Raw genomic sequence first — 120946 nt, 5'->3', positions numbered from 1 at the left:
TAGGATAGGCCTTGACTAGAATACAGTATATACATATGAAGTGGACAGTAGTAGTTAAATAGGACAGGCCTTGACTAGAATACAGTATATACATATGAAGTGGACAGTAGTAGTTAAATAGGATAGGCCTTGACTAGAATACAGTATATACATATGAAGTGGACAGTAGTAGTTAAATAGGACAGGCCTTGACTAGAATACAGCATATACATATGAAGTGGACAGTAGTAGTTAAATAGGACAGGCCTTGACTAGAATACAGTATATACATATGAAGTGGACAGTAGTAGTTAAATAGGATGAACCAGGACTAGAATACAGTATATACATATGAAGTGGACAGTAGTAGTTAAATAGGACAGGCCATGACTAGAATACAGTATATACATATGCAGTGGGTAAAACAGTACACATTATTAAAGTGACCAGTGATTCCATGACTATGTACACAGGGCAGCAACCTCTAAGGTGCAGGGTAGAGTAACCGGGTGGTAGCCGTCTAGTGACAGTGACTAAAGTTCAGGGCAGGGTAGAGTAACCGGGTGGTAGCCGTCTAGTGACAGTGACTAAAGTTCAGGACAGGGTAGAGTAACCGGGTGGTAGCCGTCTAGTGACAGTGACTAAAGTTCAGGACAGGGTAAAGTAACCGGGTGGTAGCCGTCTATTGACAGTGACTAAAGTTCAGGACAGGGTAGAGTAACCGGGTGGTAGCCGTCTAGTGACAGTGACTAAAGTTCAGGACAGGGTAGAGTAACCGGGTGGTAGCCGTCTAGTGACAGTGACTAAAGTTCAGGACAGGGTAGAGTAACCGGGTGGTAGCCGTCTAGTGACAGTGACTAAAGTTCAGGACAGGGTAGAGTAACCGGGTGGTAGCCGTCTAGTGACAGTGACTAAAGTTCAGGACAGGGTAGAGTAACCGGGTGGTAGCCGTCTAGTGACAGTGACTAAAGTTCAGGATAGGGTAGAGTAACCGGGTGGTAGCCGTCTAGTGACAGTGACTAAAGTTCAGGACAGGGTACTGGGCGGGGCTAGCTAGTGGTGACTAGTCTGATGTCTTTGAGATAGAAGCTGTTTTTTAGTCTCTCGGTCCCAGCTTTGATGCACCTGTACTGACCTCGCCTTCTGGATGGTAGCGGGGTGAACAGGCCGTGGCTTGGATGACTGAGGTCCTTGATTATCTTCTGGATGGTAACACGGTGAAGAGGCCGTGGCTCGGGTGGCTGAGGTCCTTGATGATCTTCTGGATGGTAGCGGGGTGAACAGGCCGTGGCTCGGGTGGCTGAGGTCCTTGATGATCTTCTGGATGGTAGCAGGGTGAACAGGCCGTGGCTCGGGTGGCTGAGGTCCTTGATGATCTTCTAGATGGTAGCAGGGTGAACAGGCCGTGACTCGGGTGGCTGAGGTCCGTGATCATCTTCTTGGCCTTCCTGTGACACCGGGTGCTGTAGATGCCTGGAGGGCAGGCATTGTTCCACTTCTTTGCATAGTGAACACTGCATTTCAATAACACATTTCTACTTCCTCAATCAGCCTCTGAGGAGCTTTTACTCCTCTACCTGACCGTCTCATTACAACAGGCTGCCCTGGTGGGTCTGATACAGGAGTGTCTGGGCTTCTCTACCTGACCGTCTCATTACAACAGGCTGCCCTGGTGGGTCTGATACAGGAGTGTCTGGGCTTCTCTACCTGACCGTCTCATTACAACAGGCTGCCCTGGTGGGTCTGATACAGGAGTGTCTGGGCTTCTCTACCTGACCTCATTACAACAGGCTGCCCTGGTGGGTCTGACACAGGAGTGTCTGGGCTTCTCTACCTGACCTCATTACAACAGGCTGCCCTGGTGGGTCTGATACAGGAGTGTCTGGGCTTCTCTACCTGACCGTCTCATTACAACAGGCTGCCCTGGTGGGTCTGATACAGGAGTGTCTGGGCTTCTCTACCTGACCGTCTCATTACAACAGGCTGCCCTGGTGGGTCTGATACAGGAGTGTCTGGGCTTCTCTACCTGACCGTCTCATTACAACAGGCTGCCCTGGTGGGTCTGATACAGGAGTGTCTGGGCTTCTCTACCTGACCTCATTACAACAGGCTGCCCTGGTGGGTCTGATACAGGAGTGTCTGGGCTTCTCTACCTGACCGTCTCATTACAACAGGCTGCCCTGGTGGGTCTGATACAGGAGTGTCTGGGCTTCTCTACCTGACCGTCTCATTACAACAGGCTGCCCTGGTGGGTCTGATACAGGAGTGTCTGGGCTTCTCTACCTGACTGTCTCATTACAACAGGCTGCCCTGGTGGGTCTGATACAGGAGTGTCTGGGCTTCTCTACCTGACCGTCTCATTACAACAGGCTGCCCTGGTGGGTCTGATACAGGAGTGTCTGGGCTTCTCTACCTGACCGTCTCATTACAACAGGCTGCCCTGGTGGGTCTGATACAGGAGTGTCTGGGCTTCTCTACCTGACTGTCTCATTACAACAGGCTGCCCTGGTGGGTCTGATACAGGAGTGTCTGGGCTTCTCTACCTGACCGTCTCATTACAACAGGCTGCCCTGGTGGGTCTGATACAGGAGTGTCTGGGCTTCTCTACCTGACCGTCTCATTACAACAGGCTGCCCTGGTGGGTCTGATACAGGAGTGTCTGGGCTTCTCTACCTGACCTCATTACAACAGGCTGCCCTGGTGGGTCTGATACAGGAGTGTCTGGGCTTCTCTACCTGACCGTCTCATTAAACAGGCTGCCCTGGTGGGTCTGATACAGGAGTGTCTGGGCTTCTCTACCTGACCGTCTCATTACAACAGGCTGCCCTGGTGGGTCTGACACAGGAGTGTCTGGGCTTCTCTACCTGACCATCTCATTACAACAGGCTGCCCTGGTGGGTCTGATACAGGAGTGTCTGGGCTTCTCTACCTGACCGTCTCATTACAACAGGCTGCCCTGGTGGGTCTGATACAGGAGTGTCTGGGCTTCTCTACCTGACCTCATTACAACAGGCTGCCCTGGTGGGTCTGATACAGGAGTGTCTGGGCTTCTCTACCTGACCGTCTCATTACAACAGGCTGCCCTGGTGGGTCTGATACAGGAGTGTCTGGGCTTCTCTACCTGACCGTCTCATTACAACAGGCTGCCCTGGTGGGTCTGATACAGGAGTGTCTGGGCTTCTCTACCTGACCGTCTCATTACAACAGGCTGCCCTGGTGGGTCTGACACAGGAGTGTCTGGGCTTCTCTACCTGACCATCTCATTACAACAGGCTGCCCTGGTGGGTCTGATACAGGAGTGTCTGGGCTTCTCTACCTGACCTCATTACAACAGGCTGCCCTGGTGGGTCTGATACAGGAGTGTCTGGGCTTCTCTACCTGACCGTCTCATTACAACAGGCTGCCCTGGTGGGTCTGACACAGGAGTGTCTGGGCCTGACGTGGTCTGACCTGTAATGTCACGCTCTTGCCTGTCTGTCTGCTCACACTCAGGTACATGGAACACGTGTCTCCTATTTGTCCTGTATGGAACTCCCTCAGGTTTCATTACATCATGTGACCTGGTTGCCACTGTTTTCACCACACGGGCCTCAACGCTCCATGTTTTCCCATCATGCATTTCACCCCTATCATTTGGCCTGAGTGCACGGAGCACCTTGGACCCTTTGTCAACGTACCTTTTCTGTTCCCTCTTTCCTCTCCGTTTGTTAAGAATCACCTCGTCCTGCTGCTCTGTTTCTAGGAGGACAACCTAGTGTGGAGTTTCCTGTTGAACAACAGCTCTGCAGGAGACAGACCAGGATTTAGTGGAGTAGCCCTCTAGTTTAACAAGATAAGGATCTGTCTTTGAGTCCAGAGCTTTCTTAACCAGTAGTTTGACTGTTCTGACCCCGTTCTCCTCTAACCCATTAGACTGTGGGTACAGTGGGCTGGAGGGGACATGCTTGAACCCCTACAGCTGATCAAAATCACTGAAAGCTGAACAGCTGAACTGTGAGGTGTTGTCTGTACGGACTACCTCTGAGACCCCATGACGAGCAAAGAATGACTCAATGTGAGTTATCAGATGAACTGTGAGGTGTCTGTACGGACTACCTCTGAGACCCCATGACGAGCAAAGAATGACTCAATGTGAGATATCAGCTGACTAGCAGTAGTGTCCTTCAGCAAAGCTGCCTGGGTAATGAGAGTCTATCAGTAGAACATGGTTCTCTCCCTCCAGAGAACAGACATCTCGTCCTACTTGGTCACATGGTCTCAATACCTCTTCTTCCTCAACCCTCATTGGCTCTTTGCTCTGTTTTGACCTGTATTTCTGGCATGTTCCACAGGCTCTGACTGTCTGCTCTATATCACCATTCATCTTGGGCCAGAATAACTCTGCTTCTGTACGTCGTTTTGACTTTTCCATCCCTAGATGGTCCTGGTGTATTTTGATCAGCATGTTGTTCTGTATTTCATGAACCCTTAAACAGAATTCCATCCAGTACAGATATCTCATCCCTGTATTGACCATAATGGTAGGGTATAGATCAACTCCCTCCAGTACAGATATCTCATCCCTGTATTGACCATAATGGTAGGGTATAGATCAACTCCCTCCAGTACAGATATCTCATCCCTATATTGACCATAATGGTAGGGTATAGGTCAACTCCCCCCAGTACAGATATCTCATCCCTGTATTGACCATAATGGTAGGGTATAGGTCAACTCCCCCCAGTACAGATATCTCATCCCTGTATTGACCATAATGGTAGGGTATAGGTCAACTCCCTCCAGTACAGATATCTCATCCCTGTATTGACCATAATGGTAGGGTATAGGTCAACTCCCTCCAGTACAGATATCTCATCCCTGTATTGACCATAATGGTAGGGTATAGGTCAACTCCCTCCAGTACAGATATCTCATCCCTGTATTGACCATAATGGTAGGGTATAGGTCAACTCCCTCCAGTACAGATATCTCATCCCTGTATTGACCATAATGGTAGGGTATAGGTCAACTCCCTCCAGTACAGATATCTCATCCCTGTATTGACCATAATGGTAGGGTATAGGTCAACTCCCTCCAGTACAGATATCTCATCCCTGTATTGACCATAATGGTAGGGTATAGGTCAACTCCCTCCAGTACAGATATCTCATCCCTGTATTGACCATAATGGTAGGGTATAGGTCAACTCCCTCCAGTACAGATATCTCATCCCTGTATTGACCATAATGGTAGGGTATAGGTCAACTCCATCCAGTACAGATATCTCATCCCTGTATTGACCATAATGGTAGGGTATAGGTCAACTCCCTCTCGTACAGATATCTCATCCCTGTATTGACCATAATGGTAGGGTATAGATCAACTCCCTCCAGTACAGATATCTCATCCCTGTATTGACCATAATGGTAGGGTATAGATCAACTCCCTCCAGTACAGATATCTCATCCCTGTATTGACCATAATGGTAGGGTATAGGTCAACTCCCTCCAGTACAGATATCTCATCCCTGTATTGACCATAATGGTAGGGTATAGATCAACTCCCTCCAGTACAGATATCTCATCCCTGTATTGACCATAATGGTAGGGTATAGGTCAACTCCCTCCAGTACAGATATCTCATCCCTGTATTGACCATAATGGTAGGGTATAGGTCAACTCCCTCCAGTACAGATATCTCATCCCTGTATTGACCATAATGGTAGGGTATAGGTCAACTCCCTCCAGTACAGATATCTCATCCCTGTATTGACCATAATGGTAGGGTACAGGTCAACTCCCTCCAGTACTGATATCTCATCCCTGTATTGACCATAATGGTAGGGTATAGGTCAACTCCCTCCAGTACAGACATCTCATCCCTGTATTGACCATAATGGTAGGGTATAGGTCAACTCCCTCCAGTACAGATATCTCATCCCTGTATTGACCATAATGGTAGGGTATAGGTCAACTCCCTCCAGTACAGATATCTCATCCCTGTATTGACCATAATGGTAGGGTATAGGTCAACTCCCTCCAGTACAGATATCTCATCCCTGTATTGACCATAAGGGTACAGCTTGTACAGACCACCTGCATGTTATGTCTTCAATCACCTTTAACAAACACTCATCTTCTGCAGCAGCAGGTGAAATAACTGTCCACATTTCATCTGAGACGGGGCAACTCTTTCTGATAAGGTTTACATGTATGGTGTCGTCCTGCTCCTATATCTGGTTTGGTTCTGAGCTGTCAAAAGCTCTGGACAATGTGTCTGCCACTAACAATTCTTTCCCTGGCCTGTACTCCAGTTGCAAGTCATATTTGTGGAGTTTTAGAGACAGTCTCTGTAGCCTTGGTGGTGTGTATGTTAGACCTTCTTTACAATAGTAACCAGAGGTTTATGATCTGTTTCTGCCCACACTGTTTTACCATAGATAAACACATGGACTTTATCACATGCATATGACAGTGTCAATGTCTCTTTGTCAATCTGATCATAGTTCCACTCAGAAGTTGTCAGAGCCCTGGAGTCATATGTGACTGGGCGCCATCTAGTGTCATACTGCTGTAACAACACAGCACCTAAACCTGCTTTAGAGGCATCTGGACACCACCTAGTATCATACTGCTGTAACAACACAGCACCTAAACCTGCTTTAGAGGCATCTGGACACCACCTAGTATCATACTGCTGTAACAACACAGCACCTAAACCTGCTTTAGAGGCATCTGGACACCACCTAGTATCATACTGCTGTAACAACACAGCACCTAAACCTGCTTTAGAGGCATCTGGACACCACCTAGTATCATACTGCTGTAACAACACAGCACCTAAACCTGCTTTAGAGGCATCTGGACACCACCTAGTGTCATACTGCTGTAACAACACAGCACCTAAACCTGCTTTAGAGGCATCTGGACACCACCTAGTATCATACTGCTGTAACAACACAGCACCTAAACCTGCTTTAGAGGCATCTGGACACCACCTAGTATCATACTGCTGTAACAACACAGCACCTAAACCTGCTTTAGAGGCATCTGGACACCACCTAGTGTCATACTGCTGTAACAACAGAGCACCTAAACCTGCTTTAGAGGCATCTGGACACCACCTAGTATCATACTGCTGTAACAACACAGCACCTAAACCTGCTTTAGAGGCATCTGGACACCACCTAGTATCATACTGCTGTAACAACACAGCACCTAAACCTGCTTTAGAGGCATCTGGACACCACCTAGTATCATACTGCTGTAACAACACAGCACCTAAACCTGCTTTAGAGGCATCTGGACACCACCTAGTATCATACTGCTGTAACAACACAGCACCTAAACCTGCTTTAGAGGCATCTGGACACCACCTAGTATCATACTGCTGTAACAACACAGCACCTAAACCTGCTTTAGAGGCATCTAGACACCACCTAGAATCATACTGCTATAACAACACAGCACCTAAACCTGCTTTAGAGGCATCTGGACACCACCTAATATCATACTGCTGTAACAACACAGAACCTAAACCTGCTTTAGAGGCATCTGGACACCACCTAGTGTCATACTGCTGTAACAACACAGCACCTAAACCTGCTTTAGAGGCATCTGGACACCACCTAGTATCATACTGCTGTAACAACACAGCACCTAAACCTGCTTTAGAAGCATCTGGACACCACCTAGTATCATACTGCTGTAACAACACAGCACCTAAACCTGCTTTAGAGGCATCTGGACACCACCTAGTATCATACTGCTGTAACAACACAGCACCTAAACCTGCTTTAGAGGCATCTGGACACCACCTAGTGTCATACTGCTGTAACAACACAGCACCTAAACCTGCTTTAGAGGCATCTGGACACCACCTAGTATCATACTGCTGTAACAACACAGCACCTAAACCTGCTTTAGAGGCATCTGGACACCACCTAGTGTCATACTGCTGTAACAACACAGCACCTAAACCTGCTTTAGAGGCATCTGGACACCACCTAGTATCATACTGCTGTAACAACACAGCACCTAAACCTGCTTTAGAGGCATCTGGACACCACCTAGTATCATACTGCTGTAACAACACAGCACCTAAACCTGCTTTAGAGGCATCTGGACACCACCTAGTGTCATACTGCTGTAACAACAGAGCACCTAAACCTGCTTTAGAGGCATCTGGACACCACCTAGTATCATACTGCTGTAACAACACAGCACCTAAACCTGCTTTAGAGGCATCTGGACACCACCTAGTATCATACTGCTGTAACAACACAGCACCTAAACCTGCTTTAGAGGCATCTGGACACCACCTAGTATCATACTGCTGTAACAACACAGCACCTAAACCTGCTTTAGAGGCATCTGGACACCACCTAGTATCATACTGCTGTAACAACACAGCACCTAAACCTGCTTTAGAGGCATCTGGACACCACCTAGTATCATACTGCTGTAACAACACAGCACCTAAACCTGCTTTAGAGGCATCTAGACACCACCTAGAATCATACTGCTATAACAACACAGCACCTAAACCTGCTTTAGAGGCATCTGGACACCACCTAATATCATACTGCTGTAACAACACAGAACCTAAACCTGCTTTAGAGGCATCTGGACACCACCTAGTGTCATACTGCTGTAACAACACAGCACCTAAACCTGCTTTAGATGCATCTGGACACCACCTAGTATCATACTGCTGTAACAACACAGCACCTAAACCTGCTTTAGAAGCATCTGGACACCACCTAGTATCATACTGCTGTAACTACACAGCACCTAAACCTGCTTTAGAGGCATCTGGACACCACCTAGTATCATACTGCTGTAACAACACAGCACCTAAACCTGCTTTAGAGGCATCTGGACACCACCTAGTATCACACTGCTGTAACAACACAGCACCTAAACTTGCTTTAGAGGCATCTGGACACCACCTAGTATCATACTGCTGTAACAACACAGCACCTAAACCTGCTTTAGAGGCATCTGGACACCACCTAGTATCACACTGCTGTAACAAGACAGCACCTAAACCTGCTTTAGAGACATCTGGACACCACCTAGTATCATACTGCTGTAACAACACAGCACCTAAACCTGCTTTAGAGGCATCTGGACACCACCTAGTATCACACTGCTGTAACAACACAGCACCTAAACCTGCTTTAGAGGCATCTGGACACCACCTAGTATCATACTGCTGTAACAACACAGCACCTAAACCTGCTTTAGAGGCATCTGGACACCACCTAGTGTCATACTGCTGTAACAACACAGCACCTAAACCTGCTTTAGAGGCATCTGGACAACACCTAGTATCATACTGCTGTAACAACACAGCACCTAAACCTGCTTTAGAGGTCTCTGGACACCACCTAGTGTCATACTGCTGTAACAACACAGCACCTAAACCTGCTTTAGAGGCATCTGGACACCACCTAGTATCATACTGCTGTAACAACACAGCACCTAAACCTGCTTTAGAGGCATCTGGACACCACCTAGTATCATACTGCTGTAACAACACAGCACCTAAACCTGATTTAGAGGCATCTGGACACCACCTAGTATCATACTGCTGTAACGACACAGCACCTAAACCTGCTTTAGAGGCATCTGGACACCACCTAGTATCATACTGCTGTAACAACACAGCACCTAAACCTGCTTTAGAGGCATCTGGACACCACCTAGTATCATACTGCTGTAACAACACAGCACCTAAACCTGATTTAGAGGCATCTGGACACCACCTAGTATCATACTGCTGTAACGACACAGCACCTAAACCTGCTTTAGAGGCATCTGGACACCACCTAGTATCATACTGCTGTAACAACACAGCACCTAAACCTGCTTTAGAGGCATCTGGACACCACCTAGTGTCATACTGCTGTAACAACACAGCACCTAAACCTGCTTTAGAGGCATCTGGACACCACCTAGTATCATACTGCTGTAACAACACAGCACCTAAACCTGCTTTAGAGGCATCTGGACACCACCTAGTATCATACTGCTGTAACAACACAGCACCTAAACCTGCTTTAGAGGCATCTGGACACCACCTAGTGTCATACTGCTGTAACAACACAGCACCTAAACCTGCTTTAGAGGCATCTGGACACCACCTAGTATCATACTGCTGTAACAACACAGCACCTAAACCTGATTTAGAGGCATCTGGACACCACCTAGTATTATACTGCTGTAACAACACAGCACCTAAACCTGCTTTAGAGGCATCTGGACACCACCTAGTATCATACTGCTGTAACAACACAGCACCTAAACCTGCTTTAGAGGCATCTGGACACCACCTAGTGTCATACTGCTGTAACAACACAGCACCTAAACCTGCTTTAGAGGCATCTGGACACCACCTAGTGTCATACTGCTGTAACAACACAGCACCTTAACCTGCTTTAGAGGCATCTGGACACCACCTAGTATCATACTGCTGTAACAACACAGCACCTAAACCTGCTTTAGAGGCATCTGGACACCACCTAGTATCATACTGCTGTAACAACACAGCACCTAAACCTGCTTTAGAGGCATCTGGACACCACCTAGTGTCATACTGCTGTAACAACACAGCACCTAAACCTGCTTTAGAGGCATCTGGACACCACCTAGTATCATACTGCTGTAACAACACAGCACCTAAACCTGCTTTAGAGGCATCTGGACACCACCTAGTGTCATACTGCTGTAACAACACAGCACCTAAACCTGCTTTAGAGGCATCTGGACACCACCTAGTATCATACTGCTGTAACAACACAGCACCTAAACCTGCTTTAGAGGCATCTGGACACCACCTAGTGTCATACTGCTGTAACAACACAGCACCTAAACCTGCTTTAGAGGCATCTGGACACCACCTAGTGTCATACTGCTGTAACAACACAGCACCTTAACCTGCTTTAGAGGCATCTGGACACCACCTAGTATCATACTGCTGTAACAACACAGCACCTAAACCTGCTTTAGAGGCATCTGGACACCACCTAGTATCATACTGCTGTAACAACACAGCACCTAAACCTGCTTTAGAGGCATCTGGACACCACCTAGTATCATACTGCTGTAACAACACAGCACCTAAACCTGCTTTAGAGGCATCTGGACACCACCTAGTATCATACTGCTGTAACAACACAGCACCTAAACCTGCTTTAGAGGCATCTGGACACCACCTAGTATCATACTGCTGTAACAACACAGCACCTAAACCTGCTTTAGAGGCATCTGGACACCACCTAGTGTCATACTGCTGTAACAACACAGCACCTAAACCTGCTTTAGAGGCATCTGGACACCACCTAGTATCATACTGCTGTAACAACACAGCACCTAAACCTGCTTTAGAGGCATCTGGACACCACCTAGTATCATACTGCTGTAACAACACAGCACCTAAACCTGCTTTAGAGGCATCTGGACACCACCATACTGCTGTAACAACACAGCACCTAAACCTGCTTTAGAGGCATCTGGACACCACCTAGTATCATACTGCTGTAACAACACAGCACCTAAACCTGCTTTAGAGGCATCTGGACACCACCTAGTATCATACTGCTGTAACAACACAGCACCTAAACCTGCTTTAGAGGCATCTGGACACCACCTAGTATCATACTGCTGTAACAACACAGCACCTAAACCTGCTTTAGAGGCATCTGGACACCACCTAGTATCACACTGCTGTAACAACACAGCACCTAAACCTGCTTTAGAGGCATCTGGACACCACCTAGTATCATACTGCTGTAACAACACAGCACCTAAACCTGCTTTAGAGGCATCTGGACACCACCTAGTGTCATACTGCTGTAACACAGCACCTAAACCTGCTTTAGAGGCATCTGGACAACACCTAGTATCATACTGCTGTAACAACACAGCACCTAAACCTGCTTTAGAGGTCTCTGGACACCACCTAGTGTCATACTGCTGTAACAACACAGCACCTAAACCTGCTTTAGAGGCATCTGGACACCACCTAGTATCATACTGCTGTAACAACACAGCACCTAAACCTGCTTTAGAGGCATCTGGACACCACCTAGTATCATACTGCTGTAACAACACAGCACCTAAACCTGATTTAGAGGCATCTGGACACCACCTAGTATCATACTGCTGTAACGACACAGCACCTAAACCTGCTTTAGAGGCATCTGGACACCACCTAGTATCATACTGCTGTAACAACACAGCACCTAAACCTGCTTTAGAGGCATCTGGACACCACCTAGTATCATACTGCTGTAACAACACAGCACCTAAACCTGATTTAGAGGCATCTGGACACCACCTAGTATCATACTGCTGTAACGACACAGCACCTAAACCTGCTTTAGAGGCATCTGGACACCACCTAGTATCATACTGCTGTAACAACACAGCACCTAAACCTGCTTTAGAGGCATCTGGACACCACCTAGTGTCATACTGCTGTAACAACACAGCACCTAAACCTGCTTTAGAGGCATCTGGACACCACCTAGTATCATACTGCTGTAACAACACAGCACCTAAACCTGCTTTAGAGGCATCTGGACACCACCTAGTATCATACTGCTGTAACAACACAGCACCTAAACCTGCTTTAGAGGCATCTGGACACCACCTAGTGTCATACTGCTGTAACAACACAGCACCTAAACCTGCTTTAGAGGCATCTGGACACCACCTAGTATCATACTGCTGTAACAACACAGCACCTAAACCTGATTTAGAGGCATCTGGACACCACCTAGTATTATACTGCTGTAACAACACAGCACCTAAACCTGCTTTAGAGGCATCTGGACACCACCTAGTATCATACTGCTGTAACAACACAGCACCTAAACCTGCTTTAGAGGCATCTGGACACCACCTAGTGTCATACTGCTGTAACAACACAGCACCTAAACCTGCTTTAGAGGCATCTGGACACCACCTAGTATCATACTGCTGTAACAACACAGCACCTAAACCTGCTTTAGAGGCATCTGGACACCACCTAGTGTCATACTGCTGTAACAACACAGCACCTTAACCTGCTTTAGAGGCATCTGGACACCACCTAGTATCATACTGCTGTAACAACACAGCACCTAAACCTGCTTTAGAGGCATCTGGACACCACCTAGTATCATACTGCTGTAACAACACAGCACCTAAACCTGCTTTAGAGGCATCTGGACACCACCTAGTGTCATACTGCTGTAACAACACAGCACCTAAACCTGCTTTAGAGGCATCTGGACACCACCTAGTATCATACTGCTGTAACAACACAGCACCTAAACCTGCTTTAGAGGCATCTGGACACCACCTAGTGTCATACTGCTGTAACAACACAGCACCTAAACCTGCTTTAGAGGCATCTGGACACCACCTAGTATCATACTGCTGTAACAACACAGCACCTAAACCTGATTTAGAGGCATCTGGACACCACCTAGTATTATACTGCTGTAACAACACAGCACCTAAACCTGCTTTAGAGGCATCTGGACACCACCTAGTATCATACTGCTGTAACAACACAGCACCTAAACCTGCTTTAGAGGCATCTGGACACCACCTAGTGTCATACTGCTGTAACAACACAGCACCTAAACCTGCTTTAGAGGCATCTGGACACCACCTAGTATCATACTGCTGTAACAACACAGCACCTAAACCTGCTTTAGAGGCATCTGGACACCACCTAGTGTCATACTGCTGTAACAACACAGCACCTTAACCTGCTTTAGAGGCATCTGGACACCACCTAGTATCATACTGCTGTAACAACACAGCACCTAAACCTGCTTTAGAGGCATCTGGACACCACCTAGTATCATACTGCTGTAACAACACAGCACCTAAACCTGCTTTAGAGGCATCTGGACACCACCTAGTGTCATACTGCTGTAACAACACAGCACCTAAACCTGCTTTAGAGGCATCTGGACACCACCTAGTATCATACTGCTGTAACAACACAGCACCTAAACCTGCTTTAGAGGCATCTGGACACCACCTAGTGTCATACTGCTGTAACAACACAGCACCTAAACCTGCTTTAGAGGCATCTGGACACCACCTAGTATCATACTGCTGTAACAACACAGCACCTAAACCTGCTTTAGAGGCATCTGGACACCACCTAGTGTCATACTGCTGTAACAACACAGCACCTAAACCTGCTTTAGAGGCATCTGGACACCACCTAGTGTCATACTGCTGTAACAACACAGCACCTTAACCTGCTTTAGAGGCATCTGGACACCATCTAGTATCATACTGCTGTAACAACACAGCACCTAAACCTGCTTTAGAGGCATCTGGACACCACCTAGTATCATACTGCTGTAACAACACAGCACCTAAACCTGCTTTAGAGGCATCTGGACACCACCTAGTATCATACTGCTGTAACAACACAGCACCTAAACCTGCTTTAGAGGCATCTGGACACCACCTAGTATCATACTGCTGTAACAACACAGCACCTAAACCTGCTTTAGAGGCATCTGGACACCACCTAGTGTCATACTGCTGTAACAACACAGCACCTAAACCTGCTTTAGAGGCATCTGGACACCACCTAGTATCATACTGCTGTAACAACACAGCACCTAAACCTGCTTTAGAGGCATCTGGACACCACCTAGTATCATACTGCTGTAACAACACAGCACCTAAACCTGCTTTAGAGGCATCTGGACACCACCATACTGCTGTAACAACACAGCACCTAAACCTGCTTTAGAGGCATCTGGACACCACCTGGTATCATACTGCTGTAACAACACAGCACCTAAACCTGCTTTAGAGGCATCTGGACACCACCTAGTGTCATACTGCTGTAACAACACAGCACCTAAACCTGCTTTAGAGGCATCTGGACACCACCTAGTGTCATACTGCTGTAACAACACAGCACCTTAACCTGCTTTAGAGGCATCTGGACACCACCTAGTATCATACTGCTGTAACAACACAGCACCTAAACCTTCTTTAGAGGCATCTGGACACCACCTAGTATCATACTGCTGTAACAACACAGCACCTAAACCTGCTTTAGAGGCATCTGGACACCACCTAGTATCATACTGCTGTAACAACACAGCACCTAAACCTGCTTTAGAGGCATCTGGACACCACCTAGTGTCATACTGCTGTAACAACACAGCACCTAAACCTGCTTTAGAGGCATCTGGACACCACCTAGTATCATACTGCTGTAACAACACAGCACCTAAACCTGCTTTAGAGGCATCTGGACACCACCTAGTATCATACTGCTGTAACAACACAGCACCTAAACCTGCTTTAGAGGCATCTGGACACCACCTAGTATCATACTGCTGTAACAACACAGCACCTAAACCTGCTTTAGAGGCATCTGGACACCACCTAGTATCATACTGCTGTAACAACACAGCACCTAAACCTTCTTTAGAGGCATCTGGACACCACCTAGTATCATACTGCTGTAACAACACAGCACCTAAACCTGCTTTAGAGGCATCTGGACACCACCTAGTATCATACTGCTGTAACAACACAGCACCTAAACCTGCTTTAGAGGCATCTGGACACCACCTAGTATCATACTGCTGTAACAACACAGCACCTAAACCTGCTTTAGAGGCATCTGGACACCACCTAGTGTCATACTGCTGTAACAACACAGCACCTAAACCTGCTTTAGAGGCATCTGGACACCACCTAGTGTCATACTGCTGTAACAACACAGCACCTAAACCTGCTTTAGAGGCATCTGAACACCACCTAGTATCATACTGCTGTAACAACACAGCACCTAAACCTGCTTTAGAGGCATCTGGACACCACCTAGTGTCATACTGCTGTAACAACACAGCACCTAAACCTGCTTTAGAGGCATCTGGACACCACCTAGTATCATACTGCTGTAACAACACAGCACCTAAACCTGCTTTAGAGGCATCTGGACACCACCTAGTATCATACTGCTGTAACAACACAGCACCTAAACCTGCTTTAGAGGCATCTGGACACCACCTAGTATCATACTGCTGTAACAACACAGCACCTAAACCTGCTTTAGAGGCATCTGGACACCACCTGGTATCATACTGCTGTAACAACACAGCACCTAAACCTGCTTTAGAGGCATCTGCTGAGATGTTGGTGTTGAGCATCACAGAACCTCAGTACTGGAGCGTTCATGATCAATGCCTTGAGCTGCTCCAACTCTTTCTGCTGATGACTGTTCCAACACCACTCTGTAGTTTTACACAGTACACTTCTCATCTGACTCGTGGGAGTTGACAGACTAGGTACACATTTACCCACATAGTTAACCATATCTGAGAACCTTTGTACACCCTCTTGATCGGTAGACGGTGGCATGTTCTTGATGGCTGTCACTTTGCTCTGGTCTATCTGAACACCTTCACATGTTAGTTTTTCATCCAAGAAGGTGATTTGTGTCTTTCTGAATTGCCATTTGTCTGTGTTTTATCTTTAGTCCGTTATCTCTGGTTAGATCAAGTGCTGCTTTCAACCTGGTGTTGTGTTCTTCAACAGTCTGTCTCCATATTAACACATCATCAATGGACACTGTGGTGCCTGGCACACTCTCACATATCTGTTGGACTGTCCTATGAAAGACTTGCAAAAATCACTCCTCATATGTTCTGAAGCTCCCATTAGCCTCCTGGAATCACAAACTGGTCTCACTACTGAAAAGTCCCATAGCTCTCATTAGCCCACGTGGCTTTACTTCCCAGATAATTTACTAGTACTATCTTACTTCCCAGATAATTTACTAGTACTAGCTTACTAACGTTAGTACTATCTTACTTCCCAGATAATTTACTAGTACTATCTTACTTCCCAGATAATTTACTAGTACTATCTTACTAACGTTAGTACTATCTTAATTCCCAGGTAATTTACTAGTACTAGCTTAATTTTTTGATGGTTGACTCGGTTGGTCATCAGTAGTCTGTGGATTTGGGCTCAGAATCCCGTTATCCTCGTCGCCAGATGTTGCATCCTAAGATGTAAGGTTCTTCTACTGAAGACTCCGAAGCGTACTTATAATAAACGTAACAGATTTATTTCATGTTCTCCTGAACACATTCCAGTCCACTCTCTACAGTGTCTTCAGCCCAACTCACCAACACATCACTGAACTTTACCCGCCCTTTCATCTCCTAATCCAATCACTTCAATACAAGAACGGAAACCCCATTGTCATTTGGTAATTCAAATAACTCAACCCCTGCATACAAACAAAACAGTCTGACATAGAATATATACCCTAACCTGTGATGTGTGGAAGAGGAGATATCTAGTGAGAAATTGTTAGTTTGGCTGTTCAGTAAAAAAAAGATCCATATCTCTAAATACCATCTTATTAGATGGAGCCATTTCCCCCCATTAGTTTGGGATTCAGACCTGCAGTCATCTTGATTTCAGACACTTTGGAGAAGTGTTCCACAGGCAGTAAATCTATTGTAGAATAAATGGAACCTGGATCCATTTCATTCTATTAACATGGTTTATGTGTTATAGCAGTAATGGGGTTAAACTGATATTAAAATGACAACTCCATAGGTGGTACCAGGTCAGGGGAGTTCATCTCTGCTCCCAGCATCCCTGGGACAGTACTGATCAACATAGCTGACCTGATGCAGAGGTGGACCAGTGATGTTTTCCTCTCAGTGGTGAGACTTGCCCTTCCATTTGACACACCTTTACCTGATGAGATCATACAAGACGTTACAGGCTTATTGCACGTGGAAACAGACCTGCGTTAAAATAATGTTGAATATTTAATAAGCAGTGTGTGATTGAGTTTGTTGTAATGGAACCAATAGAAACGTCCTAAAAGTACAACCAAACCCCGCCCACCTGGAGAAATAAAGGAAATGCTCAAAGTATTTGCAAGATTTCAAATAGTATTTGAATCCAGGGTCGTATTCGTTAGAGAACACTGTAGCAAAACATTTAGCAACATAATTATTTTAGTTCAGTTAGTCCCTCCCTGTTTCAGTTGATTTTCTTCAGTTTGGTGCCTCGTGGATATGATTCAGGTCTCCGTGGAAACATCAATGTAAATTCACCTTTGATTTTTACTCCTCACTTTCCCTTTCAGGTCCATAGGGTTTTACTGCCCCCTGCTGGAGACTGGAGCACACTGCAGTCCCTTTCAGGTCCATAAGGTTTTACTGTCCCCTGCTGGAGACTGGAGCACACTGCAGTCCCTTTCAGGTCCATAGGGTTTTACTGCCCCCTGCTGGAGACTGGAGCACACTGCAGTCCCTTTCAGGTCCATAGGGTTTTACTGCCCCCTGCTGGAGACTGGAGCACACTGCAGTCCCTGGCTTTCTTTGTGCAGCTTGTTGTGACGGGTCCAACAAATATCCCCCTGTGAAGGCAGGGACCTATCTCATCCAACACTTCAATGACTCTTATAGGAGGGAGGGAGCATTTCCCATGTTAAGCTGTTCCGCATTAGCATATTTGGGTCTCCAAATTAAACTGCCTCGTGCTAAATTCTTGATCGTACAATATGCATATTATTGTTATTATTGGATAGAAAACACTTTCTAGTTTCTATAGCCGTTGGAATTTTGTCTCTGAGTGGTACAGAACAATATCGACAGCACTTTTCATGACAGGGGTCAGATTTCAGAAATTTTTACCCCTGATCTGGAGTCTGTTTTTAAGGCGACAGTGAATGCTATGAAGAAACCGACACTGCCTACGTCTTCCTCTGGGTGTCTGTACGTCATCACGTTTTGAATGGAGTCTATTGCACAATCACAGCCACTATAAAACCACAAAACGTGGGGGTAGCACTCTTTCTCTTCGCGCGTCACAAGCAGGATGGACATCGGACTTGCCTCATTCCAAATCGTTGTTTAACCAGTAATATTTGTCTGGTCATGTTTTTACTCGTTATAGTTGTTAAAAACATCATAATGTAGTTAATTTGAACCGTTTTATAGCAATTTATATCCGTTTAGTGCGATTCTGAGGAATTTCTTTGTCGTGCACTTTTAAGCTTTTGGGAACGTTTCGGGGTCTCGGTCGTTGTAAGTGGACATTTCGAAGGACAGAGGACATCTATCGACCAAAAGAAGATTACAACATAGAAAGGATACATTGCCCAAGAATCTGATGGAAGAACAGCTCAAAGTAAGCAATATTTAATATGATAAATCGTTGTTCTGTCGAAATATTTTAAACGCATATTTCGCCATTTTGTTTGGTATAGCTTCACTTGGCGAACCCTGTATTGAAAAGTAAGGATAATTTTAAAAATGTAAGTCAGCGGTTGCATTAAGAACTAATTTGTCTTTCGATTCCTGTCAACCCTGTATTTTTTAGTCAAGTATATGATTAGCTTTCGATTAAACTAGATCACTCTGAAAGCTGACGTCCCTCATTTTGATGCTTGAGTTGTGACTATTTCCATTGTATAACCACGGTTTTGTATGGCTAAATATGCACATTTTCGAACAAACTGTATATGTATGTTGTAAAATGATGTTACAGGAGTGTCATCGGAAGAATTCTGAGAAGGTTAGTGAAAAAATTAATATATTTTGGCGATGATAACGTTATAGCTCCCTTTGCCTTGAATTCATGCTTGGGTAACGTTTGCACATGTGGTATGCTAACTTATCGATTTATTGTGTTTTCGCTGAAAAACGCTTAGAAAATCTGAAATATGGTCTGAAATCACAAGAACTGTGTCTTTCCATTGCTATGCTTTGTCTATTTTTATGAAATGTTTTATGATGAGTAAATGGGTCATACACGTTGCTCTATCTAGTAATTCTAGTCGATTTGTGATGGTCGGTGCAATTGTAAACTGTGATTTCTACCTGAAATATGCACTTTTTTCTAACAACACCTATCCTATACCATAAATATGTTATCAGACTGTCATCTGATGAGTTTTTTTCTTGGTTTGTGGCTATCAATATCTTAGTTTAGCCGAATTGGTGATAGCTAGTGGTGGAGAGAGAACATGGTGGACAAACAAAGATGGTGTATTTTGCTAACGTGGTTAGCTAATAGATTTACATATTGTGTCTTCCCTGTAAAACATTTTAAAAAACAGAAATGATGGGTTTATTCACAAGATCTGTATCTTTCATCTGGTGTCTCGGACTTGTGATTTAATGATATTTAGATGCTACTATCTACTTGTGAAGCTATGCTAGCTATGCTAATCAGTGTGGGGGGGGGGTGGGGGGTGATCCCGGACCCGGGGTAGAGGGTCGTTAGAGGTTAAGCTATGGAATGAACTGTACATTTTATGGTGAATTTTAATACAGATTTACTTTAATACAATAATTCCGTGCATGTAATTAGTTTGTGTATTGTAATGATGTTATTGAAACAGAATAAGTCAGTAATGAAAGAATAAATAAGTCCAGTCCAACCATTACCTCTCTCCTCTTTCACATCCCTCTATCATCACTCCATGGGGAGGTACAACCATTACCTCTCTCCTCTTTCACATCCCTCTATCATCACTCCATGGGGGAGTCCAACCATTACCTCTCTCCTCTTTCACATCCCTCTATCATCACTCCATGGGGGAGTCCAACCATTACCTCTCTCCTCTTTCACATCCCTCTATCATCACTCCATGGGGAGGTACAACCATTACCTCTCTCCTCTTTCACATCCCTCTATCATCACTCCATGGGGGAGTCCAACCATTACCTCTCTCCTCTTTCACATCCCTCTATCATCACTCCATGGGGGAGTACAACCATTACCTCTCTCCTCTTTCACATCCCTCTATCATCACTCCATGGGGGAGTACAACCATTACCTCTCTCCTCTTTCACATCCCTCTATCATCACTCCATGGGGGAGTTCAACCATTACCTCTCTCCTCTTTCACATCCCTCTATCATCACTCCATGGGGGAGTACAACCATTACCTCTCTCCTCTTTCACATCCCTCTATCATCACTCCATGGGGGAGTCCAACCATTACCTCTCTCCTCTGTGAAATGTAGCTTTCCTTCTCTACTCCTCACAAATGTAAAAGCATTGGATTGGTGTTGCCGTGTGGTAGAGCGAGTTTACATATACCAGTAATTTCCTTTAAATCCATGAAGGGAAGGGGACAAGTTCACACTTAGAGAGAAAGGAGAGACAATTGTTACACACCCCATGTGTTCTGATAACTACAGGAATGAAACCATATTGAGGTTGTCTGCTTTCTATACACACACACACACACACACACACACACACACACACACACACACACACACACACACACACACACACACACACACACACACACACACACACACACACACACACACACACACACACACACACACACACACACACACACACACACACACACACACACACACACAGAGAGGCAGACAGAGAGACAGAGAGAGAACATCAGGTAAAGTTGTGGAGATGAGGGAATATGTGATCAGAACCCCTCCAGTCTGGTTAACCACAGTCAGGTCCAGTATGGACTATCAATACAAGTCACCATTCAGAATGTGACCCAGTTCAATGGGTCTGATCAGAACCCCTCCAGTCTGGTTCACCACAGTCAGGTCCAGTATGGACTATCAATACAAGTCCCCATTCAGAATGTGACCCAGTTCAATGGGTCTGAACAGAACTGGGGGATGTCAGACAGGAAGTTAAACACAACTGGAATATCATTAGTTTGTGATTCATTGTTAATGGATTTTCAATCAGGAACACAGAGGAACAACCTGACAACACACATAACAACATAACAATAAAAACAAAGGGGGAGGAAACCACTAAAGTCATGACCATATTGTCATGTTGTAATGACAGGGAGAAACCATCTAACATCTACAACACTACTTCACACCTGGTTATAAGAAGCCTAGTGCCCTACGCAGGGAATAGGGAGCTATTTGGAACAGGGACACTAACTCCTGGATGGAAATCTCTCTCTCCCTCATCTGTCTGATATATCTGCCCATTTCCCCTCCCATCCTCCCTTTTCATTCTATTCTATCAGCCACACCACTAGCTCACCTCCACACAATACATTTACAAGTTAAAGACACACCTTGGAATAAATAACAAAGGAAAACTATTACTAGATGAAGTTTAGTGTTTTTTATTATTTCCCATCACCATAAATCATATTTAATCACTGAACAGTAGCAGACCTAACTTCATCTGTTCCTGACTCTGGATAGTGGATTAAAAAGACCATCAATCTCCAATGATATTAAAGTACTATTCTGAACATTACTGATATACTGAGTGGCAAGTCAAGATATCTGCTGGTTTTATTGTTTGGTCAATAGCACCACCTGCTGGACAGGTTTAATGTTGCTGGACTGAGCAGTATGGGAGGATGAAAGATGGCACATTTAGGGACGGTTTCCTGGACATCTACATTGAACATACTTTTTAGTCCAAGACTAGGATTAATCTGTGTCTGGGAAACCAGTCCATATAGTTTAGTAGAAAGTAAGTGATACCAGCTTGTAGTGGGCTGACTAGTCCTGAATTGTCCTTTAGTTCCTGGACCATTTTCCATGCAGCTCCAGGTGACAGAGAACACATCAATTAGGACCAACAAGCTGATCAATGATACTGAGGAGAATTACATAGAGACAGAGAACCAACTGAGAAAACATATCAATGGTTCTGAATGACAACCAATATACATCAACACCAGACATCATGATTCATGGAAATGGACAAGATTAAAACATTGCAATTACAAAAATATGAAAACATTGATTTTAAATCCATAACATCTGTTGAAGATCAAATCAGTTGAATCATTGTAGATAAAACAGAGCAGAATGAATCATCACATCTGGGGACCATCACCACCAGCATGACTAGTATCTATGTGGACCCTACTACAGTTTAACCAGCTCAGCTATAGACTACACCAGCATGACTAGTATCTATGTGGACCCTACTACAGTTTAACCAGCTCAGCTATAGACTACACCAGCATGACTAGTATCTATGTGGACCCTACTACAGTTTAACCAGCTCAGCTATAGACTACACCAGCATGACTAGTATCTATGTGGACCCTACTACAGTTTAACCAGCTCAGCTATAGACTACACCAGCATGACTAGTATCTATGTGGACCCTACTACAGTTTAACCAGCTCAGCTACAGACTACATCAGCATGACTAGTATCTATGTGGACCCTACTACAGTTTAACCAGCTCAGCTATAGACTACACCAGCATGACTAGTATCTATGTGGACCCTACTACAGTTTAACCAGCTCAGCTATAGACTACACCAGCATGACTAGTATCTATGTGGACCCTACTACAGTTTAACCAGCTCAGCTATAGACTACACCAGCATGACTAGTATCTATGTGGACCCTACTACAGTTTAACCAGCTCAGCTATAGACTACACCAGCATGACTAGTATCTATGTGGACCCTACTACAGTTTAACCAGCTCAGCTATAGACTACACCAGCATGACTAGTATCTATGTGGACCCTACTACAGTTTAACCAGCTCAGCTATAGACTACACCAGCATGACTAGTATCTATGTGGACCCTACTACAGTTTAACCAGCTCAGCTATAGACTACACCAGCATGACTAGTATCTATGTGGATCCTACTACAGTTTAACCAGCTCAGCTATAGACTACACCAGCATGACTAGTATCTATGTGGACCCTACTACAGTTTAACCAGCTCAGCTATAGACTACACCAGCATGACTAGTATCTATGTGGACCCTACTACAGTTTAACCAGCTCAGCTATAGACTACACCAGCATGACTAGTATCTATGTGGACCCTACTACAGTTTAACCAGCTCAGCTATAGACTACACCAGCATGACTAGTATCTATGTGGACCCTACTACAGTTTAACCAGCTCAGCTATAGACTACACCAGCATGACTAGTATCTATGTGGACCCTACTACAGTTTAACCAGCTCAGCTATAGACTACACCAGCATGACTAGTATCTATGTGGACCCTACTACAGTTTAACCAGCTCAGCTATAGACTACACCAGCATGACTAGTATCTATGTGGACCCTACTACAGTTTAACCAGCTCAGCTATAGACTACACCAGCATGACTAGTATCTATGTGGACCCTACTACAGTTTAACCAGCTCAGCTATAGACTACACCAGCATGACTAGTATCTATGTGGACCCTACTACAGTTTAACCAGCTCAGCTATAGACTACACCAGCATGACTAGTATCTATGTGGACCCTACTACAGTTTAACCAGCTCAGCTATAGACTACACCAGCATGACTAGTATCTATGTGGACCCTACTACAGTTTAACCAGCTCAGCTATAGACTACACCAGCATGACTAGTATCTATGTGGACCCTACTACAGTTTAACCAGCTCAGCTATAGACTACACCAGCATGACTAGTATCTATGTGGACACTACTACAGTTTAACCAGCTCAGCTATAGACTACACCAGCATGACTAGTATCTATGTGGACCCTACTACAGTTTAACCAGCTCAGCTATAGACTACACCAGCATGACTAGTATCTATGTGGACCCTACTACAGTTTAACCAGCTCAGCTATAGACTACACCAGCATGACTAGTATCTATGTGGACCCTACTACAGTTTAACCAGCTCAGCTATAGACTACACCAGCATGACTAGTATCTATGTGGACCCTACTACAGTTTAACCAGCTCAGCTATAGACTACACCAGCATGACTAGTATCTATGTGGACCCTACTACAGTTTAACCAGCTCAGCTATAGACTACACCAGCATGACTAGTATCTATGTGGACCCTACTACAGTTTAACCAGCTCAGCTATAGACTACACCAGCATGACTAGTATCTATGTGGACCCTACTACAGTTTAACCAGCTCAGCTATAGACTACACCAGCATGACTAGTATCTATGTGGACCCTACTACAGTTTAACCAGCTCAGCTATAGACTACACCAGCATGACTAGTATCTATGTGGACCCTACTACAGTTTAACCAGCTCAGCTATAGACTACACCAGCATGACTAGTATCTATGTGGACCCTACTACAGTTTAACCAGCTCAGCTATAGACTACACCAGCATGACTAGTATCTATGTGGACCCTACTACAGTTTAACCAGCTCAGCTATAGACTACACCAGCATGACTAGTATCTATGTGGACCCTACTACAGTTTAACCAGCTCAGCTATAGACTACACCAGCATGACTAGTATCTATGTGGACCCTACTACAGTTTAACCAGCTCAGCTATAGACTACACCAGCATGACTAGTATCTATGTGGACCCTACTACAGTTTAACCAGCTCAGCTATAGACTACACCAGCATGACTAGTATCTATGTGGACACTACTACAGTTTAACCAGCTCAGCTATAGACTACACCAGCATGACTAGTATCTATGTGGACCCTACTACAGTTTAACCAGCTCAGCTATAGACTACACCAGCATGACTAGTATCTATGTGGACCCTACTACAGTTTAACCAGCTCAGCTATAGACTACACCAGCATGACTAGTATCTATGTGGACCCTACTACAGTTTAACCAGCTCAGCTATAGACTACACCAGCATGACTAGTATCTATGTGGACCCTACTACAGTTTAACCAGCTCAGCTATAGACTACACCAGCATGACTAGTATCTATGTGGACCCTACTACAGTTTAACCAGCTCAGCTATAGACTACACCAGCATGACTAGTATCTATGTGGACCCTACTACAGTTTAACCAGCTCAGCTATAGACTACACCAGCATGACTAGTATCTATGTGGACCCTAATACAGTTTAACCAGCTCAGCTATAGACTACACCAGCATGACTAGTATCTATGTGGACCCTACTACAGTTTAACCAGCTCAGCTATAGACTACACCAGCATGACTAGTATCTATGTGGACCCTACTACAGTTTAACCAGCTCAGCTATAGACTACACCAGCATGACTAGTATCTATGTGGACCCTACTACAGTTTAACCAGCTCAGCTATAGACTACACCAGCATGACTAGTATCTATGTGGACCCTACTACAGTTTAACCAGCTCAGCTATAGACTACACCAGCATGACTAGTATCTATGTGGACCCTACTACAGTTTAACCAGCTCAGCTATAGACTACACCAGCATGACTAGTATCTATGTGGACCCTACTACAGTTTAACCAGCTCAGCTATAGACTACACCAGCATGACTAGTATCTATGTGGACCCTACTACAGTTTAACCAGCTCAGCTATAGACTATACCAGCATGACTAGTATCTATGTGGACCCTACTACAGTTTAACCAGCTCAGCTATAGACTACACCAGCATGACTAGTATCTATGTGGACCCTACTACAGTTTAACCAGCTCAGCTATAGACTACACCAGCATGACTAGTATCTATGTGGACCCTAATACAGTTTAACCAGCTCAGCTATAGACTACACCAGCATGACTAGTATCTATGTGGACCCTACTACAGTTTAACCAGCTCAGCTATAGACTACACCAGCATGACTAGTATCTATGTGGACCCTACTACAGTTTAACCAGCTCAGCTATAGACTACACCAGCATGACTAGTATCTATGTGGACCCTACTACAGTTTAACCAGCTCAGCTATAGACTACACCAGCATGACTAGTATCTATGTGGACCCTACTACAGTTTAACCAGCTCAGCTATAGACTACACCAGCATGACTAGTATCTATGTGGACCCTACTACAGTTTAACCAGCTCAGCTATAGACTACACCAGCATGACTAGTATCCATGTGGACACTACTACAGTTTAACCAGCTCAGCTATAGACTACACCAGCATGACTAGTATCTATGTGGACCCTACTACAGTTTAACCAGCTCAGCTATAGACTACACCAGCATGACTAGTATCTATGTGGACCCTACTACAGTTTAACCAGCTCAGCTATAGACTACACCAGCATGACTAGTATCTATGTGGACCCTACTACAGTTTAACCAGCTCAGCTATAGACTACACCAGCGTGACTAGTATCTATGTGGACCCTACTACAGTTTAACCAGCTCAGCTATAGACTACACCAGCATGACTAGTATCTATGTGGACCCTACTACAGTTTAACCAGCTCAGCTATAGACTACACCAGCATGACTAGTATCTATGTGGACCCTACTACAGTTTAACCAGCTCAGCTATAGACTACACCAGCATGACTAGTATCTATGTGGACCCTAATACAGTTTAACCAGCTCAGCTATAGACTACACCAGCGTGACTAGTATCTATGTGGATCCTACTACAGTTTAACCAGCTCAGCTATAGACTACACCAGCATGACTAGTATCTATGTGGACCCTACTACAGTTTAACCAGCTCAGCTATAGACTACACCAGCATGACTAGTATCTATGTGGACCCTACTACAGTTTAACTGTAGCTCAGCTATAGACTACACCAGCCTGACTAGTATCTATGTGGACCCTACTACAGTTTAACCAGCTCAGCTATAGACTACACCAGCATGACTAGTATCTATGTGGACCCTACTACAGTTTAACCAGCTCAGCTATAGACTACACCAGCATGACTAGTATCTATGTGGACCCTACTACAGTTTAACCAGCTCAGCTATAGACTACACCAGCATGACTAGTATCTATGTGGACCCTACTACAGTTTAACCAGCTCAGCTATAGACTACACCAGCATGACTAGTATCTATGTGGACCCTACTACAGTTTAACCAGCTCAGCTATAGACTACACCAGCATGACTAGTATCTATGTGTACCCTACTACAGTTTAACCAGCTCAGCTATAGACTACACCAGCATGACTAGTATCTATGTGGACCCTACTACAGTTTAACCAGCTCAGATATAGACTACACCAGCATGACTAGTATCTATGTGGACCCTACTACAGTTTAACCAGCTCAGCTATAGACTACACCAGCATGACTAGTATCTATGTGGACCCTACTACAGTTTAACCAGCTCAGCTATAGACTACACCAGCATGACTAGTATCTATGTGGACCCTACTACAGTTTAACCAGCTCAGCTATAGACTACACCAGCATGACTAGTATCTATGTGGACCCTACTACAGTTTAACCAGCTCAGCTATAGACTACACCAGCATGACTAGTATCTATGTGGACCCTACTACAGTTTAACCAGCTCAGCTATAGACTACACCAGCATGACTAGTATCTATGTGGACCCTACTACAGTTTAACCAGCTCAGCTATAGACTACACCAGCATGACTAGTATCTATGTGGACCCTACTACAGTTTAACCAGCTCAGCTATAGACTACACCAGCATGTATAGTATCTATGTGGACCCTACTACAGTTTAACCAGCTCAGCTATAGACTACACCAGCATGACTAGTATCTATGTGGACCCTACTACAGTTTAACCAGCTCAGCTATAGACTATACCAGCATGACTAGTATCTATGTGGACCCTACTACAGTTTAACCAGCTCAGCTATAGACTACACCAGCATGACTAGTATCTATGTGGACCCTACTACAGTTTAACCAGCTCAGCTATAGACTACACCAGCATGACTAGTATCTATGTGGACCCTAATACAGTTTAACCAGCTCAGCTATAGACTACACCAGCATGACTAGTATCTATGTGGACCCTACTACAGTTTAACCAGCTCAGCTATAGACTACACCAGCATGACTAGTATCTATGTGGACCCTACTACAGTTTAACCAGCTCAGCTATAGACTACACCAGCATGACTAGTATCTATGTGGACCCTACTACAGTTTAACCAGCTCAGCTATAGACTACACCAGCATGACTAGTATCTATGTGGACCCTACTACAGTTTAACCAGCTCAGCTATAGACTACACCAGCGTGACTAGTATCTATGTGGATCCTACTACAGTTTAACCAGCTCAGCTATAGACTACACCAGCATGACTAGTATCTATGTGGACCCTACTACAGTTTAACCAGCTCAGCTATAGACTACACCAGCATGACTAGTATCTATGTGGACCCTACTACAGTTTAACTGTAGCTCAGCTATAGACTACACCAGCCTGACTAGTATCTATGTGGACCCTACTACAGTTTAACCAGCTCAGCTATAGACTACACCAGCATGACTAGTATCTATGTGGACCCTACTACAGTTTAACCAGCTCAGCTATAGACTACACCAGCATGACTAGTATCTATGTGGACCCTACTACAGTTTAACCAGCTCAGCTATAGACTACACCAGCATGACTAGTATCTATGTGGACCCTACTACAGTTTAACCAGCTCAGCTATAGACTACACCAGCATGACTAGTATCTATGTGGACCCTACTACAGTTTAACCAGCTCAGCTATAGACTACACCAGCATGACTAGTATCTATGTGTACCCTACTACAGTTTAACCAGCTCAGCTATAGACTACACCAGCATGACTAGTATCTATGTGGACCCTACTACAGTTTAACCAGCTCAGATATAGACTACACCAGCATGACTAGTATCTATGTGGACCCTACTACAGTTTAACCAGCTCAGCTATAGACTACACCAGCATGACTAGTATCTATGTGGACCCTACTACAGTTTAACCAGCTCAGCTATAGACTACACCAGCATGACTAGTATCTATGTGGACCCTACTACAGTTTAACCAGCTCAGCTATAGACTACACCAGCATGACTAGTATCTATGTGGACCCTACTACAGTTTAACCAGCTCAGCTATAGACTACACCAGCATGACTAGTATCTATGTGGACCCTACTACAGTTTAACCAGCTCAGCTATAGACTACACCAGCATGACTAGTATCTATGTGGACCCTACTACAGTTTAACCAGCTCAGCTATAGACTACACCAGCATGTATAGTATCTATGTGGACCCTACTACAGTTTAACCAGCTCAGCTATAGACTACACCAGCATGACTAGTATCTATGTGGACCCTACTACAGTTTAACCAGCTCAGCTATAGACTACACCAGCATGACTAGTATCTATGTGGACCTTACTACAGTTTAACCAGCTCAGCTATAGACTACACCAGCATGACTAGTATCTATGTGGACCCTACTACAGTTTAACCAGCTCAGCTATAGACTACACCAGCATGACTAGTATCTATGTGGACCCTACTACAGTTTAACCAGCTCAGCTATAGACTACACCAGCATGACTAGTATCTATGTGGACCCTACTACAGTTTAACCAGCTCAGCTATAGACTACACCAGCATGACTAGTATCTATGTGGACCCTACTACAGTTTAACCAGCTCAGCTATAGACTACACCAGCATGACTAGTATCTATGTGGACCCTACTACAGTTTAACCAGCTCAGCTATAGACTACACCAGCATGACTAGTATCTATGTGGACCCTACTACAGTTTAACCAGCTCAGCTATAGACTACACCAGCATGACTAGTATCTATGTGGACCCTACTACAGTTTAACCAGCTCAGCTATAGACTACACCAGCATGACTAGTATCTATGTGGACCCTACTACAGTTTAACCAGCTCAGCTATAGACTACACCAGCATGACTAGTATCTATTTGGACCCTACTACAGTTTAACCAGCTCAGCTATAGACTACACCAGTATGACTAGTATCTATGTGGATCCTACTACAGTTTAACCAGCTCAGCTATAGACTACACCAGCATGACTAGTATCTATGTGGACCCTACTACAGTTTAACCAGCTCAGCTATAGACTACACCAGCATGACTAGTATCTATGTGGACCCTACTACAGTTTAACCAGCTCAGCTATAGACTACACCAGCATGACTAGTATCTATGTGGACCCTACTACAGTTTAACCAGCTCAGCTATAGACTACACCAGCATGACTAGTATCTATTTGGACCCTACTACAGTTTAACCAGCTCAGCTATAGACTACACCAGTATGACTAGTATCTATGTGGATCCTACTACAGTTTAACCAGCTCAGCTATAGACTACACCAGCATGACTAGTATCTATGTGGACCCTACTACAGTTTAACCAGCTCAGCTATAGACTACACCAGCATGACTAGTATCTATGTGGACCCTACTACAGTTTAACTGTAGCTCAGCTATAGACTACACCAGCCTGACTAGTATCTATGTGGACCCTACTACAGTTTAACCAGCTCAGCTATAGACTACACCAGCATGACTAGTATCTATGTGGACACTACTACAGTTTAACTGTAGCTCAGCTATAGACTACACCAGCATGACTAGTATCTATGTGGACCCTACTACAGTTTAACCAGCTCAGCTATAGACTACACCAGCATGACTAGTATCTATGTGGACCCTACTACAGTTTAACCAGTTCAGCTATAGACTACACCAGCATGACTAGTATCTATGTGGACCCTACTACAGTTTAACCAGCTCAGCTATAGACTACACCAGCATGACTAGTATCTATGTGGACCCTACTACAGTTTAACCAGCTCAGCTATAGACTACACCAGCATGACTAGTATCTATGTGGACCCTACTACAGTTTAACCAGCTCAGCTATAGACTACACCAGCATGACTAGTATCTATGTGGACCCTACTACAGTTTAACCAGCTCAGCTATAGACTACACCAGCATGACTAGTATCTATGTGGACCCTACTACAGTTTAACCAGCTCAGCTATAGACTACACCAGCATGACTAGTATCTATGTGGACCCTACTACAGTTTAACCAGCTCAGCTATAGACTACACCAGCATGACTAGTATCTATGTGGACCCTACTACAGTTTAACCAGCTCAGCTATAGACTACACCAGCATGACTAGTATCTATGTGGACCCTACTACAGTTTAACCAGCTCAGCTATAGACTACACCAGCATGACTAGTATCTATGTGGACCCTACTACAGTTTAACCAGCTCAGCTATAGACTACACCAGCATGACTAGTATCTATGTGGACCCTACTACAGTTTAACCAGCTCAGCTATAGACTACACCAGCATGACTAGTATCTATGTGGACCCTACTACAGTTTAACCAGCTCAGCTATAGACTACACCAGCATGACTAGTATCTATGTAGACCCTACTACAGTTTAACCAGCTCAGCTATAGACTACACCAGCATGACTAGTATCTATGTGGACCCTACTACAGTTTAACCAGCTCAGCTATAGACTACACCAGCATGACTAGTATCTATGTGGACCCTACTACAGTTTAACCAGCTCAGCTATAGACTACACCAGCATGACTAGTATCTATGTGGACCCTACTACAGTTTAACCAGCTCAGCTATAGACTACACCAGCATGACTAGTATATATGTGGACCCTACTACAGTTTAACCAGCTCAGCTATAGACTACACCAGCATGACTAGTATCTATGTGGACCCTACTACAGTTTAACCAGCTCAGCTATAGACTACACCAGCATGACTAGTATCTATGTGGACCCTACTACAGTTTAACCAGCTCAGCAGTACCATTGAGCCAAAACCCAAAACAAAACCCAGGATAGAGGGGCTGAGTGAATGTGGTCTGGACTCTGTGGAGGAGGGTCATTGTGTCAGAGACACTGTAGAAGGACAGAGTACCTGCCTTGTGATCCAGGTACACTCCTACTCTGGAGGACTGAGGGCCTGATACTTTAGTCTCAACATTATTGTGTCTGAAACAATAATCACCACTAGTACTGTAAACTCCAGGACTTGTCATTGTATCCAAATACAACATCTGTCCCTGTTCTGCTGATGTCTTTATATGAGACTGCTGTATAAACAACATCACCAGTCCACTCCACCTCCCAGTAACAGCGTCCAGACAGACCCTCTCTACACAGAACCTGACAGTAGGTGGTGAATCTGTCTGGATGGTCAGGATATGGTTGGACTTGGTCTGTATAGGTCACCTTCCTGTTCCCTTCAGACAGAGAGAGGCGTGTGTGTGCTGTGTTTGGGTCCAGTGTGAGCTGACAGGAATCTGGGAGAAGAGCAGAGCAGAGACCAATGAGGGGAGTCAGAACAATAAGTTAAGTCAGATACTGTATCTACCCTGTCTTTGATTAGAGCACAGCAGAGATCAAATCAGAGAAATATGAGGAGTCAGATAGATACCCAGTCTTTGATTAGATCTACTATTGCTATATATTTCTAGAGGGATTGTTAGGAGTGTCAGTAAAAAGAGACTGTTAGTTACTTCACAATAAAGAGACTCACATTGTAACAACTGTTCTCTGGTCTTGGGCTCTGGAGGCAGTACAACATCCACTATATTCACTACAGACACACAAACACATTGACAGAGAGAGGGAATGTTATCATCAGACCATATTCCACATGTATATGACTAGTAGTGAACTTTCAATGGTCTAAAGTTGATGTTCTTATTGTTTTCAACACACCTGTAGTGGAGATCTTGGTCCATTCTCCTTTAAGGAAGTCTTCTAGTTTCTCTCTCAGTTCAGACACAGTCTTACTCACATCGCGAAAGTACTGAAGAGGACGGACAACGATGCTGGGTAAGTCTGAAGATACACTGATAACTCTGGGGGGGGGGGGGGGGGGGGGGAAGAGAGAGAGAGAGAGAGAGAGAGAGAGAGAGAGAGAGAGAGAGAGAGAGAGAGAGAGAGAGAGAGAGAGAGAGAGAGAGAGAGAGAGAGAGAGAGAGAGAGAGAGAGAGAGAGAGAGAGAGAGAGAGAGACTCTGCACCTCATTGAGTCAGAACGCTGCCACCCTGTTCTCCAGGTCCCCCAGGCCTTGTCCCCCCTCCTGGACAGACAGGTACAGAACACCTCTTGGTCCTGCTCTACTCTCCTCCCTCCTGGACAGGCAGGTACAGAACACCTCTTGGTCCTGCTCTACTCTCCTCCCTCCTGGACAGGCAGGTACAGAACACCTCTTGGTCCTGCTCTACTCTCCTCCCTCCTGGACAGGCAGGTACAGAACACCTCTTGGTCCTGCTCTACTCTCCACCCTCCTGGACAGACAGGTACAGAACACCTCTTGGTCCTGCTCTACTCTCCTCCCTCCTGGACAGACAGGTACAGAACACCTCTTGGTCCTGCTCTACTCTCCTCCCTCCTGGACAGACAGGTACAGAACACCTCTTGGTCCTGCTCTACTCTCCTCCCTCCTGGTACCCCCTCCACTAGCCTGCCCCGTAGCAGAGCTAGACCCAGCCTCTGCCCCCTGAGTCCTAGTAGGCTGGACAATAGAACGAGTCCAAACGGCCAAAGAACGTTGTCTGAGCTGGAACACTAGCGAGGCCATAGCAAATGAATTGAAACGAACCTTCACAGAGCCTCTTCTGACTGGAATGATCCTTAGAATTACATTTCCCCTAAATGGCACCAAAAAATGTCTCCCTTTTTATTTGACCACTAAAACCTGTTCTTAGGACGGAACTGGAAAATAACAACTTGTCTCCCCTCCTGGACCTCTTGGTGTTAAGTAGCAGACTAGGTGAAAAATCTGTAAATCACCTTTTTTAGGCAGATTTAGTCACTTAACCCTCGTGGCTCTGGATAAGAGTGTCTGCTAAATGACTCACATGTAAACTTAAATACAACGTTAACTAGATATCATTTGTGTCATTTATAGCCTGGCACAGATAGTAAAACTACATTAAATACAACGTTAACTAGATATCATCTGTGTCATTTATAGCCTGGTACAGATAGTAAAACTACATTAAATACAACGTTAACTAGATATCATCTGTGTCATTTATAGCCTGGTACAGATAGTAAAACTACATTAAATACAACGTTATCTAGATATCATCGCCACATAACTTATGTGGAATTTAAAAGACACCGTTAACGTTACCGTTAGCTAGCTAACAACGTCTGTTACACTGTAACTTACCGGCAGCCTCACATAAAAACGTATTGGTTAACAAAGCTTTAATTCTGACCAAAGTCTATAGTAGTGAAAAGTCTCTCTCTCTATTGTAACTTACCACAAATTGCCATCATAGCCTATCTACATGAATGTGTCCTGTCAGAGTCTTTTCCTCTCCGTTAACCGTTAGCTAGCAGTCTCGAGCCACAGCTGACGTTGACCGCAATGAGCTACAAGTAGGACTGACGTCACTACCGGTGCAGCAGCCTCTGCAGCAGCAGCCTCCCCCGGGTCCTAGTGCCCGCCCGGTAACACGGTTAAGATGCGATGGAGCGGTTGACGGGAAAACAACAAATCACAGAGAAAATATATTGACTGATATATTGAATTGTTTAGGGTAGCTTTAGCTTTGGCTTTAATAAATTCTGAAAATACTTGAAAACCAAAATAAAAAAGAATAGCAGCCCTCCTCAGGAACCACAAAACCCTCACAGACCAACTTCTTCTTCTATGATATAATGGCGGTCCGCAAACCAACGTTAAAGGTGCATGGCGCCCCCTACTGTGCTGGAGTGTGTTCAATCACGGTTTACACCATTTCTAAATCCTCCTACCTAACTCAGAACTTCTGAGAAAATAAAAAAGAGTCCTACTAACTTCTAATAGACCCCCCCAACCCCGTCCAACCTCAATGACCCTACACTTCAATCTTTCCCTCTTTATGATAATACTAATAAAACACCCTTCCAACTAACACTACACTCATTAAAAACCCACTACCCCATTCCACTACTTTGACCCTATCTGCTCCTGCACCATGCCAACTAACCCTACACTCATTAAAAACCCACTACCCCATTCCACTACTTTGACGCTATCTGCTCCTGCACCATGCCAACTAACCCTACTCTCATTAAAAACCCACTACCCCATTCCACTACGTTGACCCTATCTGCTCCTGCACCATGCCAACTAACCCTACACTCATTAAAAACCCACTACCCCATTCGCATACTTTGACCCTATCTGCTCCTGCACCATGCCAACTAACCCTACACTCATTAAAAACCCACTACCCCATTCCACTACTTTGACCCTATCTGCTCCTGCACCATGCCAACGACCTGGGAGGACGGGACACCACCACTCAACACACCCTGGAACTCTTCTGAAGTCAAATCTCGTATGACCAAATACTTCTCTGGTTCTGAACTCTTCACCACACCTTCTACCTCACTTAACTCTCCCTCATTCATTTCCATTTCACCTCCAGAACTCAGTCTGGCGCACGACTCACTCTGTTTGCACTTGAATTATAACATTTGAAATGTCTCTATTCTTTTGAAAATAAATGTGTAATGTTTACTGTTCATTCATGATTGTTTATTATCTACTTCACTTGCTTTGGCATAGTAAAGATATGTTTCCCAAGCCAATAAAGATCTTTGAATTGAATAGAGAGAGAGCTCCATGTTAATGCATAGGGGACATGAGTCAGTCATGGTTACTCATGGTTATGTGATGAGGTAGCCCCGCCTGCTACTTCTAAATCAGTGTCGGTCCAATAGGGAATGTCCTCTTGGTGTAACGGTCAAGATTTTGGTTTCTCCCACGATAGACCTGGGTTAATCTCCCGCTGGGACATTATACAGTCTATTCTCTGAAAGGGGTCCAGACAGCCTGTTCCCAACAGTGGGGTCAGTGGGATTGGATAAGTATCCCTCTCCCTCTCTGATTGGAGGAGAGAAGTGAAATGGTGTGTCTCCTCTGGTCAACAATACTCACCTTGAAAGACTCCACAGCCTGTTGGAGCTCCTTCAGCTCCTTCTCTCTCTCCTGGAATCTCTGCTGGACCTTCTGCTGACTCATCCCCAGCTGCCTCTGTGGAGAATCACTCTTCAATGAGCTATCAAGCTTTATTAGTCCAGTAGATCAATAGTATAGTAATGTGACATAGGACCCATAGAGAGGAAGGTCTACAATCCTGAGGAAGTCCCTTTACAATATGATATTATGTTGCTATGTGAATGATTATAGTTTTTATGGTAGGCCTACATGTATCAAGGGGTTGAGACTGAACTTTGGACTCATAAAAGGCCATTCAGAATGATAATAGTGTTTGACTTTAGAAAATGGTGATACATTTGGAGAATCTGGGTTAACATATCTATATACTCAAGGTTTGTGTTCATATTTGTGGATCCATTTCATTTGAATGATCTCATATTCAAACAGATTTAGTTCCTACTGTATCTTTAATTCTTTGTTTATCAGACAGTCACCAACAAGTTGTTCTGGTCTTACCTGTTTCTCAGTCCTCTCTGCTGCAGCTGACACTGTATCATGGCCTTTATGTTCATCCATTGTACACAGATAACAGATACACTGCTGATCGGTACGACAGTAAACCTCCAGCAGTTTGTCATGATGAGAGCAGATCTTCTCCTGTAGTTGTGCGGTGGCTTTGACCAGCTTGTGCTTCTTGAAACCAGGAAATTCATAGTGAGGTTGGAGGTGAGTCTCACAGTAAGAGGCCAGACACGCCAGACAGGACATGAGGGCTTTCTGCTTTCTGGTCCCAGTGCAGAAATCACACGCCACATCTCCAGGTCCAGCAGAGCACAGAGCAGGAGGGGGAGCAGCCTGGAGTCCTGTCTTCCTCAGTTTCTCCACCACCTCAGCCAACATGTTATTTTTCATCAGCGTAGGCCTTGGAGTGAAGGTATGTCTGCACTGAGGACAGCTATAGACCCCTTTCAGAACATCCTGATCCCAGCAGCCCTCAATACAGCTCCTACAGTAACTGTGTCCACAGTGGATGGTGACCGGCTCCTTCAGTAGATCCAGACAGACAGAACAACAGAACTGGTCCTGGTCCAGCAGAACTCCCTGTTGAGCCATTTGGACGGTTGTTCACTCTCACACAGACAGACGACAGAGAGACTCAGATCAGTTTCGTTTCCACATAAGAGAGTTTGTGAAGGGGAGGGACTTCCTGGTTCTGCCAGAGGGCTGGGGTTAGATGGAGGGAAGGAGGGAGTGAGAGAGGGAGGGGTTAGAGGAAGGGAGGGAGAGAGAGAAAACTGCAGGCAAAGTTGAGAAGGAGACAAATATTTTAGTTCCTAGGTTAGGACCCTTAATATGGAATAAATTAAATAGAGTGGATAGAAAGCTGAACTGAGGTCCACACTCCAGTCCAGTTGGTGGTGGTGATGCACCTTAAAGTTGGTTGCCAACTGACACACATAAAGTCCACAGAAGAAGAAGAAGAGATTACTAGAAACTACATTTCCCCCGTTTATCTGTGGGTTAATTGTCGGAGTAGAGAACAAGATTTTGTGTGACTCAAAATGGGTCAAAATTCTACAAAAGATCCAGGGAAAAAAAGGATCTTGTTTTCAAGTACAAAAACAAACCAATGTTTATATCCCAGGACAAATGAGCTAGCAACAGCAAGCTAGCTAGCTAAATAGGAAAAATGACCTAGCAACAGCAATCTAGCTAGCTAAATAGGACAAATGAGCTAGCAACAGCAATCTAGCTAGCTAAATTGGACAAATGAGCTAGCAACAGCAATCTAGCTAGCTAAATAGGACAAATGAGCTAGCAACAGCAAGCTAGCTAGCTAAATAGGACAAATGAGCTAGCAACAGCAAGCTAGCTAGCTAAATAGGAAAAATGACCTAGCAACAGCAATCTAGCTAGCTAAAGGACAAATGAGTTAGCAACAGCAATCTAGCTAGCTAAATTGGACAAATGAGCTAGCAACAGCAATCTAGCTAGCTAAATAGGACAAATGAGCTAGCAACAGCAAGCTAGCTAGCTAAATAGGACAAATGAGCTAGCAACAGCAAGCTAGCTAGCTAAATAGGAAAAATGACCTAGCAACAGCAAGCTAGCGAGCTAAATAGTGTGAGGTTCTGAGTTATGCACTATAACCCAATATTATATCACATGTGATTGAATATTAGCAACTGTTGGCCTGGGCGCCTGGGTATCTGTGTGTGTGTGCTGGAAGTAACAGTTAGCCCCAGATAAGTGTGCTGGGAAGCTGTGGTTAGCCTTGAGCGAGAACAGTGGGCTTTGTATGCAGGTGCAAATAGCACAGACACTGTTGCAGAGCTGTCTGACCTCAGTCTCTGGGGTGAGGGAGCGTAATCTACACAGCAACAGCGCCGGGACACCAAAGCGCGCAAAGAGGCTAGGACTAGCCTGAGCGCCGGCAAGAGGCTGGGTGAGTCTAAACCACGCCCAGTCTCTACTCTGACAGGCCGGCTCGGAAGCGGGAACTATCTCTGTCAGAGTATATTATAATATCTTTGTCAGGAACAAGTTAGTTCTCTGTTCTACCCTGCGGGGTGGTGCGGGGTGGTACAGGGAACCCGTATATACGAAAGTTGCATTTGCCATTTATTACTTAGTTAATAAAAAATACATAGCATACAATTGGTGACTCATCGTCATACTTATCCTTATACCAGATTGAATTGACGCAACCCTAACAATAGGACATATGAGCTAGCAACAGCAAGCTAAATAGGACAAATGAGCTAGCAACAGCAATCTAACTAGCTAAATAGGACAAATGAGCTAGCAACAGCAAGCTAGCGAGCTAAATAGGACAATTGAGCTAGCAACAGCTAGCTAGCTAGCTAAATAGGACAAATGAGCTAGCAACAGCAAGCTAGCGAGCTAAATAGGACAAATGAGCTAGCAACAGCAAACTAGCTAAATAGGACAAATGAGTTAGCAACAGCAATCTAGCTAGCTAAATAGGACAAATGAGCTAGCAACAGCAAGCTAGCGAGCTAATTAGGACAAATGAACTAGCAACAGCAAGCTAGCTAGCTAAATAGGACAAATGAGCTAGCAACAGCAAGCTAGCTAGCTAAATAGGACAATTGAGCTAGCAACAGCTAGCTAGCTAGCTAAACAGGACAAATGAGCTAGCAACAGCAAGCTAGCGAGCTAAATAGGACAAATGCGCTAGCAACAGCAAACTAGCTAAATAGAACAAATGAGCTAGCAACAGCAATCTAGCTAGCTAAATAGGACAAATGAGCTAGCAACAGCAATCTAACTAGCTAAATAGGACAAATGAGCTAGCAACATAAAGCTAGCGAGCTAAATAGGACAAATGAGCTAGCAACAGCAAGCTAGCGAGCTAAATAGGACAAATGAGCTAGCAACAGCAATCTAACTAGCTAAATAGGACAAATGAGCTAGCAACAGCAAGCTAGCGAGCTAAATAGGACAAATGCGCTAGCAACAGCAAACTAGCTAAATAGGACAAATGAGCTAGCAACAGCAATCTAGCTAGCTAAATAGGACAAATAAGCTAGCAACAGCAAGCTAGCTAGCTAAATTGGACAAATGAGCTAGCAACAGCAAGCTAGCGAGCTAAATAGGACAAATGACCTAGCAACAGCAAGCTAGCGAGCTAAATAGGACAAATGAGCTAGCAACAGCAATCTAACTAGCTAAATAGGACAAATGAGCTAGCAACAGCAAGCTAGCGAGCTAAATAGGACAAATGAGCTAGCAACAGCAAGCTAGCGAGCTAAATAGGACAAATGAGCTAGCAACAGCAAGCTAGCTAGCTAAATAGGACAAATGAGCTAGCAACAGCAAGCTAGCTAGCTAAATAGGACAAATGAGCTAGCAACAGCAAGCTAGCGAGCTAAATAGGACAAATGAGCTAGCAACAGCAAGCTAGCGAGCTAAATAGGACAAATGAGCTAGCAACAGCAATCTAACTAGCTAAATAGGACAAATGAGCTAGCAACAGCAAGCTATCGAGCTAAATAGGACAAATGAGCTAGCAACAGCAAGCTAGCGAGCTAATTAGGACAAATGAGCTAGCAACAGCAAGCTAGCTAGCTAAATAGGACAAATGAGCTAGCAACAGCAAGCTAGCTAGCTAAATAGGACAAATGAGCTAGCAACAGCAAGCTAGCTAGCTAAATATCCATGAACGTTTCATGTGTTTCCACCTGTTCTCAATTTAATATAGTTGGTTGAGAGTTTTGATATTTCAGCCTGCATGTCCTGATCATGTCTGGTGTGGATGGACAAAATCAACATCCCGGTGTAGACAGCATGTTAGGCATACGCTTATTAGTGTGGTTAGGTTTAAAATCACGTTTTAAGAAGATCAATTGTATAATTAGGCGATCACTTTGTGGCTGTGGTAACTAGTGACGACCCAGCTCAGCTGATGCTGCCAGTGAATCTGTGGTGCTGTCACTAAATCACTGAAGCTGGAGACTCATATCTCCCTCACTAACTTGAAGTATCAGCTATCAGAGCAGCTTACAGATCGTTGCACCTGTACATAGCCCATCTGTAAATAGCCAAAATAGCCCATAAATAGTCTACTCTGCCCAGCAGGCCAAGCTCCAGGAGAGAGAGGAGGACCAGGAGAAATGGGGAGAGGTGCTGAAACGTTTAGCTAATGTTACAGTCAACGAACTGCGTAGACCGGAAGCCATCACAACATTTATTTAGATTTGAATACAGATTGTTCATTAGCCTGGTCCCAGATTTGTTCGTGCTGTATTGCAAAAAAAAAATACCAGTTGGTAAGACAGGAGTTGGCAAGGTAGCGCAAACTGACCTGGGACCAGGCTAACTTTTCATCAGTTTAAGGGACCAGATTAACTATTCATCGGTTTAAGGTGAAGAATAAATACACAATCAAGTTCAAGATCAAAATTCGCTTTTTTAATACAGTATAAAAAGATTATAAAAAGTAACAATTTATCACCAGAAACAGAGGTATAATAAAACATCTGAAACACAAGATATATCATTGAAACACTGTAGAAAAGTGATCAATGTTGAGACATATTTTAAACATCTGTGGATGTTATGTTGTGTGGAGTCAAAGTCACGATTGTCCCTGTTTATAACAATGGGAATGGAACATTTTCAATAAAAACACATGATTTGAACAAGAAAAAGGTAACAGATGACAAATGCAGACAGGTAACTGACTAAATTAAAGGAAACACTTGAGTAAATGAGGGATACAAAGTATATTGAAAGTAGGTGTTTCCACACAGGTGTGGTTCCTGAGTTAATTAACAAATTAACATCCCATCATGCTTATTAGGGTCACGTATAAAAATGCCCAGTTGCCCATTATGGCTAGAAGAAGAGATCTCAGTGACTGAAAGAGGGCTCTCAAAGGAACATAGAGGATGTGTCTTAGTCACCAGATCTCAGTGACTGAAAGAGGGCTCTCAAAGGAACATAGAGTGTATGTCTTAGTCACCAGATCTCAGTGACTGAAAGAGGGCTCTCAAAGGAATATAGAGGATGTGTCTCAGTCACCAGATCTCAGTGACTGAAAGAGGGCACTCAAAGGAACATAGAGGATGTGTCTCAGTCACCAGATCTCAGTGACTGAAAGAGGGCTCTCAAAGTAACAGAGGATGTGTCTTAGTCACCAGATCTCAGTGACTGAAAGAGGGCTCTCAAAGGAACATAGAGGATGTGTCTCAGTCACCAGATCTCAACCCAATTTAACACTTTTGGGAGATTCTGAAGCGCCTGAGACATTGTTTTCCACCACCATCAACAAAACACCAAACGATGGAATTTCTCATGGAAGACCGGTGTCTCATCCCTCCAATAGAGTTCCAGACACTTGTAGAATATATACCGAGGAGCATTGAATCTGTTCTGGTGGTTGGTGGTGGCCCAACATCCTATTAAGACACTGTATGTTGGTGTTTCCTTTATTTTGTCAGTTACCTGTAGGTGACAATGTCATAGACATAACTACATAACTCTTCCAACATCACAAAAAAAACCTCTCTCTCCTTCTCCCCGTTTATTTATTTGGACCCTTCTGTGTCTGGCTGTTGTGCTGTTTGTCCCTGGATGTTCTGGCTCTGGTCACCGAGGAGGAAGACAGCTTCTTCTTCAGCTTCCCAATGTCGTCCTCATCCTCCCTCCTCCGAGTCTCACCTCTTCTCCTCCGCTGGCCTCTACCTCTGCCAACCTGGACTCCTGCTTCCTGTTGTAGCTCTCCTCTCTGCTGCTTACCAGCCAATGTCTCACCTCTGTTCCACACTAGGATGTTCACTCCTGTGGTTGGAACACAAAAGCCTTATTGTCCCAAATGGCACATTATTCCCTATATTGTGCACTACTTTAGACCAGAGCCCTATTCACTATATATTGCACTACCTTTGACCAGGGCTGGCACCCAATTCCCAAGTTGAACACTGATTTTTAGCAAAAGAATCAAACGCTTTAGAATATTTCCAGCTACAAACATAGTTAGATGATTTGATCCTGGGTGCCGAGACTACAAACATAGTCCAGTATTTACAACACAGACTCACCCATTCCAGATCCTAAAACATCTCCCATTGGATTGAACTTGTTGACCTGGAAAGGAAGGTGTGCAGAGATGTAAAAATGGACATTATTTTTGACCCAATGATGGCTTGAACATTAATGCAGCACAAATACATAATTGAAGACATTAAACTAAGGCTACACGCTAACATTAAGCTAAGGCTACAGGCTAACACTGACATTAAGCTAAGGCTACAGGCTAACACTGACATTAAGCTAAGGCTACACGCTAACACTGACATTAAGCTAAGGCTACAGGCTAACACTGACATTAAGCTAAGGCTACAGGCTAACACTGACATTAAGCTAAGGCTACAGGCTAACATTACATTAAACTAGGGCTACAGGCTAACACTGACATTCAACTATGGCTACAGGCTAACACTGACATTAAACTATGGCTACAGGGTAACACTGACATTAAACTAAGGCTACACGCTAACATTAAGGCTACAGGCTAACATTAAACTAAGGCTACAGGCTAACATTAAACTAAGGCTACAGGCTAACATTAAACTAAGGCTACAGGCTAACATTAAACTAAGGCTACAGGCTAACATTAAACTAAGGCTACAGGCTAACATGACATTACACTAAGGCTACAGGCTAACAGTGACATTAAACTAAGGCTACAGGCTAACATTGACATTAAACTAAGGCTACAGGCTAACATTAAACTAAGGCTAAATTTGTAATGTGTACTCACAGATATGATGCCAGGGGCGTTGGGGTCCAGTAGTTGGCATGCCAGCTCTCCTGTGTTGGCATCATAGATATCGATGGTCCTCAGGGCACCTGGACACACCCTCTCGTCAGGGTACCGTCCAACCACCATCAGGTCGTACAGAGGGTGCCACGAGGCCTGGAGACACAAACAACGATTGAAGATGAAGCTTTTGAGTCAACGAGAGAGAGACACACACATAAACCCACCCCATCCACCCCACATTCCTCACCTTGATAGGTGTGAGGTGCTGAAACTGTCTGTGTGGGTGCTGGATAATCTGCTGAGGAGTTGACCAATCAGAAGAGGAGTACACCCTGATCTGGTCATACTGGTCCGTGGTCAGGAGCTTGGAGCAGTCCATTGGATTAAAGTAGGCTGGGGAGAGGGGGAGAGAGAGAGAGAGGAGAGGGGAGAGAAAGAAAGAGAGGAGAGGGAGACAGAGAGGGGGGAGGGAGGGAGAGGGGAGGGAGAGAGGGGGAGAGAGAGGGGGGGAGGGAGAATGAAAGAGAGGAGAGGGAGACAGAAAGGGGGGAGGGAGGGAGAGGGGAGAAGGGAGGGGGAGAGAGAGAGAGAGAGGAGAGGGAGACAGAGAGGGGGGAGGGAGGGAGACAGAGAGGGGGGAGGGAGGGAGAGGGGAGGGAGAGGGGGAGAGAGAGAGAGAGGAGAGGGAGACAGAGAGGGGGGAGAGGGAGACAGAGAGGCGGGAGGGGGGAGAGGGAGGGAGGGAGGGAGAGGGGGAGAGAGAGAGAGAGGAGAGGGGAGAGAAAGATAATCTATAGGGTTAAATGTTGTTAAAAAGCATGTATCCCTTCTGATGAACGTGGTAGATGTTATCAAGCTAAAAATTGAATAACAAATTTGCACCAGTCTTGTCCTACTAGTACTGATAACTTACTACGACACAGTGGTCAAGAGGTAAACACTCCTGAATGTAGGATAGGAGAGAGTTACCTAACTCTACGACACAGTGGTCAGAGAGGAAAACACTCCTGAATGTAGGATAGGAGAGAGTTACCTAACTCTACGACACAGTGGTCAAGAGGAAAACACTCCTGAATGTAGGATAGGAGAGAGTTACCTAACTCTACGACACAGTGGTCAAGAGGTAAACACTCCTGAATGTAGGATAGGAGAGAGTTACCTAACTCTACGACACAGTGGTCAAGAGGAAAACACTCCTGAATGTAGGATAGGAGAGAGTTACCTAACTCTACGACACAGTGGTCAAGAGGTAAACACTCCTGAATGTAGGATAGGAGAGAGTTACCTAACTCTACGACACAGTGGTCAAGAGGTAAACACTCCTGAATGTAGGATAGGAGAGAGTTACCTAACTCTACGACACAGTGGTCAAGAGGAAAACACTCCTGAATGTAGGATAGGAGAGAGTTACCTAACTCTACGACACAGTGGTCAAGAGGTAAACACTCCTGAATGTAGGATAGGAGAGAGTTACCTAACTCTACGACACAGTGGTCAAGAGGAAAACACTCCTGAATGTAGGATAGGAGAGAGTTACCTAACTCTACGACACAGTGGTCAAGAGGTAAACACTCCTGAATGTAGGATAGGAGAGAGTTACCGTAGAGCTTTTGATATAGTACCCGAGTTAACAGCTTTGTCATGAATCATCTCGTGGAGGTAACTGTTCTTGTCTTTGATGTTCCTCAGGTCCCATAGCTTCACCGTGTGGTCAACGGACGCTGTCGCCATTAACCAATCGCAGCGGGGGTTGAATTCAGCATGGGTCACTTTAGCCTTGTGCAACTTCTCGTTGAAGACCTGTGAGGAAGAGGAGGAGGAGGAGGGTGCAGATGGTTTAACAGCATCTTACAGAACAGCGTCAGTAAATGAAATGAGATCATTGGAACTGTCAAAATGGTGTCTAATGAAGTCATGCATTTTTTAAAGGGCAGAATATTAACAGAATTGTCTTATACTCAGAACATGAAAACAGAACAAAATATAGAACATTTCAAATTGTACATGCTAACTAACTACTGAAAGAGTACATTACATGTTAACAGTACATCCCTCTGGAGTTTATACTGTAAACTACAGTATAAATATAATATACAGTACTGTAGCTATAGCGTAAACTACAGTATAAATACATTCTACAGTACTGTAGCTATAGCGTAAACTACAGTATAAATATACTATACCGTACTGTAGCTATGGTGTAAACTACAGTATAAATATACTATACCGTACTGTAGCTATAGTGTAAACTACAGTATAAATATACTATACCGTACTGTAGCTATAGTGTAAACTACAGTATAAATATACTATACAGTACTGTAGCTATAGTGTAAACTACAGTATAAATATATTCCACAGTACTGTAGCTATAGTGTAAACTACAGTATAAATATACTATACAGTACTGTAGCTATAGTGTAAACAACAGTATAAATATATTCCACAGTACTGTAGCTATAGTGTAAACTACAGTATAAATATACTATACAGTACTGTAGCTATAGTGTAAACTACAGTTTAAATATATTCCACAGTACTGTAGCTATAGTGTAAACTACAGTATAAATATACTATACAGTACTGTAGCTATAGTGTAAACTACAGTATAAATATACTATACAGTACTGTAGCTATAGTGTAAACTACAGTATAAATATACTATATAGTACTGTAGCTATAGTACAGTATAAATACACTATACAGTACTGTAGCTATAGTGTAAACTACAGTATAAATATATTCTACAGTACAGTAGCTAGTGTAAACTACAGTGTAAATATATTCTACAGTACTGTAGCTATAGTGTAAACTACAGTACTGTAGCTATAGTGTAAACTACAGTATAAATATACTATATAGTACTGTAGCTATAGTGTAAACTACAGTATAAATATACTATACAGTACTGTAGCTATAGTGTAGAGTACAGTATGAATATACTATTTAGTACTGCAGCTATAGTGTAAACTACAGTATAAATATACTATATAGTACTGTAGCTATAGCGTAAACTACAGTATAAATACACTATACAGTACTGTAACTATAGTGTAAACTACAGTATAAATATACTATACAGTACTGTAGCTATAGTGTAAACTACAGTGTAAACATACTATACAGTACTGTAGCTATAGTACAGTATAAATACACTATACAGTACAGTAGCTATAGTACAGTATAAATACATTCTACAGTACTGTAGCTATAGTGTAAACTTCAGTATAAATATACTATATAGTACTGTAGCTATAGTGTAAACTACAGTGTAAATATATTCTACAGTACTGTAGCTATAGTGTAAACTACAGTATAAATACATTCTACAGTACTGTAGCTATAGTGTAAACTTCAGTATAAATACACTATACAGTACAGTAGCTATAGTACAGTATAAATACATTCTACAGTACTGTAGCTATAGCGTAAACTACAGTATGAATACACTACACAGTACTGTAGCTATAGTGTAGACTACAGTATAAATATACTATACAGTACTGTAGCTATAGTGTAGACTACAGTATAAATATACTATACAGTACTGTAGCTATAGTGTAGACTACAGTATAAATATATAGTACTGTACCTGGTGTCCATCCATGCCCAGCAATAAGACTCGTCCTATGTTGTCTCCTGTCACCAGCATCTGTCTGCTCAACGACACATCTACACAGCAGTACCACAGACTGGAACAGAGAGAGAGAGACTGACACATCTACACAGCAGTACCACAGACTGGAACAGAGAGAGAGAGACTGACACATCTACACAGCAGTACCACAGACTGGAACAGAGAGAGAGACTGACACATCTACACAGCAGTACCACAGACTGGAACAGAGAGAGAGACTGACACATCTACACAGCAGTACCACAGACTGGAACAGAGAGAGATAGACTGACACATCTACACAGCAGTACCACAGACTGGAACAGAGAGAGAGACTGACACATCTACACAGCAGTACCACAGACTGGAACAGAGAGAGAGACTGACACATCTACACAGCAGTACCACAGACTGGAACAGAGAGAGAGACTGACACATCTACACAGCAGTACCACAGACTGGAACAGAGAGAGAGACTGACACATCTACACAGCAGTACCACAGACTGGAACAGAGAGAGAGAGACTGACACATCTACACAGCAGTACCACAGACTGGAACAGAGAGAGAGACTGACACATCTACACAGCAGTACCACAGACTAGAACAATGAGAGAGACTGACACATCTACACAGCAGTACCACAGACTGGAACACAGAGAGAGAGACTGACACATCTACACAGCAATACCACAGACTGGAACAGAGAGAGAGAGAGACTGACACAGCAGTACCACAGACTGGAACAGAGAGAGAGACTGACACATCTACACAGCAGTACCACAGACTGGAACAGAGAGAGAGACTGACACATCTACACAGCAGTACCACAGACTGGAACAGAGATGTAATCTCGATATAATTTCAACTAATATCAAGCGTATCACACATTATTAATAAAATGTAAAATGCAGTATACCGTGATAATCCTCATCAATAAATTCAGGCAACACTCAACTTTTTAATCAACAGAAAGTGAAAGAGCAGCGTCCCCTTTATCATCAGACAGACACTACTAAGTGCACTAGTTGTGTTATTTTTCCTTTACATAAGTTGACATTTGTCTGGTGCTAAGCCTGCATCCCAAATGCCATACTATCCCCTATATAGAACAATACTTTTGACCATAGACCCATGTAGAACATCCCCCAACCCACTTCATGACTCTCCACCTATCACCCGACACCACCACTTCCTGTTTCCTGAAGGGAAGGACTACTCCCCCCGCCCCCCCCGCCACACACCATAAGTAGGCTCATCTGGGTCTAATCAAGGTGGATATCGAATGAACTGAGTGTTTGGAGAAGTGTTTTGTTGTGTAGTTTATAGTAGTGATGGGAAAACCGAGGCTTTCCGAAGCTTTAAGGGGGCTTTTACCAAATTGTGTTGAAAACAGTTCATTACTCTGAGCTTTTAAACACAATGTACATTAGTGACATCTGCTGGTCAAGCAAATGAAAAGCAGCGTGTTCATTTTGACGTATTTTTTACCCCCCCCCCTCCATAATATTCATCAATTTGGAATCGATGAAAGCAAACAGAACCCAGAGCGAAATCAGGGGGAAGTCGCAACACACGATTTGAAAAACCACGTGATAAAACGAATCTTCAGACGTCATTGACCATGTTGGTAAAAGTTACTTTGAAACGAGCATCGGGGGGGTACATAGTGTCAGATCAGTGGTACTTAAACAAACAAAACAAACGTCATCGGAGCTCCGGTATCAATCGTCCCATCACTGGTTTCTAGTCCTCTCCGCAGATGCGTTATCGACTAAGTGTGTTTATCCTCCTGTTTACATTCAGCGTCGACTCCCTTTGCATAGTGTACCGTTTGCCGTGTGTTCGACCGCTACCGCCTAGTTGGTGAGCCACTATCGTGATCCTTCTTATACAGTCCTTCGTTATTTAGTTACTAGTTGGTGAGCCACTATCGTGATCCTTCTTCTACAGTCCTTCGTTATTTAGTTCCTAGTTGGTGAGCCACTATCGTGATCCTTCTTATACAGTCCTTCGTTATTTAGTTACTAGTTGGTGAGCCACTATCGTGATCCTTCTTCTACAGTCCTTCGTTATTTAGTTACTAGTTGGTGAGCCACTATCGTGATCCTTCTTCTACAGTCCTTCGTTATTTAGTTACTAGTTGGTGAGCCACTATCGTGATCCTTCTTATACAGTCCTTCGTTATTTAGTTACTAGTTGGTGAGCCACTATCGTGATCCTTCTTATACAGTCCTTCGCTATTTAGTTACTAGTTGGTGAGCCACTATCGTGATCCTTCTTCTACAGTCCTTCGTTATTTAGTTACTAGTTGGTGAGCCACTATCGTGATCCTTCTTATACAGTCCTTCGTTATTTAGTTACTAGTTGGTGAGCCACTATCGTGATCCTTCTTATACAGTCCTTCGCTATTTAGTTACTAGTTGGTGAGCCACTATCGTGATCCTTCTTCTACAGTCCTTCGTTATTTAGTTACTAGTTGGTGAGCCACTATCGTGATCCTTCTTCTACAGTCCTTCGTTATTTAGTTACTAGTTGGTGAGCCACTATCGTGATCCTTCTTCTACAGTCCTTCGTTATTTAGTTACTAGTTGGTGAGCCACTATCGTGATCCTTCTTATACAGTCCTTCGTTATTTAGTTACTAGTTGGTGAGCCACTATCGTGATCCTTCTTCTACAGTCCTTCGTTATTTAGTTACTAGTTGGTGAGCCACTATCGTGATCCTTCTTATACAGTCCTTCGTTATTTAGTTACTAGTTGGTGAGCCACTATCGTGATCCTTCTTCTACAGTCCTTCGTTATTTAGTTACTAGTTGGTGAGCCACTATCGTGATCCTTCTTCTACAGTCCTTCGTTATTTAGTTACTAGTTGGTGAGCCACTATCGTGATCCTTCTTATACAGTCCTTCGTTATTTAGTTACTAGTTGGTGAGCCACTATCGTGATCCTTCTTACAGTCCTTCGTTATTTAGTTACTAGTTGGTGAGCCACTATCGTGATCCTTCTTATACAGTCCTTCGTTATTTAGTTACTAGTTGGTGAGCCACTATCGTGATCCTTCTTACAGTCCTTCGTTATTTAGTTACTAGTTGGTGAGCCACTATCGTGATCCTTCTTATACAGTCCTTCGTTATTTAGTTACTAGTTGGTGAGCCACTATCGTGATCCTTCTTATACAGTCCTTCGTTATTTAGTTACTAGTTGGTGAGCCACTATCGTGATCCTTCTTATACAGTCCTTCGCTATTTAGTTACTAGTTGGTGAGCCACTATCGTGATCCTTCTTATACAGTCCTTCGCTATTTAGTTACTAGTTGGTGAGCCACTATCGTGATCCTTCTTCTACAGTCCTTCGTTATTTAGTTCCTAGTTGGTGAGCCACTATCGTGATCCTTCTTATACAGTCCTTCGTTATTTAGTTACTAGTTGTCCTTTATATATTTATTGGCGTGGAACTGATATGTATTTCTTATATAGTTTCTTCTTATCAACCATCATATATCTGATTACCTAAAATGGTTCTACTGAGAATGTCCTAAAGGTTTTTACAGTCAATCACACACCAGCAATCCTACAGTATTTTACACCCCATATGCCCTGGTCTAAAGTAGTGTACTATAATAGGGAATAGGGCTCTGGTCTAAAGTAGTGTACTATATAGGGAATAGGGCACCATGTCTGATGCTACCTAAGTAGGGCCTGCATCCTCACAAGACATTGTGGTGATCGTGTCCACAGTCCTGGACTCTGGACAGAACCGTTGCCAGACCGCCCTGGAAGCTCTGCTCGGTCAGTGTACCGTCGCCGGACGCCAGGTAGACCTTGGACGGGTCCGTCGGGCTAAACGTCATCCCGCCAATAAAATCCCCGGCTCCTTTCTGCATTTATGAACACAAACAGACCAATCCCAGTGACCGGTTGAAAAGACATGTTGATGACTAGGCTGATCACAGGACAATAACAGACCAATCCCAGTGACCGGTTGAAAAGACATGTTGATGACTAGGCTGATCACAGGACAATAACAGACCAATCCCAGTGACCGGTTGAAAAGACATGTTGATGACTAGGCTGATCACAGGACAATAACAGACCAATCCCAGTGACCGGTTGAAAAGACATGTTGATGACTAGGCTGATCACAGGACAATAACAGCTGGGTAATACGGCAACGGAAAAACAACGGAACGCGTTTGTTATTGGACAGGTTCCGGTAGTTCCTTCCTGTTTCTCAGTCAGTTTTGTTCCATTTGGTGTGTGGAATCCAACCTAGGCCAATGACAGTTCTGTCCAGATAAATGCGGGCCAATCAGAAAGCAGAGTTCTATCTTGATAAGGTGTTGAGAAAAAGGGCGTTGTCTTGCATCCCAAATGGAACCCTATATAGTGCCCTACTTTAGACCAGAGCCCTATATAGTACACTACTTTAGACCAGAGCCCTATATAGTACACTACTTTAGACCAGAGCCCTATATAGTACACTACTTTAGACCAGAGCCCTATATAGTACACTACTTTAGACCAGAGCCCTATATAGTGCCCTACTTTAGACCAGAGCCCTATATAGTGCCCTACTTTAGACCAGAGCCCTATATAGTGCCCTACTTTAGACCAGAGCCCTATATAGTACACTACTTTAGACCAGAGCCCTATATAGTACACTACTTTAGACCAGAGCCCTATATAGTACACTACTTTAGACCAGAGCCCTATATAGTGCCCTACTTTAGACCAGAGCCCTATATAGTGCACTACTTTAGACCAGAGCCCTATTCCCTATATTAGGGCACTACTTTAGACCAGAGCCCTATTCCCTATATAGGGCACTACTTTAGACCAGAGCCCTATATATTACACTACTTTAGACCAGAGCCCTATATAGTGCCCTACTTTAGACCAGAGCCCTATTCCCTATATAGTGCACTACTTTAGACCAGAGCCCTATATAGTGCCCTACTTTAGACCAGAGCCCTATTCCCTATATAGTGCACTACTTTAGACCAGAGCCCTATATAGTGCACTACTTTAGACCAGAGCCCTATATAGTGCCCTACTTTAGACCAGAGCCCTATATAGTGCCCTACTTTAGACCAGAGCCCTATATAGTGCACTACTTTAGACCAGAGCCCTATTCCCTATATTAGGGCACTACTTTAGACCAGAGCCCTATTCCCTATATAGGGCACTACTTTAGACCAGAGCCCTATATATTACACTACTTTAGACCAGAGCCCTATATAGTGCCCTACTTTAGACCAGAGCCCTATTCCCTATATAGTGCACTACTTTAGACCAGAGCCCTATATAGTGCCCTACTTTAGACCAGAGCCCTATTCCCTATATAGTGCACTACTTTAGACCAGAGCCCTATATAGTGCACTACTTTAGACCAGAGCCCTATATAGTGCCCTACTTTAGACCAGAGCCCTATTCCCTATATAGTGCACTACTTTAGACCAGAGCCCTATATAGTGCCCTACTTTAGACCAGAGCCCTATATAGTGCCCTACTTTAGACCAGAGCCCTATATAGTACACTACTTTAGACCAGAGCCCTATATAGTACACTACTTTAGACCAGAGCCCTATATAGTACACTACTTTAGACCAGAGCCCTATATAGTGCCCTACTTTAGACCAGAGCCCTATATAGTGCACTACTTTAGACCAGAGCCCTATTCCCTATATAGGGCACTACTTTAGACCAGAGCCCTATTCCCTATATAGGGCACTACTTTAGACCAGAGCCCTATATATTACACTACTTTAGACCAGAGCCCTATATAGTGCCCTACTTTAGACCAGAGCCCTATTCCCTATATAGTGCACTACTTTAGACCAGAGCCCTATATAGTGCCCTACTTTAGACCAGAGCCCTATTCCCTATATAGTGCACTACTTTAGACCAGAGCCCTATATAGTGCACTACTTTAGACCAGAGCCCTATATAGTGCCCTACTTTAGACCAGAGCCCTATATAGTGCACTACTTTAGACCAGAGCCCTATTCCCTATATAGGGCACTACTTTAGACCAGAGCCCTATTCCCTATATAGTGCACTACTTTAGACCAGAGCCCTATATAGTACACTACTTTAGACCAGGGCCCTATATAGTGCCCTACTTTAGACCAGAGCCCTACATAGTGCCCTACTTTAGACCAGAGCCCTACATAGTGCCCTACTTTAGACCAGAGCCCTACATAGTGCCCTACTTTAGACCAGAGCCCTATTCCCTATATAGTGGCCTACTTTAGACCAGAGCCCTATATAGTGCCCTACTTTAGACCAGAGCCCTATATAGTGCCCTACTTTAGACCAGAGCCCTATTCCCTATATAGTGCCCTACTTTAGACCAGAGCCCTATATAGTGCCCTACTTTAGACCAGAGCCCTATATAGTGCCCTACTTTAGACCAGAGCCCTATTCCCTATATAGTGCCCTACTTTAGACCAGAGCCCTATTCCCTATATAGTGCCCTACTTTAGACCAGAGCCCTATATAGTGCCCTACTTTAGACCAGAGCCCTATATAGTGCCCTACTTTAGACCAGAGCCCTATATAGTACACTACTTTAGACCAGAGCCCTATATAGTACACTACTTTAGACCAGAGCCCTATATAGTACACTACTTTAGACCAGAGCCCTATATAGTGCCCTACTTTAGACCAGAGCCCTATATAGTGCACTACTTTAGACCAGAGCCCTATTCCCTATATAGGGCACTACTTTAGACCAGAGCCCTATTCCCTATATAGGGCACTACTTTAGACCAGAGCCCTATATATTACACTACTTTAGACCAGAGCCCTATATAGTGCCCTACTTTAGACCAGAGCCCTATTCCCTATATAGTGCACTACTTTAGACCAGAGCCCTATATAGTGCCCTACTTTAGACCAGAGCCCTATTCCCTATATAGTGCACTACTTTAGACCAGAGCCCTATATAGTGCACTACTTTAGACCAGAGCCCTATATAGTGCCCTACTTTAGACCAGAGCCCTATATAGTGCACTACTTTAGACCAGAGCCCTATTCCCTATATAGGGCACTACTTTAGACCAGAGCCCTATTCCCTATATAGGGCACTACTTTAGACCAGAGCCCTATATATTACACTACTTTAGACCAGAGCCCTATATAGTGCCCTACTTTAGAACAGAGCCCTATTCCCTATATAGTGCACTACTTTAGACCAGAGCCCTATATAGTACACTACTTTAGACCAGGGCCCTATATAGTGCCCTACTTTAGACCAGAGCCCTACATAGTGCCCTACTTTAGACCAGAGCCCTACATAGTGCCCTACTTTAGACCAGAGCCCTACATAGTGCCCTACTTTAGACCAGAGCCCTATTCCCTATATAGTGCCCTACTTTAGACCAGAGCCCTATATAGTGCCCTACTTTAGACCAGAGCCCTATATAGTGCCCTACTTTAGACCAGAGCCCTATTCCCTATATAGTGCCCTACTTTAGACCAGAGCCCTATATAGTGCCCTACTTTAGACCAGAGCCCTATATAGTGCCCTACTTTAGACCAGAGCCCTATTCCCTATATAGTGCCCTACTTTAGACCAGAGCCCTATATAGTGCCCTACTTTAGACCAGAGCCCTATATAGTTCCCTACTTTAGACCAGAGCCCTATATAGTGCCCTACTTTAGACCAGAGCCCTATATAGTGCACTACTTTAGACCAGAGCCCTATATAGTGCCCTACTTTAGACCAGAGCCCTATATAGTGCCCTACTTTAGACCAGAGCCCTATATAGTGCCCTACTTTAGACCAGAGCCCTATATAGTACACTACTTTAGACCAGAGCCCTATATAGTGCACTACTTTAGACCAGAGCCCTATATAGTGCACTACTTTAGACCAGAGCCCTATATAGTGCACTACTTTAGACCAGAGCCCTATATAGTGCACTACTTTAGACCAGAGCCCTATATAATGCACTACTTTAGACCAGAGCCCTATATAGTACACTACTTTAGACCAGGGCCCTATTCCCTATATAGTGCACTACTTTGGACTAGAGCCCTATTCCCTATATAGTGCACTACTTTTGACCAGAGCCCTATTCCCTATATAGTGCACTACTTTGGACTAGAGCAGGGCCGATACCAGAAGGGTGAAACTCGTTAGTACCATGACAATGAAACAACACTAAGAGGTTATAACATCTTTATGAAAACAGCCCTGTTGTTGGAAACACTAAGAGGTTATAACATCTTTAGGGAAACAGCCCTGTTGTTGGAAACAACACTAAGAGGTTATAACGTCTTTATGAAAACAGCCCTGTTGTTGGAAACAACACTAAGAGGTTATAACATCTTTATGAAAACAGCCCTGTTGTTGGAAACAAACACTAAGAGGTTATAACGTCTTTATGAAAACAGCCCTGTTGTTGGAAACAAACACTAAGAGGTTATAACATCTTTATGAAAACAGCCCTGTTGTTGGAAACAACACTAAGAGGTTATAACATCTTTATGAAAACAGCCCTGTTGTTGGAAACAAACACTAAGAGGTTATAACGTCTTTATGAAAACAGCCCTGTTGTTGGAAACAACACTAAGAGGTTATAACGTCTTTATGAAAACAGCCCTGTTGTTGGAAACAACACTAAGAGGTTATAACATCTTTATGAAAACAGCCCTGTTGTTGGAAACAAACACTAAGAGGTTATAACGTCTTTAGGGAAACAACACTAAGAGGTTATAACGTCTTTAGGAAACAACACTAAGAGGTTATAACATCTTTATGAAAACAGCCCTGTTGTTGGAAACAACACTAAGAGGTTATAACATCTTTATGAAAACAGCCCTGTTGTTGGAAACAACACTAAGAGGTTATAACGTCTCTATGGAAACAACACTAAGAGGTTATAACATCTTTATGAAAACAGCCCTGTTGTTGGAAACAACACTAAGTGGTTATAACGTCTTTATGGAAACAACACTAAGAGGTTATAACATCTTTATGAAAACAGCCCTGTTGTTGGAAACAAACACTAAGAGGTTATAACGTCTTTATGAAAACAGCCCTGTTCTTGGAAACAACACTAAGAGGTTATAACGTCTCTATGGAAACAACACTAAGAGGTTATAACATCTTTATGAAAACAGCCCTGTTGTTGGAAACAACACTAAGAGGTTATAACGTCTTTAGGGAAACAACACTAAGAGGTTATAACATCTTTATGAAAACAGCCCTGTTGTTGGAAACAACACTAAGAGGTTATAACATCTTTATGAAAACAGCCCTGTTGTTGGAAACAACACTAAGAGGTTATAACGTCTTTATGAAAACAGCCCTGTTGTTGGAAACAACACTAAGAGGTTATAACATCTTTATGAAAACAGCCCTGTTGTTGGAAACAACACTAAGAGGTTATAACATCTTTATGAAAACAGCCCTGTTGTTGGAAACAACACTAAGAGGTTATAACGTCTTTATGAAAACAGCCCTGTTGTTGGAAACAACACTAAGAGGTTATAACATCTTTAGGAAAACAGCCCTGTTGTTGGAAACAACACTAAGAGGTTATAACATCTTTATGAAAACAGCCCTGTTGTTGGAAACAAACACTAAGAGGTTATAACGTCTTTATGAAAACAGCCCTGTTGTTGGAAACAGCACTAAGAGGTTATAACATCTTTAGGGAAACAGCCCTGTTGTTGGAAACAACACTAAGAGGTTATAACGTCTTTATGAAAACAGCCCTGTTGTTGGAAACAACACTAAGAGGTTATAACATCTCTATGGAAACAACACTAAGAGGTTATAACGTCTCTATGGAAACAACACTAAGTGGATGATTAAAGGACCAAAGAGTTTGGTCTGCTTCCTGGTTTCATTTCTGACATGGAAAAGAATATTGCAATACTAGTATTCCCCCACTCGACTTTTACCTTATGGGCCCTGGTCAAAGTAGTGCACTAAATAGGGAATAGGTCTAAAGTAGGGCACTATATAGGGAATAGGGCTCTGGTCTAAAGTAGTGCACTAAATAGGGAATAGGGCTCTGGTCTAAAGCAGTGCACTAAATAGGGAATAGGGCTCTGGTCTAAAGTAGTGCACTAAATAGGGAATAGGGCCCTGGTCAAAAGCAGTGCACTAAATAGGGAATAAGGGTCTGGTCTAAAGTAGTGCACTATATAGGGAATAGGGGTCTAAAGTAGGGCACTATATAGGGAATAGGGCCCTGGTCAAAAGCAGTGCACTAAATAGGGAATAGGGCTCTGGTCTAAAGTAGGGCACTATATAGGGAATAGGGCCCTGGTCAAAAGCAGTGCACTAAATAGGGAATAGGGCTCTGGTCTAAAGTAGGGCACTATATAGGGAATAGGGCTCTGGTCTATAGTAGTGCACTATATAGGGAATAGGGCTCTGGTCTAAAGTAGTGCACTAAATAGGGAATAGGGCTCTGGTCTAAAGTAGTGCACTAAATAGGGAATAGGGCTCTGGTGTAAAGCAGTGCACTAAATAGGGAATAGGGCTCTGGTCTAAAGTAGTGCACTAAATAGGGAATAGGGCCCTGGTCAAAAGCAGTGCACTAAATAGGGAATAAGGGTCTGGTCTAAAGTAGTGCACTATATAGGGAATAGGGGTCTAAAGTAGTGCACTATATAGGGAATAGGGCCCTGGTCAAAAGGGCACTAAATAGGGAATAGGGCCCTGGTCTAAAGTAGTGCACTAAATAGGGAATAGGGCTCTGGTCTAAAGTAGTGCACTAAATAGGGAATAGGGCTCTGGTCTAAAGTAGTGCACTAAATAGGGAATAGGGCCCTGGTCAAAAGCAGTGCACTAAATAGGGAATAAGGGTCTGGTCTAAAGTAGTGCACTATATAGGGAATAGGGGTCTAAAGTAGGGCACTATATAGGGAATAGGGCCCTGGTCAAAAGGGCACTAAATAGGGAATATGGCTCTGGTCTAAAGTAGGGCACTATATAGGGAATAGGGCCCTGGTCAAAAGCAGTGCACTATATAGGGAATAGGGCCCTGGTCAAAAGCAGTGCACTAAATAGGGAATAAAGGTCTAAAGTAGGGCACTAAATAGGGAATAAGAGTCTAAAGTAGGGCACTAAAAAGGGAATAAGAATCTAAAGTAGGGCACTAAATAGGGAATAAGAGTCTAAAGTAGGGCACTAAATAGGGAATAAGAGTCTAAAGTAGGGCACTAACTAAATAGAGTGCCGTTTGGGACAAGTCCCGTCTCTTACTCCCATGTCTCTGTGTTGGTAAACACGCGGAGAGTGGTCCCATTGAAATCCTGCAGCGAGGTGGTTCCCCTGACAGATGAGGTGAACAGCTGAGTTGAGTTGTACGGGTTAAACTTCAGAGCTGTAATAGAGCCTCCAGGACCAACCTGCGTAAAACACACAGGAGGAGAGACTGGTCCCAAATCACATCCGATTCCCAATTTAGTGCACTACTTTTGACCAGAGCCCCGGACGACAGAGCCCCGGTCGACAGAGCCCCGGACGAAAGTAGTGCACTAAATGAGAAATGGGGTGCCATTTGGGACTCATACAACGTAGACCCGATACGTAGACCCGATACTATAGGATACGGAGACCCAATACGTAGATCGAATACGTAGACCCGATACGTAGATCGAATACGTAGACCCGATACGTAGATCGGATACGTAGACCCGATACGTAGATAGGATACGTAGACCCGATACGTAGATAGGATACGTAGACCCGATACGTAGACCCGATACGTAGACCCGATACGTAGACCCGATACGTAGACCCGATACGTAGATCGGATACGTAGACCCGATACGTAGATCGGATACGTAGACCCGATACGTAGACCGGATACGTAGACCCGATACGTAGATCGGATACGTAGACCCGATACTATCGAATACGTAGATCGGATACGTAGACCCGATACGTAGATCGGATACGTAGACCCGATACGTAGACCCGATACTATAGGATACGGAGACCCGATACGTAGATAGGATACGTAGACCCGATACGTAGATAGGATACGTAGACCCGATACGTAGATAGGATACGTAGACCCGATACGTAGATAGGATACGTAGACCCGATACTATCGGATAAGTAGACCCGATACGTAGATGGGATACGTAGACCCGATACGTAGACCCGATACGTAGACCCGATACGTAGACCGGATACGTAGACCCGATACGTAGACCCGATCCTATCGGATACGTAGACCCGATACGTAGATGGGATACGTAGACCCGATACGTAGACCCGATACGTAGACCGGATACGTAGACCCGATACGTAGACCCGATCCTATCGGATACGTAGACCCGATCCTATCGGATACGTAGACCCGATCCTATCGGATACGTAGACCCGATCCTATCGGATACGTAGACCCGATCCTATCGGATACGTAGACCCGATCCTATCGGATACGTAGACCCGATCCTATCGGATACGTAGACCCGATACGTAGACCCGATACGTAGACCCGGTCCTATCGGATACGTAGACCCGGTCCTATCGGATACGTAGACCCGGTCCTATCGGATACGTAGACCCGGTCCTATCGGATGCGTAGACCCGGTCCTATCGGATGCGTAGACCCGATCCTATCGGATGCGTAGACCCGATCCTATCGGATGCGTAGACCCGATCCTATCGGATGCGTAGACCCGATCCTATCGGATGCGTAGACCCGATCCTATCGGATACGTAGACCCGATACGTAGACCCGATACGTAGACCCGATACGTAGACCCGATCCTATCGGATAAGTAGACCCGATACGTAGACCCGATCCTATCGGATACGTAGACCCGATACTATAGGATACGTAGACCCGGTCCTATCGGATACGTAGACCCGGTCCTATCGGATGCGTAGACCCGATCCTATCGGATGCGTAGACCCGATCCTATCGGATGCGTAGACCCGATCCTATCGGATGCGTAGACCCGATCCTATCGGATGCGTAGACCCGATCCTATCGGATACGTAGACCCGATACGTAGACCCGATACGTAGACCCGATACGTAGACCCGATCCTATCGGATAAGTAGACCCGATACGTAGACCCGATCCTATCGGATACGTAGACCCGATACTATAGGATACGTAGACTTATTACTATCGGTATGTGTCGTATGTTAAGCATACTATCAATACTGTGTGGGGACGGTTGATGTTAAAAGGGATTTCAAAGTCAAATGTTATTGAAAATATGATCGATTACGGTGTTCCTAAACAGTAACACAGACCGATTTAAACTATTGATTACGGTGTTCCGATTTAAACTATTGATTAGAGTTGTCCGGTTTAAACAGATTTAAACTATTGATTACAGTGTTCCGATTTAAACTATTGATTACAGTGTTCCGATTTAAACTGATTTAAACTATTGATTACAGTGTTCTGATATAAACAGATTTAAACTATTGATTACAGTGTTCTGATATAAACAGATTTAAACTATTGATTACAGTGTTCTGATATAAACTATTGATTACAGTGTTCTGATTTAAACTATTGATTACAGTGTTCCGATTTAAACTATTGATTACAGTGTTCCGATTTAAACTATTGATTACAGTGTTCCGATTTAAACTATTGATTACAGTGTTCCGATTTAAACTATTGATTACAGTGTTCCGATTTAAACAGATTTAAACTATTGATTACAGTGTTCTAATTTAAACTATTGATTACAGTGTTCCGATTTAAACTATTGATTACAGTGTTCCGGTTTAAACAGATTTAAACTATTGATTACAGTGTTCCGGTTTAAACAGATTTAAACTATTGATTACAGTGTTCCGATGTAAACAGATTTAAACTATTGATTACAGTGTTCCGATTTAAACAGATTTAAACTATTGATTACAGTGTTCTAATTTAAACTATTGATTACAGTGTTCCGGTTTAAACAGATTTAAACTATTGATTACAGTGTTCTAATTTAAACTATTGATTAGTGTTCTAATTTAAACTATTGATTACAGTGTTCCGATTTAAACAGATTTAAACTATTGATTACAGTGTTCCGATTTAAACTATTGATTACAGTGTTCCGATTTAAACAGATTTAAACTATTGATTACAGTGTTCCGATTTAAACAGATTTAAACTATTGATTACAGTGTTCTGATATAAACAGATTTAAACTATTGATTACAGTGTTCTGATATAAACAGATTTAAACTATTGATTACAGTGTTCCGATTTAAACAGATTTAAACTATTGTATTATTTGTGTATCATCCTGAACATCTAGGTACACAACAGTCAAACGAGAAAACGAATAAGCATGCACTGATTAGTAACCCATCGGCCAATGGCGTCGCTGGTTGTAACGATGGAACCTGTCTTTCCAGATGTGTATCAGGCATTCTCACCCCTTGTATGAAGCTGGTCTTGTTGAGCACGCTGTAGTCCCAGAGGACCACGTCTCCTCCCTTGGAGCCGACCGCCAGCGTGGTGGGGTGTGAGGGGTGCCACCCCAGACAGGTGACCCGCCGGTCAAACGGACTGGCTGTACGGTGGAGCTTATAGGAGGACAGGGAACGTACAAACGGCTCCTGGAGACACTGGGGAGGGAAATAAGATATCATGTACTAATGATTATGATGATGATGATAATGCCAAGAAAAGAGTTTGTTAGACCCTCAATTTCTTCTTTTAGTCCCGGTTAAAGCATCTTTAAGGCTCTGTTCGTCGTTAGAACCTTCGTAGGAACATCGTTAAATCTCTGAGCTGTTTCCCAAATCCATCGTAGTCAAAACGGCCTGCCTCAGACCACTCGTAGCTATGTGCGTCAATCGATGCTTCTTTCTGTTGCCCTCCCTCGTCACTTTATACACAGAAGATCTCGGCTAAACATAGAATCACATGGTTTATCCGTCTCTCTGTGACCGCCGGTGACTTCAGAACAAAGTCGACTACAAATACAAAGTTGCCAATGTCTTTGCAATTGATACAAACAAAGCGACGTATAAAAATATGCTTAAAATATAAACAATACGCTATAGGCTTATTTCAATTATATTGAAATACATTTCATGATTAATCGAGTTCTATTTTACAACTTGTACTCTACTGTCTGCAAAGTCTCAGTATATATATATATATATATTTTTTTTTAAAATAAATTTTATCCCATTTTCTCCCCAATTTTCGTGGTATCCAATCGCTAGTAATTACTATCTTGTCTCATCGCTACAACTCCCGTACGGGCTCGGGAGAGACGAAGGTCGAAAGCCATGCGTCCTCCGAAGCACAACCCAACCAAGCAGCACTGCTTCTTAACACAGCGCGCCTCCAACCCGGAACCCAGAGACTCTGGTGGCGCAGCTAGCACTGCGATGCAGTGCCCTAGACCACTGCGCCACCCGGGAGGCCCCATCTCAGTATATTTTATGACGTGTCGCCTAAAGTGCTCAATGATCTGCCAAATCTGTGATTTTTATTGAGTAAACATTAGAATCAGCGGCCTCAGTATTTGCAGCCGCCGGTGGTAATATCTCTCTAGGAGCTGATCCGTGGTCAGTATTGTGATAATAATTCTGATGTTCAGGTCAGATTTGAATGGAGAAAGCTGATCTGAGAGCAGTGTCCTCTCTGCCAGGTGTTTCACGTTACATCTTCTGGCCGTTGTAGCGAAGATGCATCGTTAAAACAACAGGAAGAAGAAGATCCATCACTGTCGGGAAACCGGGCCCTGGGCGATTGTGGACTCCTATCTAGGTGAGCCCTACACCTGCCTCCCCCCTCTAACCACTAGTCTACCTACCTCCCTCCTCTAACCACTAGCCCTGGGCGATTGTGGACTCCTATCTAGGTGAGCCCTACACCTGCCTCCCCCCTCTAACCACTAGTCTACCTGCCTCCCCCCTCTAACCACTAGTCTACCTGCCTCCCCCCTCTAACCACTAGTCTACCTGCCTCCCCCCTCTAACCACTAGTCTACCTGCCTCCCCCCTCTAACCACTAGTCTACCTACCTCCCCCCTCTAACCACTAGCCCTGGGCGATTGTGGACTCCTATCTAGGTGAGCCCTACACTAGCCTGGTCTTGGAAGTCAAATTGTTGTGAGACATGCTGCTGCTTTATCATGTCATTAGGCTACCTGGGGCGGCAGGTAGTCTAGTGGTTAGAGTGTAGGGGCGGCAGGTAGCCTAGTGGTTAGAGTGTAGAGGCGGCAGGTAGACTAGTGGTTAGAGTGTAGAGGCGGCAGGTAGCCTAGTAGTTAGAGTGTAGAGGTGGCAGGTAGCCTAGTGGTTAGAGTGTAGAGGTGGCAGGTGGCAGGTAATCTAGTAGTTAGAGTGTAGAGGTGGCAGGTAGCCTAGTGGTTAGAGTGTAGAGGTGGCAGGTAGTCTAGTGGTTAGAGTGTAGAGGTGGCAGGTAATCTAGTGGTTAGAGTGTAGAGGTGGCAGGTAACCTAGTGGTTAGAGTGTAGAGGCGGCAGGTAGACTAGTGGTTAGAGTGTAGAGGTGGCAGGTAGTCTAGTGGTTAGAGTGTAGAGGTGGCAGGTAATCTAGTGGTTAGAGTGTAGAGGTGGCAGGTAGTCTAGTGGTTAGAGTGTAGAGGTGGCAGGTAGCCTAGTGGTTAGAGTGTAGAGGTGGCAGGTAGTCTAGTGGTTAGAGTGTAGAGGTGGCAGGTACTCTAGTGGTTAGAGTGTAGAGGAGGCAGGTAGTCTAGTGGTTAGAGTGTAGGGGCGGCAGGTAGCCTAGTGGTTAGAGTGTAGAGGCGGCAGGTAGCCTAGTAGTTAGAGTGTAGAGGTGGCAGGTAGCCTAGTGGTTAGAGTGTAGAGGTGGCAGGTAGCCTAGTGGTTAGAGTGTAGAGGTGGCAGGTGGCAGGTAATCTAGTAGTTAGAGTGTAGAGGTGGCAGGTAGCCTAGTGGTTAGAGTGTAGAGGTGGCAGGTAGTCTAGTGGTTAGAGTGTAGAGGTGGCAGGTAATCTAGTGGTTAGAGTGTAGAGGTGGCAGGTAACCTAGTGGTTAGAGTGTAGAGGTGGCAGGTAATCTAGTGGTTAGAGTGTAGAGGTGGCAGGTAGTCTAGTGGTTAGAGTGTAGAGGTGGCAGGTAGCCTAGTGGTTAGAGTGTAGAGGTGGCAGGTAGCCTAGTGGTTAGAGTGTAGAGGTGGCAGGTAGTCTAGTGGTTAGAGTGTAGAGGTGGCAGGTAGTCTAGTGGTTAGAGTGTAGAAGTGGCAGGTAGCCTAGTGGTTAGAGTGTAGAGGTGGCAGGTAGTCTAGTGGTTAGAGTGTAGAAGTGGCAGGTAGCCTAGTGGTTAGAGTGTAGAAGTGGCAGGTAGCCTAGTGGTTAGAGTGTATAGGTGGCAGGTAGTCTAGTGGTTAGAGTGTAGAGGTGGCAGGTAATCTAGTGGTTAGAGTGTAGAGGTGGCAGGTAGACTAGTGGTTAGAGTGTAGAGGTGGCAGGTAGACTAGTGGTTAGAGTGTAGAGGTGGCAGGTAGTCTAGTGGTTAGAGTGTAGAGGTGGCAGGTAGCCTAGTGGTTAGAGTGTAGAGGTGGCAGGTAGCCTAGTGGTTAGAGTGTAGAGGTGGCAGGTAGTCTAGTGGTTAGAGTGTAGAGGTGGCAGGTAGTCTAGTGGTTAGAGTGTAGAGGTGGCAGGTAGCCTAGTGGTTAGAGTGTAGAGGTGACAGGTAGACTAGTGGTTAGAGTGTAGAGGTGGCAGGTAGTCTAGTGGTTAGAGTGTAGAGGTGGCAGGTAGTGTAGTTGTTAGAGTGTAGAGGTGGCAGGTAGTCTAGTGGTTAGAGTGTAGAGGTGGCAGGTAGCCTAGTGGTTAGAGTGTAGAGGTGGCAGGTAGTCTAGTGGTTAGAGTGTAGAGGTGGCAGGTAGTCTAGTGGTTAGAGTGTAGAAGTGGCAGGTAGCCTAGTGGTTAGAGTGTAGAGGTGGCAGGTAGTCTAGTGGTTAGAGTGTAGAAGTGGCAGGTAGCCTAGTGGTTAGAGTGTATAGGTGGCAGGTAGTCTAGTGGTTAGAGTGTAGAGGTGGCAGGTAATCTAGTGGTTAGAGTGTAGAGGCGGCAGGTAATCTAGTGGCTTATCATGTCATTAGGCTACCTGGGGCGGTAGGAAGACTAGTGGTTAAAATGTTGGACTAATAACCGAAAGGTTGCTAGATCGAATCCCCGAGCTGACAAGGTAGAAATAAACCTGTCATTCTGCCCCCTGAACAAGGCAGTTAACCCACTATTTCCCGGTAGGCCGTCATTGTAAATAAGAATTTGTTCTTAAAACTGACTTGCCTAGTTAAATAAAGGTAAAAAAGTAAAAACATTATTCAGCTGTTGGGACATCTCTTTAAATATATACTATTTTACAGTTTTATATCACCAATCAGTAGGTACTGTTCCCTAGTCACCCTACTAGCTGTCACCCTACTAGCTGTCACCCTACTAGCTGTCAGACACCACTGTTCCCTAGTCACCCTACTAGCTGTCACCCTACCAGCTGTCACCCTACCAGCTGTCACCCTACTAGCTGTCAGACACTACTGTTCCCTAGTCACCCTACTAGCTGTCACCCTACTAGCTGTCAGACACTACAGTTCCCTAGTCACCCTACTAGCTGTCACCCTACTAGCTGTCACCCTACTAGCTGTCACCCTACTAGCTGTCACCCTACTAGCTGTCAGACACCACTGTTCCCTAGTCACCCTACTAGCTGTCACCCTACTAGCTGTCAGACACTACTGTTCCCTAGTCACCCTACTAGCTGTCACCCTACTAGCTGTCACCCTACTAGCTGTCAGACACCACTGTTCCCTAGTCACCCTACTAGCTGTCAGACACTACTGTTCCCTAGTCACCCTACTAGCTGTCACCCTACTAGCTGTCACCCTACTAGCTGTCACCCTACTAGCTGTCACCCTACTAGCTGTCACCCTACTAGCTGTCACCCTACTAGCTGTCAGACACCACTGTTCCCTAGTCACCCTACTAGCTGTCACCCTACTAGCTGTCAGACACTACTGTTCCCTAGTCACCCTACTAGCTGTCAGACACTAATGTTCCCTAGTCACCCTACTAGCTGTCAGACACTACTGTTCCCTAGTCACCCTACTAGCTGTCACCCTACTAGCTGTCAGACACTACTGTTCCCTAGTCACCCTACTAGCTGTCAGACACTACTGTTCCCTAGTCACCCTACTAGCTGTCACCCTACTAGCTGTCAGACACTACTGTTCCCTAGTCACCCTACTAGCTGTCAGACACTAATGTTCCCTAGTCACCCTACTAGCTGTCAGACACTACTGTTCCCTAGTCACCCTACTAGCTGTCAGACACTAATGTTCCCTAGTCACCCTACTAGCTGTCAGACACTAATGTTCCCTAGTCACCCTACTAGCTGTCAGACACCACTGTTCCCTAGTCACCCTACTAGCTGTCAGACACTACTGTTCCCTAGTCACCCTACTAGCTGTCAGACACTAATGTTCCCTAGTCACCCTACTAGCTGTCAGACACTACTGTTCCCTAGTCACCCTACTAGCTGTCAGACACTACTGTTCCCTAGTCACCCTACTAGCTGTCAGACACTACTGTTCCCTAGTCACCCTACTAGCTGTCAGACACTAATGTTCCCTAGTCACCCTACTAGCTGTCAGACACTACTGTTCCCTAGTCACCCTACTAGCTGTCAGACACTAATGTTCCCTAGTCACCCTACTAGCTGTCAGACACTACTGTTCCCTAGTCACCCTACTAGCTGTCAGACACTACTGTTCCCTAGTCACCCTACTAGCTGTCAGACACTACCGTTCCCTAGTCACCCTACTAGCTGTCAGACACTACTGTTCCCTAGTCACCCTACTAGCTGTCAGACACTACTGTTCCCTAGTCACCCTACTAGCTGTCACCCTACTAGCTGTCAGACACTACTGTTCCCTAGTCACCCTACCAGCTGTCAGACACTACCGTTCCCTAGTCACCCTACTAGCTGTCAGACACTACTGTTCCCTAGTCACACTACTAGCTGTCAGACACTACTGTTCCCTAGTCACCCTACTAGCTGTCACCCTACTAGCTGTCAGACACTACTGTTCCCTAGTCACACTACTAGCTGTCAGACACTACTGTTCCCTAGTCACCCTACTAGCTGTCAGACACTACTGTTCCCTAGTCACCCTACTAGCTGTCAGACACTACTGTTCCCTAGTCACCCTACTAGCTGTCAGACACTACTGTTCCCTAGTCACCCTACTAGCTGTCAGACACTACTGTTCCCTAGTCACCCTACTAGCTGTCAGACACTACTGTTCCCTAGTCACCCTACTAGCTGTCAGACACTACTGTTCCCTAGTCACCCTACTAGCTGTCAGACACTACTGTTCCCTAGTCACCCTACTAGCTGTCAGACACTACTGTTCCCTAGTCACCCTACTAGCTGTCAGACACTACTGTTCCCTAGTCACCCTACTAGCTGTCAGACACTACTGTTCCCTAGTCACCCTACTAGCTGTCAGACACTACTGTTCCCTAGTCACCCTACTAGCTGTCAGACACTACTGTTCCCTAGTCACCCTACTAGCTGTCAGACACTACTGTTCCCTAGTCACCCTACTAGCTGTCAGACACTACTGTTCCCTAGTCACCCTACTAGCTGTCAGACACTACTGTTCCCTAGTCACCCTACTAGCTGTCAGACACTACTGTTCCCTAGTCACCCTACTAGCTGTCAGACACTACTGTTCCCTAGTCACCCTACTAGCTGTCAGACACTACTGTTCCCTAGTCACCCTACTAGCTGTCAGACACTACTGTTCCCTAGTCACCCTACTAGCTGTCAGACACTACTGTTCCCTAGTCACCCTACTAGCTGTCAGACACTACTGTTCCCTAGTCACCCTACTAGCTGTCAGACACTACTGTTCCCTAGTCACCCTACTAGCTGTCAGACACTACTGTTCCCTAGTCACCCTACTAGCTGTCAGACACTACTGTTCCCTAGTCACACTACTAGCTGTCAGACACTACTGTTCCCTAGTCACCCTACTAGCTGTCAGACACTAATGTTCCCTAGTCACCCTACTAGCTGTCAGACACTACTGTTCCCTAGTCACCCTACTAGCTGTCAGACACTACTGTTCCCTAGTCACCCTACTAGCTGTCAGACACTACTGTTCCCTAGTCACCCTACTAGCTGTCAGACACTACTGTTCCCTAGTCACCCTACTAACTGTCAGACACTACTGTTCCCTAGTCACCCTACTAGCTGTCAGACACTAATGTTCCCTAGTCACCCTACTAGCTGTCAGACACTAATGTTCCCTAGTCACCCTACTAGCTGTCAGACACTACTGTTCCCTAGTCACACTACTAGCTGTCAGACACTACTGTTCCCTAGTCACACTACTAGCTGTCACCCTACTAGCTGTCAGACACTACCGTTCCCTAGTCACACTACTAGCTGTCACCCTACTAGCTGTCAGACACTACTGTTCCCTAGTCACCCTACTAGCTGTCACCCTACTAGCTGTCAGACACTACTGTTCCCTAGTCACCCTACTAGCTGTCAGACACTACTGTTCCCTAGTCACCCTACTAGCTGTCAGACACTACTGTTCCCTAGTCACCCTACTAGCTGTCACCCTACTAGCTGTCAGACACTACTGTTCCCTAGTCACCCTACTAGCTGTCAGACACTACTGTTCCCTAGTCACCCTACTAGCTGTCAGACACTACTGTTCCCTAGTCACCCTACTAGCTGTCACCCTACTAGCTGTCAGACACTAATGTTCCCTAGTCACCCTACTAGCTGTCAGACACTACTGTTCCCTAGTCACCCTACTAGCTGTCACCCTACTAGCTGTCAGACACTACTGTTCCCTAGTCACCCTACTAGCTGTCAGACACTACTGTTCCCTAGTCACCCTACCAGCTGTCAGACACCACTGTTCCCTAGTCACCCTACTAGCTGTCAGACACTACTGTTCCCTAGTCACCCTACTAGCTGTCAGACACTACTGTTCCCTAGTCACCCTACTAGCTGTCAGACACTACTGTTCCCTAGTCACCCTACTAGCTGTCAGACACTACTGTTCCCTAGTCACCCTACTAGCTGTCAGACACTACTGTTCCCTAGTCACACTACTAGCTGTCACCCTACTAGCTGTCAGACACTAATGTTCCCTAGTCACCCTACTAGCTGTCAGACACTACTGTTCCCTAGTCACCCTACTAGCTGTCAGACACTACTGTTCCCTAGTCACCCTACTAGCTGTCAGACACTACTGTTCCCTAGTCACCCTACTAGCTGTCAGACACTACTGTTCCCTAGTCACCCTACTAGCTGTCAGACACTACTGTTCCCTAGTCACCCTACTAGCTGTCAGACACTACTGTTCCCTAGTCACCCTACTAGCTGTCAGACACTAATGTTCCCTAGTCACCCTACTAGCTGTCAGACACTACTGTTCCCTAGTCACCCTACTAGCTGTCAGACACTACCGTTCCCTAGTCACCCTACTAGCTGTCAGACACTAATGTTCCCTAGTCACCCTACTAGCTGTCAGACACCACTGTTCCCTAGTCACCCTACTAGCTGTCACCCTACTAGCTGTCAGACACCACTGTTCCCTAGTCACCCTACTAGCTGTCAAGACACACTAGTCTGACTGTAGTAATGTACCGGTCTCATCTGAGAATGAAGGCTCAGCCCCAGTGTACTCTGGTAAAAGTAGTATACCTGTCTCATCTGAGAATGAAGGCTCTGCCCCAGTGTACTCTGGTAAATGTAGTGTACCTGTCTCATCTGAGAATGAAGGCTCTGCCCCAGTGTACTCTGGTAAATGTAGTGTACCTGTCTCATCTGAGAATGAAGGCTCTTCCCAAGTGTACTCTGGTAAAAGTAGTGTACCCGTCTCATCTGAGAATGAAGGCTCTGCCCCAGTGTACTCTGGTAAATGTAGTGTACCTGTCTCATCTGAGAATGAAGGCTCTGCCCCAGTGTACTCTGGTAAATGTAGTGTACCTGTCTCATCTGAGAATGAAGGCTCTGCCCCAGTGTACTCTGGTAAATGTAGTGTACCTGTCTCATCTGAGAATGAAGGCTCTGCCCCAGTGTACTCTGGTAAATGTAGTGCAGGATGCTTCCTGGTCCACTTCTCTTCCCAACTGAAAACTTGGTCATGGTAGTTGGGAAAACAGGCCCTGAAATACAAGACCGGTACAGTCAATAACATCAAAGAACGGAAAGAGTCACTTCTCTCTGTGACAAGATTTATACAGTAACATTTCTGGAGGGGGAAAATGAAATACAAGACAGCACAGCCAATCAAAAGCTTCTATAACGGAGAATGGCGTTTCTATTAGATCCATTGGTATTTTACTAGCATGCCTGTTTTCAATGTGGTCTTCCCGTCCATCTTCTGCCGTAGCTTCTTGGAGATGGTTTGTCCTGCAGCCCCAGACGTGTCTCCATTCTGCTTCCTCGACTACTGCTTCGATTCAGATGCTTCTGAAGGAGCCTTCTTTGCCCGTGCCATTTCTGAGTGTGTTAAAATAAAACGAATCACTTGTGTTCACGGCTAAATCAAAGTTTGACAGGCTCTTCAAACCCCAAGTGTATCTGACAAACACCTGTGCAGTGCAGCTACGGATGGACTACTATCCTATTCCTCAACCTGAAATGAATGGAAGATAAAATGGGGGAAGTGACACCTCATCAACATGAACAAAAACAGTACCTTATGTTTTCAAATTGGGATCAACCACACGGATCGACAAAGAAAACATGAAATAGATACACAGTATGTATTCTAGCTAGAATAGATAACTTCACCTGGTACTCAACCCTGCACCTGGTACTCAACCCTGCACCTGGTACTCAACCCTGCACCTGGTACTCAACCCTTCACCTGGTACTCAACCCTGCACCTGGTACTCAACCCTGCACCTGGTACTCAACCCTGCACCAGGTACTCAACCCTGCACCAGGTACTCAACCCTGCACCAGGTACTCAACCCTGCACCTGGTACCGACCTTCACCTGGTACTCAACCCTGCACCTGGTACCGACCTTCACCTGGTACTCAACCCTGCACCTGGTACCGACCTTCACCTGGTACTCAACCCTGCACCTGGTACTCAACCCTGCACCTGGTACTCAACCCTGCACCTGGTACTCAACCCTTCACCTGGTACTCAACCCTGCACCTGGTACCGACCTTCACCTGGTACTCAACCCTGCACCTGGTACTCAACCCTGCACCTGGTACTCAACCCTGCACCTGGTACTCAACCCTGCACCTGGTACCGACCTTCACCTGGTACTCAACCCTGCACCTTAGAGACCACTGCCCTTTCTACATAGAGTCATTGAACACTGGTCACTTTAATAATGTTTACATACTGTTTTACCCCCTTTATGTGTATATACTGTATTCTAGTCAAGGTTCATCCGTACAGTTTCTCTATTCACATATTGATTTCACCTTTATTTATTTAACCTTTATTTAACTAGGCAAGTCAGTTAAGAACAAATTCTTATTTACAATGACGGCCTACACTGTCCAAACCCGGATGACGCTGGGCCAATTGTGCACCGCCCGATGGGACTCACGGCCGGTTGTGATACAGCCTGGATTCGAATTACAATAACACTATTCCTTGTGTAGCAAACTTTATAAAAAAAACAATTTGGGGGGGGGGGCTACTTTCCTAAAACAATAATTGTCCACCTCATGGTTCAGCTGTCAGACATTTAAACACTAAAAGTATCAGGGCATTGCATGCAAAGGCATCCGGGTTGCACTGCCTTCAGATCATAGGCCTGCAGTAGCTAAAGCTTAATATTAATAATAGCCACACCAGACCAAACTTACAAAAACATTTCTAAACTTTATTGGGATCATATCAAAAATAAGTCATGCCATTGTTTATAGGGAAAAATATTAGCAGATGAGCAAATGTAAACGGGGGGGGGGGGGGGGGGGGAAACTCCCCCCCCAAAAAAACAAAACACACCCTATTTCGGACCACCCCCCCCCCTCCAGTAAATTTCGATCTGTCCCTAATTTCCTGCAATTCTATCCATTTTGCTAGGGGGTGTTGTACTGTGTATTTATATACTGTATTCTCGACATAGCTCATTCTAATAGTTCTACTACTGAATTGCATTTTAGTTACACTGCTTATACAAATCAAATCAATTTATATAGCTCTTCTTACATCAGCTGATATCTCAAAGTGCTGTACAGAAACCCAGCCTAAAACCCCAAACAGCAAGCAATGCAGGTGTAGAAGCACGGTGGCTAGAACTCCCTAGAAAGGCCAAAACCTAGGAAGAAACCTAGAGAGGAACCAGGCTATGAGGGGTGGCCAGTCCTCTTCTGGCTGTGCGTGGAGATTATAACAACATGGCCAAGATGTTCAAATGTTCATAAATGACCAGCATGGTCAAATAATAATAATCACAGTAGTTGTCGAGGGTGCAACAGGTCAGCACCTCAGGAGTAAATGTCAGTTGGCTTTTCATAGCCGATCATTCAGAGTATCTCTACCGCTCCTGCGGTCCCTAGAGTTGAAAACAGCAGGTCTGGGACAGGTAGCACGTCCCACGTACACACCGCACATGTATTTATATATTGGATTCTTAGCTCCCTCTAATATATCTACTACTGGACATATCATTCCTAATATCTCTTGTGTAAATGCATCATTATTAGTTGTTTTTATTGATTATTTGTGTACCTATTTGACATTGTACTGCATTGTTAGGAGCTAGTTGCGTATACATTTCGCTGCACCCGGTTTACCATCTGCCAAACTGTGTGCACACGTAACACGACCAATAAACTTTTTATTTGATTTAATGGTTGCACAACAACAAACGACTAACGCTACGGCCGGACAACCAGTCCGACTATGTAATGCGTGTTCATCAAATGACATGAAAATACATTACCAGTGCAATAGGATAGCGCTCCTTCTTCTTCGTTGAATTGTTATTTTCATGCACACACACCACACGTGAGAAGTGCTTTATGTAAGTGAAAGTCCAGTGTTTTGTAACGTCTCTGTGTTACATCTTCTGCCCGGCAGGCGGCATGTTGGAAATGGATTATGGAAGTTTTGTACACCGGAAATAGTAGGGTGGGACTTCCGGGTGTTCCGTCTACGCTGATTAGTTGAATTCGTCCGCGAGGCGGCTGAGCGGAGCGAGTTTGAAACAAGTGGAGAAGTAAACAAGGAGACTGGGTTGAGAAAATCAAACGGTAACAATTCACAATGATACGACCTAAGTGAGTATAAATGTTGCGATTGCAATGAAAATGATGTATTATTTAATGATTTGCAAATACCAGTTATCGCAAACGAATACGACCTGTCAGGCCTCTCCTGTAGGACAACTCACTGATCGAGGCTCATCACATTGGAACTATATTTAATGTTTTAATTGTGTTGGTATTGTCCAGGTGTAGTGCCGTGTAAAGCCTCTGGGAAGATGAGGAATTACGGTATTGAGGTGATCAGCAACACGCCCATCCAGCTCCACGCTCCTGACGGACTCAAAGCCAACAGGAATGGGGAGTTTAAGGAGGACTGGCCACCCCTCATAGCCTGGTTCCTCGCTAGGTTTCTTCCTAGGTTCTGGCCTTTCTAGGGAGTTTTTCCTAGCCACCGTGCTTCTACACCTGCAATGCTTGCTGTTTGGGGTTTTAGGCTGGGTTTCTGTACAGCACTTTGAGATATCAGCTGATGTACGACGGGCTATATAAATACATTTGATTTGATTTGTATGTGTCTGTGAAACCTCTGTGTGACTTGTATGTGTGAAAGCCATTTCCTCTGCTCCTGCGAGAGATAAAACATTTGTAATCACAAAAGGAAGATATTGGTGTAACTGCTTTACGTGTGAATGTGAGGATACGTTATTTTTTCCATGTTTGTCAATGAAGCTAAACAAGTTGCTGGATCAAACGAAAGACAATTAATAACATTGCCCAAATCTCTAACAAGCCCTTTGCTTTGACAGACACAGTAGTCCTTCTAGAAGGCGTTCGGCATCAAGACGTCCCAGATGGAATTGTTTGAGGATGTTGCCAAGTCCCTCGTTGATGACCTCATTCACAGCAAGAACGGTAAGAAGAAACAGGAGACATTGTTTTTATATTGCCAAGTATATCAACGACTGGTAATCTGTGATCAGAGACTAGATACTATTCTATTGCCAAGTATATCAACGACTGGTAATCTGTGATCAGAGACTAGATACTATTCTATTGCCAAGTATATCAACGACTGGTAATCTGTGATCACAGACTAGATACTATTCTATTGCCAAGTATATCTACGACTGGTAATCTGTGATCAGAGACTAGATACTATTATATTGCCAAGTATATCAACGACTGGTAATCTGTAATCAGAGACTAGATACTATTCTATTGCCAAGTATATCAACGACTGGTAATCTGTGATCAGAGACTAGATACTATTCTATTGCCAAGTATATCAACGACTGGTAATCTGTGATCAGAGACTAGATACTATTCTATTGCCAAGTATTTCAACGACTGGTAATCTGTGATCGGAGACTAGATACTATTCTATTGCCAAGTATATCAACGACTGGTAATCTGTGATCAGAGACTAGATACTATTATATTGCCAAGTATATCAACGACTGGTAATCTGTGATCAGAGACTAGATACTATTATATTGCCAAGTATATCTACGACTGGTAATCTGTGATCAGAGACTAGATACTATTCTATTGCCAAGTATATCAACGACTGGTAATCTGAGATCAGAGACTAGATACTATTCTATTGCCAAGTATATCAACGACTGGTAATCTGTGATCAGAGACTAGATACTATTCTATTGCCAAGTATATCAACGACTGGTAATCTGTGATCAGAGACTAGATACTATTCTATTGCCAAGTATATCAACGACTGGTAATCTGTGATAGTATCTAGTCTCTGATCACAGATTACCAGTCGTTGATACACAGCCACGCAGCCAAAGAACCACACAGCCACAGAACCACACAGCCACGCAGCCTATACGCAGAGACTAGATACTCTAATAGACTAGCTGTGTTTGATTGAATAGCCTCTCTTGAAAGAAAGATGGACACTACTCACTGCTGAATGTGCTCACCGTTTTATAGACACAAAGGGTCTAAACTTTGGCTGCACTCAATAAAACCGTGGGAGCATTCAACAGTCTGCTGGTATCTATCTGTATGCTGTTACAACCGATTGGCAAACATACTGCACATTGAGAAATCATGTGACTAAACTGAATACAAAACAAAGAAACTACACTATGACACAAAGATAAATGACATACAGAATGAGAGTAAAAAGGGGTTGGAGCACCTTCAATGACATGTTGGGCTAAAAATGCAAACTCTGCTCCATTGTTCATTGAATCAGACGGCTCATTCATTACAAAACCCACTGACATTGCCAACTACTTTAATCATTTTTTAATTGACAAGATCAGCAAACTTAGGCATGACATGCCAGCAACAAACGCTGACCCTACACATCCAAGTATAACTGACCTAATTATGAAAGGCAAGTGTTTGTCATTTGAATTCTGTAAAGTGAGTGTGGAAGAGGTGAGAAAATTATTGTTGTTTATAAACAATGACAAGCCACCGGGGTCTGACAACTTGGATGGAAAATTACTGAGGATAATAGCGGACGATATTGCCACTCCTATTTGCCATATCTTCAATTGAAGCTAATTGAAAGTGTGTGGCATTAGGCCAGGAGGGAAGCAAAAGTCATTCCCCTACCTAAGGATTGTAAAGCCCCCTTTACTGGCTCAAATAGCCGACCAATCAGCCTGTTACTAACCCTTTGAGTAAAGCCAGTATGTCATTATGGGCTCCCGAGTGGCGCAGCGGTCTAAGGCACTGCATCTCAGTGCAAGAGGCATCACAGTGGTCTAAGGCACTGCATCTCAGTGCAAGAGGCATCACAGTGGTCTAAGGCACTGCATCTCAGTGCAAGAGGCATCACAGTGGTCTAAGGCACTGCATCTCAGTGCAAGAGGCATCACAGTGGTCTAAGGCACTGCATCTCAGTGCAAGAGGCATCACAGCGGTCTAAGGCACTGCATCTCAGTGCAAGAGGCATCACAGCGGTCTAAGGCACTGCATCTCAGTGCAAGAGGCGTCACAGCGGTCTAAGACACTGCATCTCAGTGCAAGAGGCATCACAGCGGTCTAAGGCACTGCATCTCAGTGCAAGAGGCTTCACAGCGGTCTAAGGCACTGCATCTCAGTGCAAGAGGCATCACAGTGGTATAAGGCACTGCATCTCAGTGCAAGAGGCATCACAGTGGTCTAAGGCACTGCATCTCAGTGCAAGAGGCATCACAGCGGTCTAAGGCACTGCATCTCAATGCAAGAGGCATCACAGCGGTCTAAGGCACTGCATCTCAGTGCAAGAGGCATCACAGCGGTCTAAGGCACTGCATCTCAGTGCAAGAGGCTTCACAGCGGTCTAAGGCACTGCATCTCAGTGCAAGAGGCATCACAGCGGTCTAAGGCACTGCATCTCAGTGCAAGAGGCATCACAGTGGTCTAAGGCACTGCATCTCAGTGCAAGAGGCATCAAAGCGGTCTAAGGCACTGCATCTCAGTGCAAGAGGCATCACAGCGGTCTAAGGCACTGCATCTCAGTGCAAGAGGCATCACAGCGGTCTAAGGCACTGCATCTCAGTGCAAGAGGCATCACAGCGGTCTAAGGCACTGCATCTCAGTGCAAGAGGCATCACAGCGGTCTAAGGCACTGCATCTCAGTGCAAGAGGCATCACAGCGGTCTAAGGCACTGCATCTCAGTGCAAGAGGCATCACAGCGGTCTAAGGCACTGCATCTCAGTGCAAGAGGCATCACAGCGGTCTAAGGCACTGCATCTCAGTGCAAGAGGCATCACAGCGGTCTAAGGCACTGCATCTCAGTGCAAGAGGCATCACAGCGGTCTAAGGCACTGCATCTCAGTGCAAGAGGCATCACAGCGGTCTAAGGCACTGCATCTCAGTGCAAGAGGCATCACAGCGGTCTAAGGCACTGCATCTCAGTGCAAGAGGCATCACAGCGGTCTAAGGCACTGCATCTCAGTGCAAGAGGCATCACAGCGGTCTAAGGCACTGCATCTCAGTGCAAGAGGCATCACAGCGGTCTAAGGCACTGCATCTCAGTGCAAGAGGCATCACAGCGGTCTAAGGCACTGCATCTCAGTGCAAGAGGCATCACAGCGGTCTAAGGCACTGCATCTCAGTGCAAGAGGCATCACAGCGGTCTAAGGCACTGCATCTCAGTGCAAGAGGCATCACAGCGGTCTAAGGCACTGCATCTCAGTGCAAGAGGCATCACAGTGGTCTAAGGCACTGCATCTCAGTGCAAGAGGCATCACAGCGGTCTAAGGCACTGCATCTCAGTGCAAGAGGCATCACAGCGGTCTAAGGCACTGCATCTCAGTGCAAGAGGCATCACAGCGGTCCTGGTCCTACTGGTTACTGTATGGTATAGTTATCTCCTGGTCCTACTGGTCCATACTGTATGGTATAGTTATCTCCTGGTCCTATTGGCTACTGTGTGGTATAATTATCTCCTGGTCCTACTGGCTACTGTATGGTATAGTTATCTCCTGGTCCTACTGGTTATTGTATGGTATAATTATCTCCTGGTCCTACTGGTTACTGTATGGTATAGTTATCTCCTGGTCCTACTGGTTATTGTATGGTATAATTATCTCCTGGTCCTACTGGCTACTGTATGGTATAGTTATCTCCTGGTCCTACTGGTTACTGTATGGTATAGTTATCTCCTGGTCCTATTGGTTACTGTATGGTATAGTTTCCTCCTGGTTACTGTATGGTATAGGTTCCTACTGGCTACTGTATGGTATAGTTTCCTACTGGCTACTGTATGGTATAGTTATCTCCTGGTCCTATTGGCTACTGTGTGGTATAGTTATCTCCTGGTCCTACTGGTTACTGTATGGTATAATTATCTCCTGATCCTACTGGTTACTGTATGGTATAGTTATCTCCTGGTCCTACTGGTTCTTGTATGGTATAATTATATCCTGGTCCTACTGGCTACTGTATGGTATAGTTATCTCCTGGTCCTACTGGTTACTGTATGGTATAGTTATCTCCTGGTACTACTGGTCCATACTGTATGGTATAGTTATCTCCTGGTCCTATTGGTTACTGTATGGTATAGTTTCCTCCTGGTTACTGTATGGTATAGTTATCTCCTTGTCCTATTGGCTACTGTATGGTATAATTATCACCTGGTCCTACCGGCTACTGTATGGTATAGTTATCTCCTGGTCCTACTGGTTACTGTATGGTATAGTTATCTCCTGGTCCTACTGGTTACTGTATGGTATAGTTATCTCCTGGTCGTACTGGTTACTGTATGGTATAGTTATCTCCTGGTCCTACTGGTTACTGTATGGTATAGTTTCCTCCTGGTCCTATTGGTTACTGTATGGTATAGTTTCCTCCTGGTCCTACTGGTTACTGTATGGTATAGTTTCCTCCTGGTTACTGTATGGTATAGTTATCTCCTGGTCCTACTGGTTATTGTATGGTATAATTATCTCCTGGTCCTACTGGCTACTGTATGGTATGGTTATCTCCTGGTCCTATTGGTTACTGTATGGTATAGTTTCCTCCTGGTCCTATTGGTTACTGTATGGTATAGTTTCCTCCTGGTCCTATTGGTTACTGTATGTTATAGTTATCTCCTGGTCCTACTGGTTACTGTATGGTATAGTTTCCCCCTGGTCCTATTGGTTACTGTATGGTATAGTTTCCTCCTGGTTACTGTATGGTATAGTTTCCTCCTGGTCCTATTGGTTACTGTATGGTATAGTTTCCTCCTGGTCCTACTGGTTACTGTATGGTATAGTTTCCTCCTGGTTACTGTATGGTATAGTTTCCTCCTGGTCCTACTGGTTACTGTATGGTATAGTTTCCTCCTGGTCCTATTGGTTACTGTATGGTATAGTTTCCTCCTGGTCCTATTGGTTATTGTATGGTATAGTTTCCTCCTGGTCCTATTGGTTACTGCATGGTATAATTATCTCCTGGTCCTATTGGTTACTGTATGGTATAATTATCTCCTGGTCCTACTGGTTACTGTATGGTATAGTTATCTCCTGGTCCTACTGGTTATTGTATGGTATAGTTTCCTCCTGGTCCTTTTGGTTACTGTATGGTATAGTTTCCTACTGGTCCTACTGGTTACTGTATGATATAGTTTCCTCCTGGTCCTATTGGCTACTGTATGGTATAGTTTCCTATTGGTTACTGTATGGTATAGTTTCCTATTGGTTACTGTATGGTATAGTTTCCTATTGGTTACTGTATGGTATAGTTTCCTACTGGTCCTATTGGTTACTGTATGATATAGTTTCCTACTGGTTACTGTATGGTATAGTTATCTCCTGGTCCTACTGGCTACTGTATGGTATAATTTCCTACTGGTTACTGTATGGTATAGTTATCTCCTGGTCCTACTGGTTACTGTGTGATATAGTTTCCTACTGGTTACTGTATGGTATAGTTATCTCCTGGTCCTACTGGTTACTGTATGGTATAATTTCCTACTGGTTACTGTATGGTATAGTTTCCTACTGGTTACTGTATGGTATAGTTTCCTACTGGTTACTGTATGGTATAGTTTCCTACTGGTTACTGTATGATATAGTTTCCTCCTGGTTACTGTATGGTATAATTTCCTACTGGTTACTGTATGGTATAGTTTCCTACTGGTTACTGTATGGTATAGTTTCCTACTGGTTACTGTATGGTATAGTTTCCTACTGGTTACTGTATGGTATAGTTTCCTACTGGTTACTGTATGGTATAGTTTCCTACTGGTTACTGTATGATATAGTTTCCTCCTGGTTACTGTATGGTATAATTTCCTACTGGTTACCTTATGGTATAGTTTCCTACTGGTTACTGTATGGTATAGTTTCCTATTGGTTACTGTATGGTATAGTTTCCTACTGGCTACTGTATGGTATAGTTTCCTCCTGGTCCTACTGGTTACTGTATGGTATAGTTTCCTCCTGGTCCTACTGGTTACTGTATGATATAGTTTCCTCCTGGTTACTGTATGGTATAGTTTCCTACTGGTTACTGTATGATATAGTTTCCTACTGGTTACTGTATGGTATAGTTTCCTACTGGTTACTGTATGGTATAGTTTCCTCCTGGTTACTGTATGGTATAATTATCTCCTGGTCCTACTGGTTATTGTATGGTATAGTTTCCTCCTGGTCCTACTGGTTACTGTATGGTATAGTTTCCTCCTGGTTACTGTATGGTATAATTATCTCCTGGTCCTACTGGTTATTGTATGGTATAGTTTCCTCCTTGTCCTACTGGTTACTGTATGGTATAGTTTCCTACTGGTCCTATTGGCTACTGTATGGTATAGTTTCCTATTGGTCCTACTGGTTACTGTATGGTATAGTTTCCTACTGGTTACTGTATGGTATAGTTATCTCCTGGTCACACTGGTTACTGTATGGTATAGTTTCCTACTGGTTACTGTATGGTATAGTTTCCTCCTGGTCCTACTGGTTACTGTATGGTATAGTTTCCTCCTGGTCCTATTGGTTACTGTATGGTATAGTTTCCTCCTGGTTACTGTATGGTATATTTTCCTACTGGTTACTGTATGGTATAGTTTCCTCCTGGTCCTATTGGTTACTGTATGGTATAGTTTCCTCCTGGTTACTGTATGGTATAGTTATCTCCTGGTCACACTGGTTAATGTATGGTATAGTTTCCTCCTGGTCCTATTGGTTACTGTATGGTATAGTTTCCTACTGGTCCTATTGGTTACTGTATGGTATAGTTTCCTGCTGGTCCTATTGGTTACTGTATGGTATAGTTTCCTCCTGGTTACTGTATGGTATAGTTTCCTCCTGGTTACTGTATGGTATAGTTTCCTCCTGGTTACTGTATGGTATAGTTTCCTCCTGGTTACTGTATGGTATAGTTTCCTCCTGGTTACTGTATGGTATAGTTTCCTCCTGGTCCTATTGGTTACTGTATGGTATAGTTTCCTACTGGTCCTATTGGTTACTGTATGGTATAGTTTCCTGCTGGTCCTACTGGTTACTGTATGGTATAGTTTCCTCCTGGTTACTGTATGGTATAGTTTCCTACTGGTCCTATTGGTTACTGTATGGTATAGTTTCCTACTGGTTACTGTATGGTATAGTTTCCTACTGGTCCTATTGGTTACTGTATGGTATAGTTTCCTGCTGGTCCTACTGGTTACTGTATGGTATAGTTTCCTCCTGGTCCTACTGGTTACTGTATGGTATAGTTTCCTCCTGGTCCTCCTGGTTACTGTATGGTATAGTTTCCTCCTGGTCCTACTGGTTACTGTATGGTATAGTTTCCTACTGGTCCTACTGGTTACTGTATGGTATAGTTTCCTATTGGTTACTGTATGGTATAGTTTCCTACTGGTCCTATTGGTTACTGTATGGTATACAGCGAGGAGGCGCGGAATTGCTAATCATGATCACATAGTGATGAGTAGTTAGATCCACAACGATACGGTGATCAGTGATTCCTTACAGTCTGACGTAGTCCTCGTCAACCACTCTCTGTGTGTTCCTCCATTCAGCCGTAAGAGAAGGTCAGAGGGCAGCCCTGCCCAGGGGGACAACCGTACGGAGGGACACTGGACAGACGTGGAGACCAGGGTAAGAGAAGGTCATCAGAGGGCAGCCCGGCCCAGGGGGACGACCATACGGAGGGACACTGGACAGACGTGGAGACCAGGGTAAGAGAAGGTCATCAGAGGGCAGCCCGGCCCAGGGGGACGACCGTACGGAGGGACACTGGACAGACGTGGAGACCAGGGTAAGAGAAGGTCATCAGAGGGCAGCCCTGCCCAGGGGGACGACCGTACGGAGGGACACTGGACAGACGTGGAGACCAGGGTAAGAGACGGGGTTTCACTCACTACACTGGCTATTGTATTGTTTTTAGTCTGGTCCCAGATCAGATCTCGTATGGTCATTGTCGCCCTTGACTGACCAAAGGGAGTTTTCAAGACCGCGCAATCCCATCTCGTACCAGGCTGTCATCATAACCATTCTAGAAGCTTCCACATTGTGTGTTCCAGATGAGGGCTGGATGGATCCAGGGTCCAGGCTACCAGCACCGTGGATATCAGAGGTAAGACTCATTTCTACTACAGGTTTTATTGTCTGCGATACCTTGAAACGTGTCTGCTGAACATTTTCTACATTAATATATTTCTAAAGACAGCGGAACTAATATGATGTTGTTTGGGTTTTAGGCGCAGAAAGCCCTGAGATGGTCCAGTCCTGTGCTGTCTGGGCTGCTCCATACACCTCATCCCCTCCCTCCTCAACCCTCACCCCCTTCCCTCCTTAAACCTCACCTTCCTCCTCAACCTTCACCCTCCTCAACCCTCACCCCCTCCCTCCTCAATCCTCACCCCCTCCCTCCTCAAACCTCACCCCCTCCATCCTTCAACCCCACCTCCCTCCTCAACCCTCACCCGCTCCCTCCTCCCCCCCTCCCCCATCAAACCTTACCCCCTCCCTCCTCAACCCTCATCCCCTCCCTCCTCAAACCTCACCCGCTCAGGGTGAGGTTTGAGACATCATTACATACAGTATAGAACACCATCTAGAAGACATATCATTACATACAGTATAGAACACCATCTAGAAGACATATCATTACATACAGCATAGAACACCATCTAGAAGACATATCATTACATACAGTATAGAACACCATCTAGAAGACATATCATTACATACAGCATAGAACACCATCTAGGAGACATATCATTACATACAGTATAGAACACCATCTAGAAGACATATCATTACATACAGTATAGAACACCATCTAGAAGACATATCATTACATACAGTATAGAACACCATCTAGAAGACATATCATTACATACAGCATAGAACACCATCTAGAAGACATATCATTACATACAGTATAGAACACCATCTAGAAGACAGAGACATATCATTACATACAGTATAGAACACCATCTAGAAGACATCATTACATACAGTATAGAACACCATCTAGAAGACATATCATTACATACAGTATAGAACACCATCTAGAAGACAGAGACATATCATTACATACTGTACAGAACACCATCTAGAAGACATATCATTACATACAGTATAGAACACCATCTAGAAGACAGAGACATATCATTACATACAGTATAGAACACCATCTAGAAGACAGAGACATATCATTACATACAGTATAGAACACCACCTAGAAGACATATCATTACATACAGTATAGAACACCATCTAGAAGACATCATTACATACAGTATAGAACACCATCTAGAAGACATATCATTACATACAGTATAGAACACCATCTAGAAGACATATCATTACATACAGTATAGAACACCATCTAGAAGACAGAGACATATCATTACATACAGTATAGAACACCATCTAGAAGACATATCATTACATACAGTATAGAACACCATCTAGAAGACATATCATTACATACAGTATAGAACACCATCTAGAAGACATATCATTACATACAGTATAGAACACCATCTAGAAGACATATCATTACATACAGTATAGAACACCATCTAGAAGACAGAGACATATCATTACATACAGTATAGAACACCATCTAGAAGACATATCATTACATACAGTATAGAACACCATCTAGAAGACAGAGACATATCATTACATACTGTACAGAACACCATCTAGAAGACATATCATTACATACTGTATAGAACACCATCTAGAAGACAGAGACATATCATTACATACAGTATAGAACACCATCTAGAAGACAGAGACATATCATTACATACAGTATAGAACACCACCTAGAAGACATATCATTACATACAGTATAGAACACCATCTAGAAGACATATCATTACATACAGTATAGAACACCATCTAGAAGACAGAGACATATCATTACATACAGTATAGAACACCATCTAGAAGACAGAGACACATCATTACATACAGTATAGAACACCACGTAGAAGACATATCATTACATACAGTATAGAACACCATCTAGAAGACATATCATTACATACAGTATAGAACACCATCTAGAAGACATATCATTACATACAGTATAGAACACCATCTAGAAGACATATCATTACATACAGTATAGAACACCATCTAGAAGACATCATTACATACAGTATAGAACACCATCTAGAAGACAGAGCCATATCATTACATACAGTATAGAACACCATCTAGAAGACAGAGACATATCATTACATACAGTATAGAACACCATCTAGAAAGACATATCATTACATACAGTATAGAACACCACCTAGAAGACATATCATTACATACAGTATAGAACACCATCTAGAAGACATATCGTTACATACAGTATAGAACACCATCTAGAAGACATATCATTACATACAGTATAGAACACCATCTAGAAGACAGAGACATATCATTACATACAGTATAGAACACCATCTAGAAGACATATCATTACATACAGTATAGAACACCATCTAGAAGACAGAGACATATCATTACATACAGTACAGAACACCATCTAGAAGACATCATTACATACAGTATAGAATACCATCTAGAAGACATATCATTACATACAGTATAGAACACCATCTAGAAGACAGAGCCATATCATTACATACAGTATAGAACACCATCTAGAAGACAGAGACATATCATTACATACAGTATAGAACACCATCTAGAAAGACATATCATTACATACAGTATAGAACACCACCTAGAAGACATATCATTACATACAGTATAGAACACCATCTAGAAGACATATCGTTACATACAGTATAGAACACCATCTAGAAGACATATCATTACATACAGTATAGAACACCATCTAGAAGACATATCATTACATACAGTATAGAATACCATCTAAAAGACATAGACATCATTACATACAGTATAGAACACCATCTAGAAGACATATCAGTACATACAGTATAGAACACCATCTAGAAGACAGAGACATATCATTACATACAGTATAGAACACCATCTAGAAAGACATATCATTACATACAGTATAGAACACCACCTAGAAGACATATCATTACATACAGTATAGAACACCATCTAGAAGACATATCGTTACATACAGTATAGAACACCATCTAGAAGACATATCATTACATACAGTATAGAACACCATCTAGAAGACAGAGACATATCATTACATACAGTATAGAACACCATCTAGAAGACATATCATTACATACAGTATAGAACACCATCTAGAAGACAGAGACATATCATTACATACAGTATAGAACACCATCTAGAAGACAGAGACATATCATTACATACAGTATAGAACACCATCTAGAAAGACATATCATTACATACAGTATAGAACACCATCTAGAAGACATATCGTTACATACAGTATAGAACACCATCTAGAAGACATATCATTACATACAGTATAGAACACCATCTAGAAGACATATCATTACATACAGTATAGAACACCATCTAGAAGACAGAGACATATCATTACATACAGTATAGAACACCATCTAGAAGACATATCATTACATACAGTATAGAACACCATCTAGAAGACATATCATTACATACAGTATAGAACACCATCTAGAAGACATATCATTACATACAGTATAGAACACCATCTAGAAGACAGAGACATATCATTACATACAGTATAGAACACCATCTAGAAGAAATATCATTACATACAGTATAGAACACCATCTAGAAGACAGAGACATATCATTACATACTGTACAGAACACCATCTAGAAGACATATCATTACATACTGTATAGAACACCATCTAGAAGACAGAGACATATCATTACATACAGTATAGAACACCATCTAGAAGACAGAGACATATCATTACATACAGTATAGAACACCACCTAGAAGACATATCATTACATACAGTATAGAACACCATCTAGAAGACTTATCATTACATACAGTATAGAACACCATCTAGAAGACATATCATTACATACAGTATAGAACACCATCTAGAAGACATATCATTACATACAGTATAGAACACCATCTAGAAGACAGAGACATATCATTACATACAGTATAGAACACCATCTAGAAGACAGAGACACATCATTACATACAGTATAGAACACCACGTAGAAGACATATCATTACATACAGTATAGAACACCATCTAGAAGACATATCATTACATACAGTATAGAACACCATCTAGAAGACATATCATTACATACAGTATAGAACACCATCTAGAAGACATATCATTACATACAGTATAGAACACCATCTAGAAGACATCATTACATACAGTATAGAACACCATCTAGAAGACAGAGCCATATCATTACATACAGTATAGAACACCATCTAGAAGACAGAGACATATCATTACATACAGTATAGAACACCATCTAGAAAGACATATCATTACATACAGTATAGAACACCACCTAGAAGACATATCATTACATACAGTATAGAACACCATCTAGAAGACATATCGTTACATACAGTATAGAACACCATCTAGAAGACATATCATTACATACAGTATAGAACACCATCTAGAAGACAGAGACATATCATTACATACAGTATAGAACACCATCTAGAAGACATACCATTACATACAGTATAGAACACCATCTAGAAGACAGAGACATATCATTACATACAGTACAGAACACCATCTAGAAGACATCATTACATACAGTATAGAATACCATCTAGAAGACATATCATTACATACAGTATAGAACACCATCTAGAAGACAGAGCCATATCATTACATACAGTATAGAACACCATCTAGAAGACAGAGACATATCATTACATACAGTATAGAACACCATCTAGAAAGACATATCATTACATACAGTATAGAACACCACCTAGAAGACATATCATTACATACAGTATAGAACACCATCTAGAAGACATATCGTTACATACAGTATAGAACACCATCTAGAAGACATATCATTACATACAGTATAGAACACCATCTAGAAGACATATCATTACATACAGTATAGAATACCATCTAAAAGACATAGACATCATTACATACAGTATAGAACACCATCTAGAAGACATATCAGTACATACAGTATAGAACACCATCTAGAAGACAGAGACATATCATTACATACAGTATAGAACACCATCTAGAAAGACATATCATTACATACAGTATAGAACACCACCTAGAAGACATATCATTACATACAGTATAGAACACCATCTAGAAGACATATCGTTACATACAGTATAGAACACCATCTAGAAGACATATCATTACATACAGTATAGAACACCATCTAGAAGACAGAGACATATCATTACATACAGTATAGAACACCATCTAGAAGACATATCATTACATACAGTATAGAACACCATCTAGAAGACAGAGACATATCATTACATATAGTATAGAACACCATCTAGAAGACAGAGACATATCATTACATACAGTATAGAACACCATCTAGAAAGACATATCATTACATACAGTATAGAACACCATCTAGAAGACATATCGTTACATACAGTATAGAACACCATCTAGAAGACATATCATTACATACAGTATAGAACACCATCTAGAAGACATATCATTACATACAGTATAGAATACCATCTAAAAGACATAGACATCATTACATACAGTATAGAACACCATCTAGAAGACATATCATTACATACAGTATAGAACACCATCTAGAAGACAGAGACATATCATTACATACAATATAGAACACCATCTAGAAGACAGAGACATATCATTACATACAGTATAGAACACCATCTAGAAGACATATCATTACATACAGTATAGAACACCATCTAGAAGACAGAGACACATCATTACATACAGTATAGAACACCACGTAGAAGACATATCATTACATACAGTATAGAACACCATCTAGAAGACATATCATTACATACAGTATAGAACACCATCTAGAAGACATATCATTACATACAGTATAGAACACCATCTAGAAGACATATCATTACATACAGTATAGAACACCATCTAGAAGACATCATTACATACAGTATAGAACACCATCTAGAAGACAGAGCCATATCATTACATACAGTATAGAACACCATCTAGAAGACAGAGACATATCATTACATACAGTATAGAACACCATCTAGAAAGACATATCGTTACATACAGTATAGAACACCATCTAGAAGACATATCATTACATACAGTATAGAACACCATCTAGAAGACAGAGACATATCATTACATACAGTATAGAACACCATCTAGAAGACATATCATTACATACAGTATAGAACACCATCTAGAAGACAGAGACATATCATTACATACAGTACAGAACACCATCTAGAAGACATCATTACATACAGTATAGAATACCATCTAGAAGACATATCATTACATACAGTATAGAACACCATCTAGAAGACAGAGCCATATCATTACATACAGTATAGAACACCATCTAGAAGACAGAGACATATCATTACATACAGTATAGAACACCATCTAGAAAGACATATCATTACATACAGTATAGAACACCACCTAGAAGACATATCATTACATACAGTATAGAACACCATCTAGAAGACATATCGTTACATACAGTATAGAACACCATCTAGAAGACATATCATTACATACAGTATAGAACACCATCTAGAAGACATATCATTACATACAGTATAGAATACCATCTAAAAGACATAGACATCATTACATACAGTATAGAACACCATCTAGAAGACATATCAGTACATACAGTATAGAACACCATCTAGAAGACAGAGACATATCATTACATACAGTATAGAACACCATCTAGAAAGACATATCATTACATACAGTATAGAACACCACCTAGAAGACATATCATTACATACAGTATAGAACACCATCTAGAAGACATATCGTTACATACAGTATAGAACACCATCTAGAAGACATATCATTACATACAGTATAGAACACCATCTAGAAGACATATCATTACATACAGTATAGAATACCATCTAAAAGACATAGACATCATTACATACAGTATAGAACACCATCTAGAAGACATATCATTACATACAGTATAGAACACCATCTAGAAGACAGAGACATATCATTACATACAATATAGAACACCATCTAGAAGACAGAGACATATCATTACATACAGTATAGAACACCATCTAGAAGACATATCATTACATACAGTATAGAACACCATCTAGAAGACATATCATTACATACAGTATAGAACACCATCTAGAAGACAGAGACATATCATTACATACAGTATAGAACACCATCTAGAAGACATCATTACATACAGTATAGAACACCATCTAGAAGACAGAGACATATCATTACATACAGTATAGAACACCATCTAGAAGACAGAGACATATCATTACATACAGTATAGAACACCATCTAGAAGACATATCATTACATACAGTATAGAACACCATCTAGAAGACAGAGACATATCATTACATACAGTATAGAACACCATCTAGAAGACAGAGACATATCATTACATACAGTATAGAACACCATCTAGAAGACAGAGACATATCATTACATACAGTATAGAACACCATCTAGAAGACAGAGACATATCATTACATACAGTATAGAACACCATCTAGAAGACATCATTACATACAGTATAGAACACCATCTAGAAGACATATCATTACATACAGTATAGAACACCATCTAGAAGACATATCATTACATACAGTATAGAACACCATCTAGAAGACATATCATTACATACAGTATAGAACACCATCTAGAAGACATATCATTACATACAGTATAGAACACCATCTAGAAGACAGAGACATATCATTACATACAGTATAGAACACCATCTAGAAGACAGAGACATATCATTACATACAGTATAGAACACCATCTAGAAGACATATCATTACATACAGTATAGAACACCATCTAGAAGACATATCATTACATACAGTATAGAACACCATCTAGAAGACATATCATTACATACAGTATATCGTAGATGACATGTATAAATCCTTACTTTATATTTGCTGTACCGCTTTCCATGACAGTAGCCTTATTACTGGTTACGGTTACTGCTGCTGGTACAGTGGAAGAATGAGGCATCACAGTACCTGTTACACCACTGTACTAACAGAACCAATTACACACCAATAAACACACTGTAATGTAAAGTGTTACATCATTCTCAATGATCAGTCTATACATCCAGTATTCATTTCACCTACAGTACATTGTATCCATTTCAAGTCCCCCTCCCCCCATTGTAGCTAATTATCTAGAACACATTGTACAGTTTTACAACCACGTATGAGTTATTATGGACGCTTATAGTTAGTATCACAGCATATCAGTTTAAGACATTACAACATTCATTAAAAGCATTATAGATATGTACTTCATAGAAACTGTTACCCTTTATATATTCTAACCACTCTATTTAATTTATTCCATATTAAGGGTCCTAACCTGGGAACTAAAATATTTGTCTCCTCAACTTTGCCTGCAGTTTTCTCTCTCTCCCTCCCTTCCTCTAACCCCTCCCTCTCTCTCTCCCTCCCTTCCTCTAACCCCTCCCTCTCTCGCTCACTCCTTCCCTCCTTCTAACCCCAGCCCTCTGGCAGAACCAGGAAGTCCCTCCCCTTCACAAACTCTCTTCTGAGGAAACGAAACTGATCTGAGTCTCTGTGTCGTCTGTCTGTGAGAGAGTGAACAACCGTCCAAATGGCTCAACAGGGAGTTCTGCTGGACCAGGACCAGTTCTGCTGTTCTGTCTGTCTGGATCTACTGAAGGAGCCAGTGGCTATTCCCTGTGGACACAGTTACTGTAGGAGCTGTATTGAGGGCTGCTGGGATCAGGATGTTCTGAAAGGGGTCTATAGCTGTCCTCAGTGCAGACATACCTTCACACCAAGGCCAACTCTGATGAAAAATAACATGTTGGATGAGCTGGTGGAGAAACTGAAGAAGACAGGACTCCAGGCTGCTCTTACTCCTGCTCTGTGCTATGCTGGACCTGGAGATGTGGTGTGTGATGTCTGCCCTGGAGCCAGAAAGCAGAAAGCCCTCATGTCCTGTCTGGCGTGTCTGGCCTCTTACTGTGAGACTCACCTCCAATCTCACTATGAATTTCCTGCTTTGAAGAAGCACAAGCTGGTCAAAGCCACTGCACAACTACAGGAGAAGATCTGCTCTCATCATGACAAACTGCTGGAGGTTTACTGTCGTACCGATCAGCAGTGTATCTGTTATCAGTGTGTGATGGATGAACATAAAGGCCATGATACAGTGTCAGCTGCAGCAGAGAGGACTGAGAAACAGGTAAGACCAGAACAACTTGTTGGTGACTGTCTGATAAACAAAGAATTAAAGATACAGTAGGAACTAAATCTGTTTGAATATGAGATCATTCAAATGAAATGGATCCACAAATATGAACACAAACCTTGACTATATAGATATGTTAACCCAGATTCTCCAAATGTATCACCATTTTCTAAAGTCAAACACTATTATCATTCTGAATGGCCTTTTATGAGTCCAAAGTTCAGTCTCAACCCCTTGATACATGTAGGCCCACCATAAAAACTATAATCATTCACATAGCAACATAATATCATATTGTAAAGGGACTTCCTCAGGATTGTAGACCTTCCTCTCTATGGGTCCTATGTCACATTACTATACTATTGATCTACTGGACTAATAAAGCTTGATAGTTCATTGAAGAGTGATTCTCCACAGAGGCAGCTGGGGATGAGTCAGCAGAAGGTCCAGCAGAGATTCCAGGAGAGAGAGAAGGAGCTGAAGGAGCTCCAACAGGATGTGGAGTCTCTCAAGGTGAGTATTGTTGACCAGAGGAGACACACCATTTCACTTCTCTCCTCCAATCAGGGAGAGGGAGAGAGGTCCTTATCCAATCCCACTGACCCCACTGTTGTGAACAGGCTGTCTGGACCCCTTTCAGAGAATAGACTGTTTAATGTAACTGACGGGATATGAACCCAGGTCTACCGTGGGAGAAAACAACATCTTGACCGTTACACCAAGAGGACATTCCCTATTGGACCGACACTGATTTAGAAGTAGCAGGCGGGGCTACCTCATCACATAACCATGAGTAACCATGACTGACTCATGTCCCCTATACATTAACATGGAGCTCTCTCTCTATTCAATTCAAAGATCTTTATTGGCTTGGGAAACATATCTTTACTATGCCAAAGCAAATGAAATAGATAATGAACAATCATGAATGAACAGTAAACATTACACAACATTTATTTTCTAAAAGAAGAGACATTTCAAATGTTATAATTCAAGTGCAAACAGAGTGAGTCGTGCGCCAGACTGAGTTCTGGAGGTGAAATGGAAATGAATGAGGGAGAGTTAAGTGAGGTAGAAGGTGTGGTGAAGAGTTCAGAACCAGAGAAGTATTTGGTCATACGAGATTTGACTTCAGAAGAGTTACAGGGTGTGTTGAGTGGTGGTGTCCCGTCCTCCCAGGTCGTTGGCATGGTGCAGGAGCAGATAGTGTCAAAGTAGTGGAATGGGGTAGTGGGTTTTTAATGAGTGTAGGGTTAGTTGGCATGGTGCTGGAGCAGATAGGGTCAAAGTAGTGGAATGGGGTAGTGGGTTTTTAATGAGTGTAGGGTTAGTTGTCATGGTGCAGGAGCAGATAGGGTCAAAGTAGTGGAATGGGGTAGTGGGTTTTTAATGAGTGTAGGGTTAGTTGGCATGGTGCAGGAGCAGGTAGGGTCAAAGTAGTGGAATGGGGTAGTGGGTTTTTAATGAGTGTAGGGTTAGTTGGCATGGTGCAGGAGCAGATAGGGTCAAAGTAGTGGAATGGGGTAGTGGGTTTTTAATGAGTGTAGGGTTAGTTGGCATGGTGTTACTTAGTATTATCATAATTTCCCCTTTTCCCATTTTGTATCACAAAGTAAAATAGATTTATATTATTGTCCAGTTGGGGGCGGTAATGCAACATATTGGATGCCAACCACCGTTAAACTCCAAAGAAGAAGAAACGTTATATTATGTCTATGTACAGTGTTGTAACGATGTCTCTCTCTCTCTCTCATTCCATCACTTTCGTGGTAGTTGGTTGTGTGGGTCTCTGGTTATGAATGGGTTGCTGACAGACAATCGTTGATGGATATTTATAGAGCTCTGATCAGGACAACAATTGGTTACAGGTGTATAGTTTATGGAACAGCAGCAAAGACTTGTCTTCAGAAGCTGGACAGAATCCAGTATATAGCTTTAAGGATATGTATTGGTGCATTTAAATCAACATCTGTATGTGTCTTACTAGTGGAGACAGGTGAGATGCCTTTGGATATATGGCGTAATAAATTGTCATTAGCTTATTGGGTTGAAAGGCTGTGAGGTTGAGCATCCCACTGCTACTGTTCTAGATGACCGTTGGGAATATACTAGTAGACAAGGCAGTGGTTTTGGTTGGACAGTTGTAGGTATTAATGTTATTATGGAGAATTGAGAGAATGGGTGTAGTAGTGAGATTCTGCTGGGTCCCAGCACATTCAGGTGTGGAAGGAAATTAAATTGTAGACCAGTTATCTAAAAGAGCTTTGAAACAAGATATAATTGATATTAATGTTCCACTGGGTAGAGGAGACCAAATGTAAGACCAGAGACATTTTGATAGATGTGTGGCAGAAGAGATGGGACTCTGAGCACTAGGAGAGGGAAAGATTGAAGTGTAGGGTCATTGAGGTTGGATGGGGTTGGGGAGGGTTGGAAGGGATTTGGGGGATGGGGGAGGGTCTATTAGAAGTTACTAGGACTCTTTTTTATTTTCTCTGAAGTACTGAGTTAGATTAGGAGGATTTAGAAATGTTGTAAACCGTGATTGAACACACTCCAGCACAGTAGGTGGCGCCATGCACTGCTGCACTGCTAGTGACATCAGTCCTACTTGTAGCTCATTGTGGTCAACGTCAGCTGTGGCTCGAGACTGCTAGCTAACGGTTAACGGAGAGGAAAAGACTCTGACAGGATACATTCATGTAGATAGGCTATGATGGCAATTTGTGGTAGTTACAATAGAGAGAGAGACTTTTCACTACTATAGACTTTGGTCAGAATCAAAGCTTTGTTAACCAATACGTTTTTATGTGAGGCTGCCGGTAAGTTACAGTGTAACAGACGTTGTTAGCTAGCTAACGGTAACGTTAACGGTGTCTTTTAAATTCCACATAAGTTATGTGGCGATGATATCTAGTTAACGTTGTATTTAATGTAGTTTTACTATCTGTGCCAGGCTATAAATGACACAGATGATATCTAGTTAACGTTGTATTTAATGTAGTTTTACTATCTGTGCCAGGCTATAAATGAGACAGATGACGTAACATCAGACACATATCTTTTCATACTCAGTTGTTTTCATTCAGTAGCCGTTGTAAAACAGTTATCAGTAGGTCATGTGTAGAAAAGGTGACAGTGTTGATCACAGCTTTCTGCTTTCCATGTAGAGGTTTTGGCAAAAAACATTACATGTGATTATTTTGTCAGTAATGGCTGCAAAAATTGGAAAAAAGCTTTGTTTATCTTTGTCAAACATGAGATGAACACAAACACACAGAGACAGTGTTGTGGCATGGCAAAGCTACCAGGCAACTATCAATCATGGGAACATTGGTCAGATTTGAACATCTGCCCATGCTAGTGATATTGCAGAGAGAAGGGAGTATCTGAGGAGAATTGTTGTGGTCACATCAATGTTAGGAAGACAGGGACTCTGTTTCCGTGACGATGATGAATCTAGTGGAAGCACAAATAGAGGGAACTTTCTAGAATGTATGGAGCTTTTGAAGGAGTTTGACCCTTTCTGGCAAAGGTACAAGACTCCATCAAATGCGACGTATCTCCAGAATTTAGTAGCAAATAGGAGGTTCACTTTGATGCGTCCACCACAAAATAAGCATCAAAAGAGAGAAGCAGTTCTGTAATATAGGATGTAATATTTGTTTGGGATCTTACTTTTATTAATCAGATTTTATTCCTAATTATTGTTCAGTTTTTGAAGATGTAATTTAGCTCATTAGTTGTGTTTAGTTTTGCCCCATTGTGGATGATACTGTTTAAGATGGTCCATGTGTCTGAAAAGGTTGGGCAGCGTCCTCTGATGTCATCGATCGTAGACCAGAAATAGTCAGAAGTTGCAGTTGTTTCCTACTTCCTGGTAATGCAGACATAAACACACTTGGCACCATCGAGGATGTTTACTTTCTACACCAGTTGTTATTTTCCAGTTCCGTCCTAAGAACAGGTTTTAGTGGTCAAATAAAAAGGGAGACATTTTTTGGTGCCATTTAGGGGAAATGGAATTCTAAGGATCATTCCAGTCAGAAAAGGCTCTGTGAAGGTTCGTTTCAATTCATTTGCTATGGCCTCGCTAGTGTTCCAGCTCAGACAACGTTCTTTGGCCGTTTGGACTCGTTCTATTGTCCAGCCTACTAGGACTCAGGGGGCAGAGGCTGGGTCTAGCTCTGCTACGGGGCAGGCTACTGGAGGGGGTACCAGGAGGGAGGAGAGTAGAGCAGGACCAAGAGGTGTTCTGTACCTGTCTGTCCAGGAGGGAGGAGAGTAGAGCAGGACCAAGAGGTGTTCTGTACCTGTCTGTCCAGGAGGGGGGAGAGTAGAGCAGGACCAAGAGGTGTTCTGTACCTGTCTGTCCAGGAGGGAGGAGAGTAGAGCAGGACCAAGAGGTGTTCCGTACCTGTCTGTCCAGGAGGGAGGAGAGTAGAGCAGGACCAAGAGGTGTTCTGTACCTGTCTGTCCAGGAGGGAGGAGAGTAGAGCAGGACCAAGAGGTGTTCTGTACCTGTCTGTCCAGGAGGGAGGAGAGTAGAGCAGGACCAAGAGGTGTTCTGTACCTGTCTGTCCAGGAGGGAGGAGAGTAGAGCAGGACCAAGAGGTGTTCTGTACCTGTCTGTCCAGGAGGGAGGAGAGTAGAGCAGGACCAAGAGGTGTTCTGTACCTGTCTGTCCAGGAGGGAGGAGAGTAGAGCAGGACCAAGAGGTGTTCTGTACCTGTCTGTCCAGGAGGGAGGAGAGTAGAGCAGGACCAAGAGGGGTTCTGTACCTGCCTGTCCAGGAGGGGGGACAAGGCCTGGTGGACCTGGGGAGCAGGGTGGCAGCGTTCTGACTCAATGAGGTGCAGAGAGGCAACTGTACCTACTGTCTCTCTCTCTCTGTCTCTCTCTCTCTCTCTCTCTCTCTCTCTCTCTCTCTCTCTCTCTCAATTCAATTCAATTGACTTTATTGACATGGTAGGTTCGTTATTACTTACATTGTCAAAGTATACATATCGAAAAATAAAAATCAAATATATATGTATATATATACAAAATATATATATATTTATATATAAATAAATGGTGGGACCAACAGTAATAATACTAGTAGTAGTGGACATGGGATCACCATTAACAACAACTACAACAACAATATTAATCAGAACAACAATAAATTAAAGCAACAGTAGTAGACCAGTGTCAATATGACTTGAGAAGACATATGACCTGGTATGAAAGACAAAACAAAACTAAGCTAAATGGGAAATATTATCAATATTACTTTGCATTTTTCACTGGCTGTCCCTCAGGTTGTGGCAGGAGGACACATATTTGGCTGCCAAAACTGCACATTTTGGCTTTTTTTTGATTTTTTCTTCATCTTTTATAGTTTCAAATTCTTTGTATTGAGTTATAATTTTGGGAAAGAAATATGCTCTTAGGTCTGAGTATTTGTCACAGTGTAGTAGGAAATGCACCTCTGTCTCTACCTCTCCTCTGGAGCAGAGTGAGCACAGCCTGTCCTCTCTGGGCAGCCAGGTTTGTCTGTGACGACCGGTCTCTATAGCCAGACGGTGCTCACTGAGTCTGTACCTAGTCAATGTTTTCCTCAGTTTTCTATCAGTCACAGTGGTCAGATAGTCTGCCACCATGTACTGTCTGTTTAGAGCCAAATAGCATTGAAGTTTACTTTGATTTTTTGTGGTGTCTTTCCAATAGGTTATATATTTTTCTTTTTGTTTTGTGATGATTTGGTTGGGCCAGATTTTCTGAGGGCTGTCCCGAGGCTCTATGGGGTTGGTTTGGGTTGGTGAACTGAGCCTCAGAACCAGCTGGCTGAGGGGACTCTTCTCTGGTTTCATCTCTTGACATTGTAGAGCTGTGTGATGGAATGTTTTAGGGTCACTTGTTTTTAGATGGTTGTAAAATTTGATGGCTCTTTTTTCTATTTGAATGAGGAGGGGGTATTGGCCCAATTCTGCCCTACATGCGTTATTTGGAGTTTTTCTTTGTACTTGCAATACAGTCTTGCAAAACTCTGCATGCAATATTTCAGTTTCTCTCTCTCTCAACAGCGCTCTGCACAGGCAGCAGTGGAGGACAGCGATCAGATCTTTACTGAGCTGATCCGCTCCATTGAGAGAAGGAGCTCTGAGGTGAAGGAGCTGATCAGAGCCCAAGAGAAGGCTCAAGTGAGTCAAGCTGAAGGACTCCTGGAGCAACTGAAGCAGGAGATAGCTGAGCTGAGGAAGAGAAGAACTGAGCTGGAGCAGCTCTCACACACAGAGGATCACATCCATTTCCTCCAGGTAAATAAACTGTCTTGTTACATGTGATATGAAATTAACTTAATGTGAAACTATTCATCTCCATCATTATGTTGTCCTGTCTGTCTCTCTGTCCCTGTCTCTCTCTCTCTCCCTCTCTCTCTCTCTGTCCCTCTCTCTCTCTGTCCGTCCCTCTCTCTCTGTCCGTCCGTCCCTCTCTGTCTGTCCGTCCCTCCCTCTCTCTCTGTCCGTCCCTCTCTCTCTGTCCGTCCCTCTCTCTCTGTCCGTCCCTCTCTCTCTGTCCGTCCCTCTCTCTCTGTCCGTCCCTCTCTCTCTGTTCGTCCCTCTCTCTCTGTCTGTCCCTCCCTCTCTCTCTCTATGTTCGTCCCTCTCTCTCTCTCTGTCCGTCTCTCTCTCCCTCTGTCCGTCCCTTTCCCTCTGTCTCTTTATCTCTGTCTCTCTCTTTCCCCTGCCTCTGTCCGTCTTTGTCCATCTCTGTCCCCCTCTCTCGCTCTGTCCCTCTCTCTCGCTCTGTCCCTCTCTCTCTCTGTCCCTCTCTCTCTCTGTCCCTCTCTCTCTCTGTCCCTCCCTCTCTCTCTCTGTCCCTCCCTCTCTCTCTCTGTCCCTCTCTCTCTCTGTCCCTCTCTCTCTCTGTCCCTCTCTCTCTGTCCCTCTCTCTCTCTGTCCCTCTCTCTCTCTCTCTGTCTCTCTCTCCCTCTGTCCCTCTCTCTCTCTGTCTCTCCCTCTGTCCCTCGCTCTCCCTCGCTCTCCCTCTGTCCCTCGCTCTCTCTCTCCAGAGTTATCAGTCTCTCTCCAGTATCAGTGTATCTTCAGACTTACCCAGCATCGTTGTCCGTCCTCTTCAGTACTTTGGAGATGTGAGTAAGACTGTGTCTGAACTGAGAGAGAAACTAGAAGACTTCCTTAAAGGAGAATGGACCAAGATCTCCACTACAGGTGTGTTGAAAACAATAAGAACATCAACTTTAGACCATTGAAAGTTCCCTACTAGTCATATACATGTGGAATATGGTCTGATGATAACATTCCCTCTCTCTGTCAATGTGTTTGTGTGTCTGTAGTGAATATAGTGGATGTTGTACTGCCTCCAGAGCCCAAGACCAGAGAACAGTTGTTACAATGTGAGTCTCTTTATTGTGAAGTAACTAACAGTCTCTTTTTACTGACACTCCTAACAATCCCTCTAGAAATATATAGCAATAGTAGATCTAATCAAAGACTGGGTATCTATCTGACTCCTCATATTTCTCTGATTTGATCTCTGCTGTGCTCTAATCAAAGACAGGGTAGATACAGTATCTGACTTAACTTATTGTTCTGACTCCCCTCATTGGTCTCTGCTCTTCTCCCAGATTCCTGTCAGCTCACACTGGACCCAAACACAGCACACACACGCCTCTCTCTGTCTGAAGGGAACAGAAAGGTGACCTATACAGACCAAGTCCAACCATATCCTGACCATCCAGACAGATTCACCAACTACTGGCAGGTTCTGTGTAGAGAGGGTCTGTCTGGACGCTGTTACTGGGAGGTGGAGTGGACTGGTGATGTTATTACAGCAGTCTCATATAAAGACATCAGCAGAACAGAGAGAGATAGTGGATTTGGATTCAATAACAAGTCCTGGAGTTTAAAGTACTGTAGGGATGGTTATTGTTTCAGACACAATAATGTTGTGACTAAAGTATCAGGCCCTCAGTCCTCCAGAGTAGGAGTGTACCTGGATCACAAGGCAGGTACTCTGTCCTTCTACAGTGTCTCTGACACAATGACCCTCCTCCACAGAGTCCAGACCACATTCACTCAGCCCCTCTATCCTGGGTTTTGGCTCTTTGGTACAGCTGAGCTGGTTAAACTGTAGTAGGGTCCACATAGATACTAGTCATGCTGGTGTAGTCTATTGCTGAGCTGGTTAAACTGTAGTAGGGTCCACATAGATACTAGTCATGCTGGTGTAGTCTATAACTGAGCTGGTTAAACTGTAGTAGGGTCCACATAGATACTAGTCATGCTGGTGTAGTCTATAGCTGAGCTGGTTAAACTGTAGTAGGGTCCACATAGATACTAGTCATGCTGGTGTAGTCTATAGCTGAGCTGGTTAAACTGTAGTAGGGTCCACATAGATACTAGTCATGCTGGTGTAGTCTATAGCTGAGCTGGTTAAACTGTAGTAGGGTCTACATAGATACTAGTCATGCTGGTGTAGTCTATAGCTGAGCTGGTTAAACTGTAGTAGGGTCCACATAGATACTAGTCATGCTGGTGTAGTCTATAGCTGAGCTGGTTAAACTGTAGTAGGGTCCACATAGATACTAGTCATGCTGGTGTAGTCTATAGCTGAGCTGGTTAAACTGTAGTAGGGTCCACATAGATACTAGTCATGCTGGTGTAGTCTATAGCTGAGCTGGTTAAACTGTAGTAGGGTCCACATAGATACTAGTCATGCTGGTGTAGTCTATAGCTGAGCTGGTTAAACTGTAGTAGGGTCCACATAGATACTAGTCATGCTGGTGTAGTCTATAGCTGAGCTGGTTAAACTGTAGTAGGGTCCACATAGATACTAGTCATGCTGGTGTAGTCTATAGCTGAGCTGGTTAAGCTGTAGTAGGGTCCACATAGATACTAGTCATGCTGGTGTAGTCTATAGCTGAGCTGGATAAACTGTAGTAGGCTCTACATAGATACTAGTCATGCTGGTGTAGTCTATAGCTGAGCTGGTTAAACTGTAGTAGGGTCCACATAGATACTAGTCATGCTGGTGTAGTCTATAGCTGAGCTGGTTAAACTGTAGTAGGGTCCACATAGATACTAGTCATGCTGGTGTAGTCTATAACTGAGCTGGTTAAACTGTAGTAGGGTCCACATAGATACTAGTCATGCTGGTGTAGTCTATAGCTGAGCTGGTTAAACTGTAGTAGGGTCCACATAGATACTAGTCATGCTGGTGTAGTCTATAGCTGAGCTGGTTAAACTGTAGTAGGGTCCACATAGATACTAGTCATGCTGGTGTAGTCTATAGCTGAGCTGGTTAAACTGTAGTAGGGTCCACATAGATACTAGTCATGCTGGTGTAGTCTATAGCTGAGCTGGTTAAACTGTAGTAGGGTCCACATAGATACTAGTCATGCTGGTGTAGTCTATAGCTGAGCTGGTTAAACTGTAGTAGGGTCCACATAGATACTAGTCATGCTGGTGTAGTCTATAGCTGAGCTGGTTAAACTGTAGTAGGGTCCACATAGATACTAGTCATGCTGGTGTAGTCTATAGCTGAGCTGGTTAAACTGTAGTAGGGTCCACATAGATACTAGTCATGCTGGTGTAGTCTATAGCTGAGCTGGTTAAACTGTAGTAGGGTCCACATAGATACTAGTCATGCTGGTGTAGTCTATAGCTGAGCTGGTTAAACTGTAGTAGGGTCCACATAGATACTAGTCATGCTGGTGTAGTCTATAGCTGAGCTGGTTAAACTGTAGTAGGGTCCACATAGATACTAGTCATGCTGGTGTAGTCTATAGCTGAGCTGGTTAAACTGTAGTAGGGTCCACATAGATACTAGTCATGCTGGTGTAGTCTATAGCTGAGCTGGTTAAACTGTAGTAGGGTCCACATAGATACTAGTCATGCTGGTGTAGTCTATAGCTGAGCTGGTTAAACTGTAGTAGGGTCCACATAGATACTAGTCATGCTGGTGTAGTCTATAGCTGAGCTGGTTAAACTGTAGTAGGGTCCACATAGATACTAGTCATGCTGGTGTAGTCTATAGCTGAGCTGGTTAAACTGTAGTAGGGTCCACATAGATACTAGTCATGCTGGTGTAGTCTATAGCTGAGCTGGTTAAACTGTAGTAGGATCCACATAGATACTAGTCATGCTGGTGTAGTCTATAGCTGAGCTGGTTAAACTGTAGTAGGGTCCACATAGATACTAGTCATGCTGGTGTAGTCTATAGCTGGGCTGGTTAAACTGTAGTAGGGTCCACATAGATACTAGTCATGCTGGTGTAGTCTATAGCTGAGCTGGTTAAACTGTAGTAGGGTCCACATAGATACTAGTCATGCTGGTGTAGTCTATAGCTGAGCTGGTTAAACTGTAGTAGGGTCCACATAGATACTAGTCATGCTGGTGTAGTCTATAGCTGAGCTGGTTAAACTGTAGTAGGGTCCACATAGATACTAGTCATGCTGGTGTCGTCTATAGCTGAGCTGGTTAAACTGTAGTAGGGTCCACATAGATACTAGTCATGCTGGTGTAGTCTATAGCTGAGCTGGTTAAACTGTAGTAGGGTCCACATAGATACTAGTCATGCTGGTGTAGTCTATAGCTGAGCTGGTTAAACTGTAGTAGGGTCCACATAGATACTAGTCATGCTGGTGTAGTCTATAGCTGAGCTGGTTAAACTGTAGTAGGGTCTACATAGATACTAGTCATGCTGGTGTAGTCTATAGCTGAGCTGGTTAAACTGTAGTAGGGTCCACATAGATACTAGTCATGCTGGTGGTGATGGTCCCCAGATGTGATGATTCATTCTGCTCTGTTTTATCTACAATGATTTAACTGATTTGATCTTCAGAAGATGTTATGAATTAAAATTCAATGTTTTCATATTTTTGTAATTGCAATGTTTTAATCTTGTACATTTCCATGAATCATGATGTCTGGTGTTGATGTATATTGGTTGTCATTCAGAACCATTGATATGTTTTCTCAGTTGGTTCTCTGTCTCTATGTAATTCTCCTCAGTATCATTGATCAGCTTGTTGGTCCTAATTGATGTGTTCTCTGTCACCTGGAGCTGCATGGAAAATGGTCCAGGAACTAAAGGACAATTCAGGACTAGTCAGCCCACTACAAGCTGGTATCACTTACTTTCTACTAAACTATATGGACTGGTTTCCCAGACACAGATTAATCCTAGTCCTGGACTAAAAAGTATGTTCAATGTAGATGTCCAGGAAACCGTCCCTAAATGTGTCATCTTTCATCCTCCCATACTGCTCAGTCCAGCAACATTAAACCTGTCCAGCAGGTGGTGCTATTGACCAAACAATAAAACCAGCAGATATCTTGACTTGCCACTCAGTATATCAGTAATGTTCAGAATAGGACTTTAATATCATTGGAGATTGATGGTCTTTTTAATCCACTATCCAGAGTCAGGAACAGATGAAGTTAGGTCTGCTACTGTTCAGTGATTAAATATGATTTATGGTGATGGGAAATAATAAAAAACACTAAACTTCATCTAGTAATAGTTTTCCTTTGTTATTTATTCCAAGGTGTGTCTTTAACTTGTAAATGTATTGTGTGGAGGTGAGCTAGTGGTGTGGCTGATAGAATAGAATGAAAAGGGAGGAGGGGAGGAAGAGGGGAGGAGTGAAGGGCTGTTCAAGAAACCAGATGAGGAAGAGGAAGATGTTCAGGGGAATTACTGTCTGTTCCAAATGGTTCCCTATTCCCTACGTAGTGCACTACGGTGCTTCTGACCAGGTCTAAAGTAGTGTTCTACGTAGGGAATAGGGTGTAGATTTATGACAATTTCATGCTTTAGTGTTTGGCACAACAATATATTAGATCTCCACCCACCCACTTCCTGTCTGTCATCCCCCAGTTCTGTTAAGACTTCCTCTCATTGAACTGGGCCTCATTTTAAATGGTCACTTTGTATTGATAGTCCATACTGGTCTTTACTATGGTTCTACATACAGTACCTGTATTGATAGTCCATACTGGTCTTTACTATGGTTCTACATACAGTACCTGTTGATAGTCCATACTGGTCTTTAGTATGATTCTACATACAGTACCTGTATTGATAGTCCATACTGGTCTTTACTATGGTTCTACATACAGTACCTGTAATGATAGTCCATACTGGTCTTTACTATGGTTCTACATACAGTACCTGTATTGATAGTCCATACTGGTCTTTCCTATGGTTCTACATACAGTATCTGTATTCATGGTCCATACTGGTCTTTACTATGGTTCTACATACAGTATCTGTATTGATAGTCCATACTGGGCTTTACTATGGTTCTACATACAGTACCTGTATTGATAGTCCATACTGGTCTTTACTATGGTTCTACATACAGTACCTGTATTGATAGTCCATACTGGTCTTTACCTGTATTGGCGAGGGCCTCATCCGGCTGCACAAAGAAAGCCAGTCTCCAGCAGGGGGCAGTAAAACCCTATGGACCTGAAAGGGACTGCAGTGTGCTCCAGTCTCCAGCAGGGGGCAGTAAAACCCTATGGACCTGAAAGGGACTGCAGTGTGCTCCAGTCTCCAGCAGGGGGCAGTAAAACCCTATGGACCTGAAAGGGACTGCAGTGTGCTCCAGTCTCCAGCAGGGGGCAGTAAAACCCTATGGACCTGAAAGGGAAAGTGAGGAGTAAAAATCAAAGGTGAATTTACATTAATGTTTCCACGGAGACCTGAATCATATCCACGAGGCACCAAACTGAAGAAAATCAACTGAAACAGGGAGGGACTAACTGAGCAAGAAATGTTTTCAATGTTTGTACTTTTAGGACTTTTCTACTGGTTCCATTATAACAAACTCAATCAAGCACTGCTTATTGTTAGGTTCTGAGTGAACCTGTTAAAACTTACGGATGCTTATCAAAGATCACACCAAGTTTATTCACCCATTGGGTCGATACAGCTACAAAAGACATTCACATCAGTGGTAGTATATATACCCCAATTAGGGTGGAGTCTCCTCCTGTCTAAACATATTACTAGGCAGGAAGTGAAGTTATACGGGCCTCAAACTGTTCCTTCTCCCTTAATCTGACCTGTCCTGACCTCAACCCCCTTCCTCACTAATCCACAGCTCTGCATCCTTATCAGCGCCTGTCAACATGTGATGATCTTTTCTTCACTCAACATCACTGGTCCACCTCACCCAGAATCCATCAGTCCCCCGTTCTGAACATTTAACTCCATACTGTTCAACATTACATAAACCTGGAAATAACTAATAAATGAACAAACAGTGATAAAACATTTAACTCCATACTGTTCAACATTACATCAACCTGGAAATAACTTATAAATGAACAAACAGTGATAAAACATTTAACTCCATACTGTTCAACATTACATAAACCTGGAAATAACTAATAAATGAACAAACAGTGATAAAACATTTAACTCCATACTGTTCAACATTACATCAACCTGGAAATAACTTATAAATGAACAAACAGTGATAAAACATTTAACTCCATACTGTTCAACATTACATCAACCTGGAAATAACTTAGAAATGAACAAACAGTGATAAAACATTTAACTCCATACTGTTCAACATTACATAAACCTGGAAATAACTTATAAATGAACAAACAGTGATAAAACATTTAACTAAAAAATGAAACCTAATTAGCACTAACATTCCCAGTGTCTTCCCCGTCAGACCACCGGATCCAAGAGGTGTTCCCAAGACATGTCATTCTTTCTTTGTTCCCCATCTCCTTCCTCCTCCATTGTCATCTGAAAGGCACGTGCATATCCCTAATCAACGCTACATCCTCTTGAGGTAACTCAGCACTGTATATGCTCTCACATCGATGCCCTCAACATGTTGTTTAGAGTACAAATACCCCAACATCTATCCTTTCATCTGATGCATTAACCAATAAAACAGCTAACCCAACCCATCTATGATGTTAAAGTAGTTCCCAGACCAACCCATCTATGATGTTAAAGTAGTTCCCAGACCAACCCATCTATGATGTTAAAGTAGTTCCCAGACCAACCCATCTATGATGTTAAAGTAGTTCCCAGACCAACCCATCTATGATGTTAAAGTAGTTCCCAGACCAACCCATCTATGATGTTAAAGTAGTTCCCAGACCAACCCATCTATGATGTTAAAGTAGTTCCCAGACCAACCCATCTATGATGTTAAAGTAGTTCCCAGACCAACCCATCTATGATGTTAAAGTAGCTCCCAGACCAACCCAACTATGATGTTAAAGTAGTTCCCAGACCAACCCATCTCTAATGGTAAAGTAGTTCCCAAACCAACCCATCTATGATGTTAAAGTAGTTCCCAAACCAACCCATCTATGATGTTAAAGTAGTCCCCAGACCAACCCATCTATGATGTTAAAGTAGTTCCCAGACCAACCCATCTATGATGTTAAAGTAGTTCCCAGACCAACCCATCTATGATGTTAAAGTAGCTCCCAGACCATCTATGATGTTAAAGTAGTTCCCAGACCAACTATGATGTTAAAGTAGTTCCCAGACCAACTATGATGTTAAAGTAGTTCCCAGACCAACCCATCTATGATGTTAAAGTAGCTCCCAGACCAACCCATCTATGATGTTAAAGTAGTTCCCAGACCAACCCATCTATGGTGTTAAAGTAGCTCCCAGACCAACCCATCTATGATGTTAAAGTAGTTCCCAGACCAACCCATCTATGGTGTTAAAGTAGCTCCCAGACCAACCCATCTATGATGTTAAAGTAGTTCCCAGACCAACCCATCTATGATGTTAAAGTAGTTCCCAGACCAACCCATCTATGATGTTAAAGTAGTTCCCAGACCAACCCATCTATGATGTTAAAGTAGTTCCCAGACCAACCCATCTATGATGTTAAAGTAGTTCCCAGACCAACCCATCTATGATGTTAAAGTAGTTCCCAGACCAACCCATCTATGATGTTAAAGTAGTTCCCAGACCAACCCATCTATGATGTTAAAGTAGTTCCCAGACCAACCCATCTATGATGTTAAAGTAGTTCCCAGACCAACCCATCTATGATGTTAAAGTAGTTCCCAGACCAACCCATCTATGATGTTAAAGTAGTTCCCAGACCAACCCATCTATGATGTTAAAGTAGCTCCCAGACCAACCCATCTATGATGTTAAAGTAGTTCCCAGACCAACCCATCTATGATGTTAAAGTAGCTCCCAGACCAACCCATCTATGATGTTAAAGTAGCTCCCAGACCAACCCATCTATGATGTTAAAGTAGCTCCCAGACCAACCCATCTATGATGTTAAAGTAGCTCCCAGACCAACCCATCTATGATGTTAAAGTAGTTCCCAGACCATCTATGATGTTAAAGTAGTTCCCAGACCAACCCATCTATGATGTTAAAGTAGTTCCCAGACCAACCCATCTATGATGTTAAAGTAGTTCCCAGACCAACCCATCTATGATGTTAAAGTAGTTCCCAGACCAACCCATCTATGATGTTAAAGTAGTTCCCAGACCAACCCATCTATGATGTTAAAGTAGTTCCCAGACCAACCCATCTATGATGTTAAAGTAGTTCCCAGACCAACCCATCTATGATGTTAAAGTAGTTCCCAGACCAACCCATCTATGATGTTAAAGTAGTTCCCAGACCAACTATGATGTTAAAGTAGTTCCCAGACCAACCCATCTATGATGTTAAAGTAGTTCCCAGACCAACCCATCTATGATGTTAAAGTAGCTCCCAGACCAACCCATCTATGATGTTAAAGTAGTTCCCAGACCAACCCATCTATGATGTTAAAGTAGTTCCCAGACCAACCCATCTATGATGTTAAAGTAGTTCCCAGACCAACCCATCTATGATGGTAAAGTAGTTCCCAGACCATCTATGATGTTAAAGTAGTTCCCAGACCAACCCATCTATGATGGTAAAGTAGTTCCCAGACCAACCCATCTATGATGTTAAAGTAGTTCCCAGACCAACCCATCTATGATGTTAAAGTAGTTCCCAGACCAACCCATCTATGATGATAAAGTAGTTCCCAGACCAACCCATCTATGATGATAAAGTAGTTCCCAGACCAACCCATCTATGATGTTAAAGTAGTTCCCAGACCAACCCATCTATGATGTTAAAGTAGTTCCCAGACCAACCCATCTATGATGTTAAAGTAGTTCCCAGACCAACCCATCTATGATGTTAAAGTAGTTCCCAGACCATCTATGATGTTAAAGTAGTTCCCAGACCAACCCATCTATGATGTTAAAGTAGCTCCCAGACCAACCCATCTATGATGTTAAAGTAGTTCCCAGACCAACCCATCTATGATGTTAAAGTAGTTCCCAGACCAACCCATCTATGATGTTAAAGTAGTTCCCAGACCAACCCATCTATGATGTTAAAGTAGTTCCCAGACCAGCCCATCTATGATGTTAAAGTAGTCCCCAGACCAACCCATCTATGATGTTAAAGTAGTTCCCAGACCAACCCATCTATGATGTTAAAGTAGTTCCCAGACCAACCCATCTATGATGTTAAAGTAGTTCCCAGACCAACCCATCTATGATGTTAAAGTAGTTCCCAGACCAACCCATCTATGATGTTAAAGTAGTTCCCAGACCAACCCATCTATGATGTTAAAGTAGTTCCCAGACCAACCCATCTATGATGTTAAAGTAGTTCCCAGACCAACCCATCTATGATGTTAAAGTAGTTCCCAGACCAACCCATCTATGATGTTAAAGTAGTTCCCAGACCATCTATGATGTTAAAGTAGTTCCCAGACCAACCCATCTATGATGGTAAAGTAGTTCCCAGACCAACCCATCTATGATGTTAAAGTAGTTCCCAGACCAACCCATCTATGATGTTAAAGTAGCTCCCAGACCAACCCATCTATGATGGTAAAGTAGTTCCCAGACCAACCTATCTATGATGTTAAAGTAGCTCCCAGACCAACCCATCTATGATGTTAAAGTAGTTCCCAGACCAACCCATCTATGATGGTAAAGTAGTTCCCAGACCAACCTATCTATGATGTTAAAGTAGCTCCCAGACCAACCCATCTATGATGTTAAAGTAGTTCCCAGACCAACCCATCTATGATGTTAAAGTAGTTCCCAGACCAACCCATCTATGATGTTAAAGTAGCTCCCAGACCAACCCATCTATGATGTTAAAGTAGTTCCCAGACCAACCCATCTATGATGTTAAAGTAGTTCCCAGACCAACCCATCTATGATGTTAAAGTAGTTCCCAGACCAACCCATCTATGATTTTAAAGTAGTTCCCAGACCAACCCATCTATGATGTTAAAGTAGTTCCCAGACCAACCCATCTATGATGTTAAAGTAGTTCCCAGACCAACCCATCTATGATGTTAAAGTAGTTCCCAGACCAACCCATCTATGATGTTAAAGTAGTTCCCAGACCAACCCATCTATGATGTTAAAGTAGTTCCCAGACCAACCCATCTATGATGTTAAAGTAGTTCCCAGACCAACCCATCTATGATGTTAAAGTAGCTCCCAGACCAACCCATCTATGATGTTAAAGTAGTTCCCAGACCAACCCATCTATGATGTTAAAGTAGTTCCCAGACCATCTATGATGTTAAAGTAGTTCCCAGACCAACCCATCTATGATGGTAAAGTAGTTCCCAGACCAACCCATCTATGATGTTAAAGTAGTTCCCAGACCAACCCATCTATGATGTTAAAGTAGTTCCCAGACCAACCCATCTATGATGTTAAAGTAGCTCCCAGACCAACCCATCTATGATGTTAAAGTAGTTCCCAGACCAACCCATCTATGGTGTTAAAGTAGTTCCCAGACCAACCCATCTATGATGTTAAAGTAGTCCCCAGACCAACCCATCTATGATGATAAAGTAGTTCCCAGACCAACCCATCTATGATGTTAAAGTAGTTCCCAGACCAACCCATCTATGATGTTAAAGTAGTTCCCAGACCAACCCATCTATGATGGTAAAGTAGCTCCCAGACCATCCCATCTATGATGTTAAAGTAGCTCCCAGACCAACCCATCTATGATGTTAAAGTAGTTCCCAGACCAACCCATCTATGATGTTAAAGTAGTTCCCAGACCAACCCATCTATGATGTTAAAGTAGTTCCCAGACCAACCCATCTATGATGTTAAAGTAGTTCCCAGACCAACCCATCTATGATGTTAAAGTAGTCCCCAGACCAACCCATCTATGATGTTAAAGTAGTTCCCAGACCAACCCATCTATGATGTTAAAGTAGCTCCCAGACCAACCCATCTATGATGTTAAAGTAGTTCCCAGACCAACCCATCTATGATGTTAAAGTAGCTCCCAGACCATCCCATCTATGATGTTAAAGTAGTCCCCAGACCAACCCATCTATGATGTTAAAGTAGTCCCCAGACCAACCCATCTATGATGTTAAAGTAGCTCCCAGACCAACCCATCTATGATGTTAAAGTAGTTCCCAGACCAACCCATCTATGATGTTAAAGTAGTCCCCAGACCAACCCATCTATGATGTTAAAGTAGTTCCCAGACCAACCCATCTATGATGTTAAAGTAGCTCCCAGACCAACCCATCTATGATGTTAAAGTAGCTCCCAGACCAACCCATCTATGATGTTAAAGTAGCTCCCAGACCAACCCATCTATGATGTTAAAGTAGCTCCCAGACCAACCCATCTATGATGTTAAAGTAGTCCCCAGACCAACCCATCTATGATGTTAAAGTAGTTCCCAGACCAACCCATCTATGATGTTAAAGTAGCTCCCAGACCAACCCATCTATGATGTTAAAGTAGTCCCCAGACCAACCCATCTATGATGTTAAAGTAGTTCCCAGACCAACCCATCTATGATGTTAAAGTAGTCCCCAGACCAACCCATCTATGATGTTAAAGTAGTTCCCAGACCAACCCATCTATGATGTTAAAGTAGCTCCCAGACCAACCCATCTATGATGTTAAAGTAGTTCCCAGACCAACCCATCTATGATGTTAAAGTAGTCCCCAGACCAACCCATCTATGATGTTAAAGTAGTTCCCAGACCAACCCATCTATGATGTTAAAGTAGTTCCCAGACCAACCCATCTATGATGTTAAAGTAGTTCCCAGACCAACCCATCTATGATGTTAAAGTAGTTCCCAGACCAACCCATCTATGATGTTAAAGTAGTTCCCAGACCAGACCATCTATGATGTTAAAGTAGTTCCCAGACCAACCCATCTATGATGTTAAAGTAGCTCCCAGACCATCTATGATGTTAAAGTAGTTCCCAGACCAACCCATCTATGATGTTAAAGTAGTTCCCAGACCAACCCATCTATGATGTTAAAGTAGTTCCCAGACCAACCCATCTATGATGTTAAAGTAGTTCCCAGACCAACCCATCTATGATGTTAAAGTAGCTCCCAGACCATCTATGATGTTAAAGTAGTTCCCAGACCAACCCATCTATGATGTTAAAGTAGTTCCCAGACCAACCCATCTATGATGTTAAAGTAGCTCCCAGACCATCTATGATGTTAAAGTAGTTCCCAGACCAACCCATCTATGATGTTAAAGTAGCTCCCAGACCATCTATGATGTTAAAGTAGTTCCCAGACCAACCCATCTATGATGTTAAAGTAGCTCCCAGACCATCTATGATGTTAAAGTAGTTCCCAGACCAACCCATCTATGATGTTAAAGTAGTTCCCAGACCAACCCATCTATGATGTTAAAGTAGTTCCCAGACCAACCCATCTATGATGTTAAAGTAGTTCCCAGACCAACCCATCTATGATGTTAAAGTAGTTCCCAGACCAACCCATCTATGATGTTAAAGTAGCTCCCAGACCAACCCATCTATGATGTTAAAGTAGTTCCCAGACCAACCCATCTATGATGTTAAAGTAGCTCCCAGACCATCCCATCTATGATGTTAAAGTAGTTCCCAGACCAACCCATCTATGATGTTAAAGTAGTTCCCAGACCAACCCATCTATGATGTTAAAGTAGTTCCCAGACCAACCCATCTATGATGTTAAAGTAGTTCCCAGACCAACCCATCTATGATGTTAAAGTAGTTCCCAGACCAACCCATCTATGATGTTAAAGTAGTTCCCAGACCATCTATGATGTTAAAGTAGTTCCCAGACCATCTATGATGTTAAAGTAGTTCCCAGACCAACCCATCTATGATGTTAAAGTAGTTCCCAGACCAACCCATCTATGATGTTAAAGTAGTTCCCAGACCAACCCATCTATGATGTTAAAGTAGTTCCCAGACCAACCCATCTATGATGTTAAAGTAGTTCCCAGACCAACCCATCTATGATGTTAAAGTAGCTCCCAGACCAACCCATCTATGATGTTAAAGTAGTTCCCAGACCAACCCATCTATGATGTTAAAGTAGTTCCCAGACCATCTATGATGTTAAAGTAGTTCCCAGACCAACCCATCTATGATGGTAAAGTAGTTCCCAGACCAACCCATCTATGATGTTAAAGTAGTTCCCAGACCAACCCATCTATGATGTTAAAGTAGTTCCCAGACCAACCCATCTATGATGTTAAAGTAGCTCCCAGACCAACCCATCTATGATGTTAAAGTAGTTCCCAGACCAACCCATCTATGATGTTAAAGTAGTTCCCAGACCAACCCATCTATGATGTTAAAGTAGTCCCAGACCAACCCATCTATGATGTTAAAGTAGTTCCCAGACCAACCCATCTATGATGTTAAAGTAGTTCCCAGACCAACCCATCTATGATGTTAAAGTAGTTCCCAGACCAACCCATCTATGATGTTAAAGTAGTTCCCAGACCAACCCATCTATGATGTTAAAGTAGTTCCCAGACCAACCCATCTATGATGTTAAAGTAGCTCCCAGACCAACCCATCTATGATGTTAAAGTAGCTCCCAGACCAACCCATCTATGATGTTAAAGTAGTTCCCAGACCAACCCATCTATGATGTTAAAGTAGTTCCCAGACCAACCCATCTATGATGTTAAAGTAGTTCCCAGACCAACCCATCTATGATGTTAAAGTAGTTCCCAGACCAACCCATCTATGATGTTAAAGTAGTCCCCAGACCAACCCATCTATGATGTTAAAGTAGTTCCCAGACCAACCCATCTATGATGTTAAAGTAGCTCCCAGACCAACCCATCTATGATGTTAAAGTAGTTCCCAGACCAACCCATCTATGATGTTAAAGTAGCTCCCAGACCATCCCATCTATGATGTTAAAGTAGTCCCCAGACCAACCCATCTATGATGTTAAAGTAGTCCCCAGACCAACCCATCTATGATGTTAAAGTAGCTCCCAGACCAACCCATCTATGATGTTAAAGTAGTTCCCAGACCAACCCATCTATGATGTTAAAGTAGTCCCCAGACCAACCCATCTATGATGTTAAAGTAGTTCCCAGACCAACCCATCTATGATGTTAAAGTAGCTCCCAGACCAACCCATCTATGATGTTAAAGTAGCTCCCAGACCAACCCATCTATGATGTTAAAGTAGCTCCCAGACCAACCCATCTATGATGTTAAAGTAGCTCCCAGACCAACCCATCTATGATGTTAAAGTAGTCCCCAGACCAACCCATCTATGATGTTAAAGTAGTTCCCAGACCAACCCATCTATGATGTTAAAGTAGCTCCCAGACCAACCCATCTATGATGTTAAAGTAGTCCCCAGACCAACCCATCTATGATGTTAAAGTAGTTCCCAGACCAACCCATCTATGATGTTAAAGTAGTCCCCAGACCAACCCATCTATGATGTTAAAGTAGTTCCCAGACCAACCCATCTATGATGTTAAAGTAGCTCCCAGACCAACCCATCTATGATGTTAAAGTAGTTCCCAGACCAACCCATCTATGATGTTAAAGTAGTCCCCAGACCAACCCATCTATGATGTTAAAGTAGTTCCCAGACCAACCCATCTATGATGTTAAAGTAGTTCCCAGACCAACCCATCTATGATGTTAAAGTAGTTCCCAGACCAACCCATCTATGATGTTAAAGTAGTTCCCAGACCAGACCATCTATGATGTTAAAGTAGTTCCCAGACCAACCCATCTATGATGTTAAAGTAGCTCCCAGACCATCTATGATGTTAAAGTAGTTCCCAGACCAACCCATCTATGATGTTAAAGTAGTTCCCAGACCAACCCATCTATGATGTTAAAGTAGTTCCCAGACCAACCCATCTATGATGTTAAAGTAGTTCCCAGACCAACCCATCTATGATGTTAAAGTAGCTCCCAGACCATCTATGATGTTAAAGTAGTTCCCAGACCAACCCATCTATGATGTTAAAGTAGTTCCCAGACCAACCCATCTATGATGTTAAAGTAGCTCCCAGACCATCTATGATGTTAAAGTAGTTCCCAGACCAACCCATCTATGATGTTAAAGTAGCTCCCAGACCATCTATGATGTTAAAGTAGTTCCCAGACCAACCCATCTATGATGTTAAAGTAGCTCCCAGACCATCTATGATGTTAAAGTAGTTCCCAGACCAACCCATCTATGATGTTAAAGTAGTTCCCAGACCAACCCATCTATGATGTTAAAGTAGTTCCCAGACCAACCCATCTATGATGTTAAAGTAGTTCCCAGACCAACCCATCTATGATGTTAAAGTAGTTCCCAGACCAACCCATCTATGATGTTAAAGTAGCTCCCAGACCAACCCATCTATGATGTTAAAGTAGTTCCCAGACCAACCCATCTATGATGTTAAAGTAGCTCCCAGACCATCCCATCTATGATGTTAAAGTAGTTCCCAGACCAACCCATCTATGATGTTAAAGTAGTTCCCAGACCAACCCATCTATGATGTTAAAGTAGTTCCCAGACCAACCCATCTATGATGTTAAAGTAGTTCCCAGACCAACCCATCTATGATGTTAAAGTAGTTCCCAGACCATCTATGATGTTAAAGTAGTTCCCAGACCAACCCATCTATGATGTTAAAGTAGCTCCCAGACCAACCCATCTATGTTGTTAATTCGTATTTTTTTGAAAAATGTAAAATTATTATTCCGCCATTAATTTCGGAACGGTCTCGCTTTAACGCACGCTGTATGTCGTAGTAACGTTAATTAAAAAAATCTAACACAGCGGTTGCATTAAGAACTAAGGTATCTTTAATTTGCTGTCAAACCTGTATTTTTTAGTCAAGTTTATGATTAGTTATTGATTAGATTAGGTGCCTCTCCAAGATGGCGCCGGACAGATTGTTTGAAGTTTGGCTACTATTCACATTGTATAACCACGATTTGTGCTACTAAATATGCACATTTTCGAAAAAACCCTATATGCATTGTGTAATATGATGTTACAGGACTGTCATCTGATGAAGTTTATGAAGGTTAGTCAAAAATTATATATCTTTTGCTGGTTTGTTACGATCGCTAACCTTTGCTGCTGGTAAATGGCTTGTGTTTCTGGCTATTGTGGTAAGCTAATATAATGCTGTATTGTGTTTTCGCTGTAAAACACTTAAAAAATTGGAAATATTGGCTGGATTCACAAGATGTTTGTCTTTCATTTGCTGTACACCATATATTTTTCAGAAATGCTTTATGATGAGTATTTAGGTATTTGACTTTGGTCTCTGTAATTATTCTGGCTGCTTCGGCGCTATTTCAGATTGCAGCTGCAATGTAAAACTGTGATTTATACCTGAAAAATGCACATTTGTCTAACAAAACATATGCTATACAATAAATCTGTTATAAGACTGTCATCTGATGAAGTTGTTTCTTGGTTAGTGACTATTTATATCTTTATTTGGTCAATTGGTGATAGCTACCTATGCAGTAAAAAAATGGTGAAAAAAAAAGTTGGGTCTTTTGCTATCGTGGTTAGCTAATATAAATACATATCGTGTTTTCCCTGTAAAACATTTTAAAAATCCAAAATGATGGCTGGATTCACAAGATGTTTATCTTTCATCTGGTGTCTTGGACTTGTGATTTCATGAACATTTTATTATATGATATCCCTGTGGCTTTAGGCTAGGCTATGCTGGGGAAATATCCTGGTGTACAACCAGACTCCTTGGAAATCAGATGACAATCCTGCATGGAAGAGAAAACATGTCGTGCCTTGGAGTATGGTATCTATCTTGGAAATCAGATGACAAACCTGCCTGGATTAGCAAGAGAAAACATGGTACGTGTATTTAGACAATTGTATTTAGACAATTGTAGTCAATTGTAGTACAGCTACAGTTTACACCAGAGTATACAGGTTCCAGTACTCTACTAACACTTCAGACAACTAATTGTTGTCTAAATTGAAGACCACAATCATTTTAATGAGATTTTGGTGCTAGCCAGTAATTCAAATGTGCACACAGTCCAGTAAGTTTCCCAGAATCCCCAGTTTTCCAAAATCCTGGATGGAGGATTCCAGATTTCCTGCTTATTCCTTCTTGATTCCGGGAATCTCCCAACCGGGTTTTCAAAGAATGTTGGGGAAGTTACCAGATTTTTGCATCTACCTGGGACAGAACTCACCCACGTCTGTATTATAGAACGAGCTCCCTAAGGATCAATGAGATGACAACTGGGACCGACCGGCTCGATTCGGTCATATGTATCAATATTAGAAATTGTGTTTTTTACATTGGATAAAAGTAGAGACTCAGAGCTAGAAAATGGTTTATCAGACACTACAGTTGAGGAACAATGGGAAAGGAATTCTGCTTTGAAAGTTGATAAACTTGTAACACCACTTTTATAAAAATGACCCTTGAATGTTTTGGTACACCTACCTGAGAGCTCTTTGTCTACCCTCATTCAGTATCGACCCCACCCATCTCTTTAAGGATTCACATGTGAGGCCATGTGCTAAACAGAGTGAGTACAGTACTGTGCTAAACAAACACAGATGACAAGACTACGTTTATCGACATGTCTGTAGACAGTTGTCGCATTGACATCATGAACATATTTTAGTCTGACATCCATTTTTTTGTTGTCGTTATGAAAAAGTATAAACACAAAAATGACACTGCATAATATTAGCAGCCTGGTGGTCCAAAATAGCGTGACAGGTGTATATTTCCACACTATGAGGTTGGAATGATACTGAGAAATTGGTGGTGGTCCAAAATAGCGTGACTGGTGTATATTTCCACACTATGAGGTTGGAATGATACTGAGAAATTGGTGGTGGTCCAAAATAGCGTGACAGGTGTATATTTCAACACTATGAGGTTGGAATGATTCTGAGAAATTGGTGGAGGTCCAAAATAGCGTGACTGGTGTATATTTCAACACTATGAGGTTGGAATGATTCTGAGAAATTGTGAAAATGATGATACCCTCTTAAAGATCGAACCCTTTTTTTCAATGTTTGTCTAAAATGAGATGTCCAAATCTAACTGTCTGTAGCTCAGGACCTGAAGCAGGGATATGCATTTTCTTGATACCATTTACAGCGACGCTTTGAAGTTTGTGGAAATGTAAAATGAATGTAGGAGAATATAACACATTAGATCGGGTAAAAGATAATACAAACCCCAACAGTTTTTCTTCCCATCTTTGGAATACAAGAGAAAGGCCATAATGTAATAAATGGTGCTGTTACAGATACTGCTTCTGTTTGTCATCATGTGACTGGGAAGATTAAAACATGTCACCACCCTTTTCTTTATGTTTAATGTGAAAACAAGGTTAATTTCATTATAATTCTGAAGACGAATAAAAACATGTAGGCGTTAATGTAAATACATCGAAGTAAGGTGTTAAGTTGTAAACAGAGTATGAACTCAAACGAATGCAGAGAAAAGCTCAAACCAAGTTTATTCTCCCCACTGGATTCTGCATCTATATACAATAGCTTGTACAAAACCAAACAATAATTTATATGTCAAGACAAAGGTAGGAGTGTGACTTCTCAGAAATGTTCATCTGTTTCCCAGAACTGCCTGTTGGTCTGTTGTTGAGCGGCTGGTATCACCCTCCCCCCCATTATCCCCCACGTTGTTCCACCTCCGCTTCTGGGAGGAACCAGGCGGGGCCACAGATCAGGTAAGTACAGATTCTTCTCCAGTGATGTCAACGTGATACTACCTCTGTTACACTGAACACGTATCCTAGATCTAGAGGAACTTGATTTACAAACAGCAGAATGTTCTGAAGGTGTGATGATTGGGGTGATGTGTGTTCCAGCTTCCACTGCCAACAAGGAACACAACTGCTCTACACATTGCATTGGTGTCAACCATACTTTTATTCAGTCTAATCCAGCTGAACCCAGTTATACCTGTTGTAAATGTTGTTTTATCATAACAAACTGTCTAAAGTTTCCTGACATATATTTGAGACTTTAACAGTTAAATCAGTATTTCTGATGTTTTCTTGTTTTGTTTGTTCATCATGTTTTGACCTCCAGACTCCATCTCATCCCACCAACTCTGTCAGTCCACCAGGTCGCACAATGCAGCCTCCACACCACTGCAGTAACAGCCACATCTCCCATCACAAAGCCTCAGAACTATCTGAATGTGTTATGTCCTGTACAGCACTTGGTATTCATCACTGTTGAGACAATGTTACAGATGATAACATGTAATGACATTTTCAACCTAACCAACCCCCTCTGATTCTTCTCATTCAGGAAGTACCATCCAGGATCCTGTGGCAACGTCAATGTGAAACAGCATTGACCCCTGATCACCACCAACCAGGGCTCCACATGCAACGTCAATGTGAAACAGCATTGACCCCTGATCACCACCAACCAGGGCTCCACATGCAACGTCAATGTGAAACAGCATTGACCCCTGATCACCACCAACCAGGGCTCCACATGCAACGTCAATGTGAAACAGCATTGACCCCTGATCACCACCAACCAGGGCTCCACATGCAACGTCAATGTGAAACAGCATTGACCCCTGATCACCACCAACCAGGGCTCCACAGCGGTATCCTTCGATGCCCAGGCTTCGCTCAAGTTTAACTAAAGGAGATTTGGAAGGATCCCAGTGAGCAAAATTGAGTTGTTGTATTTATGTTTTTTCAAGGTCTTTTGATCATAGGGATGGCCTCCCGAGAGAGCACACCAGGCAGCAAAGAGCACTTTGATGTGATTGGCTGGTCAGCAGGAAGTATTATCTGGCTAAACAGAAGGGATGATGGATCTGACAGAGAACGTTTTTTATGGAATGATGTCAGGTTAATATTGTAAATAAAAAAGGTGAAATGTACAAAATGACTTGATTGATCAATTAATAACACACCAAACTGTTGTTTTAATACATGGAAGAATTTGATTAGTCACAAGGTACAATACACAAAAACATTTATGGAATGACTAGACTAGTCAAAGTATATGGAATAACTTGAGCAGTAAATGCATGATACTGACTTGGACTTTCAACATGAGACAGTCATTAGTTTATCAGTCCTGCCTCTAGTAACACATTGCCCCCTTGTCAGTGGCACTAGGAGTGAAGGGCCCGACAGGCATACTGCAAATTATAATGTAATAACCAAATATTACTGTAATAACTTAAGGTATTATGTAATTTCCCCCCATTTTAATTAAGTATCAAAAGTCTGTTTATCAAACGATCATGAACATCATCTGCCTTAAAACGGTGCTGTTTAAGATACTGCTTGTGTTTATCATATAAATGCACGAGAAGATTAAAAACATGTCACCGAGGCGGAGGTGACAACGGTAGATAGCTAGCCGTAAACTGGTAGACAGTGTCCTTCGTCCCGCCGGTCAGCCACTGTTTTTCTGTCGGTCTATTACAGAAGGCAATTGCAGATGTTTGGCAGGCGGGAGCGAAGGACACTCTCTGCTAGCATGCTAGCTAGCTAGCACACGGTGTCCCTAACTAGCAAGCTAGCAAGTTAGCTAACACACTGTGTATCTCAAGCCTCCCACCTGCTCTGCTTGCGGGAGGCGGGGGTGACAGGTAGACAGTGTCCTTCGCACCTTCCTGTTGGGCACGGTTTTCTCTGATACACAGCAGTAGAGAGGCAGGGCGATACCATGTGCTTGCTAACTAGCAAGCTAGCACAAAGTTTAGCTAACTAGCAAGCTAGCTGGTTAGCTAGAACATGGTGTCGCTGCAGCCTCCCACCTGCTGTGCCATCAGGAAGCGGGAGCGACCGGTAGACAGTGTCCTCTGCCCCAGCCTGACAGGCACATTTTTCCCACAGTTCTGTTAATGACAGTGAGTGCAGGTGTTCGGCAGGTGGTCGCGAAGGACACTGTACAAAAATAAAAATAACTCCGATAATACTTTTATTACCCTTTTGACCCAAATTCAAAAGTCTCACAAGCAAAGGTCGTACTTTTCTCTGTTGTAAAAGCAAGCAGAGCAGAAACCAGCTACTCTTTAATTGGCTGATGTAGCTGGCAAGGTAACTGATTGACTCAACAGAAAAAAAACTACACTAGTGTTTATTCCCACTGTTGAGCTAGTAGTGAAACTGACATTTAACGTTAGCTAATGTTTCATCCCGTCTCGACTGTTGCAAATGCAAATAAGCGAACAAAAAAACACAATAGGCTGGGTGCATGTAAAACGTCTGCCATCTCAAACTAACATGTAACGTTAGTGTTGTAATGGTTCATCCCGTCTCGACTGAGGTGAATGAACTAGCTAGCTAGTAGCTACCACAGCCAGTTCAGGTCTAGCATCCAGCCTTAGCCTCTAGCTATCTGCCATATAGGGCAGCAGGTAGCCTAGAGCGTTGGGTAAGTAAATGAAAGGTCTCTGGATCTAATCCCCGAACAGATGATGTGAAAAGTCTGTCAATGTGCCCTTGAACAAGACACTTAACCCGAGCTCTGGATAAGAGTGTCTGCTAAATTATGTAAATAGTGCTGTAACAATAGCAACATCATATTGCTATCTAACAGCTTTCCACAGTTGGTGTAGCGTTAGAGCCAGAGCTAGCCAAAACAGTTGTCTAATGCT

General features: G+C 43.2%; 3 protein-coding genes and 2 long non-coding RNA genes across 7 annotated transcripts; 2 read left to right on the top strand and 3 right to left on the bottom strand.

The window, feature by feature from the left end:
* Window positions 1–32939: 32939 nt before the first annotated feature.
* LOC120035730 lies at window positions 32940–33503 on the bottom strand. The gene is made up of 3 exons (XR_005474263.1): window positions 33376–33503; window positions 33191–33250; window positions 32940–32954 (listed from the first exon to the last, which is right to left on the bottom strand). It is a non-coding gene; the product is annotated as an uncharacterized LOC120035730 (long non-coding RNA).
* Window positions 33504–34056: 553 nt separating this feature from the next.
* Window positions 34057–37959, bottom strand: LOC120035717 (E3 ubiquitin/ISG15 ligase TRIM25-like). Of its 2 annotated transcripts, XM_038982284.1 has the most exons (3): window positions 37121–37956; window positions 36602–36697; window positions 34057–34106 (listed from the first exon to the last, which is right to left on the bottom strand). In XM_038982284.1, exons 1-3 carry the CDS (start codon window positions 37715–37717, stop codon window positions 34092–34094), a joined length of 708 nt encoding a protein of 235 aa, XP_038838212.1. In that variant the 5' UTR covers window positions 37718–37956; the 3' UTR covers window positions 34057–34091. The 2 variants fall into 2 exon arrangements, with proteins under 2 accessions (XP_038838212.1, XP_038838211.1); XM_038982283.1 differs by lacking the exon at window positions 34057–34106 and having other exon boundaries at window positions 36500–36697; window positions 37121–37959.
* Window positions 37960–41517: 3558 nt separating this feature from the next.
* Window positions 41518–73566, bottom strand: LOC120035710 (DNA damage-binding protein 2-like). 2 transcript variants are annotated; one of them, XM_038982274.1, is made up of 11 exons: window positions 73412–73566; window positions 70844–70993; window positions 70535–70656; window positions 61890–62081; window positions 51224–51390; window positions 47488–47587; window positions 45518–45695; window positions 44143–44288; window positions 43893–44048; window positions 43171–43216; window positions 41518–42910 (listed from the first exon to the last, which is right to left on the bottom strand). In XM_038982274.1, exons 2-11 carry the CDS (start codon window positions 70869–70871, stop codon window positions 42654–42656), a joined length of 1392 nt encoding a protein of 463 aa, XP_038838202.1. In that variant the 5' UTR covers window positions 70872–70993; window positions 73412–73566; the 3' UTR covers window positions 41518–42653. The 2 variants fall into 2 exon arrangements, with proteins under 2 accessions (XP_038838202.1, XP_038838203.1); XM_038982275.1 differs by lacking the exon at window positions 51224–51390 and adding an exon at window positions 58740–58885 and having other exon boundaries at window positions 73412–73565.
* A 618-nt stretch (window positions 73567–74184) lies between these two features.
* LOC120035734 lies at window positions 74185–82919 on the top strand. The gene is made up of 4 exons (XR_005474268.1): window positions 74185–74588; window positions 82142–82460; window positions 82563–82698; window positions 82823–82919. It is a non-coding gene; the product is annotated as an uncharacterized LOC120035734 (long non-coding RNA).
* Window positions 82920–90675: 7756 nt separating this feature from the next.
* LOC120035728 (tripartite motif-containing protein 16-like) lies at window positions 90676–100190 on the top strand. Its single transcript, XM_038982295.1, has 6 exons — window positions 90676–91968; window positions 92392–92487; window positions 98043–98276; window positions 99032–99191; window positions 99317–99376; window positions 99608–100190. Exons 1-6 carry the CDS (start codon window positions 91372–91374, stop codon window positions 100114–100116), a joined length of 1656 nt encoding a protein of 551 aa, XP_038838223.1. The 5' UTR covers window positions 90676–91371; the 3' UTR covers window positions 100117–100190.
* The last annotated feature ends 20756 nt before the right edge of the window (window positions 100191–120946 follow it).

Source organism: Salvelinus namaycush, unplaced genomic scaffold (genome assembly GCF_016432855.1).
Source record: "Salvelinus namaycush isolate Seneca unplaced genomic scaffold, SaNama_1.0 Scaffold11, whole genome shotgun sequence".
In the NCBI taxonomy this organism is placed as follows: domain Eukaryota; kingdom Metazoa; phylum Chordata; class Actinopteri; order Salmoniformes; family Salmonidae; genus Salvelinus; species Salvelinus namaycush.
Note: the sequence above shows the minus strand (reverse complement) of the source record. Positions and strands in the feature narration are given on the sequence as shown.

Coding starts and splice junctions, on each gene's coding strand:
- LOC120035717 (XM_038982283.1), bottom strand. CDS start 37,717: ATGGCTCAACAGGGAGTTCTGCTGGACCAGGACCAGTTCTGTTGTTCT. Junction 36,698..37,120: donor CAGAGAGGACTGAGAAACAG/GTAAGACCAGAA, acceptor GATTCTCCACAG/AGGCAGCTGGGGATGAGTCA.
- LOC120035710 (XM_038982274.1), bottom strand. CDS start 70,871: ATGGACGGGAAGACCACATTGAAAACAG. Junction 47,588..51,223: donor CACGATCACCACAATGTCTT/GTGAGGATGCAG, acceptor TCTCTGTTCCAG/TCTGTGGTACTGCTGTGTAG. Junction 44,049..44,142: donor AGCACCTCACACCTATCAAG/GTGAGGAATGTG, acceptor TTGTGTCTCCAG/GCCTCGTGGCACCCTCTGTA.
- LOC120035728 (XM_038982295.1), top strand. CDS start 91,372: ATGGCTCAACAGGGAGTTCTGCTGGACCAGGACCAGTTCTGCTGTTCT. Junction 98,277..99,031: donor ATCACATCCATTTCCTCCAG/GTAAATAAACTG, acceptor CTCTCTCTCCAG/AGTTATCAGTCTCTCTCCAG. Junction 99,192..99,316: donor GACCAAGATCTCCACTACAG/GTGTGTTGAAAA, acceptor GTGTGTCTGTAG/TGAATATAGTGGATGTTGTA.